Source organism: Hermetia illucens, chromosome 7, assembly GCF_905115235.1.
Source record: "Hermetia illucens chromosome 7, iHerIll2.2.curated.20191125, whole genome shotgun sequence".
NCBI classification, from domain to species: Eukaryota; Metazoa; Arthropoda; class Insecta; order Diptera; family Stratiomyidae; genus Hermetia; species Hermetia illucens.
This window is the reverse complement of record NC_051855.1, coordinates 1865353-1972789: the sequence shown is the minus strand read 5'-3', so window position 1 is coordinate 1972789 and position 107437 is coordinate 1865353. Positions and strand designations below refer to the sequence as shown.

Sequence of the window (107437 nt, the reverse complement as noted above, 5' to 3'; positions counted from 1 at the left end):
CTGCTCTACTATTTGCAGCAGAAATACGACACGACGGTTAAATCGGGTTATTTTGAAAAACATCTTTTCGCCTATAAGAAGTAAAGGTGATCTTAAAGACCATCCTGATCAGTTGCAACTCAAATACCGACTGTAACTATGATACTGGCGATAACGAAGCCGCCGTATCCAATTCGGTTAACACCGACATAGACGACACTCCTAACTTGGATCCTATAGTTACGGGAAGGATTTTTTAACTTACGCGCACGCTCCTCGAAGTAAACTTTTTACGTCACGTGCTGTGGTGGTTGCTGAACGTAGGGTGATCAGTCTTTGATAGAAGCAGAAGGACAAGGAAATGGACCAACAACACCAGTTATGTATATTTTTTTAAATTTGAATTTGTATATATTATTTTTATTTTTTCATTAATTTGAAACAAAAATGTCACGAAATCTAAATGTCCACGCAGTACATGTATTTTTGGAAGGAGATTATGTGACGATGAACTTATTATTTATAGAGAAGAAGTGGAGAATGTTAGTTGCCCGCAAGACAGGGTAATTATCCATATGGATAGCTTTTACTAGCTCTTGAGAAAAAGGAAATAACACTTGCAGTTGGTTTAGGGTATTCTTGAGGCAAGAATCGATGCTAATGGTTAGTTTGGTAAAAAACTTTGTAGTGACCACGGCTGCGCGACGGGAGCGGAATCTCATTCGGCTCTTTCTTAATTAATTTGCTGAAACAATGCATTTAATTGTGTGCAATTGCCTTAATGTTCGCCGCAGATTGCACATTATTGAATGCATTCGAGCGAATTGATCTTGACAAGAGGCGAATGATTTGCCGCATCCGCAGGCGCATGCGCATGTTGCCGCAACATTGCCTAGCGAGTGAGAAAGGCTATGTAGCGGGAATAGAAGCGGTGCACGAACAAAGAACGGGGAGATTGGTTTTTTTGGTTCTTGGGTGGAGGACAGGAGAAAAGAAGGAGCGGTTTTTTTGGGAATCGAGGAAGAGGAACAGAATTCAATTTTTAGAAAAGGAGAAATAAGGAAAGAGGAGAGAAAGTCTTGGAGAAGAGAAGAGGATCATTAATCCGGAGGTGTGAAGATTTTCGCGAGCAAAAGAAAAGAATTCAATCAAGAAAACTAAAACCATATCGTGCTAAACCCTAACGCAAGTGCATTTTAAACGAAGATTCCGTGGATAAGTTCAAATCGTTGATAAATCGTTCAATCGTTAACAAATGATAAATGCACAGTGATTTAAAGCAAAAAGTAGAAAAACAATTGAAAAGACAGATAATCGAAATATCAAATGAATGAAGTTGATACTTAGCGGCAGAAGTAAAGTGTCGGAATTCCCGCGCTGTGTATAAACCAAAATAAACACATAAAACGTGAAGTACGAAATTATAGATAGAAAGTGAATTAACGTTAGTTTTTTTCTAAGGACTATATATTTTTTTTATTATTAATATATTGAATTGTAAAAAGGAAATAAGTACCAGAAGCATCAATCCGAGCTCGGAGTGACATCTGGGTAAGTTGCTTGTTTATTTTCTTTTCTTTTTTCTTCTTTTTATGATTTTTATTTTATTTCCATTCTTTTTCTGTAAATTTTACATTTTCGTTATTTTTTTTTATTTTATTTTCATTTTTTTTCTTTAAATTTACATTTTGGTTATCTTTATTTTCATTTCTTTTTTTGTAATAATTTTTTTTGTAATATGTATTGAATGCTTGAACAAGTACAATGTTGACTGAATAATCTTAACGTAGTTTGAGGACTTCCTCCCCTTCGTTCCTCCTTACTCCCGCAGAATTCCTATTCAAGGGACATCCTCTAAATGAATAACTGGCCTGAGGATGTCGAGGAAGGGTGGGAACCTCAGAGGCCGCGCCTCATACAAGATCTGAGGGGGAAGAGACAGCAATTGAGACGGTGATCCGTCGTGGATCTTCCCCCCCTTGATCGCGGCACTCGGGTCCGGAGACTTACGGCTCCACGTGCGCGGTCGAGCCGGTTTTTTTTTTCTATTTTCCAACATTAGCTCGCGTTCTGTTTGTCCTTCGATAGGCCGTCGCGAAATTCGTTGTAATGGCGAATTTAAAATCCGGTGCGGACCCACGCATCGGAAAAGGCACGTTGTTTTGAGTAATGAAGCGTGAGGGATCAAAGCGCTCAAAGGACCCCCCCACATTCCCGAGCCTGGCTAGCACAGAGGCGTGCAAGAACGTGTCGACCGAGCACTTTGATAGAGCTTCAATCTTTGTGGGCGGACCTTCACGGTCAATTTAGCCAATTTGTTTAGATTTTTGGGATAGCTCTGCCCTCTAGGTCGTTATCGGCCACTCAGGATGATCGACCTAATCTCCTATCTCCACTCATATCATTACAGCTTTTCATTTAGAAAAACCTATGCAAAGCAATCAATACATCAATGTTAATATATACATACATTTGCTGACACCATTTCTTCACGAAAAACATATTAAATGCTCGGTAATGTTTCACTGATTTCAGAAAAAGTACAGAAAAATGTTTGCAGCACACGAAACATGTCGAAACTTTCACAGCAGAGAAAATCAAAATAATGGAAAAATCAGAATGCATTACCATCTATATGATCGAAAAAATGACCACAAACATCTATAAGCTCGAAATGTTGGAAGTACATATATTTGAAGTTTTGCAGTTAATTACTAAAATTTATAATAATATACTATTATTAACTTTATTTGAACAGAAATCGGTATGGTGAGTATTTCGGAGCCTAGGCATTATATTGTGCCAGTGTCCTGACAAAATAAATTAAATTAAAAAAAAATAAAAATATAAAAAAAATTAAAAAAAAATTAATGGCGTTGTTTCCAGATTTTTTGGTTGGGTAGGTTCTGAGAATGGGACCTAGAAGAAAATGATCACTTGCACCCCTGCACTGCCCACCTTGTTCGAAAAATGGCAAAACTAAGACCAGCTTCAGAAAGTACTAACCGAGACCTTCGATTTGATACCCCGCGCGACTATATTTGATAAAAAAAATTTAAACCCCCCTTTTATATGTATGAGGACCCTTAACTTCAACATAGAATGATATAAGTTACTGTATCCGTGAGCGTTCACAGTTCCCACCTTTCCGATAAATCGATAAATTTGGTGTCAGTAGGTTTTTCCGTTTCCGAGAAAAGTGCGTGTGACAGACAGTAAGCGCAGTATAATAAGGTTTTGTTTTACACAAAGTCTTAGAAAGGTGTTTGCTTCTGTTTTTGTTATTTTTTCATATTTTTCAACTATCTGAAGTACAATTTTTATTTAGGGATTGAGAAGTCCTAAGACCGCATTCACTTAATCTCGGACCGGAACAAATGGAGAGCAATTTACTTCCTCCCTTTATGGTCCACGGATTCCTCTTTTTGGGTTTAACACCCAAAGTTTACAAATCCATAGAAAGACCAAGACGGCTACGGTTTCGTGCCACGTCAAACGCAACTCATCAGACGCTGCCTCACCTCTGCCCTGGGAGCCATTATACGCTCCCTTTTATAATTCGCAAAACACGACAAGGATGTGCATTATATCCAACGTAGATTCGCCAAGTTTTGTTTCGCACAAAGCCTTAAAAAGGAAAGCATTTCTTATCACGGAACTCTCAATTTGTCCGTTTAACGTTTAACCATTGTGATCTCACGAAATCCACCAACCCAACATCCACTATTCACCAAATTATTCCTCAGTGGTTTGAATGTTTGATAATCTTCTTAGGATTAACTGGCAATTGGTAATTAAGCACCATCATCAACGACGCAACCACCAGTATCCGGTCTAGGCCTACCTTAATAAGGAACTCCAGACAACCTGGTTTTGCGCCGAGGTCCACCAATTCGATATACATAAAAGCTGTCTGGCGTCCTGACCTACGCCACCGTTCCATCTTAGGCAGGGTCTGCCTCGTCTTCTTTTTCTACCATAGATATTGCTCTTATAGACTTTCCGGGCTGGATCATCCTCATCCGTACGGATTACCGCACATGACCGTATGTTGAAAAAAGTGCTGCTCCCCCCTTTTCGCATATTTCACACAAAACTTTAAAAAGTTTAGAATGTATTTTAGAATTACGACTTTGAATAGAAATATACTAGAAAATAAGAGTATATTCTCTAAAGGAAAACTAACATTAAATTATGAGAGAAAAAGGCAAAGAAAAATGCGAACAATTATTAAATAGTAAACATTAGACACCCAAATAAATGTTGTTTCACTTCATATCACGTTTATTTATCGTGTTATCCCGCAAAAGTCAATTGATCATCATCAACGGTGCAACAACCGGTATTCGGTCTAGGCCTGCGTTAATAAGGAACTCCAGACATCCTGGGTTTGTGCCGAGGTTCACCAATTCGATATTCCTAAAAGCTGTCAGGCGTCCTGAGCTACGCCATCGCTCCATCTTAGGCAGGGTCTACCTCGTCTTCTTTTTCGACCATAGATATTGCCCCTATAGACTTTTCGGGCTAGATCATCCTCATCCATACGGATTAAGTAACCCACCCACCGTAACCTATTGAGTCGGATTTTATCCACAACCTGACGGTCATGGTATCGCTCATAGATTTCGTCGTTATGTAGGCTACGGAATCGTCCATCCTCATATAGGGAGCCAAAAATTCTTCGGAGGATTCTTCTCTCGAATGCGACCAAGAGTTCGCAATTCTTCTTGCTAAGAACCCGAGTCTCCGAGGAATACATGAGGACTGGCAAGATCATTGTCTTGTACAGTAAGAACTTTGTCCCTATGGTGAGACGTTTCGAGCGGAACAGTTTTTGTAAGCTGAAATAGTCTCTGTTGGCTGACAACAACCGTGCGCGGATTTCATCATCGTAGCTGTTATCGATTGTGATTTTCGACCCTAGATAGGGGAAATTATCAACGGTCCGAAAGTTGTATTATCCTATCTTTATTCTTCCCGTTTGACCAGTGCAGTTCGATGTTGTTCGTTGGTTGGTTTTTGGTGCTGACATTGCCACCATAGACTTTGTCTTGCCCTCATTGATGTGCAGCCCAAGATCTCGCTTCGCTTGCCGACTGCTCTATCTGGATGAAGGCAGTTTGCACGTCTCGGATCGTTCTTCCCATAATGCAGATATCGTCAGTATAGACCAGTAGTTGGGTGGACTTAAAGAGGATCGTACCTCTTGCATTTACCTCAGCCTCACGGATCACTTTCTCCAGGACCAGGTGAAAGAGGACTCATGATAAAGCATCCCCCTGTCGTAGACCGTTGTTGATGTCGAATGGTCTTGAGAGTGATCCTGCTGTTTTTATCTGGCCTCGCACATTGGTCAGAGTCGGCCAAGTCAGTCTTATCAATTTCGTCGGGATACCGAATTCTCTCATGACCGTGTACATCTCTACCCTGTTCTACCCTGGCTATGTTATCATATTCGGCTTTAAAGTCGATGAATAGATGGTGCAATTGGTATCCATATTCGAACAGTTTTTCCATCGCTTGCCGCAGAAAGAAAATCTGATCTGTTGTTGATTTGCTTGGAGTGAAGCTTCTTTGGTATGGGCCAATGTTGTTCCGGGCGTATGGGGCTATCCGGCCTAGCTAGATAGTTAAATCCTTGGGGTTTTAACGTAGGTACCTGTAGTGGAGACTTAATCCTACGGTCTTCTTAAGACAAGGATTGATTTTGGGACCACAATCAGAGCCCCGTTGTGACAAGCAACAACGGTACCAGTCTATACCAAATACATGGCTTAGCATTCATACTGGTGGATGCAAGACCTACCAAATCTCTACCTAACTAAGGAGTACGGCACCCGTGTTGAAACACAATACCACGCCGACGCCCGAAGGTCTCTTCTCGCTTGAGCATCACCAACAGCCCCATGAAGCTCCCACTAGGGGGCCAACCGCAAACAACCGAGCTTTACTCATATACGACAGGAATTCTCCCGAAGTATATGAGTCCGGGGGCTACTCCGGTTCCCATGGTACCTGTATACCCCTGTTAAGGTTTCGTGGCCGAAGCCACTTCAAATGAGCCCCGTGCAGACTCGGGTCTAATCGTCCTTATTAAGCCTTGGAGCATTCGCCTATTGCATCACGGCCGGCGATACAGTCTTTCCCGGTGGAACCACGTGGAGGTTCTCCTCGGCCACTTGGTTTTGGTTCAGCCGGCAGGAGTGCCGCCCCGCCACCTCAGAGCACCGGTCTAGCTAGATAGAGGAGAATATCTTATAGATGGTACTCAGCAACGTGATACCTCTATAATTGTGGCAGTGTGTGATATCTCCCCCTTTGCCTCTTTGCCAATCGTCAGGCACTGATTCGCTGTCCCATACCTTGAGCACAAGTTGATGAACCACTTGGTGTAACTGGTCGCCACCATATTTAACCAACTCGGCCGTAATTCCATTGGCTCCTAGCGATTTATGATTTTTTTGCCGATGAATTGCAGGGACTGTTTCTTCTACACTTGGTGGTGGCAGTATTTGTTCATCATTTTCAGTTGGCGAGACCTCCAACTCGCCGATATTCTTGTTGTTCAATAGATAGTTCATCAAAGTACTCAACCCAACGTTCCAATATGTCAATTCTGTCGGAAATCAGATTTCCCCCTTTGTCTCGACAGGATGAGCATCGAGGTGTACATCCTGCTGACTTGTTGGTAAAACTTCCGCCTTCTGTACCTGGTGCGGTTGCTCCTTGTACTTTTCGAGTTTACAGATTTGTTGGTTCTTCCAGGCTTCCTTTTTCCGTCTGTGAAGTAGCTTCTCCGCTCGACGGGCTTCGTGATAAGTCTCTGAGCGTGCCTGCGTTCTTTGAGAATGCAATATTACTCCATATGCGGCATTCTTCCGTTCCGTTGCCAGCTTACATTCATCGTCAAACCAGCCGTTCCGACTCCTTTTGCGGTTGGGGCCAAGTATGTTTGTGGTCGTATCAATGATAACGTTCTTCAGGTGGTTGTGAAAATCATTTGTTGGTGCTTCATCTCCAGGATCTCTATTCACTGCGGTTATTGCGGCATCCATTTCCCTCTTATAGGTGTTGCGAAGGGTTGTGTTGTAGATGACTTCAGTGTTTACTCGCACCTCATTATCAAAGCGGATTCTCGGTCGTGTTTTTATTCGAGCTCGGAACACCATGCCAACGAGACAGTGATCCGAGTCTATATTGGACCCCCTATATGGTCTGAAATTCATCAAGGCTGATCATCACGTGGTCAATTTGGTTGAAAGTGGTCCCGTCTGAAGAGGCGCACGTATGTTTGTGGACCGCTTTCCGCGCAAACCAGGTACTTCCAACAACCATTTCGTATGACACTGTCAATTGAATAATCCGCAGTCCATTATCATTTGCATTTTGGTGTAAGCTATGGGAGCAAACTTGCCTCGCAAGCGCAGAGTTGCATAGCCGTTCGCTTAGGTTTTCAAAGCCGATAACAGCAGGTTCCATTTTTTGGCTGATTAAGAAACCTACTCCGAGCACATGGTTTACTGGATGGCCACTATAATATAGCGCACGTTCCATGAGAAAATGCCCAAATTGTTCTTCCTTTGTCTTTGCCGGGTTCATCGTTGTGTAATCCGTTCAGTCCGAGGCTCCAGTTGTGGCTTCGTAACAAGCGGCTTTCCGTCTAGGGTCGTCAGCCCCACCCAACCCCCAGTCTGGAGGAGCAGTTGGTACAATTTGTCCCGTTTTTAGGCGCGGGAGACTCGCATTCATCCTTTTCCGTCTGCAGGTCTTCATTAAGAAAGAGCTCCCAGCGGTCACCACGCGGAAGTGGAGATAGGGATTGGTAGTAGAGCTGTTGGTGTTCGCGTTTCCCAGGTTCTATTCTCCATCGTGGGTACCAATTTACGTTTCGCCCTGGGACCTATACTAGTCTTTGACCACCAAGTTCAATTACTTAGTTTAAATACCCACTCATCGGCTATAAACCCAGAGATTTGACATTTAACAGTTGATTTGAGGTTTTTGATGACGTCATGCGCAGAACGATGATCGAATTTTGCGCAAAGTGTCGCAATCTGGTTTTCTTTGATTCCTGACCAGCACAAGCAATTGACCACTCTTATTGCCTTTGGTAGTGGGAGATAAATGCAACGCATGCACTGTATGCACTGTGTTGCAGATTATTAGAGCTGAAAGTTGTCGTCGGTCAAATCAAGACTCTTTTCGATCCACAGAAACACTATGGTCGTTTACAAAAAGTCTTATATACATATATATGGGACAGGGAAAAACTAAAAGTACAATGAAATATTTTTTTTTTGGATGGCCATAAATATATTGAAAATTTTCTTCAAAATATAAAATTTCTGTCCAGATTGCTTAGTTTATATGTAGAATGCTAGGTTGTCGCAGCGGAAGTTGGCAGTCCAATTTTCACTGGTGGCAGAGGCATTTATCAACTGTGAATGAGCACCCGTATTAAAACTTGGGCATATTTGTATTCATAAAAACGAATATAAATATATTCAAAAATTGAATTTCTATGAATCTTTCAATCGTTCACTTTTATGTGTGTTTCCATGGAAATCAAATGCTTGTTTCATCAATATCGATTTGCATAGGTTAATCTTCTGTATAGATAACAAACATTCGGAAGAATTAAAGGTGAATTAAAGAAAATGGTAAGTAGGATGCGATTTCACAGGCTTTTCACTGTTCTAAATGCTATTCTTTCAATTTCAGGGGATGAAAAAGAAGCTTTCGAAAAAGGAAAAGGCTCGTTTGGAAGCCGAACAAGCTGAATTACTTCGCATTGAAATGGAGAAGGAGAAGTTAGTTTAAAGCAAAACTTTAGGGATGGCCTTGGACATTCGTCATTCCTACTCACCAAACTGTTTACTAACCAAATCCTTTGTTATAGGCAAAAGAAACTGGAAGAAGATCGGAAGAAAAAGCAACATGAACGCGAAGAGGCTGAAAAACGGCATAAGCTTGAAATTATTGAAAATCGTGCGCGACGTGCTCAGTTGAAGGAAAGCGTATGGTACTTTGGCAATATCACCGAGCTAATTGAAAGATTCAAGGACGAATCGAGAAGACAAAATGAGGTAAAGTGCGCAGGGTAAAAATAAAGACATTAAATTGAAAGGTTGTCAGATAGATATAGCAGATTACAACTGCAGGAAAATTCTGATCTATCAGCTCCTCTGCTCAGTAGCATATTTCACTTCTGTTGGTAGCAGGTAACATCCTGCGAGGATCCGCTCATTACAGAAATTATGTAATCTTATGACCAGTAACATCTATTATATGACGAACTTTGAAAGCAATTAATTAGAAAACAAGTCGTGCTTCAGTTTTATATTTCCCTACGTGAGGAACGATGAGTGCACGACAGTTCCAATTCAGTTGTTGTCTATTTTTCAAAAGAAAGGTATTTACACATATAATTTTACCTTGAAAGCACTACAATGATAACAGTGAACATGATACTCTTCACACTAGGAGATCAATATTATTAGCAAATATCATCATCATCATCATCAACGGCGCAACAACCGGTATCCGATCTAGGTCTGCCTTAATAAGGAACTCCAGACATCCCGGTTTTGCGCCGAGGTCCACCAATTCGATAGAGGAGAAGGTCTAAATTTGGCCCCTGCTGGTATTTTGGCCCCCTACGATTCTACGCGAAACAAAACAGCCACAGATAAAAACGCCACTGTGCAACAACCACAATCTTAACAGCTGTTTTTTCATGTATCCATATGTCATTTAAATGACAAATGGTAGAGACAAATTCTAGTTTCTGTTCTTTGTGTTCTTCTAACTTTCTTCCAAGAAGATATTTGTTGTCGGTATTCCTGTAAATGTGGCATGTTTAAATAGTGTTTTCTGCTAAAAAGTTTTTACAGGTTCAGCAGTATTACATATTAAGGTAATGCTGAAGCACGGCTTACTTTTCGTTTTATTTTTTGCTTTTTTTTTCTGTGATTGCATAAGTATAATATGGCCCCCCGTTCGGTTTCGATTATGGCCTCCGGGGGCCATAATCGATGTTTGAAACACAAAAGTATTAAAGATTGCTGTATTGTTTCCTATAGATGCCCCAAAACAGCATTATGTTAACCGTAGCCAAAAAGAGGAAAACATGGGACCCGGAACAAATGAAAAAAGCTATAGATGCAGTCAGGAGTAAGACGATGGGTTACAAAAAAGCCGTATAAATGTTTGGCGTACCGAGGACTACATTAAGAAGGTTGGTGCACGATCTAGGAGAGTCTGAAAAAATTGTTGAAAAACCGCTAGGCAGGAAAACTGTACTTCCACCTAATATAGAAAAGAAACTCGTGGAGTATATTCTTCTAATGGAAGCGAAATACTATGGTCTAACACGAATAGATGTTCGGCGAATGGCCTATCAGTTAGCTTTGAAAAATAACATACCCAACAATTTTACAAAGGAAATAGCAGGGCGTTCGTGGTTAGACCTTTTTCTACGAAGACACAAACACGAACTTTCTTTAAGGAAACCATTAGGAACATCTTTTGCACGTGTTCAAGGCTTTAACCGTGAGGCAGTAAAGGCATTTTTTGAGATTTTGAAGGCGGAAATGGAAAAAATTCGATACCTTCCTGATCGCATTTTCAACGTTGACGAGACCGGGCTGACAATCGTTCAATCTAAAGTTCCTCAAATAATTGGGAAGAAAGGCAAAAAACAAATAGGTGCTTTAACTGCTGCGGAACGAGGATCATTGATGACCGTGGTTTGCTGTATGAATGTTTCCGGGTTTTTTATACCACCCATGATGATTTTCCCCAGAAAAAATTATTCCGATATACTTATGAAAGGAGCTCCGCATGGTGCTATCGGCAAAGTCCACCCATCCGGCTGGATTCAAACGAATTTATTCACCGATTGGTTTCGTCATTTTCTTTCTAAAACAAATCCAACTAAGGAGTCGCCTGTACTGTTAATACTCGACGGGCATTACAGCCACACTCGTAACATTGAACTTCTGGAGTTAGCTCATGAGAACTATGTAACAATAGTTACTCTTCCACCTCACACCACGCATAAATTGCAGCCCCTGGATAAAACCTTTATGGGGGCACTAAAAACCTATTATAGTGAAGAAATCCGAAATTTCTTGTTGCATTCCGATCGGTTGCTTAAACCCTACGATATCGCCGAATTGTTTGGTCGAGCCTATCTACGAAGCTCAACAGGAGAAATCGCTGCAAATGGATTTCGCGTCACCGGAATCTACCCCTTTAATCCGCAGATTTTTTCTGACGCAGAAGCTCAAGTTTATAACGATGAAAACACTTCCGAAAACCGCCCAGGGAGCAACACACAGGAAAATTTGACTGCATCGCAAAGAGATGAGTTGTTGCATCATCAGTTAAACATCATAGTTTCACCAGAAATTATTCAACCAAAACCTAAAAATAAAACTTCGAATCGAGGGCGAAAACGTACCACACCAAAAGTACTCACTTCTTCTGCATATAGAACACACCTGGCAGGTACATCAAGTGCTTCAGATGGAAATCAGAATCCTGACAATATCCAAAGTCGTAGCCGTGGAGGGAAAACCACTGTCTCAGATGAAAATCATTTAGACACACAATCCGACAGCTTCGACGAAGGACCTTCAAATGATAAAATACCAACGAGCTTAGATGCAGAATGCTTATTTTGTGATGCAAGGTATTCAAATGACCAACAAGGGGAGGAGTGGATTCAATGCCAGGGATGCAATTTATGGGCTCATTGCGTTTGTGCGGGAAACGAAGGAGATTATTATATTTGCGATTTTTGCCGATAACTTTATTTTATATGTATTTTATCTTGATTTCGTTTTTATTATGTTCATTTTTATTTTTTTATTAATGGATTTACTTAATTTTAAGAAAAGAAGGTAATTTATTGTTTATTTTTTACTTAATTGTTAAGTTTTGGAGAATATTTTTTGAAGAATTTTTCATACTTCCAATATGGCCCCCTGGGTGCCATATTACCCACACTTTACATCAAAACCAAAATTTTGGATACGTCGAAATATACGATTTTGTTAAAAATATATGGAATTTTATCATGTTTTTTCCTTACGAATCAATGACCAGGAGAATATTGAAATGCATAGCACATGAAACTTGACATGCCGATCTTCATTTTTCTTTTCATGCTCGAAAAACAAAAGGGGGGGCCACATTTAGACCTTCTCCTCTATCCCCAAAAGCTGTCTGGCGTGCTGAGCTACGCCATCGCTCCATCTTAGGCAGGATGTGCTCGTCTTCTTTTTCTACCATAGATATTGCCCTTATAGACTTTCCGGGTGGGATCATCCTCATCCATACGGATTAAGTGACCCGCACACCGCAACCTATTGAGCCGGATTTTATCCACAACCTGACGGTAATGGTATCGCTCATAGATTTCGTCATTGTGTAGGCTACGGAATCGTCCATCCTCATATAGGGGGCCGAAAATTCTTCGGAGGATTCTTCTCTCGAACGCGGCCAAGAATTCGCAATTTTTCTTGCTAAGAACCCAAGTTTCCGAGGAATACATGAGGACTGGCAAGATCATAGTCTTGTACAGTAAGAGCTTTGACCCTATGGTGAGACGTTTCGAGCGGAACAGTGTTTGTAAGCTGAAATAGGCTCTGTTGGCTGACAACAACCGTGCGCGGATTTCATTATCGTAGCTGTTATCGGTTGTGATTTTCGACCCTAGATAGGAGAAATTGTCAACGGTCTCAAAGTTCTAGTCGCCTATCTTTATTCTTCCCGTTTGACCACTGCGGTTTGGTGTTGTTGGTGGTTGGTTTTTGATGGTCACGGTCCAACTATATACTTTGTCTTGCTTTCATTGATGTGCAGCCCAAGATCTCGCTTCGCTTGCCGCCTGCTCAATCTGGATGAAGGCAGTTTGTACGTTTCGGTTGGTTCTTTCCATGATGTCGATATCGTCAGAATAGGCCAGTAGTTGGGTGGACTTGAAGAGGATCGTACCTCTTGCATTTACCTCAGCATCACGGATCACTTTCTCGAGGCACAGGTTAAAGAGGGCGCATGATAGGGCATTCCCTTGTCGTAGACCGTTGTTGATGTCGAATGGTCTTGAGAGTGATCCTGCTGCTTTTATCTGGCCTCGCACATTGGTCAGGGTCAGCCTAGTTAATTCTCTCATGGCCTTGTACAGTTTTACCCTGGCTATGCAATCATAGACGGCTTTAAAGTCGATGAACAGATGGTGCAACTGTTGTCCATATTCCAACAGTTTTTCCATCGCTTACCGCACAGAGAAAATCTGATCTGTTGCTGATTTACCGGGATTGAAGCCCCTTTGGTATGCGCCAATAATGTTCTGGGCGTATGGGGCTATCCGGCCTAGCAAGATAGCGGAGAGTATATAATTGCTGCACTGTGTGATATCTCCCTTTTTATGTATGAGACACATAATGTCGTTGCCAATCGTCAGGCATTGATTCGCTGTCCCATACCTTGAGCACAAGTTGATGAACCACTTGGTGTAACTGGTCGCCTCCATATTTAACCAATTCGGCTGTAATTCCATCGGTTCCTGGCGACTTATGATAAAACAGATCCAAACAAGTTGCAAACGGGGGGCTTGGCGCGTCAAGTATGAAAAGTTTTGTTGACCTTTCATGTAATAATATTCCGGTACACGATGGTTTCATTTATACATAGCTCTTAGTGTATATATGTTGAACGTACTCGATATTCAATTCGATGTGGTACTGGTATTGTATTTCTTAGAAGGTACCAATTTGACGGAAAAGAGGCAACTTTGACCTGCCGTAACTTTGCTATTTATAGTAGAATTTCCATCAAACTTTCCAGTAGACTGCTCCATATTAAAGCCTATAATAATGCAAGAATTTTACTGGTCTAGGGCGAAGTGCGCAGTAAATTTAAAAAGTATATTTATATACCGTTAATAATTTTATTTTAACAGATATCGGTTTGGTGGGTAATTGATTTTTTTAAATTTTTCTGGTGGATAGTTTCTGAGAATGAGCCCTTAATTTAAGTGACCCTTTTATGACCCTCTCACTTCCCCGTTTCACAATTAGTTTCAAAACTAACACTTAATTTGAAAGTACTAATCGAGACCTTTCATTAGCATAGTTACATCTAGTGAAAAAGACTTCTACCCCGCTCTCCCCTTTCGCATATAAAGGGACACCCACTAAATTCCTCGTAGAACAACGCAACCTACTACACGCGTACGAGCTCACAATTTCCCCCTTCCCCCTAAACTTGGTGTGGATCGGTACAGTAGTTTCTGAGAAAAGTGCGTGTGACAGACAGTAAACCGATTTTAATAAGGCGTTCTTTTCAACAAAACCCTACAACTGCTGGGAACAAGTAAATTCTTTATGAATGGAATGAAATTTCTCTCGAATGCCAATTATTTTCGTTAATTATGACGCATCTTATTTGTATAGCTTAGGATACAGTAAATTTGCCTGAAATTGATAAGTTTGAACTGCTCTAACTTTGACACCAGTAGCCGGATTTCCATGAAACATACGGCATACGTATGTGCGATACTGTCCTCTCTCCTAGTGCATATAGCATTTTTAAATAAATTTCTTAAAGTTGATAATATGCTATTAGTAAGTTTATGATGTAGGCCAAGATGTATAGGCAGACCACCCTGATTTTTTTCAGATTTTTGGGTTGGGAAATTTCGGAAAAGGAGTCCTGTCTGATTTTAAATCTGCACGCTTTGACTCCTTTCTCCCACATTTTACAATCCACGTCCAAATTAATACAAGTTTTGGAAATAATCGAGGTCTTTCAGTTGACTATTTTTGGTGAAAAAAATTACATCCCCCTTTGTATGCCTGGGAATCTTCCTTTTAAACTCCACGTAAATTTATTTCACTCTCTGTATCACTGGGACTTCATAGTTCCCATATGCCCACTAAATTTCGATCGGATCGGTGGAGCCAGTTTGGAGAAAAGTGCGTGTGAAAGATACACAGATAGAGAATCGATTTTAATAAAGTTTTTTTTTACACAAAACTTTAAAAATGGCTAGGGAGAAGTAGATTCTTCATTAATAGAATTTTAATATTTCATTCATATTGCCATTCATTCTTGTGAATAGTTTCGTCAGCATCTTATTTACATAGCTCAAGATGCAGCAAATTCTCGCGAAATTGACATGTTTCAACCGATATAACTTTGACATTAACAGCCGAATGTCCATGAAAATTGGGATGGGTATACGCGATACCATCTTCTGGTGGAACATTTAGTACTCCTAGGATAGACTTAAGGGGGTGATTTTGGTCAATTTCTGAAAGCTGGTAATATACTATTAGTAAGTTTATTTGAACAGATATTGGAATGAGCAGGCAGCATAGAAGAAACAGTCCTTGCAATCCACCGACTTAAAAACCACAAATCGCCCGGAGCCGATGAAATTACAGCCGAATTGGATAAATATGGAGGCAACCAACTACACCAAGTGGTTCATCAGCTAATACTCTAGGTGTGGGACAGCGAACCAAAGCCTGACGGCTGACAACGAGGTATTATCTGTCTCATACATAACGGCCTCTGAGAGCATATGCTCCAGGAGAATTCCTGGAGGATGTATTCTTGGCCCGGTTATTTGCGGTTGGGCCTCTAGTGGGAGTTTCATGGAGGTTGTGGTTATGCCTACATCGCGGGCAGAGCTCCTCAGAGCTCAAGCGTGGAGTTGCGCTGCACAACTCGGGCGCCGTACCCCTTAGTTACGGCAGAGGTGGTAGATAGGCCTCGCATCCACTGGTATGAATGCTGAGCCTGCACTCAGTATAAACCAGGACCGCTGTGATTGCATGGCGGGGCTCTGATTGTGGTCCCAACATCAATCCGTGACCGAAGCGGACCGTGGGATTATGCCTACATACATGGCAGGTACTCACGTTAAACCCCCAGGACTTTCATGTCTCATACATAAATTCTCTGAGAACATTCGAAGCGATCGGACGTGTTTACGCAAGCGGGGTCTGTACAGGGTGATTTGCGTACGAGATTCATCTTTTTACGTTGCGTAGTGTCAGTCAGTCTCAAGCGTCCGAGACGATCGGACGTGTGCTCACGAAAGTGCCGAGTGAAAAATTCAAAGTGCGGAGTGAAAAACAAAACACAATCGCGACCGTAGTGTTTTCGATCAAACATTCAGTGGCGAGGCGCTATGTCAAAGCGCCCGGTTGAGGACAGGTCACTGTCGCCCCAGGGGATGGATCCTGAGCCCAAGAGGATTCACCCCCTTGGGGACAGCGAAAGCGAGGCTCCATCAAGTCCCGAAGCCAGTCGGGAACCCGCCCGAGAAGATAGCGAGCCGGACATGGCTCGCGAAACGTCAGACGACGATCAAGACGATGTCGCCGCCCTGCGGAGACAGGTACAAGAACTGAGAACCTCCCTGAAGGAGATGACAAGCCGGTACGACCGGCTCTCTGCGTTGTTCAGCTCTTCATTAGTGGAATCTACCATCGCCCTCAACAAGTCATCTCAGCAACCCAATACAGCAACTACATCAATTCATGAGAACCAAGAAGAACGGTCGATGGCAGAAATGGAAATTCCCACACCGAAGCCACAACAAAAAATAGCCTCAGCAATAGCATCTACACCCTCACCCCATCTAACGACAACAACAACGAATGTCACCGAACATCCAGCCCGACAACTACAACAACCAACCACACACACCCCGATAACAACCACCACAACCACGCAGCAAGCCGCTCAACCAGCCAAATCCACCCCACCAAGGGTAAGTCAGGAAAAATTCCCGCCGCTAATTATCCGCGCTGACCCCACAACCACTAAAGATATCACTAACAAAATTCTGTCCACAATCCCCAACAATATATCCCTTAAAAAAACATCAATACGCTCAACCCACGTCCTCGCCACCTCCCAGGCAGATTACGATTCTGCAAAAAACCTACTTAAGGAAGGAAACCACCCCTTCTTCACGTATACTCCGTCACACCTCAAACCAATCAACCTAGTCCTCCGAGGACTAGATTATACATACTCTCCCGATGAAATCCTCAAGGAGCTACACCGCCTCGGCATCTCCGAAGCCATCAGCGTTCGTCAATACGAGACTAGCTCCTCCCGACGAAACGCGAAACCCCTCCACCTCTTCCTTGTAACGTTTTCCCCCAAATTCCAGCAGGCCACTCTCACGAAAGCCAGGGCGATGTTTCACTGCATCGTGAAGTTCGAAGCCGTCCAGCTACACGAAATCACCCAATGCCGGAACTGCCAGCGCATTGGGCATGCAGCGTCAAATTGCAATCTGGCTTACCGTTGCGTTAAATGCAACACCCCTCACGGGCCACGACAATGCCCAAAGAAGCAGGAAGAAAATCCATCCTGCATCAACTGCGGAGCCAACACTCATCCGGCTAGTTATCGCAACTGCCCGATGTTCGTGCAAGCTCGCACCCGCCAAACACAACAATCACCCCCCACAAAGCATAACCCTGCTCCACCAACCAAACCCGGTCCCCAACCAAAACCCGTTCAGGTCCCCGCCCCGTACAACCCTACGTCCCCACCACTCTCTTACGCTGCGATGGCCAGGAACGCCTCGCGCCCAGTCCCCACCTTTGACCTCGACTCCGAGATCCACTCCCTCTTCAACACCTCCACCACCCAACTAGCCTCCCAACTCACCTCATTCCTCCCCACATACAACTCCCTTTCCTCGCCGATGGAGAAGAGACTCGCTCTCCTCTCCTTCCTCTGCCAAGTGTCCCCCAGTAATGTCCACTAAAGTGGTATTACTGAACGTAAATTCGGTGGTCAGTCGACAAAAACGTCACGATCTAACTAATTTCTTGTCCGTCCACAAACCTAACCTACTCCTCCTCACAGAATCCAAACTGCACCCAAGGCATAAGCTGCACATCCCCAACTATACCACCTTCCGCTCCGACCGTGTTGACCGCCCAGGCGGAGGCACAGCCATACTAGTGGCAAATCCCCTAGACGCTCAACGGGTCTACATCCCAAACACTATTGCCCCATCCATGGAGCTAACCATTGTCTTCATTGCCACACCTTCCTCCATCACATTCCTAGGTAGCCTCTACTGCCCCGACCAAACCCTCAATCCCGCTGACATCTCCAACCTTACACAACACCTCAAAGCCCTCCCAGTCAGCCGAAACAAGCGTTTCTCCCTTGTACTAGGGGGCGACCTAAATGCCAAACATAACACCTGGTATAACAGCACTATAAATGCCAATGGCAATAGGTTAGCCAACTGGTACTCACAACACTCCCACCCTCTACAGCTCACCCTTCTCCCCACCAACCAACCCACCTACCACAGGCAAAATACCCACTCCTTCATCGACCTCTTCCTGGTAAGCAACCACCTTCTCGTACACCCCAGCACGCCTACCTCCCCCCAAGACCTCTCCACCATCCCCGGCTTGAGCGATCATGACGGAGTGGTTCTCCACTTCAATATCACCGACCGCCTCCCCAAATCCCAGCCTAAATTCCTTCCCAACTACGCTGCCACTAACTGGCAACGCCTCAACTACAACCTAGCCGACAAACTCTCGACCATCCGCCTCCCGTCCAATCCGTCTCCTACCGAAATCGATTCAGCCGTGGAAAAGCTCACGGAATCCACACAAAAGGCTTGCAACGAAACCATCCCTCTCAGACCACTAAACTACCAGGGCCTAATCACCCTGCCACCACACATCCTAGACCTCATCAAACAAAAATCAACCCTACGACGCCAACTCCACAGGCACAGGTACGCTCCTCAATTTAACTTCCTCAAATCACAAATCCACTCCCTCACACAACGCATCCAATCCCAGATCCAGACGCTATACGCTGATCACTACGCGGTAAAGCATGCGAACATCTCGCTTAATCAGCAAACATGCAATAAACTCCGGGGTACCTGCCCCCGACTAGCCAAACCCCGCTCAGCCAGCGTCCTCCCACACAACACCTCACCCAAAGCCCACGCCGACCTGATTGCTAACAGCTTTCTAGCCGCCCACCACACCACCCAACATTTGTCCGACCCACCCACAGAAACAGCGGTGCGCCAACACATACACAACATCACTACCACGCCAGCCATCCACACCGAATTCCCGATCCCACCATCCGAATCTACAACACCCTACTGCTTACCAATACAAGCCGTCACACCCCAAACAGTTGAATCCATTATCCTGTCCCGAAATAATAAAAAATCTACCGGACCCGACCACATCCCCATCATCATCCTCAAAAAATGCGCCAAAACCCTAAGCCCCTTTCTCGCCCAACTCTTCAATCAATGCCTCCTCTCTGCACACTTTCCCACCCCATGGAAACGAGCCCACATCGTCCCAATCCTAAAAAAGGACCAGCCTTCAGCTTCCCCGGGCAGCTACCGCCCCATCTCCCTCCTTAACGTGACATCGAAAATTTTTGAACACGTCATCCACGATATCATGCTCCAACACATCACCGACCACGCCATTATCCCCCCCTTCCAGTTTGCCAACAGGCGCGGCCACGGCACCTCACATGCCCTCCTAGTCCTCAAAACCGACATCCTATCCCAACTAAACAACAACATCCCCACCACAGCTTGCCTCCTCGATATCCAAAAAGCCTTCGACGCGGTCTGGCACGACGGCCTCACCTACAAACTCTCCCACACTTTCAAATTCCACCCACAATTATGCAAACTCATCCTTAACTACCTGTCTGATCGCCAATCCTTAGTCCGTATCCACGATACCCTGTCCGACCCTTACAGTCCTCCCGCAGGCATCCCCCAAGGCTCAGTTCTGTCAGCAACCCTCTTCTCCCTATACACCGCCGATATCCCACTCCAGCACCCTACCAACTCCCCCCAAGCAGTCAAAACCATCCAATACGCTGACGACTTGATCCTCTACACCTCTTCCCGGAGAATAAAATCCGCCCAAAACCGCATCAATACTTCAATCCAAACCCTCAACAAATTCCTCCAATCCTGGAAACTCCTACTCAACCCCTGCAAATGCGAAGCCATCGTCTTCCGCGGTAGAGCCACCTTTACCCGCAAGATGCTGGCCGACACCCGCAACCTCACTATCAAGATCGGACCTTCTACCATTCCCTCCGTCAAATCCACTAAATACCTGGGAATAACCCTCAATACCCGCCTATCACCCATACCCCAGGTAAATTCCATCATTTCAAAGACCCTAACAGGACTAAAAACCCTATGGCCCATCCTTAAGAAAGACTCCGCCATCCTCCCTAAAGTGAAACTCTACTGCTATAAGCAGCTAATCCGTCCCTTAATTACATATGGATTCGTCGCATGGTGTGACGTCTCCTCAGCTCAAATGGAGCGCCTTCGGGTACGCGAAAGGAGGTTCTTCCGCCTCTCCCTTTCCCAGTCCAATATCCACTCCAACCAAGCTGTCTACGACGAGGTAAAGTGCTCCCGCATAGACCAGATCCTCCTTACCTCACTAACCAAATTCCTCATCAAATGTCAAGCCCATGAAAACAACCTCATCCAGTTTTACTCCCACATACGAAACCATAACACTAACCCCACATACCGCCACCATCCCCTCCCTTCAGACCTCCTAACCCTTTCCTCCCAAAACAGCAGTTATCGCGGCGGGAAGATGATCATATTCAACCGCCCATACGATCGACATCGCCCTGGCCTCGTCTACTCCACCGCCCAATAACACCACCTTCCCCTATATGTATCCTTCCTCCATCCATTCATGCAACACAATTATCCAACGAACAAACAACAACATAAGAGGGGTTTTTCCTGACTTTCCCCTCTATAACATTAGCCATAGGATAAATTAATACCACCGTAAATTAAGTCTAGTATTAAGCAAAATGTTAATTTCTAGGTAAAGTTAAGCTGTTAGAGATAAGTCTAGTATTAATTTTAGTCATAAACTACCTGTAACAAAATCAAACAAAATAAATTGAATGTGTTTTAAAAAAAAAAAAAAAAAAAACGTTGCGTAGTGAAATCTGAACGTGGGCCGTGTTGAGGTGTCCTGGCAAGTGAATTCGAATTTTTGAGAATACGATTCGCTTTTGTTTTGGAACATACATAGTGAATTCGTTTACTCAGGCTGTGCGGGGGATTTGAAGCGCAAAGTGGATGGAAGTGACAAGTGTAGTGGGAATTATGTGGGTTTTAATAAAAAAGCGTTGTTGTGGAAAATTTCCAACTTTTGAAAAAAGCCGTTACGATCGGCTTTTGTTTTGGGAATTTTCCACTGGATGGGATCGAGGAAAACTGGACTTTTTGGACGTGAAGGACCATTTGTGGGCGGATTTGAAGTATTGGAGTGGGTACTCTGTGGACGGAGCTCGGACCTGCGACCCAGAGTAGGCAGGTAAGTGTTACCATTCTAAAAAGTGATTTTAGAGGGAAAGTGTCTGAGTGAAAGTTGTTTGTCTTTAGGAGTGGGGATCGAAGTTACCCAGAAACAGGGAAAAACTGTTACCGTTCTGGTGATATTGGGGTTGCCGTAACCAAAAATTTGCTTCAGAGCAAAGGTTACTACAACAAAGTTGTTCGTCTTGGTGGATAGGCTTAGAAGCCACCCAGATTTGGAAAAATGGGTTGCTATTCTCGGTGAATTAGGGTTGCCGTAACGGAAAAATTAATTTTTAGGGAAATTCACTAGGGAAAAGTTGTTTCGATCTAGAGGTTGACCTTCAAAGCGTAATTAAAATTTGTGAGTGATGCTTAGCCTGAGTGAAATTTCGCTTTTGGTTGAGTTTGCTGGTAAAAGTAGAAATTTTAAAAATTTTGGGGAAAAAGGGTAATAAAGTGGAGTCGAAACGAAAAGTGGGCCGTCATGGGCGACCTCCGGTAAACCAAAGGGGAAAAATCCCTTGTGCAGAAGCGACCGAAGGTGAAAGTGAAGTCGATTAAGGAAGCGATGCTAGAATCTATGGCGAACATAGCAGAGGAGAGCGTCCAGAGGGCGAAAAGTGTGAAGGGAGAGAGAAGCCCTGTAATGGAGATATCCAGTTTCTCCGAGGAGGATCTGGATAGGTTCGTGAGAGAGCGTGGGCTCAACAGCGGGGGTAGTGGTCCACTCACGAGGGCTGGATTTCAGGACGATATTCTGAATGAATCGAGTGATTGCGTTGAAGGGGGGATAGTAGAGAAAAGAAAGGGGGTGAGGGAAGGTGGGAGCAGGTAAAAAGGAGCAAGAAGCGTCGAGTAACCACGCCAGGGCAGCCCAGCATAGGACCGGCGGAAGAACGGCGGCCGAAGGAACATCCGAAGAGATGTTTAGAGTGGTGAAAGAAATCTGGGAAATTTGCCTGAGCAAATTTCAACGTCGATAAAGCGGCGACCGCTGCAATCTTGGAGCAAGTAAAAAACTTTCAGAAGATATGCGTAGCTCTGCTGAAGAAGAGCGGTGAGCTGAGGGGCAAAGAACTGCAGGGCAAGCAGCGAAAGTACTACGACCACCACTTGAAGTTAAACCAGCGGTAGTTATTCAGTGAGCTGTACCTACCGCTGAGAAACGGGTACCGACGACCTTTGCGGAGGTTGCTGCTATGAAAGCACTACCGAAAATAAAGGCAATTGAGGCCATAAGTAAAAAAAAGAAAGAAGTATTCTCAGTTCGGAGAACTGCAACCGATAGGGAAGTCGATGCGAAGAAGGCTCTCCAACAGACTATAAACCCTGCCCCACAAGGGATAAAAATTAAAAGCGTGAGGAGCACGCAAAATAATGGGGTCATTGTTGAAGGGGCAACGGAGGAAGATTTAAAGGTTCTTTTAGCGAGTACCAGTTTGGAGAAGGCCGGTCTATCGGCACGGAAAGAAACTGGTAATTTACCAAGGATCATCGTTCAGGGTATCCCAAGGGAGATGGACCCAAAGGAGATGGAGGAGGCGATGAACTCGCAAAATGCGGGAGGAAAGAGCGCAGACACCCGTGCACTGTTTAGGACGGGGAATAGAGATGCGCCGACAGTGCATTGGGACTTCGATGTGCACTCAAGTACCAGAAGGGACCTTCTTGAAAGGGGTAGGGTTTATGTTGGGTGGATGTCCCATAGAGTGGAGGACTACTTGGACACCTCCCGCTGCTACAAATGCCATCAGTATGGGCATGTAGTTCAGAATTGCACCGAGAAGGAAGTTTGCCCACATTGTGGACAAGAGGGCCATTCGTACAAAGACTGTACGAATAATCATAAAGCCGCTAACTGTGAAAATTGCACGAAGGCAAGAAGGCAGAACATGGTGCATGCTGCCAACAGCGCAAGCTGCCCGCATCGCAAGGCTTCGATGGAATGGAGGGTTAAGCAAACTAATTACGCATGTTAAGAATCCACCAGCTTAATATGCAGGGTTCAAGGACAGTGTCAAATGAGGTGGCAAACCTCATTAGGAAAAATAAAGTAGACATAGTGTTCGCATAGGAGCCATATGTCTACAGGGGAAAAGTTTGTTGCATTGGCAGCACAACAACGATCGTTGCAATGGAAAGTAGCGATACGAAATGCAAAGCAGCGGTCCTATATAGAAAGGACCGAATAACTGCGCTTAAATTGAGCCACTTAAGTAACTCACACTGCGTGGTAATGCAAGCCACAGGAGAGTTTGGGAGTACATACCTTACAAGTTTATATTTCCAGTATGCCTAGAAAATATAACTGGGGATACAAACTATGGAAAAGGCACTGGACATCATAAGTGATAAACCTATTATCATTGCCATAGATTCCAATTCGATCTCGCCCCTGTGGGACCTGGTATGTGCCAGGAGATATCAAAATGATAGAAGATTGGCAAGAGGGAGGAAATTAGAGGAAGCAATTGCAAGGAGAGGGCTTGCTATCCTCAACGAAACGAGCGAGCTTCCGACATATCGAGGGAATATTCCGGGTAGATAGTCTTATATTGATGTAACTCTGACTACGCCGGGCTTGGCTACCAGATTGGTAAAGTAATGGAGGATGGTACACTGCCTTAGATCCAGCGATCATAGGGTAATTGAAATTAGTCTGTGCAAGGATGAAATGTGCCCTGTGCGATCCAATAAAAGGCCTAGGTTTAACACCAGGAGTGCCAAGTGGGGAAAGTTCGAACGAGAGCTGAGGAGCACAGCGGAAAGCGTCCATAGAGCTACTATGGACTGCAGGATTAGAGCTGAAATGTTCGCCGAGGAAATGCAGAAATGCATAATTGAAGCCAGTGAGGTGGCAATTCCTCGGAAAAAATCCGGAGCGGAAATATACCAAGCTGGAGCGGGAAAGTTTCAAAGTTAAAAAGTGATTTCAACAAAAGCTCCAGAAGGTTAGCGGTACTGCTGACTGGGACGCTAAGCTGCATTCATTTAGGCTTTCTCGTAAAGCATATAAAGACGAGTTACGCAATTCCAAGCAAAAGAGTTGGACGAAGTTCGTCTCCGAAATTGGGAATGAAAATCCATGGGGAATTCCGTACAGGTCAGCCATGGGGAGGCTTCGTAGGGAAGAACCCCTTGGTGCAATTATCACCGTGGGAGGGAAAACGGGAAATTGGATAGACACTGCAAGAGCCATGCTGGATGATTTCCTCCCTGATGAAGAGCCAGAAATGGACACGGAAACTCAGCGTGCCCTCAGGCAATCCATCAGGAGATCTCTTAAGCACCGTAATGAAAATGAGGGAGGAAGTGTTGAAAGTGAACGGCCATTCGAAATGGCGAAGCTGCTAAACGCGGCTAACCGCTTCCGAAATTGGAAAGCACCAGGGGCAGATCAGATTGAGGTTAAAATCTTGAAGCGTTCAATTTTGGCAGTCCCTCACGAGATGCTGCACATGTATAATCAGTGCCTCGAAGAGGAAGTCTTCCCTGATATATGGAAAATTGGTTCGGTCAGAGCCATCTATAAGGAAGGGGGTAAAGACAGGGAAGAAATAAAGTCTTACAGGTCTATATGTCTACTACCTGTAGCGGGAAAATTACTGGAAAGACTTATTTTGAATCGGCGCGACCCACTACTGCCGAGCGGGACTCGTGTTGCCCAACGTCAGTTTGGATTCCGTAGGGGGAAAGGCACTGAGGATGCCATCTTCGAAGGGAACCGCATTATGCGGGACAGTGGCAAGCCGTATGTTTTGGCAATTGCCTTCGATATTGAAGGCGCCTTTGACTACCTATGGTGGCCAGCGGTACTGAAAGAGTTGGAGGTGAGGGGGTGTGCACCTGCACTGTATGGGGTCATCTATAGTTACCTCCAAAATCCTCCAATAGAAGAAAAGAAAATAGTCACCAAGGGTTGCCCACAGGGGTAGATACTTGGACCAAGTCTGTGGAACCTGGTGTTTGACGGACTAATAAATGTGCTATCCGACATTGCAGTAGAGATTACTCCAACTGCATATGCGGACGACATCCTTATCCTCATTCAGGGCAGAAGTCGATCGCACATCGAAAATCTTGCTCGGAGCACCACGGAATACGTTAGCACCTGGTGCAAGGAAATGAAGTTGAAACTCTCGGCGAATAAAACGGAGGCAATCCTGTTGAAGAGAAAGTTGGCCAGAAGGCCCACTTTAAAAATCCAGGGTAATACGATACGAGCCGTATCAGAGTTAAAATACCTGGGGTTATGGTTGAGTGCTAGCCCAAACCATCGCCGGCATATGATGGAGACAGCAGGCAAAGCCAAAAGGATATTCAGCAACCTTGTTGGACTTGCTAATGCTGATTGGGGTTTAAGTCATAGGGCCAAGACCATCATATATAGAGGATTGTCGCTTGCGGCAATTGAGAGCCTATATGCTTAGGAGGGGAGTTAGAAGAGTTGAAGAAGAGGTCTTCAACGAGAGGCTGTCTGAGGGAAGGAAAGAAAAAGGGAGGCTGAGAGATGCTATCTTAAGGAAATGGCAGAGCAAATGGGATATTAGCGAAAAGGGAAGAATTACAAAATGTTTCTTCCCAGATGTCGCAAAGAGAGTTAAGATGAAATGGCTCCATATCAACCATTATGTAAGTTAATTCCTTACGGGACACGGGGATTTTAAAAGCAAATTAGCTCAAATTGGACTCAGCTGAAGCAGTGACTGCGACTGCGGTGAGAAAGAGACTGCACTACAAGTGCTATTTGAATGTCCCGCGTACGAAGATGAACGTAATAGACTTATCTAGGATATTAAGTGAGGGAAATTCTATAAGTTAGAGTGGGATAGTTGAATGAATGGACTAATGGGGTCACAGGGAGTTTGAATGAGTGTTAAATGGATGAGTTAGGATGAGGATTAGAGAGCGGGTGTTAAAAGACTCGCGTAGCCCGCTGGCGAGGTCTGCGATGGGAAACGAGCATTGCCTGCAACTATTGTTGGTAGGTGTCGAGGTCGTTGTTGTTAACACCACAACCAGAAGTCGACAAGCTAGAGTGGCATCCCCCGGTGAGGGACTTGTAAGGATGCATACTTGCAAGAAATCTACCATCTGGCCCAGCCAGAAAAAAAGCCATCCCGAAAGGGAGGGGGGTACGGCCGCAAGGCAAAGGCACTCCTAAGGCACAATGCAGTAGATATAGACCCTATGTCTCATATATAAAAAGGGAGATATCACACAGTGCTGCAATTATAGAGGTATCACGTTTCTGGGTACCACTAGATGTTCTCCTCTTTCTTGCTGGGACGCATATTTGGCCCATCCCAAAGAGGCTTCATTCCAGGCAAATCAGCAACAGATCAGCTATTCTCTGTGTGGCAAGCGATGGGAAAACTGTTTGAATATGGACATCAGTTGCATCATCTTTTCATCGATTTTGAAGCCGCCTATGATAGCATAGCCAGGGTAAAACTGTACACGGCCATGAGAGAATTCAGTATCCCGACGAAATTAATAAGACTGGCTAGGTTGGCTCTGACCACTGTGCGAACCCAGATAAAAGCAGCAAGATCACTCTTGAGACCAGTCAACACCAACAACGATTTAAGACAAGGGGATGGCCTACTATGCATCCTCTTTAACCTGGCCCTGGAGAAAGTGATTCGCAATGCAGACGTAAATGCGGGAGCCACCATCCTCTTCAAGTCCATCCAACTACGAGCCTACGATGACGATATTGAAATTATGGGAAGAACAACCCCAGATGTACCGTCTACCTTCATCCAAATTGAGCAAGCGGCGCGAGATCTTCGGCTGCACATCAATCAAGGCAAGAGGAAGTACATGGTGGCAACCCCAGCGCCAAAACCAAAAGAACGAACAACAGGAAGAATAAGGATAGGAGAATACAACTTTGAGACCGTTGATTATTTCTCCTATCTAGGGTCGAAAATCACAACCGATAAAAACTACGATGATGAAATCCGCGCACCGTTGTTGTCAGCCAACAGAGCCTATTTCAGCTTACAAAGACTGTTCCGCTCGAAACGTCTCACCATAGGGTCAAAGCTCTTACTTTACAAGACAATGATCTTGCCAGTCCTCATGTATTCCTCGGAAACTTGGATTCTTAGCAAGAAAAATTGCCAACTCTTGGCCGCGTTCGAGAGAAGAATTCTCCGAAGAATTTTTGGCATCCTACATGAGGATGGACGATTCCGAAGCCTACATAACGACGAAATCTATGAGCGATACCACCACCGTCAGGTTTTGGATAAAATTCGGCTCAATTTGTTGCGGTGGGCGGGTCACTTAATCCTTATGAATGAGGGTGATCCAGGCCGGAAAGGCTATAAAAGCAATATCTATGGTAGAAAAAGAAGACGAGGCCCCCCCTGCCTAAGATGGAGCGAAGGCGTATGTCAGGACGTCAGACAGCAGGGATATTGAATCGCCACAAAACCGGGGTGTCAGGAGTTCCTTATGTTGCGCCGTTGATGATGATGATTGGAATGGGACATATTTTGATACCAGGTTTTCATATAAGCGCACAACCCTGATTTTTAAGATCTCGTGTGAAACAAAGCCTTACTAAAATCGGTTCGATCTCTGCCTGCCCAGCATTCTGTTTGCCCGTCTGTCACATGAGATTTACTCCGAAACGACTAGCTATCGTCACGAAATTTGGGGAAGATATCCGAAATTTGGACCGCTATACGTGGCATTTTTTGTTGGCTTCGGGGGATGCTTCCCATATATATGCGAAAGCGGAGAACAAATTTTTTGTTCACAGAATATAGTCGTGTGGGGTATCAAATAAAAGGGCTCAATTAATATTTTTCGAAAATGAGGAAATGTGAGGACCCAAAAGTGAGCTCCAAAAAGTGAAACAGGTCTCGTTCTCAGAACCTGTCCAACCGAAATATCCGAAAAGAATCTGAGTGATGCACTTGTGGCGCGGCAGGATTCGCAGCATTCGAAATTTATTTCGAATGTTGCGAATGCGAACAAATAGATGGCGCGGAACTATCCACTTTGTAGAGCTCGCCACGGGAGTGGAAGACTATCGAGAAAAGGGTGCCATGAGTTAGGGGCAGAAAAGAAACACATGATGCGAGATAATTCTCTTCTGCCTCTAACGAGAAAATAGTCACCTCACTCTTTCTTCATTCTTTAAATAAATTAATTAATAAAGTCTAATTGTTAAATCTATCGAGTATTGATTGTAAAAACCTAGTCTATGTTCCGGATGACTTTCGGATTGTGCAATGCGGCGCAAACCTTTCAAAGGTTCATTCACTCAGTCCTGTGAAACCTCGAATTCTGTTTCGTATATTTGGATGATGTTTTGGTCGCTTCTTCCACTGAGTCTGAGCACTTAGCCCATCTCAAGTGCATTTTTCAACGTCTCCTTGAGGCCGGTTTAGTCCTAAACGTTGAGAAATGCAAATTTCTCCAAAAACAGGTGAGATTCCTCGGCCATTTCATTTCCCCTGAAGGAATACAGCCCGACCCAGACAAGGTGCAAGCGATAACAAGCTTCCCGCGTCCGAAAACAGTGAGGGAGTTGAGGAGGTTCTTGGGCATGCTAAACTTCTACCGTCGTTTCCTGCCCAAGGCCGCCCATCACCAGTCCATTTTGAACGCATACTTGTCTGACCCCAAAACTAAGGACACACGAGAGATCGTGTGGTCCGAAGAGGCTATCTGCGCGTTTGACAAATCCCGTCAACAACTGGCCGACGCTACACTCTTGGCATTCCCTCTGCAAGATGCACCCCTAGCCGTTTTTGTTGATGCCTCTGACATCGCAGTAGGTGCTGCCCTTCACCAAAAGGTGGATCAAGTTTGGCAGCCATTGAGCTTCTTCTCGAAGCAGTTGAATTCCGCTCAACGGAACTACAGTACCTACGATCGCGAACTGCTCGCCGCGTACTTGAGCATCAAATACTTCCGTTTCTCCCTAGAAGGCAGGCCGTTCACAGTGTTCACGGACCATAAGCCTCTCACGTATGCTTTGAAACAGAAGCCCGACAAAGCGTCCCCTCGTCAGCTTCGACACCTGAGCTTCATAAGCCAGTTTAGGTCAGATATCCAGCACGTGTCCGGCAAGGACAACATAGTTGCTGACGCTTTGTCTCGTGTCTCCGAGGTTAACATCCCCGCCTCACTCGATTTCTCGGCTATTGCCAAGGCGCAGGAGGATGACCCAGCACTTCAGAGCCTCAAATCCAACCCCAAATACAAATTTCGGGAGTTGCCCATCTTCGGCTCAAACCTCTCTCTCTCTGCTGCGAAGACTCGGAAAAGGGACCTCGGCCATACATTCCGGCCACCTTTCGCAAGGAAGTGTTCCACGCAGTTCACGACTTAGCGCATCCAGGCATCAGGACAACAAATCGGCTAGTCATCGAGAAATATTTCTGGCCCTCTATGAATAAGGATGTCAATTCCTGGGCCAGAGAGTGCATCGCATGCCAAAAGTGTAAAGTCTCCAGGCATGTAAGGAAAGAAGTGGGCTCATTCCCCCGCACTACCAAGCGGTTCCACACAATACACCTCGACATAGTAAGGCCTTTGCGAGACTTGCACGGTTATAGGTATTGTCTCACAATCATCGATAGGTTTACGCGGTGACCTGAAGCAATACCTCTGAAAGACATTACGGCGCAATCATGTGCCGAAGCCTTCTGTCGAGAGTGGATACCTCGCTTTGGCGTCCCTGCAGTCGTGATCACTGACCAGGGAATGCAAGTTAGGCAAACTCCTTGGTTTTAAACGCCAGCGGACTACTGCATACCACCCGCAATCCAATGGGATGCTAGAACGTTGGCACCGGACGCTGAAAGCCGCCATTATGGCACGTGACGATCCGTCCTCGTCCCAATTCTTGCCTCTCGTCCTACTCGACCTACGTACAACCCGACGAGAGGAATTTGCTGTCAGCCCCGCAGAGCTGGTATACGGGGAGAACCCGAGACTGCCAAGCGATCCGGTCTTCGACAAGAGATCGGATCTCACAGAGTCGGGGTTGGTGCGTCTGCTGAGAGACAATCTCCGACGCATAAAAGCCACACCACCCACCCGACACTCGTCCACACCTGCCTATTCGCCCAAGGAACTGGACACGTGCACGCACGTTCTGGTCAGGATGGATGCCGTCCGGAATCCGCTGCAGCCTCCATATGAGGGCCCGTACCGCGTTTTCGAGCGGGGAGAACATTTCTTCCAGCTCGAGATCGGTGGACACAGGAAGGCGGTCTCTCTGTCCAGGCTGAAACCCGTGTCCGCCCCGAAGCAGCGTCGTGTCCGTTTTGTGGATTGACGGTGAACGAAGTTCCGGGATCAGTCGCCGAAACCCCTAGGTTTCATCTGGGGGCGGAGTGATGTGGCGCGGCAGGATTCGCAGCATTCGAAATTTATTTCGAATGTTGCGAATGCGAACAAATAGATGGCGCGGAACTATCCACTTTGTAGAGTTCCCCACGGGAGTGGAAGACTATCGAGAAAAGGGTGCCATGAGTTAGGGGCAGAAAAGAAACACATGAAGCGAGATAATTCTCTTCTGCCTCTAACGAGAAAATAATCACTTCACTCTTTCTTCATTCTTTAAATAAATTAATTAATAAAGTCTAATTGTTAAATCTATCGAGTATTGATTGTAAAAAGCTAGTCTATGTTCCGGTGTACCTAAAAATTGTGGTTTGCAAAGAATTGGACTATTAAAGTGAAACACTTGTACAAAATCTAGGTCTCAAAATACGTCCCATCCCGATATCTGGTAAAATAAAGTTAATAGTAGTATATTACTATATTTTAGATATATTTTAGGATGAATTGTTTACATTTATCTGAATCGCAGCTAGTTCACCAGTTGAATCACTTCTAGGGCCAATCAGAGTAGGTGCGATGTTGACCTCAGCTGTCACTCTTTTGTTCTTTAAGGGGGTCATCCCGTGTGTCGGATCCGCGGAATCGAATTTTTTTTTTTTAGATATAGTGTAGAATATATGGGCAAAGTAATTTTTTTGATATTCGGAGTAGTTCGGAAATTATAGTGTTAAACACGTGACAAGTCACATGTCGTGTTTATGTCGATCGCCGTAATAAAGTGCGTATTTATCGGTCCGAATGACTTTCGAATGACTTCGCTAAAAGGACAACAATTGAAGCCAAGGCCGTACATGTGGTTCTTCAAGAAACCTCAGGTTTATGGACTAGGTATAGCAGATTAATGGTCAGTTAAGGTTTTATGGCTAAAAATCGCATTCTACTCTTTAAATGCGTTTTTCTCGAAAATCGGCTGCCACCATAGCGCAAAATCTATTCAACGAAATTCTTTGAAATTTTCACAACTTATTCAGAACATATTTCTGCGGTCCGCAAACTAGGATAATTGCGATTGATTCAGTAGTTTTTTTTTATTCCTTGAAAAAGCCGTAAAAAAATTAAAAAAAAAAGTTTAACACGGCACCAAAAATTTAGTTTTTAATATTTTTTAATAATCCTAGTTCTCGGACTGTAGTTAAGTCTGCACGTTAAAATGCCGTTTACTGTTTAAGGTTTTGTGTAAAACAAAACCTTATTAAAATCGATTCAATGTCTGTCTGTCTGTCTGTCTGTCTGTCTGTCTGTCACACGCATTTTTCTCCAAAACGGCTGAACCAATCCGAACGAAATTTGGTGGACAGATGGGAACTATGAAATCCCATGCATACAGCGAGTGGCATAAATTTAGGTGGAGTTTAAAGGGGGGCTCCCCATACATGCAAAGAGGGGATTCAAAAATTTTTTTCACCGGATATAGGTGTGTAGGGTATCAAATGAAAGGTCTCGATTTGTACTTTCCGAAACTGACATTAGTTCTGGCATAAATTGCAAAGTGCGTGAGTAAGGAGTCAAAATGTACGCATTTGAAGTGAGACAGGACTCATTTTCGGAAACTACCCAACCCAAAAATCCGAAAAAAATCAGGGTGGTGCGCCTAGATGAAATCTAGGCCTCAAAATATGTCCCATTCCGATATCTGCTCAAATAAACTTACTAATAGTATATTACTACTTTTTAGAAATTTACTGAAAAACCCCCCTTAAATTCATCCTAGGACTTCCGGATTCTGTACCAGCATAGAGGACAATATTTCGTGTATATGCGCTAAATTTCATAGAAATCAGGCAATTAACGCCAAAGTTATAGCAGTTCAAACTTAGCAATTTCGTGCGAGTTTACTGCTTCCAAAGCCATGCAAATCGGATGCTGACGTCATAATTACCCGGAATAATTGACATTCGCGTGGAATATTAGTCACATTTATGAAGAATCTATTTAACCGCAGCTCTTTTTAAGGTTTTGTGTAAAACACTTATGTGAAATCTAATCTTCGAGAGATATCCCATTCCGGTATCTGCTCAAAAAATTTACTAATAGTATATAATCAACTTTTAGAAATAGACTAAAAAACTCCCCTTAAGTTCATCCTAAGTGCACCGACATAGAGGACAGCCACATGCATACACATGCCAAGTTTCATGAAAATCCAACTATTAATGGGAAAGTTATAGCAGTTCAAACTTATCAATTTCGTGCTAATTAACAGCATTCTAAGTCATACAAATAAGATGCTGACGTCATAATTAACGAGAATAATTGACATTCGAGTAAAATATTAAAATTCCTTTCAAGAAGAATCTAGTTCTCCCTAGCCCTTTTTTATATTTGATGTTGGTTAAATTGTTGGCATTTGCTAATAATATTAAACTCATAATAATAATAAACAGGGGCGTATGAGGTTGACCATTATCAACACAGGGCTTTCCATCAAATGATTTATTTAAATCACTTTCTAGAAAATAGAGGGCAATGGAATTTTTAGCTATATTACACGGAGCTGTCGTGCACTCGTCGCTCCTCGCATCTTTTTCTTTTTGTTCAGCCATCAGTTCACAAGCGGGGTCGGCCTGTGGTGATCGGTTTCGTCATTTTATTTTATCAAATGCCTGATCAGGATGTAATCTTGAGACCTTTAAATCCCCATCCAGCATATTAAACCACCATTGTTTTGGCCGGATTTTTGGTTGCTTACCACTGTTTTTGATGTTGTGACCAATACTGGTCGTTGAATTCTCGTTAGTGTGAATTACGTGACCACACCATCGAAAACGCCCCTCTTGCAGTTTTTCCACGATCGGTGCAAACCCGTTCGATCGCGGATATTCTCATTTCAGACCTAATCAAAACGTGTCACGCCACCAGTGCAATGCAACTTCTTCGTCCCCATTACCGCAAGACGCCATTCATTGACCTTTATAGTCGGCCAATACTCAGAACTATGGAGAGCGGCAGACGAACGACATTGCAGTAAATTTTAGATTTGGGACGTGCGCTGATACGTCGATCACAAAGAACACCAATTGGGGAATGCCACTTCATCCAGGTTGCGTTAATGTGTGAAATAATTTCATTACGCAGTTCTCCATTGGCAGATAGCATTGACTCGAGAGATTTAAATCGTTGAGTTCTGGCAATGGCAGTAACCTGCCCCTCGAGATATTTAAATCGCTGAGTTTTGGCAATGTCGGCAACCTGCCCTTCGAGATATTTAAATCGCTCAGTTCTGGCAATGGCAGTAACCTGCCCAGAACTGAACGATTTCAATATCTCGGGTCAATGCTATAAGCCAATGGAGATCTATGTTATGCTCCTCAAATAGGGAAACACAAAACCTTTTATACCTGAATATACTCTCTCACATGGAGTGTCAGTCGCGATTTACTGCAGAAGGTTGATTGTCGTTCCGGCGAGACCACCGAGGAGAACCCCTACGTTTGCTCCGTTTTCGAGGAAGCATCAACTTCTGCGGCAGCGATTTTCTACGCACGGATTTTTTTTTTTGCAGCAGCAGCAGCAGCGCAAGGCAATTTGAGCGCAGATTCTTATTAGATACAACCAGTGGTGCAGTGAAAACTGGTGCAAAAGGAGAGTAGAGGGAAGTGTGCAATATGCGACAAAGAATGACGTCGTGGCTACGTTACTGGCGACTCTGTCATCGACATCCTCGGCCCAACCAAACTTTCGTGCGTCGGGTTCTTCTAGGAGTTTCCTCCATTGGTTCATTGCGCCCTTCGTAAATGGGGACAGAACGCCGCTGTCGTGTGATCAAGGCTACAGAAAATGCGATTCATCAGCATCCTTCTTCAAAATATTTACTCCATATTTGTATGAAATACACATTTTTATATATAAATATTTCCAAACAAAAATAATCAATAAAAGTACACTCGCTGCAAGAGTCGGCATGAGGTTTTTGAAGGAGAAGGTTCCGCTCCAGTCTTCACCCGGGTCGTTTTCTGTGTCGTTGCGCTCGCTGGACATGACGGACGCCACACGCTCCAATCATGCACTCATCGGGCTTGAGTTTCTTCCAGTCGGTTAAGCACGATATACAGCACCACATCAATGCTAGCGACTACCCGATCTTCTCAAAGGAGCGACCCCTATAACCCCAGCAACTGTCGGCCATCTCCACTGTATATGGTCCCTAAGCCAAGCGTCGAATGGAGGCCTTATGGAAATTACAGGCATCTGAATGCTCGGACGATTCCCAACCGATACCCTATTCCACTCATCCATGACTTAATTGATGAACTGCCGTGTTTTCACGACCTTAGATGTGGCCAAGACGTATCATTAAATCCCTATAGCTCCCGCAGACATACCAAAAACGGCTATTTGCACACCTTTTGGACTTCTCGAGTTCACTAGAATGATATTTGGCTTGTGGAACGCGGCGCAGACATTCCAGGGGTTCATCCACTCTGCCCTACGAAACTTAAATTTCTGTTTCGTCTACATGGATGATGTTTTGATCGCCCCTTCTACCGATCCTGATCATTTGAACCATGTAGAGTGAAAACGTTGAAAAGTGCGAATTCCTACAAAAGCAGGTGAAATTTCTCGGCCACATGATCATGAAATTCAACCAGACTCAGACATGATTGAAGCGATCAAAAACTTTCCCCTGCCAAATACGGAGAAGAATCTGCGAAGGTTCTTGGGCATGTTAAGCAGCTGGTTGATGTTACACTTCTGGCATTTTCTCTACCAGATGCATCCCTACCCATGTTGGCCGATGTTTAAGACACAGCAGTCTTTGAGTTTCTTTTCTAAACAACTAAACCCAGCTCAACGCAGTTAAAACGCCTACGATCGTGAGCTACTCACCGCGTACCTCTCCATTAAATACTTCCGTTTCTCCTTTGGCAGCAGGCTGTTGACTGTGTTCACGGACCATAAGCCCCTTGCGTTCGGGCTTAAACAAAAGGCCGACAGAGCGTCGCCTCGCCAACTTCGGAATCTGAGCTTAGTCAGTCTCCTTCCGATATCCAACCTCGTTGCAGACGCTTTATCAAGAATCTCGAAGATTATAGTCCCCACCGTGGTCGATTATACGAGAATCGTCGAGGCACAAAAGGACCACGAAGAGCTTCAGAGGGCAAACTTCAAATTCAAATTCAAGAAATTTCTTATCTTCGGCTCAATCTCTCTATTCTCTATTCTGCGAGGCCTTGGACAAGGGCCCTCCTCCATTTATTCCGGCCGATTTTCGCATGGAAGGATTCCATACAGTACACCATCTTGCGCACTCAGGCATCAGGACGACGAACCAGTTAGTCACCGGAAAATCTGGCCGTGCATGAACCAGGACGTAAATCCTTGTCCCAGACAGTGCATCGCGTGCCAGAAATGTAGGATTAACCAGAAGGTAAAAAAAAGAAATAGGCGTATTCCATCGGTAAACCAAGCACTTTTACACCATCTCCCTCGACATCATTGGCCCTTTGCGGGACTCACACGGTTATAAATATTGCCTCTCAACCATCAACAGGTTTATGCGGTGGCCTGAAGTAATACCTCTGACTGACAACTCTGCACAATCATGTGCCGAGGCCGAATATTGCTGTGTCCTTTATTATTGCTTATGTAGTTTGTCCAATTCCCTCATAGAATTTTTTGAAGGTGTTTCGCTTTGCTTCCCGAATTGCGTTACTTTATGTTGTCAATGTGTTTTTGTATCTTGATCAATCCCCTGTTTGTTTCGCTTGAGGAGTTGCGGTCGTTATTTAATTTGCGCTGTTAGTTCTGTACTTTTTTTTCGATGCTGCTTGATTCGCTTGGATACCTGACTGTAGAATTTCTGTGCCTGCATCATTGCAACCAGATATCCGTAATTTTCCTCCCGTTGTCTTTTATCAGTTGAATGCTATATCTTCAGCGCACTGAGGGCACTGTACTTTGTAAGTTTTTTCAGTTGTCTCCCAGGGGCATCGCTGGTGTATGATTTGGTCTAGAAGTGCCTCCATCTCCATTATTTATTTATTTATTTATTTAATGAGGACAATACACAGAACGCAAATTTCTTACTACATATTGTCCTCAGAGGAAGGGGCAGGTGAATGGCTTACTTAACGCTTAAAGCTAGAGAGGGGCATAGAGTCAAAGGACCCAAGCTGCAGGGCATTGTAGCACCGGCAAAACCTCGGGATCGGAGAGTGAAAGTAAATCTCGAGCTCCGCGAAGGGTACATCAAAAATGTCCGCACTACTTGTGTTATGAGACGAGGCGATACGGGAAGTAATATCCGAGTTGGCGGAGCAGTCCATCAGGCAATTGCAGAGTTTGAAAAGAGTACACATATCAAGGAAGATAGGGCGTTGCTGTAGGGAGAGGAGATTGAGGGTGAAGAGTCATGACGGCTAATCCACCCGTGGAAGGTTCTTTTTGTACTAGAGGTTCCGGGTGAATTTGCGTTGTACAGCTTCAAGAGCGCGGCAGTCACGGATGTGGTAGGGGGACCAGACTACACAGCAATATTCAAGGATGTTTCTGACAAGGGAATTGAAGAGTGTTAAGGAGGGCTGGATTGAGGTAAAGTCGGAGGAGGAATGTAGGATAAAACCAGACATTTTGGAAGCTCTATTGATGATGATGAAGTGGGAATTGAAACGAACGTCGAATATTACACCCAGGTCTTTGAAAGAAGTCAGTAGTGAAAGGGGTTGTCCACTTAGAGAATAGGAAAAGGATGTTGGGGAGTGTTTAAGGAAATAGCGCATCCAGTGTCATTTGTTGACATTCAGTGTTAGCTTATTGGCGGAACACCAACGGGCTAAATTATCAAGGTTGGACTGTAGGAGAGCACTGTCCAACGGAGACGAAACAGAGGCAAACAATTTAAGGTCGTTTGCGTAAAGCAAATACGGGCAGGTGAGGATGGAGGCGAGGTCATTGGTAAAAAACAGGAAGAGTAGGGGGCCAAGTGTAGAGCCTTGGGGAACACCAGAGGAAGAGATAAGAGAGAAGGAACCGGATGAGTGACCATGATAAGAAACTTTGTAGGAACGGTATGAGAGAGAGGAGGAAAGCCAGGAGATGACTGAGGGAGGGAAGTCTAGTAATGACAGTTTAGAGAGGAGATATAGTATTTTAACATCTGTAAAGGTATTTCGCAGGACAATGGCCGCCTTCATTTATCTTAAGATCACTTTGAACTTACAGGGCAGCACCTTTTCCTCTGCCTTCGCTTTCCAAATGAGGTCCATCCTCTCCGGTGAGGTAAGAATATACACCGCTGGCTGATTAAGGACTTCATCACACAAAAGAATTCATGGTATGCAAAGAGAATTAAGAACAAACTCTCCGGTGCGCAAATTGGTAGGATTGGCACGACAGACGAACTGGAGTCAAAGGTCGGGGCTCTGGAGAAGGCTTTTGATACCGCCTTCAAAGTCTCGTGCCCTGCTAAGTACAGCAAAAAGACCCTGCCACCGTGGTGGAACGAAGATCTCTGTAGTCTCAGGAAGTTGACCAGAGAAATCTTCAACATCTGCTACAGGCAAAAATACTGGCAGCCATACAAGGACTGCCTAAAGAAGTACAAGTCGGCTATCAGGACCGCCAAGAGGCGGTCTTGGCTAGACTATTGTCAGAGCATTGAAAGCACTAGTGAATCCGCGAGGCTCAATAAGATTCTGTCCAAGGAACATAAGAGTCCATCCTTCCTTAAAAAGTCGGAAGGCTGCTGGACGGAATCTTCTAGTGAAACCTTGGAGCTGCTGGTGCAAAGGCACTTTCCCTCCAGCGAGGAGGACTGTGAGTCAGAACCTCGCTTGGAGGGTTTGCGGCAACCCCAGCTGTGCGAGACTATCAAATCGGTAATTACCGGGGATAGGATCGGCTGGGCTATAAACAGCTTCTCCGCATACAAATCTCCAGGCCCAGACGGCATAATGCCAGTCATGCTACAGAAGCAGCAGGAAAGGGTTGTGTCGTGGCTTGTTGAGATTTACCGGAGCTGCATCACTTTAGGATACGTACCGCAGTCCTGGAGGCGCGCACGGGTGGTTTTCATACCGAAAGCGGGCAGGCGCGGGACTTTCGGCCAATCAGCCTGACCTCTTTCGTGCTGAAGACCCTAGAGCGCGTCCTGGACATTCACTTAAGGACGATTATGAAGAGAACGCCTTTCTCTAAGTCCCAGCATGCCTACCTCAAAGGAAAATCCACAGAAACCGCCCTCCACGAGGTAATTGGCACGGTTGAGCGGTCGCTGCAGTACAAGCAGTATACCCTTGCTGCCTTCTTGGATATAGAAGGAGCCTTCAACAACGTCAGTACCAACGCCATCAAGGAAGCCTTGACCGGTATTGGATTGGAGGGGTATCTCACGCATTGGATTATATCCATGCTGAGTACCAGGATAATCCAATCCGATCTGGGAGGCAACCACTTGACCAGAGCTGTGAACAGAGGCACGCCCCAGGGTGGTGCTATCTCACCGGTGCTCTGGTTAATAGTAATGGACAAAATTTTACGTACATTAGACAGCAGCGGGGTGAAGGTGATGGCGTATGCCGACGACTTGGTGATACTAGTATCTGGGATGTTTCTGTCCATTATGAGCGACATCATGGAAGGAGCGTTGCGAAAGGTGTGCCTGTGGGCCGCAAGATGCGGACTCAGCATAAACCCAACCAAAACGCAACTGATGCTGTTCACCACCAAGACAAGGATCCCTGAATTCCATCTACCACGGCTGAATGAACAAAGACTGGTTCTTTCCTCTAATGTGAAGTATCTGGGTGTAATCCTGGATCCTAAGCTAAATTGGAGGTTGAACATAGAACTGAGGGTTAAGAAGGCCTGTATAGCCTTCTATGCCTGTAAGAGAACCTTTGCCAAGAAATGGGGTCTCCGGCCGAGGATGGTTCTCTGGATGTACACCGCTGTAGTGCGTCCGATCCTGACGTACGGATCTATTGTATGGTGGCAGGCTTTGAAGAAGAAATACAATAGGACGAAGCTTAATAGGATTCAAAGAACCGCGTGTGCAGGTGCTACGGGGGCTCTGCAGTCTTGCCCGGCAGATGCTCTCAATGTACTCCTGCATCTCCTCCCCCTTGACCTCCACATCAAATATGTTGCAACGTGCAGTGCCGCCAGACTACGTGAGTCGGGATGCTGGGCAGCGAAGTCCTACGGCCACAGCAACATTCTAGATGAAATACCTAGAGAAATCTGGGCATCCCCCACGGACTATGTCACACGCAAGCTGAACTTCACGAGAAACTTTGCTGTGGACCTTCCAACCAGGGCAAAGTGGAAGACCGGCGGCGTGTTGCAAGACTATGACACGGTATTCTTTACGGACGGATCAAAGATGGCCTATGGAGTCGGCGCGGGGGTTTTCTCGAATACACACGGTATATCCAAGTCGTATGGTCTCCCAGGTTTCACCAGTGTATTCCAGGCGGAAGTACTGGCGATATTGGAAGTCTGTCGATGGCTGGAGCGTGATTCGAGCCCCAAGCGTAACATAGCCATTCTGACCGACAGCCAAGCGGCCATCAAGGCCTTGTACTCAACGACGATATCTTCCCGGTTGGTGGGGCAGTGCAGAGACACACTCAACCATCTGGGCGGCACGCTCAAGATCACTCTCCTCTGGGTTCCCGGGCATAGGAACATAGAAGGGAATGAGCGGGCTGACGGATTGGCCAGGCAAGGCTCTGCTCTTGGCAGTCCCTCGGGGAACACCGTCGGTGTTCCGCTGGCGGCTGTCGGGGGCCGAGTCTACTCGCACTACCTAGCAGCCGCGGGCCTGAGATGGCGAAAGCTTACAAGCTGTGCCAAATCAAGGAGAATTTGGCCCGCTTATAACATAGCCCGATCACGAGAGCTCCTGTGCCAGACGCGCGCAAATGCATTCAAGATTACGGCGGTCTGCACGGGGCACTGGCCCATAGGGGACCATGCCGCTAGGCTCGGCTTACCCTACAACTCGCATTGCCGAAGCTGCGGAGAAGGAAGGGAAACCCTCATGCACTTTCTCTGCGATTGCCGGCTCTGGCTCGAGTCAGGCTGCGGACACTGGGTAAACCCTTCTTTGGGGACCGCAGTGAGATTTCTAGTTACAGGGTCAGAGAGCTGCTTTGCTTCGTGAATGCTACGGGCTGGCTCTGAAGATCCGAGCCAGCTGGACTCCGCTTCCCTGTCCCTATAACAACAGTCACGGTCTTAGGAGTTTGTGGCATCAAAACGGCGCACCAAAGCGCTAATTGGGCTCCTCGGAGCGGCCACTGATACCTACCTACCTACCTACCATGCAAAGAGATTTACGGTAGAACCCACGATTTCAAATATGCAGACCAGTGAGCACGGTATATTGCAACTTCATCTAAGTATCTCGGTTGTTGCCAGTTGTGCTGCTGTAGTTGTTTTCAGCCTTGTTGTTGCCAGCACAGCTTTATGAGGCCCAACTATAAACCGCTATCTCCATCCTTATTTATACCAGTAAAAAAATTCTTAAGAGGATTTATGCTTACATTGGGGCCTAGTCAGGAGTCTGTTCCAACTGAACTTTCGCTACCAATTCACCGATTTAAGGTATGTGACCATAATTGCAGTCTAGAAGAAATTATTTTTACGAGATATAACCGTAGCGCAGGCTCATATGTAACATACTTTACCAACTTTGTCGCCAAATATCTAAATTCACGGCAAGAAATGCATACCATTTACACTGACTTCGCTAAAGCCTTTGACACTGTAAATCACCAGATACTTCTATCCAAACTCTCGTCCCTAAATGTTCCCATACCACTTGTTTTATGGCTTGCCTCTTACCTTTTCAACCGATCCTGCCGCGTCTCTTTTGATGGCTGTACTGCCCGCTCCTTCTCCTCCCCCCTCCGGGCGACCAATAGGGATCTATTCCTTTGTTTTTTTTTATTAACGACCTTCCTCCTCTCCTTACTTGTCCCTGTTTGCTCTATGCAGACGACCTTAAGCTGTTTTCCGTTATATGGTCACCTATGGACTGTGTGTCCCTTCAATCTAACCTGGACACTCTGGTTCGTTGGTGCCGGACTAAAGCGCTAAACTGACGTTTAGCGCTAAAGTGTCACTTTATATGCTACTCCGTAAAATGCTCACCCACTTCTTTCTTCTAGTCTCTGAACGGACATTCCTTATCCTGCTTAAATTCCACTCAAGACCTCGGAGTCCCTTTCGGCAATAAGCTCCACTTTGACACCCATTGCATCGATGTCATCAATCGAACTACAAAATTGTCAGACTCCTCTGATTTTGACTCCATCCAACCCTCCTTAGCCCTCTTCAATTCCCTCGTGAGGAATACCCTCGAGTATTGCTCCGTGATGAGGTCACCCTCCCGTAACTGTGATTGTCTTGCCCTTGAAAATGTGTTCCCTCTTTTTTAAGAAAAGCTTCCCTCGTGTGGACTACCCCTCCCGCCTCCCCTTTCTAAGCCTTCCCTTCCTACAACAGCGTAGATCCTATCTGGATCTATGCACATTCTTTAAACTTTCCTCAGGTCTGATGGACTGCTCCGCCGCTGACGAGATCACCTGCCGTCCTGCGTCTTATAGCACACGTAGCGCAGACATTTTCAACGTCCCCTTCGCAGAGCTCGAGTCTACCTTCATTCCCCGATTCCTAGGCTTTGCCGAAATTATAATGCAGAACAGCTTGGTCCTTTTAACTTCTCTACTTTAAGTAGTTTTAAACGTAGGATAAGTTTTTTTTTGCTTTCTCCTCCTCCTGAGGACAATAATTAATTGGAATTTACTTCGTTTGTTGTCCGTTAAATTAAATAAAATAAATAAATTAAATTAAGATAAATAAATATTCCTAATTCTTTGTCAAATTCAAAGTTCACCTCTTTAATTTGTCTAAGCGAGTTGCGACCTTGGCAAGTTTTAAATTGTCTTTTGCTACATCGCTTTACAGCAAACCTATATTACTTTCAATTACTTTACAAGTTTAGTGTTCCTGCTCCGCATATCCTCTGATAATATTTAAGAAGATTCGTATCCAAATGCCATTTTCTTTCTCTAGTGGGAGCACTACATGCGCTGTAATGGATTACCAAATGCTAGTAATCCTGGTGACCTTCGTAAGTACATTTATATGCGGTGCAGCAGTGTCATAGAAAACAAAAATCGCGAAGGAAATTGGCTTTTAAAAACTAACGAACGGACGATCTTGACCCAAAATAAAAAAAACCCCGACCTAACTCGAGAGAACTTGCGCAAAGCTCAGTCAAATTTAGGAGAAATCTATTCACAAAGCATCCAGGAAGTATTAGGAGTACTGGAGGAGATTGATGGTGAATTGAACAATTCCAAAAAGCTTCATCAAACTACCTTTGAAGATTTAAAACGGCTCAAAAGGGAAATCCAATCATTACTAGCAGATTTCATTGATGATTTCACTTACAGGATATTATCACATGTGGAGCGAGATATGGAGTAAACAGGGTTAAACAGTTAGTGAGTTTAGAACAGGATAAATTAATTTTTATCTTATAGGTGTAACACACCAGGCATATCCGAGCACCTTTACGAATCAAGTGTATTCAAGGCACAGGTTTTGATGATACAGGCCAATGCATCGAAAACGTAAGTCTATGTCAACTCAGCGATCGTTGGGATATAAAAAGGAAAAGAAAACTTGCAAAATTTTCCAGAAATGTCAAGGATAAATTCAAAGAAAACAGCCCTCATTCAGAAATAAATTTTCCTCTGCTAAAAATGCAACTTGTATTTCCTGAAAACTTCCAACTGACCTACTCAGCGATTCGTGGCTTATGGCTGAACTATGACCATTTCAGCAACTATTGCCCCAGTTTTATGCCGCCTAACCAAACCTCTAAGCATTTAAGTTGGGTTCCATCCTTAAGAAAATTCAATTTTGATTGAATAATGATTAAACTTCCTGTAGATATCCTTCAACAAACTAGGAAAGAATGGAAAAAGCGAAAGGAGATTCTTCAAATGACTTTAGAACAGGCCACGAAAGGAAGCAGTAACGTTCAAGGCTTCGAACAAGAGGAAGTACAACAGCGAGCTATCGATATCGACAAAATTTACACAGAATATGAGGATGAGTTGAACAAGGCACGCCGAAAATCAATGAGCCCAGGTGCCTTAAATCTAACCGAGTTTGATGTCAATTTACGTAGTCATCGCATAGTGGGCGGAGTATTTTGTATCGACCACCTGGATCAACCACAGCAGGACAAACGCTTGAATAACTCGTCGTTTATTCGATCAGGTAAAGAAGCTTAGTTTTCGTGCCAATGCTATATCCCTATTACTCAATAATTCTTCTGTCAAACAGTAACGCTTCCAAATAAACTAACAAAGAAGGACTTTTACCAACCATACAGACCCCCGCCACCTCCGCAGCCTGGTGTACGTCGGCTACCTGAAGAAGTTGAAACTGAAATGAAAGCTATCGAACGAAACTTAGATAAACTAATCACAGTTTCATTACAGTAAAAGTTTAAATACTGCTTCTAAAGAGAGTACCTTAAGCACAAACCCTCCTTTCTAGATTGCCTGAAACAGTACTTTGGTTTGAACCACCTGTTGTTTGCCGATGGGAACTGCCCGAAGAAACGCGTCAATCCGAGAACAAGGAAGAAGGTGCAACGAAGACCACCACCAGCAATTTGAGGGGTAGTCTTGCAGTGTTTGAGAATTTACAAAATATCAAAGTTTCCGACCAAAACACTATGAAAATTGTTACGGACTTCAACCTTTATAAGATACCAAAAACTGCCGATCTGTTTGGGGTGATAAAACATTTCGTGATACCTCGCTTACCTGAAGGTTACTGTATACTAATTGAATACACTGAAACCGATACGGAAAAATCTGAGAAAGGTTGCTCTCTTTATTTGACAAAAGGTAACGAGAAATGATAGAACATTGTATGCTCCCGCAGCAACCTAAAATTTTTCTATCAAAATTGTAGAGTCGACTCGGAGTCAGTTTATCCCGCTTCAACCATCTGTCAAACGAATCATGAACAACCTGGTTGAGACAAACTCACCCCGTTCCCTTCACATGGAGTTTAACTTCGACAGAGTGCTTCAGATTATTCAGCCCATGGAAACTGAAACGAAAGATTCTTTGTTGGAAAAGGACGAATTCGATCCAAAATATATGTTCTCGGAGCTCATACAGGTAATTTTCAGATTGTGTTACTAACACAATCTGAATGGTTCCTTTTCCCTGCTTCACTTTTCGTTGCCTTTTCCTCCTTTATGTTGGCAAGCTTTAATAGCTATGCGTCGAAGATTTGAAGTGATACCACAAAAAAAGAGTAGCTTTTATGGAAGTGAATCTTACTGAAAATCTTTTTCTGGTCCCATGTTTTGCGTCTTATGGAAATTTTGTGCCAACTGTATGTTTCCTGCTCACTCCTTCATGAGCTATAAGGCAGCCAGACAATCTCTTTATTGTTATTGGTTTTCTCTCAATTTTCAATCAGACTCTGGTTCAGTTTCCTTATGATCACACTTAATCCTGTGCAACAGATAAGCTAACAGCACAAAACGAGCATTAATGATGAATGGAATTCGAACCCAGGACAACGAAATTGAATTATTATTATTTTGTTAAGGGAAAGTCGCACCGCGTCCTTGAAGAACTATTGTGCCCCTTTTACTGGTTATAGTGTACCTGTTGATCATAGTATCTCAAGCAGGCCAGTAACCGTTAGGAACTTTAGTATGTTCCCCACTTCCAGGAGTTTCAGCTTTGCATCTGGTATTAAGTGTTCTCCCAGATGTATCGACCTGCTTTGCACAAGTGCTGGACACTGTCCCAGGACGTGCATAGAGGTTTCGTCCTCCTCCTCACAGAACCTGCAGGCAGTGTCCGTAGATATCCCTAGCTTCCCTAGGTGGTAGTTCAGCCGACAATGACCAGTGAGAATTCCCACTATGATTCGGAGGTTCTTTTTGGTGAGGTTTAAGCAATCCTTTGTGCGCATGGGTTCGTATCCCCCAATAAGCACCCTGGACTGCTCCATCCCTGGTAGGCCCGCCCAATATAGTTCCCTCAACCGTTTTTCTTCGTTTCTTAGATTCATAGCCATGAAACCGTTTCCGATTCCACAGAAGGGTTCTGGCCCGTATAAAGGCATCCCTGCTCCCTTCTTGGCTAGTTCATCCGCTGCCTCATTGCCTTCCAGCCCAGCATGGCCTGGAACCCAAAGTATCCAGACCTTGTTGGACGAGCCGAGTGTATTCAGTCTCTCAAGGCATTCCCATACCAGTTTAGAGTTCACCTGGTTGGACCTAAGTGCCTTGATCGCTGCTTGGCTATCGGTGAGAATAGCTATGTTCTGCCCCCTGTAGTTCCTTTGCAGATTAAAGGAGGCACATTTGTCTATGGCGTAAATTTCCGCCTGGAATATGCTAGTGTACCTGCCCATTGGCTCAAAGTACATTTTCCTTGGACCAATGACACCGGCACCCGCTCCCTCTGCTGTGAGGGATCCGTCAGTGTATCAAGTAATCAGTTGCTGGTTTAAGCCGTATGTCACAGCCACGCTTTCCCAGTTTGTCTTGTTACTCCAACGTGTTTCAAACTTCTTATCGAAGTGAAACCTCGTTGTCATGTTGTCCCTCGGTATCAGTAATTCGGGATACCGCCTAGAAAGGATATCAATCTTCCTTCGATTTAGGCAGCTCCCCGCCTCACTCATGCTACCGGCCATCCTGAATATTGATCTCCTTGCCTGCATCTGTATGTGCAGATGGAGAGGGGTTAATCCCAGAAGGACCTCCAGGGATGCCGTTGGGCATGTCCTCATTGCCCCACTGATACACACGCAAGCCAGCCTTTGGAGCTTATGTAATTCCCTGGCTTGTGTGCTGAGTTGGGTTCTTTCTGCCCAGATTACCGCTCCATAGGTAATCATTGGTCTTACTATTGCAGTATATATCCAAAGTAGTATCTTCGGGCTACAACCCCATTTTTTTCCTGCTATGGATCTGCAAGTCATCAGAGCCCTCGTGGCTTTCCGACAAGTGTTTCCGACATGTGTCTTCCAGAGTAATTTTTGGTCTAGCGTGATTCCCAAGTATTTGACCTCTGTTTCTCGTTTCACCTCCATATCATGTAATGTTATGGCTTTCAGGTGATCCAGCTTACGCCTCCTAGTGAATGGTACTATGGTGGTTTTGGTTGGGTTGATCCGCAGTCCCACCTTCCTGCACCAGGCACTAGTAACCCTTAATCCAGTTTGGATTCTATCACATAGGGTATCTTCATATTTGCCCCTACAGATTAGAACAATGTCGTCCGCGTAGCCCTGGACTTGTATTCCAGTATTAGTTAACACGTCCAGGAGTTCATCCACTACCATACTCCACATCAGCGGCGATAGTACTCCGCCCTGTGGACAGCCTTGAGTGGTGTTCATGATAATAGAATTTGTACCTGTTTGTACCTCTATTTGTCTGCTTTCTAGCATTTTGCCCATCCAGAGTGCCAGGGTGTTTCCCACTCCTTTGCGGCTCAGGGCATCCTGTATCTCTGTGTGCGATGTGTTGTCGAATGCTCCTTCGATATCCAAAAACGCGCACAGTGCAATTTCTTTTGTTTCAATGGCGTCCCGTAGTACCTCTGTCAGCTGATACAGAGCAGTTTCAGTTGACCTTCCTGCCCGGTAAGCGTGTTGACAGTGATGTAAGGGATTACGCTTTAGAACGTTAGTTCTAATATAGTTGTCTATGACCTTCTCCACCGTTTTGAGTACGAACGATGTTAGGCAGATTGGTCTGAAAGATTTAGGGTGAAAAGGATCCTTTTTACCCGCCTTCGGAATAAAGACCACTTTTGCCCGTCTCCATGCCCTTGGTATGTAACCCAGTGCTATGCTCCCCCTTACCACCCTCAGAAGAGACTCTAGGATAATTCCTAGGCCCCTCTGGATAAGTGCAGGGAAAATGCCATCTGCTCCGGGAGATTTCATTGGTTGAAAGGTTCCCACTGCCCATCTTAGCCTAGCTTCCGAGCATACCTCTTTTGCTAGTTTCCAGCTCTCTTTCCTTCCCCTTTTATTCGTTGTTGGGGTGTCAGGCAGATTATTGTCGCCTGCCGCCGAGGGGTAGGACCCCGGGAAATGAGTTCTGAGAAGCAGGTGTACCCTGTCCTCCTCATTCTCGGTGAATGTCCCATCTTCCTTTTTCAAGCAGACAGAGGATATTCTCCCGTCTTTGGCTACAGCCTTGTACAGCCTAGTTGCTTCTGTGATCTGTTCAATCCCTTCACAGAATTCCCTAAAGCTGTTCCGTTTCGCTTCCCTGATAGCGTTGCTATACGCAGTCAGTGCATTTTTATACCTCCGCCAGTCCCCGGTTCGTTTTGCCCGGTTAAAGAGTTTTCGTACCTCCGTTCTCATTCTGGCTAAGTTTCTGTTCCACCATGGTACATCCCTTGATGACTTGACTGTCTTGGCCGGACAGCTGGCCTCATATGCGTCAATGACGATTGTGTTGAGGTCTTCCACCACCGTTTCTAATTCTAATTCGCTCCTGATGTCACCGCTCCCTTGAAGGTGGGCAATGTTGTTGCTCAGGTGCATTGTGTAGGATTCCCAATCCGTTCTCTTGGGATTCCTTATTATTCTTTTTATTTCGGAGTTACCCTCAATGTCGAATCTGATTATCCTGTGATCAGACATTGAGGGTTCATCCGACACCCTCCAATTCCTGACCATCCCGTTCATTAGGGTATTTCCTAGAGTTATATCTAGTACCTCTTGTCTGGTGCTGGTCACAAATGTTGGAGTGTTCCCTACGTTGTATATTTCTAACTTATTACTAAGAATAAATTCGAGAAGGTACTCACCTCTACGATTAGTGTCACTGCTTCCCCACACTACGTGGTGGGCGTTGGCATCGCAGCCGAGAAGAAGTGGTAACGCCCTCTCCTCGCAATACTCCGTCAGCTTTGCGACTTGTTCCGGTGGAGCCCGGCTCTCGTCTCCTGGGAAGTATCCCGATGCTACCACTACCTTTCGAGTGCTCCTCCCGGCTTCCAATGAGACTTGGATAGCCACAAGGTCCCCGGTTAAGAACTCTGAAAGACATATGTATTTTAGATTACGTTTGAGAATTATGCAAGCTCTTGGTTTTTCACAAGACGAGTCCCAAATTACCTGCATGTCTCCTCCTTGCAGACCGCGAATCTGCCCCCGGTACACCCAGGGCTCCTGAGCCAGCACTATTCCAATGTTCTCCTTGGAATTTGCCCTTGCAATCACTGCAGATGCAGCTCTCGCATGGTGGAGGTTTATCTGGGCTATCCTAGTGCTGGCCATTGGCTCCGTTATTGTTTGGAGCTCTTCTCCACTGTCGGAGTGTCACCCTCCTCCTCCGACATGGCGCTTTCCTGCGCGTCGCTGTCCACCCCGAGCCCTAGCAGTCCTAGGTCTAGGTCGTCCAGCTTCTGTTCTTCACTGGGCAGCAGGTCTATTTCCCTGGTTGATCCCGTTCTTTCCGCCTCTATGGCTTCCGCGACTTCTTCAGGGACCTCGGTAAGTTTTCCACCCGATGCCTCCTCCGAGGTTTCTTTCCTTGGCTTTTCCTTGTGCACATGCACGGGTATGTTGCCAAATCGGTAGTTGATATGACAACTCCGACGTTTAATTGCCTCTAGGGATCGGTCATCTACCCCGATCGTGAGGAGTTTACCCTTTCCCTCCACCTTGCTTCTGAAGACTCTCCATAGTCGAGTATGGAGATCTTCGTTCTGAGCAATTAGGAGTCTCATGAGGTCTTCTGTTACTATTGCCGCGGCCTTTGGGAGAAAAACTGTCACCATGTGGGCTCCTGGTATATCATCTCCAGCACATGTTGACAGTTCCACCCCTTCCCAGCCTGGCAATCTAGGAATTATGGTTCTGACCCATTCTGCGGTACCTTCCGTCGCGCAGTCCACCAGTATAAGGCCTGGTCGAAAGCGTATCCCGGTGAACACCAGTTTCGACGTCCATCCCTTGATCATCTGCTTGACGACCAGTTCTTCAATGGTTTCCTGTTCCTCCCGAGTGAGTATTTGCTCGGGAAACCTTTTTGGCAGTATGGCCAGCCGAATGCCCTTGACCGCACTAGCATAGCTAATGCCGGGCTTCCTGGGTCCTGCCTTCACTCCTGACCTGCCCGGGTTTTCTCCTCCCGTGGGTTCAGGTCTGGGTTTTTTGGGGGCATTCCCTTCATGCGGGCTGATCTCTGCTGCTCCCCGCTTTCTCGGCTCCGGTAGAGATGGCTTAGGTCTGTCCTGAGCCCTCTTAAGGGCCTCTTCTGGTTTCAGGCCTTCCTTCAGATAGCGCAGGTACCATTTAACCCCGGCGCCACTGAGACCTGTCTCCTTCCTGACGTCTGTTATGTTTATCTCAGACGTGCTTTTGCTGGTCCCTGCTCTTTGAGCAGTGGTGTTCGTTGGCTGTAGTCCATGCAGTATACCAATGGTCACCTTGGATCCACTGCTTGACGTCCCAACTTCTCCCTTCTTGGGTGTAGTCACCTGGCTTTCAGTAATTCGGAGACGTGCCTCCACCTGATTAACCAGTTTTGGTGCGGTACGGGGCCCCGCTTTTTTGGTTTTTGTTTTTTTTTCCAATTTAGTACTCATTTGATTCCCACGAGTATGGGGGTTAAGAGGTCCGCCGTGCCATAGCCCCCCGTAGCACGGTAAGATCTAACTTACTCACTGAGGCGACCAGGTATCAGTGAGGCTCCGTTCGAATACAGTCAGTTACCCCCGACTGCAAACTATCCAATGGGCACGGTTCGCATGACACCCTGGATTGGGGGAGGTGTTTTTCGACTCCCCAGTCTAGATCCGTAGCGTTTTGTTAATAGTAGGGTCACCTCGTACAGGGTGTGGCTATCACCACTCACTAACGGTCTTGGTAGACGAGAGGCTTGGCCCCTGAAAAGGCACACACCGTCCCAGAGGAGAGACAACTCATCCTTAGACAAAGATAGGTTGGCCTCAGGGAGCTATGTTCCGCATCAGTCTATCCTGCAGTACACTGCTTGACCCCAACGAAATTGAAAGGCTAATACTAAACCCCCCGCTCAGGCATAGCGCTGTCGGGCTGTGGTTAATACCCCAAATCGTGAGCGAAGGCCCTCCGTAATGTTGAGCCTTCTTTCAATCGTAAACTTATATCTTCTATTTGATATTTTAGGCTTTCTAGTGTGCAGTGAACTTAAGGGGGTCATCCCGTATGTTGGATCCGAGAAATTCGATTTTTTTGGAATCAATTGTATCTAGATATAGTGTAAAATATTTGGGCTAAGTGATTTTTCGATATTCGGGGTCGTTCAACAATTTTATAGTGGTAAACAGGTAAAGTGTCGTATGTCAGGTTTATGTCGATCACCATATTGGAGCCGCAATTTACCGGCCCAAGAAAGGAAGGCTTTACATCTACTTTTTTTAAGAAACCGAAGTTTTTGAACCAGGTATAGTAGATTAATGGTCAGTTGAGGTTATTATGATTAATAATGCATTTTTCTTGAAACTGCGTGTTGGGAATCGGATGCCACCATAGCTCAAAATCTATCCAAAAAAAATTCTTTGAAATTTTCACGACTTATTCAGAACACATTTCTATGGTTCACAAACTACGATAATTGCTTTTCTTTTTCTTTTATACATTAAAGAAGCCGTGAAAAAACGTCAAAATTTACAAAAAAAAGTTTAACAAGGCACCAACATTTTACCTTTCAATATTCGGTCAAAGGTCGAAGGGTAGTATAGGTCCCAGGGCGAAACGTGGATTGGTATCCACGATGGAGCGTTAAACTTGGGAAATGCCTGCTGAACCAACACCAACAGCTCTACTATCAAACCCTATCTCCACCTACACGTGGTGACCGCTGGGAGCTCTTTCTTAACGAAAAGCTGCAGATGGAGAAGGATGAAGGCGAGTCTCCCGCGCCTAAAAACGGGAGAAATAGTACCAACTGGTCCTCCAGGTTGGGAGTTGAGTAGGGCTGACAACCCTACACGGAACACAACTTGTTGCGAAGCCAAAACAGGAGCCTCGGACTGGACGGATTATACAACGACGAACCCGGCAACGACAACGGAATAACGATTTGCGCATTTTCTCATGGAACGTGGGCTCCGTGTACAGAGTTGAAGCTGATAAGCAGCTAGCCGATACCCTGTCCCAACATAGGGGGAGATGCGTTGGACAGGGACCGGTTTCCTATATTCCGCTACACCATATATTATAGTGGTCATCCAGTAAAAAATTAAACCTGTTGTTATCGCCTTTAAAAACATAAGCGAAAGGCTATGCACTCTGCGCTTGCGAGGCAAGTTTAGACATATAAGCTTCATTAACGTTCACGCCCCTACAGAGGAGACTGCAGAGTCGGAGAAGTATAACTTCTACGAGACAGTAGAACGAACCCTCGAAGCCTGTCCTAGATATGATGTCAAAATCATACTTGTGGATTTTAACAGCTAAGTAGAGAAGGAGCCCGTATTCAGGCGATACGTTGACTCCCACAGCTTTCACCAAAATACAAATGCTAACGGACTGCGTATTATTCAATTAGCAGGGTCACACGAAATGGTTTTTGGAAGTACCTGGTTTGCGCAGAAAGCAGTCCACAAACATACGTGGGCCTCTCCTGACAGGACCACTTTCAACCAAATTGACCACGTGTTGATCGAACGCCGCCACCTCTCAGCCTTGATGAATGTCAGAACATATAGGGGGAGCCAATATAGACTGCGATCACTATCTCGTTGGCATGGTTCTCCGAGCTCGAATAACAACACCACCCAGAATCCCCTCTGACAATCAGGTGAGAGTTAAAACTGAAGAACCAACAAATCTGTGAACTCGAAAAGTACAGGGAGCAACCGCACCAGTTACGGAAGTTCTACCAACAAGTCAGCAGGATGAACCCTTATACACCTCGGATGTTCATCCTGCCGAGACAAAGAGGGAAATCTGATTTCCGACAGAATGGGCATATTGGAGCGATGGGTTGAGTACTTTGATGAACTACTGAACAACCAGAACATCGGCGAGTTGGAGGTCCCGCCAACTGAAGACGACGGACAAATACTGCCACCACCAAGTTTAGGAGAAACAGGCCGTGCAATTCATCGGCTAAAAAATCATAAGTCGCCAGGAGCCGATAGAATTACCGCCGAATTGGTTGAATATGGAGGCGACCAGTTACATCAAGTGGTTCATCAACTTGTGCTCAAGGTATGAGACAGCGAATCAATGCCTGACGATTGGCAACGAGGCATTATCTGTCTCATACATAAAAAGGAAAATATCACACAGTGCAGCAATTAAAGAGGTATCACGTTGCTGAGTACCATCTATAAGATATTTTCCACTATCTTGCTAGGCCGGATAGCCCCATACGCCCAGAACATCATTGACCCATACCAAAGAGGCTTCACTTCAGGCAAATCAGCAACAGATCAGATTTTCCCTGTGCAGCAAGTGATGGAAAAACTGTTGGAATATGGACAACAGTTGTACCATCTGTTCATCGACTTTAAAGCCGTCTATGAGAGCGTAGCCAGGGTAAAACTGTACACGGTCATGAGAGAATTCGGTATCCCGACGAAACTGATAAGACCGACTAGGCTGACCCTGACGAATGTGCGAGGCCAGATAAAAGCAGCAGGATCACTCTGTAGATCATTCGACATCAACAACGGTCTACGACAAGGGGATGCTCTATCATGCGCTCTCTTTAACCTGGCCCTCGAGAAAGTGATCCGTGATGCTGAGGTAAATGCAAGAGGTACGATCCTCTTCAAGTCCACCCAACTACTGGTCTATGCTGACCATATGGACATCATGGGAAGAACCACCCGGGGCGCGAGATCTCGGGCTGCACATCAATGAAGGCAACACAAAATATATGGTGGCAACGTCAGCACCGAAGACAAACCAACCAACAACATCAAACCGCACTGGTCAAATAGGAAGAATAAGGATAGGAGAATACAACTTTGAGACCGTTGATAATTTCTTCTATCTAGGATCGAAAATCACAACCGATAACAGCTACGATGATGAAATCCGCGCACGGTTGTTGTCAGCCAACAAAGCCTATTTCAGCTTACAAAGACTGTTCCGCTCGAAACGTCTCACCATAGGGTCAAAGCTCTTACTGTACAACACTATGATCTTGCCAGTCCCCATGTATTCCTCGGAAACTTGGGTTCTTAGCAAGAAAAATTGCGAACTCTTGGCCGTGTTCGAGAGAAGAATTCTCCGAAGAATTTTCGGTCCCCTACATGAGGATGGACGATTCCGTAGCCTACAGAATGACGAAATCTATGAGCGATATCATGACCGTCCAGTTGCGGATAAAATCCGGTTCAATAGGTTACGTGGGCGGGTCACTTGATCCGTATGGATGAGGATGATCCCACCCGGAAAGTCTATAAGAGCAATATCTATGGTAGGAAAAGATGACGAGCCAGACCCTGCCTAAGATGGAACGATGGCGTAGCTCAAGACGCCAGACAGCTTTTACGGATATCAAATTGCGAGATTCGAATGGGTATGTAACCTACCTGAATGAAACTACGAATATGAAGTAAATACCGGAAATTATGCTCCAACAGAGAGTCTCTTCGGGACTATATCTGCAGTGTGCAAATCCTGACTATTTCATGTACCAAAAGAGTGACCATGTACTACACGGGGACTGCGGTTTATGTGACCTTCAGTTCTAACACTAATATTCCGCGACACTCATTTTTAAGTTTTTTTGTGAACCAAAATCTTACTAAAATCGGTTCAATGTGTGTCCGTCTTTCCATCTGTGCGTCTGTCCGTCTGTCTGTCTGATCGTCTGTCCATCTTTTCTTTTTTTTTTGAGGAGGTGGAGATCTTCAAAAGACACTGGCCTGGACACGCCAACGTCTGGGATTCTTACCCACTAAAACCATCCCCGACTCCTCCAAGCCCCATGGAACCACTGTACGTTATTACATCACGGGGCGGAGTCCGCTCATTTCAGCTTGGTCCTCTTTCGCTGCTACGCGGCGTACGCAACCACGCTTTTCTAGTCTCCTCTGCCTTTCGCAGTTTGCTCTGGATAGATACGACCATGGAGTTGATCGCATCCCAGTCTTCCTAACATGCTAACATTCTTCGCACCAGGTTCTCTGGTACGGGCACTTCTCCTAGAGTCTCCCCTAGGTCCTTCCTTTCCTCCACAAACCTTGGACAATGGAAGAATACATGCTCTGGGTCCTCTGGGACTCCATTGCAGTTTGGACAATCAGGTGAAGTATCTAGTTTAAACCTGAGCAGGTACTGGCGATATCCTCCATGCCTCGTGGGAAACTGAGTAAGATTATAATTAATCTCACCGCGCTGTCTCTCCAACCACTCCTTGATGGTATCCACCGACCCTTTCCCGAGCGTCCCCAATGCTCTTGCCATCTATTTAGGGATCTCCCCCTTTCGGCGTTCTTGGACTGCGATAAAGGAGAGATAGACTTCGCATTATATATATTCATCATCTCATCTGCGAAGATGTCAATGGGCATCATTCCATCATTGACGAATGCTGTATCATCTGAGACAGTCCTGAATGCCGAGCACACCCTTAGGGCTATTCTTCTGTAGACTGAACTCAGTTTGTTAGCGTTAAATGCAACGTGCAATGCCTTCCCCAAACTGCAGTTGCATAGAGCAGGATCGAACTCACTACCTTAGCTACAAGCAACCTGGAAGCATGCCGTGGCCCTCCCACGTTCGGCATCATCCTTGCCAGGGCCACACTTGCAGTGGATGCTTTGTCATAAACTTACTGCATGTGTTGTTTATAGCTAAGCTTCCCGTCTATCATCACTCCCAAGTATTTGATGACAGGCTTAGAAGTGATGATATGATTCCCAATTTGACTACGGGCAAAATTTCTTTTACGGCGCTTGGTGAGGTGGACCGCTTCTGTTTTTTTCTCTCGGCATTTGTCAGACCAGAACTACTTAGCCAACCCTTAACAGCACTGATCGTTTCGCATGATTATAACTCAGCTTCTTGGAGGTGCTTTGCGACAGCAACCAGCGCTATATCGTCGGGGTAGCCCACCCCCGTGGGTTCCTCCGGAAGGGGATAATTAAGTACATCGTTGTACATGATGTTCCACAGCAGTAAGGAGCCCTGTGGGACACCCGCAGTGCTAACATACTCCTGGGATCCGTCATCGGTGTCATACCAAAGCCTCTTGTCTTGTAAATAGCTGTTGACAATAGCTGCAAGATAAGCGGGAATAACAATGTTCGGCAGATATTTCCAACTGGCCGAATTGAATGCATTTCTCACATCCAGGGTCACTACTATGCAATATTTGCTAGTACTGCCCTTTCCGTGGATTGCATCTTCGGCCAAGCCAGTAACCATTTTGATGGCATCAATGGTCGATCTGGCTTTACGGAACCCATACTGCCGATCCGAGGGGCCCCCCTGGCTCTCAACAACCGGGAGTAATTTATTATAGATTGTTCGCTCTAGCATTTTGCCCACAGTATCCAGAAGACAAATAGGTCTGTAGGAGGTTAGCTCAACTGGAGGTTTGCCAGCCTTAGGCAGTAGCACCAACTTCTGTCGTCTCCATGATGCAGAAAATATCCCCTCGGATATGCACGCTTCGAACAACTCAGCGAACATGTCCGGTCTGGATTTCACGGCAAGTTTAAGGGCCCTAATCGGAACGCCATCCAGACCCGGAGCTTTGTTATCTCCTATCCTAACGCAGATCTCCAGCAACTCGTCACTGGTGACTGGTGGTATTGCCATCACATCCAGAGGTCGCTGGAAGCTGCCTACGCCCTCCTCTTGTTGGGGGAATAACCCCTGGATAATTTTTAACAAGAGTGAAGAACACGTGATCTGAGGAGATGATCGGCCTCTGAATTGCCCCATCACGTTCTATATGGTTCTATATGGCGAGCTTGAGGGTTTTGCGGGCCTCCTTATAGACACGCTCTTTTTGCCCTGTGGCTTTACACATGTCTCAAAGAAGATTGCCTGGTGGTCGCCGTGGGTGTAGCGTTCGCTGATGCACCAGGACAGACCACCACGAATACAGACACTGGCAAACTGGGTGGGGCGTAGCAGCTGTATATATATATATCCCTTATTTTCACCCACACAAAGCCACTGGTTACCTGACTTGCACTACATTGTCTGGCCTGTCGACCAAATGCCCATATCGCCGCTCCACCAGTCACATCTGTGACCCATATGCCACCGTGACAGTTTCTATATGGTTCACTTATGATTGCAATTTCCATCTCAGATTCGAACGTGGTCTGCTCAAGTAAATCCTGAGCGACCCTGCAATACCGGGCATTTACCACTTCCGGTAATATGCCAGTTATGCTGTCCCACTTTTACGTTTCCACAACAGGCGTTTGGAGTCCCTACTGCACTCCCTGGAAATATGGCCTTTCTGCATCGATCGGATCGACAATGCTGCTGGTACATACCTTCGCGAAGTGCCCAAACATGAGGCATTTAAAGCAGTGAAGTTTGTTCTCTTAAACTGCAGACCGCCAACAGCTTCTGCGCTACCTCCGCTGGTACTCGTATTGTGACCGTTTAAGTACCGCCATAGGATTTCCAACTTGAATTGCTCCTTCAAAACAGGACAAATTTCTCCTTTCGATATCATTTCATCGAGATCCTTACATTGTATATAGATCTCATGTTTTTGGGCACGCACTGCGGCGTTCTCCCCAAGTAAGTTTTTTACTTGAGTGCGAAAATCATCAGTTTTGTCTACACTGGCTCTTTTCAGCTCTAACATGAGATCCCCTTTCTGGGTTCTTCGGATTCTGTTCACATTTCCGCTCAGATCTTTTAGGTCGGGATCAACTTTGACCTTTTTGAGTATCTTGGTGTTGGACAGATTGTTCTTACTGGAAATAACAATCGCATCTAGACGAGTTCGCACTTTTGCTTTTCCTTTCGCTTTGTTGCTGGTAACTTTAGTCCATCCATCGTTTTCGTTCGCCTTGGACTTCGCAACTTTGCTCGACTTTTCTACATTCGCTATATGCTTTCCTCTTTCTGAGCTATTGGTGCTGGTTTCCAGAATGTCCTGTCCGCCTTTTTTTCTCTAAGGCGCCTACCGATTATTTAGAGGATCCCCTCCTTATGACGTACTCGTTTATTTTGCCGTGATTCGATGGTAGTATGGTTAGGCCTGTGACACTGTTTGCACAATACGGTTCGGCGTATCTTTTGTATTCTTTTCCTCCATCTGCGATCTATTACAAAGGACTCTAGTAGCCCTCACCATATTGTTTATAGCTTGGCGCACGTTGTGCTTGTCCTTGATAAACTCAGACAGCTCAACTATCAGCAAGTCGAACACGCTCCCTGATGGTGGCCGGGATTATGTCGCTGCGAATTATAAAGGGGTACTGGTCTGCGACTCGCTGCACAGTCAGGTGCGCGAATTGCGGGAAACGTTCGACGAATCTCTGGTGCAACAAGGGGCGGTAAAATGTTGTGCCCGCCTTCGCCGTTATTTCGTAGTAGGAGCGGATTATAAAGAAGTTCATTTCTGCAGTCCACTTCATCCACTGCCTACGCGAACCTGCTGAAGCGGTCGCCACAGATTGTGGCGAAACGGCTGCAGCACGCAGAGCAATGCTCCTACTCGTCGTGGCGCCTAGACGTCGAACCGCCCCACGACTAGCGATTTCGACGCCGTGCTATCCATTACGGGAGCCCGACCCAGTCACCAAGTCAAACGACTCTCGCCGGTTATCCGTACCGGACTTCAAATTTCTCCCTCTTCTCATTAGATGGATTTGCATTTTATACCTAACTGCCAGGTGTGGTGATAGTTTCCTCAGTGAGTAATCTGCAAAACTGCAAAGTTCCTGCACTTTCCTGCCCTATCCCCTGAGACACTGCGGTGGCGTACAGCCATTCAGTCTGAAGCTATACATCCCTCCTTATTATTATCACCAGCCTTACTTACTTACTGATGTACCGCCCGATGGACGTGTTCGCTACCGGTGGTTCTAAGCCTGACTTGCCCTGCGACACCTTTAGGATCTGGATAACGGGCTATGCTCGGATCAGCACCAAGCCCCTTCAGTCACTGGCCTCCCCGACTCCTTCCACGTGTAACGTTTTTAGAGATAACCCAAATAGTCATCCTCAAACTTGGGCCTGAACCTGGAACCATCTCTTGGTCACCAGCAGGCTCTCGCGTAGCCTTTTGCCCAACGGGGGCGCCAGAAGGCTCCTTGGGAGAGGAGGTCGGCGGGTGTTAATACCTGCACGTCACGGCTATTGTCGCCTAACGGATACTACAACGGTCGGCTGTTTAATATTGCCTCCCACGTGCAGATGGCAGTGTAAAATTTGTCATACGTGAAATTGGATATGGAAGGCACCCTTATGACATAATGTTTCTGGCTCCCAATTGCGGCCTCAAAGATACCCCCGAAATGGCTAACTCGTGGGGGGTTAGGATGCCACACAATCTGGAGTTAAGCCATACTTCCTTCACATTCGGATATCAGCCTACGCCAGGCCTACCGAAGTAATTTTGCAGTCCCTACCAAATTTATCCTATTATCGGACCAAACTGTTTTAGGCTGCCCCTTACGGCTAGTGAACCGTTGGTAGTGAGATCCATGCTGATTTCCAAATGTATCACTTTCATGGCCATACAAACGAACGGCCCGCATAAATCTATCCCGATGTTTTCAAAGGTGACGGGTGGATTGATTCGCTCAGAAGGGAGGTCCTCCATCTTCGGGATTGCGGCTTCCCCTCGCATTCTGACACAACAGACACACGCTATGCTCCACTTCTTTACACTCTGCTGTAAGGCGTCAATATAATACCTTTCCCGCACAATAGACATTGTAAGACCCGTTCCGCAATGCTGATTGGTTCGGTGGATTTGATTAATTATCAGGTCAACCAAAAGTGATTTCTCTAGAATTCTCGGGTGTTTCCGCTCAAAGGGTATAAGTGGATAATCCAGCCTTCCTGCCAACCTTCCGGCCTCGTCTATAAATGGGTTGAGCATTGACAGCCAATGATGTTTTCCTATTGCTGTACATTTCCGAATCCTTTCCATTTGTTTCCTGGAAAGTAGATGCTGCTGATTTCGAATCAGTGCACACTCCGCCCGCTACGACTCCTGAACTGGATAAAGTTCTGCATTCCCGTTCTTCCATCGGAGGCGTCTTGCAACGGTGTTCACTAGCGGAGGTAAAGTCGAGAAACAAAACACAAAATCCAAGGAAGACTCGGGCCTATACCGATTTTCGCACATGAATCAACGTCTCTGGTCCCTTATCACCAAATGCCGTAAAAAGGAGTTCCCCCTGCCTGAACGGCGGCCCGCTGAAAAATAGATCGTGAAAAATGAATTTTTACGGATACAACCCCCTAGAAGCACAGTCAGCCAGATTCGGTTTGGATTTAACATGAACAGCAATGGACCACCTCAGAGTCCATCTACGCTGTAAACCTCACGGGACCACCCTCTCCAAGCTTTGGGATCATACAGGCCCTACACCCTAGGTTTGCTTTTGCTTTAAGAGGATTGACACGTCCTCGGGCGACAATTAACCGCACGCTATAGCCTTTTCCAACTTCCCTTCTGCTATAAATAACCCCGTCGTAGCCATCACTCGATGCATCACTGAACCTCATGAGTTCCATTTCCTCTTCCGTGGACCGATCTCCAGTCCAATCATTTAACACCTCAGCGAAGATAAGACTTTTTCTTACTGTTCACTGGATGAATCTACTATAACATCGTCCCAGTCGTAACCTTCTTGGCAAAGTCGTTGAATTTCAATTCTCAGCTTCATTATAAATGCAAACAACCACCCAATTAGATCAAAAATTGAGGCCGCTGTACTTAGCATCCGTCGTTTCGTACATACAATGTTCAGACGTGGGTTAATACTGTATTCAAAACAGTTGTCTTTCGGAGAATAGTTTAAGCTTAGGCTCTTGAGGTCCTTTTCTGTCTTCTTCAGTTCGACATATGATTTAATTTGGTGACTTTTGCAAGACGTTCTTGCTGTTGGACGCCCATTTCGTTAACAGGAACTTGCCCTTAGCTAAGGTCTCTGAAATTTGGCGGACAATGGCCTGAGCTTCTTTTACACTGGATGCTCCGTGCAACAGGTCATCCAAATAGAAAGCATTCTTGATGATCCAGCACACCTCCTCGTCAAGGCCATGATTATCTGCCAATTAATGAAGGGTGCGAATCGCTTGCCAGGGGGCGCAATCTAGTTCATAAGTAACAGTTTTCAGGAAATATTCACCGATTGGATCCTCAGAGTTAGCTCTCCACAGAATCCTAAGTCTTATTTTTCTTAGTGATGTCATTAGAATAGCCATATTCAAGCCTACATATTCTTGTGAGAACGTTGAAGACTTCCCCCGCTTCGGCCCGCGGTAACTTATTTCGTTCAAGCTAACCCCACTCGATGTAGGACTGGAAGCATTATTTAATGCTGCATTTGCATTCCGTAGTTTCGTGGTGGAGGTCTCCTGCCGTATTACACTCAGATGCGGGATATAATAAACCTTCCCGGTAGTCCCTCCCTGGAGTTCGGTTGGAGCTTTGGACATGTGACCCAATATTAAATATTCATTCAGAAATTCATCCGATTTGAGTTTATGGTCCCCATTCGTCCGCCATCTCTTCTCTTGTCCTAGATAAAACTGCACGGCTTTACGGTAAGAGTTACCCAGATTGACCTTCTCTTGCCGCCACGGAATCGGTACCACATATCTTCCATCCTCTACTCTGGTGGTTGTTGGTTTTTCACATAGAGCTCCTCACAGTCTTACTCGTCAATAAGATTCAACTCGTCTCTGCTTAAGAGCATATCCCAGAAGGGCTCCAGTTTTTATTCCCACTCTTTCATTGAAACGACCGGGCCAGGCACTATCCATTCCAGCTTAGTATTTTGGAACAAAAAACTGTCGACAGTTTCTACCCCGATGAAGAAAAGTTGCCGTAGGATACTAGATCCTAGCAACACTGCAACATGCGATGCACATTCCATTACTGGATCAGCCAACTTTCTCTTTTGCAGCAACACCTTCAAACGGCGCGGGACGATGAGAGCCTTTAATCAATTTTACCACCAGTATCTTAGTACTGATCTCAGTTCCATCATTCAAGTGAAGAGTGAGGCAAACAATCGACCACACTTTTCCGGCAGACCCACCCCCACCCCAGAGACCTCAATATTGGTTCTAATTTCCTTCAACCTAAGTTTCTGGACCAAATCCTCGGTTACTTAGCTGCTCTGACTTGCTTGGTCAATGAGACAGCAAACCCAAAGGATCAGTCAATTCTTCTTTCCTACCTTAATTACCGCGGCGGGAAGGATTGTAGCTGAGTATGATAGCTATGTTCAGTTCTCTGCATGGTAAACTGCGCTATCAGAAGATTGTACCTCACCTTTCTTCTTACAAGGATGCATTGTAGTGAGGTGCTGCTCTTGGCAAATTTCACATCGGAGAGTCTTGCGCTTGTTGCAAGTTTCTCCTCTTTTATATTTGTGGGAAATGCAGTAAATACATAAATGATAGTGCCGTAGTAATTTCTCCTTGTTGTCACCGTCAGCAGCTGGGAACATTGAATTATGGTGTGCTTACCCATGCACAGGAAACACTTCCATTTTTCCATTCCATTTTTTCTTGCCTCCGTTTGAGCTGGAAAGAAGTGACATCTCCGTTTGGCTGTTTTTTTTTGCTGGGGGGTCGTTTGCTCTGAACATCCCACTGAGGCCACCCAGAAGATATAACCACGTACCTATTTTCCAAAAAGTGATCGACCTCATCGAGAGTGACTGGTAACTTAGAGTTCTGTAACGCCAAGTCGAAGTCTCTGTACGTCGCCATGTCCATTTTCCCTGTTATGATAAAGGGAATAAATGGAACACCTTTGTCCAACTTGAAACCTGCTTTTCTTAGATTTTGGACCACGGAATACACTGTATCCAGGACCTAGTCAAGCGTCCTAGAGTCTTGCTGGCTGTTTTGCGGAAGATCAATCAATGCTTGACTATTATCATCTCTGACCAATCCCCGACGGCGAGTTCCCATGTTGAACTCCACAGATAGAATTTGGGGTGCTTGTTCAGCCTCTCCTTCATCAATACTGGCAATAGGCTCACCTTCTATTAGGTTGCTGTACATGAAATGGGTACTAAAATTTGAAACGACTGTAAAGCTTACAAAACTTTATTTAATTAATCAAAATAGGTGCCAGTCGATTCAAAACACTTCTCCCAGCGAGATACAAGAGCATGTATGCCAGTTTTGTAGAAGTCCAATTTTCAGGAGTTGATAAAGTCGTCGAAGGCAATTTTGATGACCTCTTCATTCCTCAATTGTTATTCCGCCAAAAAATGATCCAAAGGCTTAAAGAAGTGGTAGTCGATGGGCGAAAGGTCCGGTGAATATGGTGGATGAGGCAGAGTCTCATGCTGCAATTCGTTCAATTTTTGAACCGTTGTTCTGGATTCATGAGGTTGTGCATTGTCGTGAAGGAGTATCACATCATCTCTGTTGACTAATCTCGGCCGTTGAATACTCAAGTTTTGGTGCGTTTCCTCGAGTTTGGCATAGTATTTCTGTGCATTTATCGTTTCTCCAGGAGCCAAGAAAAAATAGTGGATAATTCCAGCTGCAGACCACCAAACAGTCACCAATATCTTCTTCAGATGGAGGCTCGATTTCGCCATATGCTTCGGTGGCTCGTCAGCATCTAGCCATTGTGCTGATCGGCGAGGATTGTCGTATAATATCCACTTTTCATCACGTGTCACTATTCTGTGCAAAAAGGGATAGCTTCTGTTGCGGAAGAGTAAAGAACTGCAAATTTCCATTCGAAGCGCCATGTTTTGCTCCGTAAGGGCTTGCGGAACCCATTTGTCGAGCTTTTTCACCTTTCTAAGTTGATACAAGTGGCGGGAAACTGTCGAATAGTGTACCCCCAGTTTCTCTGCAATGTCTCTCAAAGACTGACGTGTGTCGGATTCGCCTAGCACACGCAGCTCGTCGTTATCAATTGATTGTCCTGGATGTCCATGTGGTTCACTATGAAGGTTTATGTCGTCTGACGGTAATTTTTCGAACCACCGCCGTGTGGTTCGTTCGCTTACCGTATAGCTCCGAATGCGCTGTTAATGTTCCTGGTCATACAGAAAAAGTATACGTTTTTGACTCTTTTCCATCCTTTTTTCCTTTTCATTCACTGTTATCAAAACGATAATCAAAACTGAAATGACTCCTTGATTAAATGTAGGATTATTTATACTTCATTATCCGACACCAACAGCGCCAACTGGTGGTGGTTTGATACAGCAAAATCGCAACTAACTTCACTTGATTACCAAATCGGCCATTTTATATGCAACACCCTAATATTAGAAAATAATAAATCGACACAGTATACGAGAAAGAATTTTCGAACATTAGAGAGTGATTTTGGGAACAGAATTCAACAGTTTAAAAAGATTGGTAGCAAAAGTATACTTTTTCCTGACCCGAAATTCTTCCAGGACCTTGAGCATCTTTGCGAACAGCATACTCTCCACCAGAATGCAAAAATTTCTGAAATAAATTCAAAACTCAGCTCGGCACGTTCGTCATTAAGCAAAGAGGAATTGCCAAATCGAAGATTTTCAAGTATAATTATTCGTCGAGAAGTTGATGTTCTAAAAGAGAAACACACGAATACTGTGAAAGCATTCAAATCTGGTGAGGATAGTGATTCTGAATCAAGCGAGGAGGAGATAGAAATGGTCGGACTTTCACATGTAAATCCTGAATTATTTGCTAGGTAAGCGATTTGTTTTGAATTTTTGAAAAGTTTGTCTTGTATAAGATCCTGTTTTGTGGGTATAGCGGATACAATTACTTTTAATGTTGATTTTTAATTCAGAAGGGAAGCTTCATCACCCAAAGAGCAGCCCTACTTCGGCAAATGGTGCACGCGAGATGTTCACGATACAAAATTTAACGAGGACAAACTATCTATTCAGTTTCGCACGGGTAGATTGGGTTAGTTATATTTCGTGTGGTTTTGATTTATATTAAGTATGTAATATTTTTAGGATACTTTGGTTTTGCCGCGAATCGTTACAGTAACATGCCCTACCAGACATGGGAATTGAAACCGGATTTAAAAAGGTAATATGAAATTGAAGTAGTAGCTCTAAAAATCTGGTTGTTTTACATAAACTAAGGTGCAGTTTTTAATCTAGATATGTATTTTTTTCTTTGTTTAAGAATCGAGGGATTCCTATGTCCGCCATTCACTTAATGGCGGACTGGACCAGTTGGAAAGCAACATGCTTTCCCGGTTGTGGTCTACGGAACCCTCACCCTTGGGCAAGCACCCAAGTTGCAAAATTTATGACTTGCGATTTCGTCCAGGGCAAAGGCAATTCATCAGACGCTGCCTCACCTCTGCCCTGGGAGCAGTGTGACCGAAATTATTGCAAGGTGGTATTTGCTTCCTTATATTAATTCAAAAACACGTCATGTGTATGAATTATAACTTTATTTAATAATTCACACACATGACGTGCATTTGAATTAATATAAGGGAGCAAATATCACCTTGTAACCACTTCGGTTACGCTGCTCCCAGGGCAGAGTTGAGGCAGCGTCTGATAAGTTGCCTCTGCCCTGGACGAAACCGCAAGTCATAAATACAGGATGCGGCAACATAACTTCCTTTCTTCAAAACTCAATAGAAACTATTGTATGCATCGGCAAATATTTATTTATTTTTTATAATGTAGGTACATGTCTAAAGTTTTTATTTACATTGTTTTGAAGATCAAATCTGTTAGGTGACGTCCCCCATTCTCCATACATTTAACGGTAAATATATAGAAACCGTCGCAACCCAAATCTAAGAAAACCCCAAGTGAGACCGTTATTGAACGGTGTTTAAGACCAGAGGCCGTTACTTTTATAAAGTTTTAAGGTTGGGTTATGATTTTGAAACAGGTGAATGTGAACGACACTTTTTATTTAGATATCTATTAAATATTTCTCAAATTTGAATTAACACGAAAAAAATGACTTGAGTGAGAGGACGTTACAACGAACGATGCTGTTCTTAGGTGGATATGTTTTAGTGATATGCTTCGGCGGGGAACAATCGCAGACCACCGTGGCTTTTCTGCCTCTCCGCTGTGAACTTCTTCGGGCACTACAGTGATTGCCGGCGAACTTGATGATGGACGACCCGTCTCATTGAAATCCGGAGGCGACGACGATGAGTTCACTGGTGATGTGTCGGGGTTGCACCGGTGCTTTAATGGGCTCTGGTACTCTCCGTTGGTTGATTGAATGTACTATCCGATGGGATTGCTTCTAAATATGCAGGTTTTAAATGCTCGCTTGAGATGTTCGTAACCTGAACATTGATGCCGATAGCATAGAGTTTGTTATTGATGTGTTTGGCTACCCTGTGAGGTCCCCAAAATGGCTGGACAGGCGGTTTCCGCACGGCATCTATGTGTAAGGCAATATCTATGGTAGAAAAAAGAGCCGAGGCAGACCCTGACCGAGATGGAGCGTTGGTGTAGGTCAGGACGCCAGACAGCTTTTAGGGATATCCAATAGGTGGACCTCGGCGCAAAACCGGGGGGTCTGGAGTTCCTTATTAAGGCAGGCCTAGACCAGATACCGGTTGTTGCGCCGTTGATGATGATGATCAATATGTAAGAAAACATGAGAGCATGTTCGCAGATCTTTGTTGACGAAAATGGTTCGCGAGATGTGGTGGTTAGTTGGTATTTACCGAATTTGTCCCATGGCTCTTCGGACGGTTCTGTGTAGTTTTGAATCGGAATAAGTCGCCTTCAGCCATCGATACCAACATTCAACCAGGCCGTTGGAGACCGGGTGGTAAGAGGGTGTTCGATTTCGGATGCAACCGACGACGTAAATGAGTGCTTAAATAGCTGGGATTTGAACTGAGTTCTCTGGTCAGTGGTAATGGTCCGTGATAACGCAAATCGTGCAACCGAATTGCTATAAAATGCCTTAGTTACGGAATGGGCTGATTGGTCCACAAATGAAATTGCTTCTGGCCATCTTGTAAACCGGTCTATCATCGTAAGGTAATATTTGTAACCTTCTGAAAGAACAAGGAGGCTAATGATGTCAAGATAATCATGTTCAAACCTTGCTAATACTGGCTGACCTTAGAATGTTGGCATGGAACACAAAAACGCCTCCAGTTGCCGATGTCTTTTCGCATCCCAGTCCGGACGGATTTTTGCAATATCGTCTTGGCTGTCATACCTCGAATAGGATGCGATCGGTCGTGAAAAGTGTAGAATACCTTTTTTTTCGGAGGTACACAGGAATGAAGGGGCGAATACAATCGTTGGCAACGTTGCAAAAGGGCTCAGTTACAACCTAGCGAAGTCGTGTGCTAGTAGACTTCGAAGTTCAGGATCATTAACTTGTTGACTTACGAGTTGATCTAGATCGATGAAAGTTGGCATCGATACGGTATCCAGGCGACAACGTGTCTGCAATACAATCGTTTTAGTTGTCCATGTGGGAGCTCCTGGTATGTGTCTTATGTCAGTTGAAAATTGTAAAAAGGGTTAGCGCGAAAAGCCTTTTGCTAAAAAGCATAAAGCAAAGGTTTTTGGTCCCTCTGGTTGCGATATGATTCATTATGCTGTTGGGCCGAATTCGGCTTAACGAGGGAGAGGTTCGTGAGTCCGGAAAACTCCTTCAGGATCCTCTGATAAGGGAAACTTTCTGTAATGGTATTTATCGCTGCTGTTCCCTGCGTAACATACACGATATGGTGGTACTTGTCTTAGGGTCCCTAAGCTTCTTGTTTTTAATATCAACGAGGAGGCCGCAGTGTGGCCAAAATCAGCGGCTAAAATGGGGCACTTCACGTTCGCAACATAGAACTTCCACCGCACAAAATTTCCGTGCCATACGTATTTATTGTGCTATCATTAGCGTATAATTTAAACAGTTAAAAAAGCCTATTTAGATTAGCTGAACCTTTGATCAATATCACAATCACGTCAGCACCTGCATCTACCAGAAAGTACAGCGCAGTATCGCGCTCGTATATATGAAAGCGTTTTGTATACGTGTCACTAGGGACTCCCGCAACAAGTGATGAAATTGCTTTCTCACTGGGCGTCGATAACTGTAGGACGAGCGGCGGCGTTTGGCCTTCACTCCAAACCTTTTTGTAATAGAAGCATAAAGATTTGTCGTCAGCGAGTTTGTCCAGTGTTGGAGCGGCCAATACCGCAAGGATGGCTTGAACGTTATTCGGTAAACGCAGGATTTGCGAAGGGCCGCAAAGCTCGAATCCATGAAATAGCCGGTAAGTTTTCTCATATTCCGGCTTCTCAATCGAAGATAGTAGACGAGTTTTAAGGACTCGTTAAGTTCTGTGGTTGGCTGGCGTACGTACGATGACGGGTACTTGTTTTAAAGCCGGAACATCTACCCTGGTAACAACTCTGTCAAAGTGCGAAGCGTCCGTATGAATGCGATTGTTGATATATAATATTTACCAAGCTTATGACCATGAAAAATGGTGGGTTCGACGAAAAGGAGCCGATCCCACTAGTGAACAAGAGTGTGGCGGAGCGAGCAACTTGCGTGTCGAACGCGCGCAAATGCGAATCGCAGTGGCCATAATATCGGAAAACAATTTTAGACAGCGAAAATTATTTTTCGGTGAGTGGAGTTTACAAAAATTTTTTGTTAAAATCGTGTTTAAGAAAAGGATAATTTTGTCTCTTGGTTTAATATATTATTCTTATTGTCTTTTTTGCAACATTTATAGTTTTAATTAACCTTTATGTATTAAGGTACCTTAGTCCTATCAAAAGTTTTATAATAGTTTAAAAAATAACTAATCCAACAAGTTGTCACCGCAACGAAGAATCCGCAACCGAGCGAAAGCGTGGAATTTTGGTGTGCGCATATTTTCATTTTTGAAGAGAAGTCGAAATAATCCTGCAAATCAACGATGACAGAAAGCCGATCGAAGGACGGAAGCTGATCAGGTAGCCGAATTGGTTTTCGAATCCCAGCCCAGCAGACAGAAGCCGAGTATGAGCGCTCTATCATTCCCGACCCTAAAGGACACAACAGAAACCCGATATAAGTCGCACAATCTCCAAAGAAAAGACGGTGACACAGCTTCCCATTAGAAACACAACGCTAGCAGATCGCACTAACCCCGACAACTCTGCCGACGACTGCCAAGGTGGAAGGATCAGGGGAACATTCTCAGAAAATATCGACATTGGGGATTAGTTTAAGCTTAGCAACATTTTTTCCTCTTTTCTGTTATTGTTGTCATTGAAGTAAAACATGCCAGGCCGCAAGAGTTGGCACTCCCTCCTTTTCTTATAAAAAAACAAATCTACATATGAAACAAGTCGAGAAACCGGAAGTTGGGCGCTTCAGGTATGAAAGATTTTGTTTGCTTCTCTTGTGAGTATATTTGAGTGTAAAACTATCCCATTTGTACGTAGCCCGTCATATATATGTATTTAGCATGTCAGATTTAGTACTTCTGGTTGTAAATTTACACGGTAAGGGCAACTTTGAGCTACTATAACTTTGTTACTAATAGTATGATTTTGATCATAATATGTTCCAGATTATAATTTATACTACTACCAACTTTTATAACTCTGAGATAAACTTAAGGGGGTTTTACTCAATTTTTCCAAAAAATAGTAATGTACTATTATTAACTTAATTTGAACAGATACCGATATGGAGAGTATTTTGAGGCCTAGGGATCATATAGAGGCATGAATTTTTTCAGATTTTTCGGTTGGGTAGTTTGGGTAGTAGAGGTCATCACTTTCCACCCCTCCCAGCCCCCGCCTTTTTAACAAATCTCAAAACAAAGACCGGCTCCGGAAAAGTACTTATCGAGACCTTTCATCTGATACCCCACATGACTATATTCGGTGAACAAAATTTTTACGCCGCCCTTTTACATGTATGGGGACCCCCTAAATCTCAACCTAAAAGGATATCACTCACTGCATGTCTGGGGTTCACAGTTCACACCTTCTCACCAAATTTCGTGTCAATCGGTATAACCGTTTCTGAGAAAAGTGCGTGTGACAGACAGACAGACAGACATTGAACCGATTTTAATATCTTAAAAAAAGAACGCCGCAATAGACAGAGCACTCGTCCCGCTTGCGTGCTTTTGATCTCTTGTGGGTTCTTCGCGTCCGCTCAATCACGTTCTGGCCGGGTTAGATGGGGAGACATTTGTACTTGTCTCCGACTTTCTCGAGGATTGCTCTTACAAAAGACTAAAAGAGCAGGTTATAAAGCGCCTGTCAATAAGTAAGACAGCTAAACATTAAATGACAGAGCTAACGCTAGGTGACCGTGCTCCAAGCCAACCTCTGTGTGAAATAAAGTAGTTGGATGGTGACAAAGTCTGCACCGAGCTGATACAATGTTTGTGACTGCAGAGGCTCCCGAAAAGCATACCGGCCACCCTGGCATGTGCAAATTCGGAGTCTCTGGACACGTTAGACATCACCATTCATGAGGACGGACCATGTACGACCCATGGTTTGCGAGATGTCTCGCGACACCTCAAGCTAGGTGGCTCCACTGCAGCAGATGGTGGCAGTAGTAACGGCTACCGTCTCTACCATCCGTGCATTACGTTCGGAAAAACTAGATCAAGGTCTAGATCCGCCTCCCGAAATGGGAGTTCAAATAGTATGACGTCGTGACCTTCCGCGTTTATATGCTTTCGTGCGTTTATATGCTTTCGTGCACAGAGTAAAGTCGAAAAGCGTGAAAATTTGTTAAAATATTGTTAAGCACAATATTCATGTCTTTAATATGTATGTACAAATGCATATTTTAATTCCGCCATGCTATTAACGTAGCACGCTGGTCCCAGGCCCAGGTAAAGGAGGAGCGTTTGAGGCAACGCACTTTACACTATCCTCAGTAAAGCAAAAATAAAATTCTGAGATCGGGGAAAGAGATAAATAAAGAATAGAGATTAGATTTTCGTCTGCCTAAAATTAATAGGCAAGGGGTAGCTTCCTCCAAACTACAATTTTTGATTTTAAACGTAAATACATATATATTTCCGGAGCGACTTACCCCACTTCATCAGTACAAACGTACTAAAAGCAATTGTGATTATCAGATTTGTTTATACTTATTCACTAATTGGTCAAATTACTTTTAAAAAAAATATTTAAACTATCAACCGAATTACCGCGGCGAATCTTATTAATTTCGTGGGGCATTTACCTAAATCTATGTTTAATGATTGCGTTGTGTCTTCCCTCAGAATTTCTACACTTTTCCAAGGGTCCAAGGTTGTCGTTCGGTTTGCATGACACAAGGGTTCAAAACTTTCCCGTTGAATGATATGACCTTCTTCGACTATGTGCGCTGCAATTGATGATCTTATGCACGACTATTGTTTCCGAACACTACTTACCGCTTCCTTGATGCATGCATTAAATTTAGCCGTTATCAGGAACGTTTAGCCTGCCCTATGTAGATCACGCTTTTTTCATCCGCTGCCAAAGGATCCCTGACGTTTCCCAGTAAATTCCGCAAGGTGGACGATCGACCCGAACCTACGACTTATAGTTGAAACTGTTTTACCCAATTCCTGATGTTGTTAAATAGGTAGCAATACGGCATACTTTTCGGCGTCGTGGTGGCCTCTTTATGCTGCGAGAATAGTGTTGTATAGGCATACCTATCGTGTTGCTTGATTTTCCTTACGATCAGCTTGTCAATAGTTTGAGGATTATACCCATTTTTAATAGCGGTGTCAACAATAAGCTCTCGTTCCTTATTGAAGCCGTATTCCGAAGGAGGGTATGTAATCTGCCGGTGACTCATGCAATTATAGGCAGCTATTTTTTGGGACAATGTATGGTGTGAAGTTGTTGCTATCGTTCTTTGCGTTGCTGTTGCACTTCTTCACCACATAAGCGCCACACACAGGTCGACCTTATAACGTATTGCGGTAATGGAGACGACGATGTTACGTTGGAATAGTGGCGTGGCATGTTTTGATCACATCCGAAATGAGGATATCCGCGATCGATATGGATTTGCACAGATCGTGGAAAAATTACGAGAGAGGCGTCTTCGATGGTCACATAATTTGCACTAACGAGAATTCACTCGTCAAAATTGGTCTGAACATCGAAGTCGATAATAAGCGACCAAAAGGCCGGCCGAAACTACGGTGGCTTGACACCCAGGATGGGGATTTGACAGCCTCGCGATTGCATCCAGATCAAGCTTTTGATTGAACCAAATTGCGAAACCGATCACGGGGAGCCGACCCCGCTTGTGAATGGGACAAAGACTGAAAAAACGAGGAAGAGCACATATGCATATTCTGTTTGGCAATATACAGGCTGCGGCAACATAACTTCCTTTTTTCAAAACTCAATAAAAACTATTGTATGCATCGGAAAATATTTATTTATTTTTTATAATGTAGGTACATGTCTAAAGTTTTTATTTACATTGTTTTGAAGATCAAATCTGTTAGGTGACGTCCCCCATTCTCCATACATTGCGTAAACCGATTTCTGGCATTTGTCATGACTTTTGTTAGCATAGCAGGTGTTATGTTGGCAATTTCTTCTTGGATGTTGGTCTTCAAATCTTGTAGGGTTCTTGGACGGTTCACATAAACACGGGATTTCTAAAAACCCCCTAGAAAAAAATCACAAGGGGACAGATCGGGAGAGCGTGCCAGCCATTCCAAATCGCCTCTAATTGAGATAAGGCGCTCTGAAAAGTGTTCCCTCAAAACAGCCATCGATGCTCTTGAAGTGCACACACGGTCTTGTTGGAACCAAGTGTCCCCCAAATCCAAATTTTCTAGCCGTGGGAAAAAAAATTCTGTAGCATGCTTACATATCGGTCCGAATTCACTGTCACTGTAACCTCATTTTCCTCAAAAAACCAGGGACCAATAATTCCAGCTGAGGAAATTGCACACCACACTGTGACTTCAGGTGAATGCAAAGGCTTTTGAGGCAATTCTCGAGGGTTGGTGTCAACCCAGTAGCCCATGTCTTGTTTGTTAACCGACCCACACAAATGAAAATGGGCTTCATCGCTAAAAAAAACAATAGCACCCTCGGGAATGACATCAAGAAGAAGCTCACACGCGTTCATCCGAGAATTGAAGTCACGTTCTGAAAGTTCCTGCACTATCGCCATCTTACAGGGATGAAAATGAAGATCATCACGAAGAATTCTTCTCACAGAACGATCGGATAGTCCAAGGGCAGATGCGTGTTTGCGCGCAGAACGCCGTGGCGATCGCAACATTGACGCTCTCACTGCTTCAACGTTCTCAGGTGATCTAACGGGCCGAGGGACTCCAGTTCTTTTTTCTGTCGCACTTGCAGTTTGTCTGAATGTAGTGACCCATGTAACAATTGATTTGCGGTCTGGGACGGGAGCCAACGGGGCTAAATTAAAGCGATTCCGAAATGCAAGCTGCACTAGCGCTCCGCTATGACATCAACTAACTGAGTGGCGCGCATTTTAGAAAAGGAAGTTATGCTGCCGCACCCTGTATGACGGAATATTTTGTATTCTTAGCTATGTTTGAATAGAACAACCGGTATAGACCTTTATACCTGAAGCGCCATGGCGACTTGTATTTTGAATCGGAAAAGAGAAATTTCTGAAAGAAGAAAAGTATTTGAATGGCGTCAATTTTATGTAGCTTCAAGAAAGTTATATTTGGAAGCAGGCGAAGCGATAGTTTCATTCATGAAATGCACGTACCACTAGAATTTCATTCCGAAAGGTGAAAATTTAAAGTGTATGTTTCATTATTTATCTGCTGCCACCATAGCCCAAAATCTATCCAACGAAATTCTTTGAAATTTTCACGACTTATTCAGAACATATTTCTATAGTCAGCAAACTAGGATAATTGCGACTCATTCAGCAGTTTTCTTTTATCCATTAAAGAAGCCTTGAAAAACATCAAAATTCACACACCAAAAATTTAGCTTTTAATATTTTTTAATAATCCTAGTCTGCGGACTGTTAAGCCGTTTACTTTTTTTTTCTTTAAGATGATCACAGCGCCCCCTAGAGTGGCAGCAGAAAAATACCTAACTAAGCTATCGAGCTGAAAAATTATTACGCACGATCCAGATATTAATAAACATTTGGTGAAAAATTCGTATTTGCATCTTTTTCCAGCTCTTCACAAAAAAATTCCTAAAAGAGGCGAAAAAATGGCCTTCACACGGGATGACCCCCTTAAAAATATAATAAATATAACGCTTTTGTTGTTTGGAAAAATATTGCGCGGCATGCTTTTGTCGTCCTCAGCGGGCAAATTGAAGAACAAAACCACAGTTCTCAAACATTGGTTTTCAACTTTCTGAAATTACGGGATTCATATGGGAAAGATGCTCGTTTTGGCTACAATAAACAGGTCGGACTACCGGAAGCTCACGTTCCCTTCAGGGCCGTGTCAGACGATGCTACGTTCGTCATCTCAGGATTGATGCCGATTGACATCCTGGCAATCGAAATGATGAGCATTTATAACACCAGGTCCATCTCTCCCTTATTGCAGGTGAAAAAAGCCGAAAGAGAGAGATCCATAAGCAGATGGCAACAGCGATGGGACCAGCAAGAAAAGGGTCGTTGGACTTACAGGTTGATCCCTTCCAGGGAGTGGCTGGAGAGAAAGCATGGGAAGATCAATTATAATCTCACCTAATTTCTCCCGGCCATGGAGGATACCGTCAATACCTGTACAGGTTTAAATTGGACACCTCACCTAATTGTCCAAACTGCGACGGGCTCCCAGAGGACCCAGCGCACGTATTCTTCCAATGTCTTAGGTTCGTGGAATAAAAAAGGACCCTAGAGGAAACTCTTGGTGAAGTGATATCACCAGAAAATGTCCGGAGAATAGTAGCTCGCCAAGAAAACTGGGATGCGATCAATTCCATGATCGCAGTAATACAAAATAAACTGCGACAAGCAGAAGAAGTGAGGAAGGCGCGGGAAGACGGAAGGAGACCTAGCTAAAGTAAGCTAACTCCTCCCAGTGATGGAATACCTAAAGGTGGTTCCACGGGATAGGGGGGAGAGTGGAGGGTGGTTTTAGTGGGTAAAAATCCCACACTTTGGCGTGCCCAGGCCGGCTTTAATTTTCATTTTTCAGCAAGACAAAGCAGCATTCGATAAGTAAAAGAAGAAAAAGAAGTCCTTTGAAGAAAAAAAATGTTTGAAAGGCCGGCTTGCAGCCCAGATCTATCTCACTTTAATTTCGTAGGATTTCTAATTATTAAACTATTTGAAATAACTGAGACTTGCCTTTTCTATTGGCTAATAATATTTATTAAGATTGCAAATATCGATATTTCGGGAAATACACAGTTCATCAGTTAACAAGTCTTACTTGCTTGCAAGCTTAATAAATATTACTAGCGAATATAAAAGGAAAGTATTTATTATTTCAAAAACACAGACATCATATTCACGTCCCTTAAAAACAAAATGGAATAGAATTAAAAAGCGCATAGACGTGGAATTTGATACCGCAAGAACAGTTGAGTTGTTCCAAACCGCTGCATACATAGTTATGTATGTGTATTTACCATAACAAGAGGCGATATCATGTTCCACTTGGCTTTAGTTTCCGAGTTTGCATGATGTTTTTGGCCTGCAGACATTGAAGACGGTGTCTACATAGTGATTACCGGTTTTTTCAGTTAATCTCCTTGTGTTCTTTTTTAGTCTTAGCCTTGTTGGTTTAGTTACTTTTTTACACTGTTATATAATTCTTCATACGACTAAAGTACCCTTAGTACATAATGGCTAACAGCAACAACGATTTTATCAAAAACTTTTCCTTAACTCTCTTTCTCTGTCCTGATTATATGGTTCATGATTATAATTGCCGACACATCGAAACGTGGAATCCATTCTCGAGAGAGGGCGTCAGTAATGTCTTTCAGAGGTATCGCCCCACGCCTTGGCATGAACCTATCGAAGATTGTGAGGCAATATTTGAAACCGTCCGAGTTTCGCAAAGGGCCAGTGATGTAGAGGTGGACTGTGTTGAAACGCTTGGTGGACCTCTTTCATCGCATGTTTTGTAGTCTTGCACCTCTGGTATGCGGTGCACTGCCTGGCCCGAGAATTAATGCCTTTATTCATGGACGGCCAGAAATACTCGTACTTCGCGGTGACTAACCGATTTGTTGCCCGAATGCGTGGGTGCGCCAAATCGTGAACGGCGTGGAATACTTCCTTTCGGAAATCGGCCGGAATAAATGGCCTCATTGCCTTGTCTGAAGTCCCGCAGTATATACTGAATGTTAAGGGGGTTATCCCGTGTGTCGGGTTGGAGAAATCGATTTTTTTTGCATGAATTGTATCTATATATAGTGGAGAATATGTGGGCAAAGGCATTTTCCGATATTCCGAGTCGTTCAGAAATTACAGTGTTAAACAAGTAAGGAGTTTGCAGCCGCGGCTAGAGTACTCGATCAGAAATAGCATCGAATCTTTTTTTACCTGTTGTTTTACCTGAGCCTTATAAATTCGAACACAAGTATAAATATTAAAAGATGGAAAACCAATCAACTGTCTAAACTTATTTGCTGTTTGGAATAAAAAGGATAATCCAGTCTAGAGTGAGCACTGAAAGGCTTTCAAGCTATACACAGTTATATTTTGTTGTAAGTATTGTGTTGTTTGTGTGTTCAGTGATTTTTTTAATTGGATCGTACGAAGGGAGATCGCTTTAACGTTCAACGTCATGCTCGCACTAAAAAACAAGTATTTCATGGAAATTGATACTTATCAGAGAAGAAAAAGGACTTCGCATCAACATCAGCAAAGAAACTTTTAGCAAGCATGAACATGGATGTTCCAATTGCGACAAGTTTTGTATATTGTATATTGGATTTTGCTGGAGTTTTCTCCGGTATTTCTGCAAATTTCTGCAAATAGTAAAATATACGTGGTAGTAAAAAAGGAATGCGTAGGACATGTCGAGAAAAGAATGGGAACACGGCTTCGAAATGCAAAGAAGAATCACAAAGGCATTGGTGAAAAAAGGGCTGGAAAACTTACTGATAAGGTTATTAACGACCTCACTACATTTTTGGGCTAGCTATTCGTGGGTACGCAAATTCGATAGAAGGAATGAAGCAAGAAATTTGGGCAACTTTCTTCCATAAATGTTCTACAGACGAAAATCCTCAGCATCAAAATTGTCCAGCAGGCGAGGACAGTTGGTGCAAATGGCGTAAAGCGGAAGCTAAAGGAGAACTGGATAGTTTCCACCACGAGAAGGCACCCTTTACAATCTACGAAGATTTCTCACGAGATGATCTCTTGAATAGATGTTTAGGAGCAGAGACCCAGAATAACAATGAGTCGTTAAATGCATTGATCTGAACTTTCGCTCCTAAATACCTTCATTCTGGGGCCAAGCTCGTAGAAATAGCCACTTTTCTGGCTGAATTTATTTTCAATGAAGGATTCAATGGCATTCTCAAAATCACATATTGGTCACATATGTCAGGTTCATGCCAACCGCCATAATGAAACGCGAATTTGGCGGTCCGAACGACGATCGACTGACCTCGCTAAAAGAGCCACAATTGAAACCAGAGAGCAACAATCGGCCTTACAAGACTCTTTTGAAGAAACGGAGGGTGCTCTCTATGGACCGGGTATAGCAGATTAATGGTGACTTAAAATTTTACTGTTGATAATCACATTTAAATTTTCAAATGCGTTTTTCTCGAAACTGCATCTTGAAAATCGGCTGCCACCATAGCTCAAAATCTATCCAAAAAATTCTTTGAAATTTTCACGACTTCTTTAATACATATTTCTACGGTCCGCAAACTAGGATAATTGCAATCGGACGGGTAGTTTTTTCTATTCATAAAAAAAGCCGTAAAAAAACTCGAAAATCCAAAAAATTAAGTTTAAATAATAATAATAATCGTTGGTGCAACAATCCATATTGGATCAGGGCCTTGAAGTGTGTTAGAGCACTTCATTTAAGACCGTTACGGTACACTACAGTATACTGTAGGAGGCAATGTGGTCAGCATTGCGCTCGTCCGAGATTATTACCCTGATTTGACTCAGGTACTCATTCACAGCTGAGTCGACTGGTATCCGACGTCAAATCACGATGCAAATTCCACTGCCACCAGCGAGATTTGAACCACGACCTTCCGTATGACAGCCTAGTGCTCTAACCACTGAGCCCACCAAAAATTTGCCTTTTAATATTTTCTAATTATTCTAGTTTGCGGACCGTAGAATATTGTCCACATTAAAGTGCCGTTTAGTTTTTTTTCCTCAGATGAGCACAGCGCCCTCCAGCATGGCAGCAGAAAAACACCTTTTTTTGAAGGTAGGGTGCATAAATTGATACTTATTCCGAAAACTAGCTACGATATCAAGTTGAAAAATTTATCACGTATACTAGAGATTAAACACATGGTGAAAAAATCACATTTCTATCTTTATCCAGTCTTCTAGAATAATTTTTCAAATAAAGGCAAAAAAAAAACGGCCTTCACACGGGATGACTCCCTGAAGCCGAAGATAGGAAACTTCCTAAATGTGTATTTGGAGTTAGTCTTCAAGCTCTGAAGAACTGCGTCGCTCTTCTGCACCTCGGCGGTTGCTGGAAAATCGAGAGTGGCGCGGACCTTGACTTGTTCTTTTCCAGACACGTGTTGAAAGTCGGAAGTAAACTGCTTGATAAAGCTCAAGTGCGAAGTTGGTGAGGTATCGCTGAGGCTTTGTCGGGCTTTTATTTCAAAGCAAAAGTGGACTAATGGTGCGTGAACAATGTGAACGGCATGTCTCCCAGGGAGTACTGGAAGTATTTCCGGTGGGCGGGATTCAGCTGTCCGGAGAAGAAGCTCAACGGTTGCCAGATTTGGTTTTCTTTTTGGTGAAGAGCAGCATCCATGGAAATGTCTGAGGCATTGACGAATATTGCTAGGGGTGCACTTGCAGAGGGAATGCAAGAAGTGTCGCATCCACCAGCTGTTGCTCGATGCTATCAAACGCCTGGACAGCTTCTGGGAACCAGTCAATTAGACGGGAGTCTTTGGTTTTTGGCCCAGACAGGTAGGCGTTAAACATCGAGTGATGTTGGGTGGCCTTGGGCATGAAACGACGATAGAAGATTAATATGCCCAAGAACCTTCTTAGATCCTTAACAGTTTTTGGAAGCGGGGTGTTCGAAATTGCTTGCACCTTGACTAGGTCCGGTGGGATGCCTCCAAGGGGAATCTCACTTACGATTGTAGGAACTTGCACTTTTTAAAGTTAAATACTAGACCGGTCTCAAAGAGGCGTTGAAAAAGGACCTCGAGGTGTTCTAAATGCTCGGGCTCAGAGGATGACGCGACCAGAAGGCCATCCAAATATTCGAAACAGAAGTGGAGTTTTCGCAGCACAGAGTGGATGAATCTCAGAAAGACCGTTACATAGTCCAAAAATCATCCTAGTGAACTCGAAGAGTCCGAAAGGTGTGCATATTGCTGTTTTCGGAAGCTGCAGGGATTTGATGGTATGATTTGACTAGGTTCAAGGTCGAAAAAGTACCGCAGTTTGCGATAGGGGGGCAACATTTTGGATGAGTGGAATGGGATATCGGTTTGCAATCGTCTGAGCATTTAGACGTTTGTAATTGCCACAATGTTTCCATTTGCTAATGGGCTTAGGGACCATGTGACAGAGCTTGAAATACCCTAGATTTTGCGATGGTAATGGACGCATCTTTGGAAAGATGGGGGAGTCAGTAGTGTTGATGTGGTGCTGAACATTATGCTCAACGAGCTTAGAGGGACGTGTGCACGGATACGTGTGTCCGAAATGTCTTCAAAAACGACGGAAAGAGTGTTGGGTGAGCAGGATAAGATTTTTCCTAAGGGAAGTAATGGGATCGATGAGGGAGCTGTTATGGAGATCCACTAGCAATCCATTGAGGCACAGGAAATCCGCGCCTAAGATGGGAATGCTGATGTCCGCATAATAAAGCGCCAAAAAAACGCTTGTCGAAGTCCTAAACTCAAGTCTACCTACCTGTATCCATACGTGCAGATCGACGGAGAATTTGTTGCCGTGAGTTTAAAAGAATGCGGTATTAAATTATGATATCCTCATTTCGGATATGATCGAACCGTGTCACGCCACTAGTCCAACGCAACATCTTCGTCTCCATTACCGCAAGACGCCGTTCATTCTCTTTTATAGTTGGCCAACACTCACTAGAGAACGACAGGACGGACGACATTCCGGTAGATTGTAGATTTGAGACGTTCGTTGATACGTCGATCACAAAGATGCTTACGGAAAAGGTCCCATTCCGATATCTGCTCAAATGAACTTACTAATAGTGTTGTGGCGCAACAGGATTGGCAACAATCGAAACAATCGAAATTTATTTAATTACTCGTACGTCGGCTACGAAGTTTGGAGTAGAAGAGACCGCTTGTTCTCCATGCGGTCCCTCTGCCTCCAACCAACGGCACCTTTTTACCGCTGGTTCTCCACTCCCGTGACGAGTTCTAAAAAGCGCGGAGAGCGCCGGCGGCGTCATCTATCCGCTCGCATTCGAAATAAATTTCGAATGTTGCCACTCCTGCTGCGCCACAATATATTACCCATCGTGAGAAATTGACTGAAAACCCCTTTTAACTTCAGCCTAGGAGCACCGATACAGAGGACGGTATCGTGTATATGCATACCAAGTTTCATGAAAATCCAACTATTATTGGCAGTTTAAAATGATCAATTTCGTGCGAATTTACCGCATCCTAAGTCATACAAATAAGATGCTGACGTCATAATTAACGAAAATAATTGACATTCGAGCCCTTTTTGGTACCTTCACATTTGCTAATAATATCAAACTCCGAGTGTGAAGCGTATGAATTTGACTATTATCAATACAGTGCTTTCCATAAAATGATTTATTTAAATCGCTTTCCAAAAAATAGAGGGCAATAGAATTTTTTATTATGTAACACGGTACTGTCATGCATTCATCGCTTCTCACATCTTTTTCTTTTTCCTTTTCTTCAGTCTTTGTCCCGTTCACAAACGGGGCCAACTCGTCGTGATCAGTTTCGCCATTTGGCTCTATCAAATGCCTGATCTGGATGTAATCGCGAGGCATTTAGATCCTCATCTAGCGTATCAAGCCACTGTTGTTTCGGCCAGCCTTTTGGTCATTTACCATCGACTTCGATGTTCAGACCAATCTTGGCAAGTGAATTCTCGTTAGCCCGAATTACGTGACCATTCCATCCAAGATGCCCCTCTCGCAGTTTTTCCACAATCGGTGCAAATCCATATCGATCACAGATATCCTCATTTCTGATGTGATCAAAAGGTGCCACGCCCCTAGTCCAACGCAACATCTTCGTGTCCATTATCGAAAGACGCCGTTCATTGTCTTTTCTAGTCGGCTAACACTCAGAGCCGTAAAGGGCGACAGGATATTTGAGATGTTCGCTGATAAGTCGCCACTTCATCCAGGTTGCGTTAATGCATGAAGCAATTTCATTACGCAGTTCTCCATTAGCTGATAGCATTGACCCGAGATGGTCAAGTCATTGCCTCTAACGGAACTGAGCGATTTAAATATCTCGAGTCAATGCTATCAGCCAACTCTCTATATGGTGTCCAGGCCTCAAAATGCTCTTCATATCGATATTTGCTCAAATTAAGTTAATAATAGTATACTACCATATTTTTGGAGAAATTCAATTAAAACCTCCTTAAGTTTATCCCAGAGTTATAAAAGTCGGTTGTAGTATAAAATATAATATGAGGCATATTATCCCCAAGTTTGATCGAAATCATGCTATTACTCACAAAGTTACAGTATATAACTTGTTAGCACTGATGGAGGGAACAAGTGGTTCCCGAAATATCGGTGTTTGCAAGAATAAATATCCACACCAACGAAAAAGAAACAGCAAGTTTTTTATTATTTCAAATAATTAATCGTTTGAAACACCGCATAATTACCCTCAAAGTTACAGTAGCTCAAAGTTGACTTTACCGGATAAATTTACTGCAATATCACACTAAAGTGAGTAGTCTGATATGTTGAATGCATATACATAACGGGCTACGTACAAATGTAGGTTAACTTCGTCACATTTGTAAATAATATAGAACTCCTAGTGTGAAGCATACAAGGTTGATTATTATCAATATAGTGCTTTCCAGATCAATTTTTTTGTGTCAATCGATCTTTAAAAGATAACGTACGTACGTTGAAAATTTAACTACGTACACGCGGAACTGTCATGCACTCATCGTTCCTCACATAGGGAAACACAAAACCTTTTATATCTGAAGCGTCTAGTTTCCGGCTTCCTGACTTATTTGTATCTGTTGTGGGTTGTCTTCTTCACATTTGTTAATAATACTGAGTTTCTTGTGTGAAATGTATGAGGTTGACTGCTCGCAATACAGTGCTTTGCAGATAAAATTGTTTGTGTAAATAGTTTTTCAAACAGTAGGACGCAATTGAATTGAAATTTTACTATGGGCACAGGAAACTGTCATGTACTCATTTCTTGCATTGGGAAAAATAAACTTTTTATACCTGAAGCGTCTAGTTTCCCGTTTCCCGACTTGTTTAATAATGTGTGCCATATATTGACATGTAATTCGAACAAATATTACAGATTACCAACCACGTTAAGATTTACCGATTGCGGAGACATATAGAGTCAGCTTTAGACATTATACAATAATCATTCTCGTACCAAACAAAAAGTGTACTGAGAGTGGTTGTTCTATTAGAAAACAAAGGCTTGTTGTGTACCTAAGGGTTAACTTAATAATAAATTATAGCACAGCACATTAAAGTATGCTTGCTTCCTGTGTATACTAAAAGTGAACCTGTCCGCCCGTGTATGTCACAACATCTTCCAATGTCGTGCCACTCTTGAACATATTTTATGTCAATTGCGAATGACGTCGCGCTGTTTTCAAATCGGCGGCTTCCGCAGTGAGTCACCCGACTTTATGTCCAATTTAATGTGTTATTTTATACATTTTTTGATATGGTTTTAGTTTTAGTACGACTTTATTCAAACATACATATTTTACAGAGCGAGTATGTTGAAAGTTTAGTAATACTTTTTAAAATAAACGTAGAAAACCCAGCTTAAATAATTTTATTTATATAAAGTAATAACTGGCGAGACTCTCTCAGTCGAATAATTTCACAACTTCAATAATTAGTTTAGCTTGTTTGAAAATTACATGTCAACTCTCTTTTTTCTTAACTTCAATTATTATTTTTTTACATTTGATTCCAAAGCCTACTCCGCCACGGAGAACACCGGTGGTGGAATCTGTCAGTCGAATTAACAACATTCGAAATAAATTTCGAATGTTGTTAACCCTGCTGCGCCACACGACTCCTCCCCCAGATGAAACCTAGGGGTTTCAGCGATTGAACCCGGAACAGCGTTTTCCATCATTCGGCGAAGGATACGGAGATAGCCTTGTTGTGACGCCCGATCGCGAGCTGGAAAAAATGCTCTCCCCGCTCGAGAACGCGTTGCGGGCCTTCGTATGGAGGCTGCAGCGACTTTTGGGTAGCATCCGTGCTGACCAGGACATGCATGCACGTCTCCAGCTTCTTGGGCGCGCAGGCAGGTACGGATGTGTGTCGGGTGGGAGGTGTAGTTTTAAGGCGGTGGAGATTGTCTTTCAGCAGGCGCAGCAATCCCGAATCTGTGAGACGATCTCTTGTCGAAGACCGGATCACTTGAGAGCGTTGGGTTCTCACCGTATACCAGCTCCGCGGGGCTGGCAGCAAATTCCTCTCGGCGGGTTGTTCGGAGGCCAAGTAGGATGAGAGACAAGACCTGAATCCAGGACGGATCGTCGCGGGCCATAATGTCCGATGCCAACGCTCTAGCATCTCATTGGATTGCGGGTGGTATGCCGTAGTCCGCTGGCGTTTGAATCCCCGGGAGTTTGCCAAACTCTGAGAAAAGGGTGGACTCAAATTTCATTCCCTGGTCAATGGTGATCACTGCAAGGACACCAAAACGAGGGATGCACTCTCGACAGAGGACCTCGGCACAATATTACGCCGTAATGCCTTTCAGAGGTGTTGCTTCAGGCCACCGCGTAATCTCGTCGATGATTGTGAGGCAATACTTGAAACCGTCCGAGTCTCGCAAAGAGCCTACGATGTCGAGGTGTAAGGTGTGGAACCGTTTGGTAGTGCGGGGAAAAGAGCCCACTTCTTTTCTTACATGCCTGGTGACCTTACACTTCTGGCATGCGATGCACTCTCTGGCCCAGGAGTTGATGTCCTTCTTCATGGAGGGCCAAAAGTATTTCTCGGTGACTAACCGATTTGTCGGCGTGATGCCTGGATACGCAACGTCATGAACTGCGTGGAACACTTTCTTGCGAAAGGTGGCCAGAATGTATGGCCGGGGTCCCTTTTCCGAGTATTCATAGCAAAGAGAAAGATTCGAGCTGAAGATAGGCAACTCCCGAAATTTGTATTTGGGGTTGGATTTGAGGCTCTGAAATCTGCGTCATCCTCCTGCGCCTTGGTGATAGCCGAGAAGTAGAGTAAGACGCGGATGTTAACCTCGGAGACACGTGACAAAGCGTCAGCAACTATGTTGTCCTTGCCGGTAGTGGCATCTGTCAGTCGAATTAACAACATTCGAAATAAATTTCAAATGCTGTTAACCCTGCTGCGCCACATGGTCACTTGCATTCACAACACACTAAACCGCTACTTAATTTTGGTGATGTTGGTTCAGCCACCTTCTTCCGCAGTGCCTTCCTCTGCCGTCAGCTGAGAGCTTTTCCAGGGTATACAGTGCCCGGACAAGATGGTTCTATTTTCACATACCGCCTTCTTCCGCACTTGCTAGTAAGGGAAAAGGAGAGGGTTGTACAGGCAGAAGTCAGCCTATAGTTTGCCCTCTTTAGTGGCTGAAATTTCATCCTGCCGAGCTTTTCTCTTCCGTTTACGGGTCGATTTAGGCAGTATTATCGCGGACACGCCGGCCGTAGTCGGTGAGAGTGGTCGTACTTTCTTTGCTGGCTAGCTGTGCTGCAGCCACTAAACCCAAGCTTTTCATTGAGTTAGGAAGCATGCCTTCCACAAACTTCTCCATAGCGGACATGCATCTGGTGAAGCCTTCAAAATCCGCACCCTCAGCCGAGACTTGCTTGCTCATAATCACGGGTGGATTAGAAGTCTGTGTTTTTTTACCATTTGGAGAGTTTAAATACAAAGCTTTCATATTGATGATGTGGACACCTTTAGTACAGTAGTAGAATACAGGCTCTTTTCCTTGCTTTTCCAGTTCGTTACGGAAGCTATCCGCTGACCACTGAATCTATATAATTCCAGCATTAGATTCCCTTCCTATCGATTCAAGATCCACTTTCAGATGGGTAACGCTATTCTCGGTGGAGACATCATCATCAACGGCGCAACAACCGGTATCCGGTCTAGGCCTGCCTTAATAAGGAACTCCAGACATCCCGGTTTTGCGCCGAGGTCCACCAATTCGATATCCCTAAAAGCTGTCTGGCGTCCTGGCCCACGCCATCGCTCCATCTTAGGCAGGGTCTGCCTCGTCTTCTTTTCCTACCATAGATATTGTCCTTATAGACTTTCCGGGTGGGATCATCTTCATCCATACGGATTAAGTGACCCGCCCACCGTAACCTATTGAGCCGGATTTTATCCACAACCGGACGGTCATGGTATCGCTCATAGATTTCGTCATTGTGTAGGCTACGGAATCGTCCATCCTCATGTAGGGGGCCAAAAATTCTTCGGAGGATTCTTCTCTCGAACGCGGCCAAGAGTTCGCAATTTTTCTTGCTAAGAACCCAAGTTTCCGAGGAATACATGAGGACTGGCAAGATCATAGTTTTGTACAGTAAGAGCTTTGACCCTATGGTGAGACGTTTCGAGCGGAACAGTCTTTGTAAGCTGAAGTAGGCTCTGTTGGCTGACACCAACCGTGCGCGGATTTCATCATCATAGTTGTTATCGGTTGTGATTTTCGACCCTAGATAGGAGAAATTGTCAACGGTCTCAAAGTTGTATTCCCCTATCCTTATTCTTGTTCGTGTTTGTGTTTGACCAGTGCGGTTTGATGTTGTTGGTTGATTCGTCTTCGGTGCTGACGTTGCCACCATGTATTTTGTCTTGCCTTCATTGATGTGCAGCCCAAGATCTCGCGCCGCCTGCTCGATCTGGATGAAGGCAGTTTGAACGTCTCGGGTGGTTCTTCCCATGATGTCGATATCGTCAGCATAGGCCAGTAGTTGGGCGGACTTGAAGAGGATCGTACCTCTTGCATTCACCTCAGCATCACGGATCACCTTCTCGAGGGCCAGGTTAAAGAGGACGCATGATAGCGCATCCCCTTGTCGTAGACCGTTGTTGATGTCGAATGGTCTTGAGAGTGATCCTGCTGCTTTTATCTGGCCTCGCACATTGGTCAGGGTCAGCCTAGTCAGTCTTATTAATTTCGTCGGGATACCGAATTCCCTCATGGCCGTGTACAGTTTTACCCTGGCTATGCTATCATAGGCGGCTTTAAAGTCGATGAACAGATGGTGCAACTGTTGTCCATATTCCAACAGTTTTTCCATCGCCTGCCGCAGAGAGAAAATCTGATCTGTTGCTGATTTGCCTGGAGTGAAGCCTCTTTGGTATGGGCCAATGATGTTCTGGGCGTATGGGGCTATCCGGCCTAGCAAGATAGTGGAGAATATCTTATAAATGGTACTCAGCAACGTGATACCTCTATAATTGCTACACTGTGTGATATCTCCCTTTTTATGTATGAGACAGATTATGCCTCGCTGCCAATCGTCAGGCATTGATTCGCTGTCCCATACCTTGAGCACAAGTTGATGAACCACTTGGTGTAACTGGTCGCCTCCATATTTAACCAATTCGGCTGTAATTCCATCGGCTCCTGGCGACTTATGATTTTTTAGCCGATGAATTGCACGGACTGTTTCTCCTAAACTTGGTGGTGGCAGTATTTGTCCGTCGTCTTCAGTTGGCGGGACCTCCAACTCGCCGATGTTCTGGTTGTTCAGTAGCCCATCAAAGTACTCAACCCATCGGTCTAATATGCCCATTCTGTCGGAAATCAGATTTCCCTCTTTGTCTCGGCAGGATGAGCATCGAGGTGTATAAGGCTTCATCCTGCTGACTTGTTGGTAAAACTTCCGCGCCTGGTGCGGTTGCTCCCTGTACTTTTCTAGTTCACAGACTTGTTGGTTCTCCCAGGCTTCCTTTTTCCGTCTGTGAAGTCGCTTCTCCGCTCGACGGAGTTCGTGATAAGTCTCTGCGCGTGCCCGCGTTCTTTGAGAATGCAACATTACTCGGTATGCGGCATTCTTCCGTTCCGTTGCTAGCTTACATTCATCGTCAAACCAGCCGTTGCGGCTCCTTTTGCGGCTGGGGCCAAGTATATTTGTGGCCGTGTCCATGATAACGTTCTTCAGGTGGTTGTGAAGATCATTAGTTGATGCTTCATCTCCAGGTCCTCTATTGACTGCGGTTATTGCGGCATCCATTTCCCTCTTATAGGTGTCGCGGAGGGTTGTGTTGTGGAGACAAGCCCTTTTAATATGTGATTTCAATATTTATTAGTAAAAAAATGTTACCTCAACACTCAACTGCTTATCATTGCAAAAAAATAAAATCTGCTGAACTAATCATCAATTCGTTTCTATATTTTCATTACAGCCCCATAATATTCACCCTAACTGCAGCCATCATTAGTCTCGAAATTCAAATAACAAATCAAGGATACCGCTTGAATGCATTTCAGGGCGGAACAAATGAATCTTTGACAGAAATGATCGGCCAACTTTATTCACTGGATCGTTTGAAAGAGATGCTAACAAACGCCGCCGTTGATATATTTCCTGATGAGGATGCTTTCTGTTATACGGAAGGATCCTGCGAGAAGAACTACGTTATGGAAATGCATTTATATGCTTGTATGGCTGCACTAGGTCTAACACATAATTTCTCATGGTCACGTTGGAACTTGCTTTCAGGAAGCAGAGCGGCAGTTCTATTGATGCGTGAGCTGCAAGAAGGGAAAAAGGCTGTAAGTCGAATGAGTTTCGCGGTCCAAATTAAAGCAATTGATTTTGTTCTCAAATAGCCTAATCACTCCACGCTGTTTATAACCCCACTAAAGGCGTCTGTGGTGAATTGTACGGAAGTTTCAACAAGCTTCAGCACCGCTGGGATAGCAGGAATGAAATTTTATGCGGATTTATATCATCTAGCAAATGATCATTCACTTCTATCCAGCAAAGAGAAACAAGCTACCATGGATCCTGTATTGCGTGATAATATTTTCCAGTTGCTTCAAAGAGTTAGGCCACTAAGTTTCTGTTAAGGGCTATTTCCACATTCATGTCGCAATTAGTAGAGTGTTTTTAAAATTGTGATTTGGAAAGAAATAACATATTAATTTCCGGTTCTCTTAATTTCGGTTAAAAATGTTTTGTTTTAATCTTCTGTAAAAAAATACCTGTGCAACTCCGCCTTTCATATGAATTCACTTTAAATTTACGTGAAATACGTTGCATTTTCTTCATACCTTCCAAAATGTTGTATCATACTACTACTTATAATGGTACTTCTGCAATGAACTTAAGGGGTCTTGCCGGGAAAATCTCAAAAATATGATTATACCCTATTATTAACTTTATTGAAGCAGGTTTCGGAATGGGGTGTACTTTGAAGCCTAGATTTTGTATAGGTTTTGAATTTTTTCAGACTTTTCGGTTGAATAGGTTTTGAGAACATTTTGAGCCCCCACTCCACCATGTTTCTGCCAATGTCAGAAATAATATCAGCTTCAAAAGGTACTACGCTTTCATTTGACACTCCCCTGTCGCATGTATGGAGAGCTCCCCTTAAACTCAGCAGAAATTGCGTCCACTTGCTATATGCAGAAGGATTCGCAGACCACATGCTCTCCCCAAACTTTGTGACAACAGCTTCAGTCATTTCTGAATAAGTTGGATGTGACAGATAGGCAGACCGACGGGTATTAAATTGATTCTATTAAGGTTTTGTTTCACACAAAAGATGTATCTGTTTGAGTTTAAAGGGGGGCCCCCATACATGCAAAAGAGAGATGTAAATTTTTTTCAGCGAATGAAGCCATGTGAGGTATCAAATGAAAGGAACTAATTGACTTGTCGAAGCAGTTTTAGTTTTGAAATTCATTGCAAAGGCGAGGAGGGCGGGAATCAGAAAAAGATCAGTTAATTCAAGGACCCGTTCTCAAAAACATACCCGACCAAAAAATCTGAAAAAAAATTATGCTGGTCCATGCGCATATTATCTAAGCCTCCAAATACTTCGATATCGGCTCAAATAAAGTAAACAATATCTAGCAACATGAGAGTGATCAGTAAAATAATATTAATACGTATCGCCAGTGGAACTAAAGCGACTTGACAGCGACCAACGAAATGATATTGATATGGATCGGATTTTAGTATTAGAGTTTGACAGTTACATCACACTCTCTTCCATCGTGCGCAGCGAAGTGTTCTGTTCCGTGTTCTATTAATAAACCGATAATTATTTAAAACAGACTATTATTAATTGAAACTCCTACAAATAGTATATTATCATATTTCAAAAATTTACTGTGAACCTCATCCTAGATCCGTAAAATTTCCCAGTAAGATTGGCTTTAATAGGAAGCATAATACCAAAAAGTTTGGTGGAAATCCCCTACTATTACAAAATTATCATTAAAATAACTTCATACTGGAAAGTTTGGTGGAAATCCTACTACTACAAAATTATAGTAGATCTAAATTGCACTTTTCGCATCAAATTACTACTATACAGGAGATAAAGTGTCAGTACCACGTCAAACTGAATACCTTATATTGTCAACTGTCGTGTAGCCAAATATTCTTACATAAATAATCAACATAGCCTTTCATATCTGAAACGTTCAGCTTCCAGTTTCCTCACTTGTTTGAGACTTGATCCAACTTCTGCTTCTTGTATAGAATACATGCAGTTCTGGCCCGAACTAGAACTAACGGGATTGGTTTAATTTTTCCTAGAAAAACATCAATCATATGAGCTTATTTCGCTGTTCGCTAATTGTCATATTGGAATGGTGAAATGACTGGGATCGGCAACAGCTTCCCAATCTCGTGCCAATGGTTGCTTTAGGTCCTGGGTGTTTATGTTAACATTATCTCATTAGGTTCAAATCTCACTGGTGGCAGCAGGAATTGTATCGTGATTTGGCCACGGATGCCAGCTCACTCACCTGTGAATGAGTACCTGAGCTAGCGCAATGCTGGCCAGATTGCCCCCTATAAGTTACTGTAATCTTGTAGTGTACCGTTACGGTCTTGAATGAAGTTGCGCATATATATTGAGGAAGCCTGATTTTCACTTCCATATGATACTGACATTTAATAGTATCCATATTATCTCTTAGGAGGCAGTAATTACACGCCAAAAAAGTAATTTTAACCCATTATAACTTTTTCTGTAATGGTAGGATTTCTACCAAAGTGGTAGTTATTTAAATTTACAAAATATGATATAATCATCATCATCAACGGCGCAACAACCGGTTTCCGGTTGTCGCCTGCCTTAATAAGGAACTCCAGACATCCCGGTTTTGCGCCGAGGTTCACCAATTCGATATCCCTAAAAGCTGTGTAGCGTCCTGACCTACGCCATCACTCCATCTTAGGCAGGGTCTGCCTCGTTTTCTCTTTCTACCATAGATATTGCCCTTATAGACATTCCGGGTAGGATCATCCTCATCCATTCGGATTAAGTGACCCGCCCACCGTAACCTATTGAGCCGGTTTTTGTCCACAACCGGACTCTCACGGTATCGCTCATCGATTTCGTCGTTATATAGGCTACGGAGTAGTCCATCCTCATGTAGGGAGCCAAAAATTCTTCGGAGGATTCTTCTCTCGAACGCGGCCAAGAGTTTCTTGCTAAGAACCCAGATCTCCGAGTAATACATAAGGGTTGGCAAGATTATAGTCTTGTACAGTAAGAGCTTTGATCCTATGGTGAGACGTTTCGAGCGCAACAGTCCTTGTAAACTGAAATAGGCTCTGTTGGCTGACAACTACCGTGCGCGGATTTCATCATCGTAGCTGTTATCAGTTGTGATTTTCGACCCTAGATAGGAGAAATTATCAACGGTCTCAAAGTTGTATTCTTCTATCTTTATTCTTCCTGTTTGTCCAGTGCGGTTTGATGTTGTTGATTGATTCGTCTACGGTGCTGACGTTGCCATCATATATTTTGTTTTGCCTTCATTGATGTGCAGCCCAAGATCTAGCTTCGCTTGCTGCCGGCTCAATCTGGATGAAGGCAGTTTGTACGTCTCGAGTGGTTCTTCCCATGATGTCGATATCGTCAAAATAGGCCAGTAGTTGGGTAGACTTAAAGAGGATCGTACCTCTTGCATTTACATCAGCATCACGGATCGCTTTCTCGAGGGCCAGGTTAAAGAGGACGCATGATAGAGCATCCCCTTGTCGTATACCGTTGTTGATGTCGAATGGTCTTGAGAGTGATCATGCTGCTTTTATCTGGCCTCGCACATTCGTCGGGGTCAGCCTAGTCAGTCTTATCAGTTTCGTCGGGATACCGAATTCTCTCATGACCGTTTACAGTTTTACCCTGGCTACGCTATTATAGGCGGCTTTAAATTCGATGAATAGATGGTGCAACTGTTGTCCATATTCCAACAGTTTTTCCATCGCTTGCCGCACAGAGAAAATCTGATCTGTTGCTGATTTGCCTGGAGTGAAGCCTCTTTGGTATGGGCCAATGATGTTGCGTGTATTTACTTCCGTCTGATGTTTACATGCCAGCAGAAATTATAAGAGTTCATACTGCTTAATGAACTGCGGTCGTCGCAGCTAAAACGTGGAACGAGACGAACGAGCGAGTTCCAAAGAACGAGTCAGACGGGCGAGTACCAACGAACGAGTTAATTAAATAGCATTTTTGTAAAATAAAGTAGTGAAGTGTTAAATTTATCGTTGTTGTTGTTTTGGAAAGTGCAGCAGAGGAGTTGGCGTAATATCGGTAAGGAACTTATTCTAGCATATTCCCTTTCAGCAGCGGCGTCCAGGGAGATTCAAGAGCTTTGTAAGAGAAGCTCAGGAAAACAACGCGGATCCACAATTTCAGGGCGTGAAGCTAGGCGTACAAAGTTACTGATGAAGGGAGTAAGTTGCTCCCGAAATATATGTATACAAAATAAATAAAATTGTAATTTGCAGTAAGCTACTGGTCTATCATCATCATGTCCAAAAGACAAATAGGTCTGTAGAAGGTTGGCTCACCTGGAGGTTTGCCAGCCTTAGGCAGTAGCACCAACTTCTGTTGTTTCCATGATGCAGGAAATATCCCCTCAGACATGCACGCTTCAAAGAACTCAGCGAACATGTCCAGTCTGGATTTCACGGCAAGCTTAAGGGCCCTATTCGGCACGCCGTCCAGACCCGGAGCTTTGTTATCCCATATCCTAGCGCAGATCTCCGGCAACTCGTCACTGGTGACTGGCGGTATTGCCGTGTCGTTCAGAGGTCGCTAGAAGCTGTCTATGCCCTCTTCTTGCTGTGAGAATAACCGCTGAATAATTTTTAACAAAAGTGAAAGGCATGTGATCTGCGGAGTTGGACGGCCTCTGAATCGCCCCTTCACGATTCTATAGGCGCTCCCCCACGGGCTTACGTCCACTTCTCAATAGAGCTCCTTAAAACATTCCCTCTTGCTCCGTTGGATGGCGAGCTTGAGGGTTTTGCGGGCTTCCTTATAGGCGCGCTCTTTTTGCCCTTGGTCGATTCTACCTACCGCTCTCTGAGCCACTCTTCTGGCTCGGCGGCCGGCTGATCGAAGGCTGGTCAGTTCAGCATTCCGCCAGTAGTTTGGTCTTCTACTGGGGAATGAGCACCTCCTAGGCATGGACGCGTCACATGCTTTGGCGATGCATTGGGCCATATGGACAGCTCGTTCCGTAGCGGCGCCTGCTTTATTAGGTTCGTCTAACTATACCTCCATGGAGGTCTGCTCATCCAGATCTTCAGCGGACCAGCCTGACATCTTTCTCGGTTTCCCGCATGATGGTCTTATGCCCGATGTCTCCACCCATAGCACAAAGAAGATTGCCTGGTGATCGCTGTGGGTGTAGTGCTTGCTGACGCACCAAGACATAACACGTACCAGTGCAGGGCTGACAAAAGTTAGGTCTACGATTGAGGTAGACCCCCCTTTCTGAAAGGTGTTGCAGTGTGCAGTCTCAGGCTTGGTGGGGCATAACAGCTGTACACATACACCCCGTTTATTTTGGCCCGCACAAAGTCACTGTATGTCTGATTACCAGTACATTCTATGGCTTTTCGACCGCATGCCCATATCGCTGCTCCACCAGTCGAATCTGTAACCCATACGCCACGGTTGCATGCCTTCGCGAAATGGGCAAACGCAAGGCACTTGAAGCACCTCTTTAGAGAAATCTGTTCTCTCAGACGGCAAACAACCCATCCGATTCGAACCTTCCCGGCGGCCAATATCTTTTGCGCTGCGTCCACTGGCAATCGCAATGTGGCCGTTTGAGTATTGCCATAGGCTTTCCGCAAACCCACAATTGACTCTTCGGCAAATTCCTCGAACTTGAACTGTTCCATCAAGGCAGTGCAAATTTCTCCTTTGGATGTCACTTCATCGAGATCCTCGCACTGTATATAGACCTCATGTTTTTGGGTCCGTACTGTGACATTCCCCCCAAGTGAGTTCTTAACCTGAGTTCGGAAGCCATCAGTTTTCCCCAAGCTGGTTTTTTTCAGCTCAAACATGAGGTCAAACATGAGGTCCTTCGAATCTTCCTGACATTTCTGCCTAGTTCTTTTAGGACATGATCAGCTTTGACCTTTTTCAGTATCTCTGCGTAAGACAAACTTCCATTGCTGGAGATTACAATCGCTTCTGGGCGACTTCTTACTTTTGCCTTTTTCTTCCTCTTTTTCTTAACTACCTTGGTCCATTCCACCGTTTTCATTCCCCTTGGATTTTGTCGAGTCGATTGCACTTGGGGGACCTGCTTTCTCTCTTCAGTGCTTTTAGTTCTTTTAGTTTTAGCGGAACTATTTGTATGGCTTTTTTCCTCTGAGGCGCCTGCTGGCTTCCAACAGGATCCATATCTCCTTCCCGCAGTCTCTTGTTTGGTGGCAGGTTGATTGCAATACGATTAGATGTCACTTGGGTCGCCTGTGACACCATTGGGGCAACAGTTTTCGACTTGCCCTTGGAATTTCACTCCTCCTGTTGCGATTTGTCGTAGAACACTCTAATTGCTCTCGCCATATTTTTTATGGCTTGGTAGACTTTGTGCTTGTCCTTGGTGAACTCAGACAGTCCCACTATTTTTGCACCAAGCTGTGTAAAGGGTAATTCCTCTGCTTCAGGGCTCTGCTCTCCATGATTCCTAACCAGATTAGTACTTTTAAATAATCCTTCCCATTTGGCATTCATTGACCTTCTCTACGTTTTATCTTTTTTGATGTTTGGCATTGGCGGAGATCTCAAAGTTGACGAACTTTTTCTGAGTGGGTCCTTTTCCTGGACCTCCTGTTGCTGCTCCTCTTGAATATGTGCGGTCGATGTTGTTGCTGTTTTTGTTGTCCAGCGATCTGCTTTTAATTCATCCTTCTTCGGTTTTGTTAGTGATGTCCTTGGTAGAGTGGTACTTCGCTTGAACACTTCCTTTTCCAAATCTAAAACACCTGTAGCATTAAATGCCACGGTAGCCAAATTGTCCACCACCGAGGCACTGCGGTCGAGGGATATCGACAACCGGGAGCCCGCTTGCTCACTCCCAAAAGCCGCCGGTACTGGAGTTCCGAGCCCCTGCACCGTAAGTTTTCACCTTCTCACGTCTTCCATAGTGGTTTTATGTTCTGGGTTTCCTTCCCATAGCCATTTTGGTCCGCGCACCAGAGGTGAGCAAACACTAGCCCATGCACAGTCAGAAAAGGAAAGTGCATGAACACGTATTTACACATCAATAGGTATGCCCCAATCCGTCAGCTGGGGCCGCCCCTGATAGGAGATCTGGCCACTCCTCACAGGTCTATCTGTCTGGCTGTCTGTCTGTCTTTTTTTTTCTTCGTTGGAAGGTGGAAACGTTCAAAACCTACTGCTGGTTCCTGCCATGCATTTATGTGAGACTCCTACTCCCTTAAACCACCTCCTTCTTCTTCCACTCTCCCCACAGGACTACTATAAGCATTGCATCGCGGGGCTGGATCAGTTCTTAACTGCGGCGCATTATTGTTCGTTCCCTTTCTTGCTTTCTTCGCAGTTCTTCATGCTTTAGTTGTTGATGAATCATTTTCAGCTCAACCACCACTTGATTACGACATAAACTGCACTATATTTCCAGGGTGTTAAGCGCCTGTCTGCGATCGCTTCCAGCCTAGTTTGGTGTGCTGTAAACCTTGGGCACTCAAATACAATATGTTCCGCGTTCTTAGCCACGTTACCACATCTTGGGCAGCATGGTGACTCGTCGTTTCCAAAGATAAGCCCGATAATCTCCATGTCCACTTAAAAACTGTGTTAGCTCGTAGCTTACTTCCCCGTGGCTTCTTTGAATCCATCTTCGAACGTGTGGAATGATACGGTAGGTCCAACGGTCAGTTTGTGCCTCGTTTGATCTCATTTGCCATTTTGCGATGGATTCCCACCGTGCTAATTGCCGTCGAAGTACAATAGACTCCCCGATTGCATACATTTTCTCGTAGAGACGCCGACCTTCATCCGCCAAGATGTCTATGAGGATTGTCCCTGCCAGTACATATGCAGCTTCTCCTGATGTCGTTCGATAAGCACTGCATACCCGGAGTGCACTTAGTCGATACGCCATTCCTAGTTTTCCGCAGTTTGATTTGTTTTCCAGAACGGTTGCCCAAACAGGAGCGGCGTAGAGTAGCACGGAACTAACTACCCTTGAAATAAGACGAAGTCGACTTTGTCTTGGTCCACCAATGTTCGGTAGTATCCTCGAGATCGTTACATCGATGGAAGATGCTTTAGTTGCAGCGCACTTAATGTGTTTTTTAAAGTTTAGTCTTTTGTCAATCATTACTCCCAAATATTTACGCGACTCTTTGGAGTAAATTGTTTTTTCACCAACTGTAATTTTCACAGTCGTGTCTTTCCTTCTTTTGCTGATTAGCACTAGTTCCGTTTTATGTTCAGCAAATGATAGACCGGACTTTTTCAACCGGGAATTAATCTCCCATATCGCTTCATTTGCATAGATTTCGATCTCGTCTAAGCGTTTTGCCACTATTGTTACCCCGATATCGTCCGCAAAGCCAATAGTTGTCACGCCGTTAGGAAGGCGTAGCGTCAGCACTCCATTGTACATAATTAACCACAGTAAGGGACCTAAGGGGTACGCCGCACGTCATTGGGAATAATTTCTGTCCATCGTCCGACTCGCAATATAATATTCTTCCAAGAAAAAATGCAACAACGATGCGTACAATGTACTTCGGAGCTTGTAGTTTGGTTAGAGCCTCTACGATTTTCGTCCACTTTGCAGGGGCTGTTCGTCTGTCCGTCTGTCTGTCTGTCTGTGTAACTATCGGTCACAAGCACTTTTCTCAGAAACGGCTATACCGATTGACACGAAATTTTCTGAGGAATTGGGAACTGTGGATGCCCAGACATGCAGTGAGTGATATCCTTCTACGTTGAGATTTAAGGGGGGTCCCCATACATGTAAAAAGAAGGTGTAAAATATTTTTTCACCGAATATAGTCATGTGGGGTATCAAACGAAATGTCTCGATTAGTACTTTTCGAAGCGGGTATTAGTTTTCAGATTTGTTAGAAAGGCGGGGAGTGGGACGGGTGGAAAGTGATGATTTCTTTAACGGACTCATTCTCAGAAACTACCCAACCGAAAAATCTGAAAAAAATATCATGAATTTATGTATCTACAAATATTTAATCTAACAGAATTTGAGTATATAAAACTCAATTTAAATAAAATGACGAAAAGTTGAGTTTGAATTACTTGTAATAGCCATGAATGAGCCGAAAAGAAGGAAAAGTAGATAAAAGTGGCCGCCCCGCTAAACGAAGCAAAATTAGCGCTGAGGCGCGACCTTCTCAACGATACAATATACTCGATATGGACATTGAGTGTAGGGAGGCACAGGATTACGATGAATAAGCCTTTCTTTGAATACTACAGTTAAGTTAATTTCACCTCCTTTCATTCACACAACCCACAGTAGGCTTCTGTTGCACGTTCCGGGAATATGAGCCTTTTCCCCACACGTTCTGCAGACGAGAGATCCCATTTACGTATCTCCGGGTTTCGCTGACATTTCTGCATTCAGATGAAGGCCAGCTTTCGTTTTCTTCAGTAGGTCTGCGGAAAACAATTCCCTCGGGGTGCATCCCTGATTGGTGACCTATGTGCCCAGGAAATTAAGTAAGGTTCCTACGAACAAGCGCGCACAAACCTCACGCTAGTTATACAATACCAATTCGTGGGGAACTGCCTACAGAGATGTAATGACGAAATTCACAAGGCAAAGGATTGGAAGGAGTGCGACAGAAATGACGAATATTAAGATAATTGTTAAGTATAGACCAGATATATTTGTCTACTTGTTTGAAGCATGTTAAGTAGATGGAATATTCTCAATGTCATGAAAACGTCAGAATTTAGTTTTGTTGCCTAAAATTAGTAACCGACAAACCATTATTCTACCGACTATGCGCTTTAGATGCTATTGAAAATGCTAGAGCGACTAATTTAAGGCATACCATTACACGCCTTTGTTCTTTCAGGCTTATTAGAGTGACAGTTTTACTTCTGGTCGACCATGCGTTACATGCAAAGGAAAGTACCAAAAAGTATAGCAACGACTATCGCGCAAGGCATTGATGACAAACCCAAGAAGTACATTGTATCTGTTGGTGCCTACTATAATGGTGCCCATAAAATGTAAAATCATGAGGAATGTAATGTCAACGATTACCATAATGCTGCATTGTAATTTTCGTTTTTGATATACTGTCAAAAATGTTGCCGACAAAGTCACCCAGTCATCCACGAAAATGGTGATGACGTCAGACACATCTTAGGATGCAATAAGTTCCCATGAAATAGAAAACTTTGACAACAAAACTTTGTCAACAAAAGATGGATTGCCTTCAAACTTTTCAAAATTATGCCTTATATTATCAATTATTCTGACGTCAAATTGATCTGATATATAAATACCCGAAAAAGGCCCGAGAAAGGAAAACTGAAATGTTCCCATGTGGCGACATTCACCCTATATGATGATGATGTCATCAATGGGCAATAAGTTCACGCGAAATACAAAACTTTGAGTTTCTGTCATCACCAACAACCGGTATCTGGCCTGGAGGTCCACCAATTCGACATCCCTAAAAGCTGTCTGGCGCCCCGACCTACGCCATCGCTCCGTCTCAGGCATGATTTGCCTCGTCTTTTTTTTTCTACCATAGATATTGTCCTTATAGACTTTCCGAGCTAGATCATCCTCATCCATACGGATTAAGTGACCCGCCCACCGTAACCTATTGAGCCGCATTTTATCCCCAAACAGACGGCCATAGTATCGCTCATAAATTCATCGTTTTATAGGGTATCGTTTATCCTCATGTAGGGGGCCGAAAATTCTTCGGAGGATTCTTCTCTCAAACGCGGCCAAGAGTTTTCAATTTTTCTTGCTAAGAACCAAAGTTTCTAAAGAATACATGAGGACTGGCAAAATCATTGTCTTGTACAATAAGAGCTTTGACCCTATGGCGAGACGTTTGCAGCGAGACAGATTTTGTGACCTGAAATAGGTTCTGTTGGCTGTCAACCGTGCATGGATTTCATCATCGTAGCGGTTATCGGTTGTGATTTTCCACCCTAGATAGACGGAATTATCTCCTATCCTTATTCTTTCTATTTGATCAATGCGATTTGATGTTATTGGTTGCTTGGTTTTCGGTGCTGACGTTGCCACCAGATAATGCCTCGTTGCTAATCGTCAGGCATTGATTCGCTGTTCCACCCCTTGAGTATAAGTTGATGAACTGCTTTTTGTAGTTGGTTGCCTCCATATTTAATCAGTTCGGCGGTAATTTCATCGGCTTCTGGCAACTTATGATTTTTAAAGCGATGATTCTTCGGAGGATTCTTCTCTCGAACGCGTCCAAGAGTTCGCAATTCTTCTTCCTAAGAACCCAAGTTTCCGAGGAATACATGAGGACTGGCAAGATCATTGTCTTGTACAGTAAGAGCTTTGACCCTATTGTGAGATGTTTCAAGCGGAACAGTTTTTGTAAGCTGAAATAGGCTCTGTTGGCTGACAACAACCATGTGCGGATTTTATTATCGTAGCTGTTATCGGTTGTAATTTTCGACCCTAGATAGGAGAAATTATCGATTAATAATAATACTTATTATCCCCGACTTAAAGAACTCGTTCGAAACTACATTAATTCTTGCGAGATCTGTCAGCAATCTAAATACGATAGAAACCCATCAAAAAAACCATTCAAACACACAGTTCGACACAAAAGGCAGCAAAGGGGGCTCGGCGGCAACGGCTAGGCCGTCATTTGCAGCCAAGGCTATTGAAACCGATGGATGGGTCCTGTATGACGACTCTATTCCATCTGATTACGATACTGAGCGGTGCGACCAGCTTAGGAGGAAACTCCTCCCAGCTGTAAGGACTGCATCTTCGCAAGGCATTAAGCTTTGAGTGTATACAGGTGTATACAGTAAAATGTTACGGCTAAATTTTGCCGCCGAACACACGAACGAGTGGCTCAGGCAGTACTGCTCCTCTCTCAACGATGTGTGGGAGGGTGCGCGACTAATCTTGAAACGGGCCTCTGTACTGCCATCGTTCAAAAAGTGCTTCCTCTGGCTTCCAGAAGAAGAGTGGAATGGTGCTGGGGTTCTGGAACAACTTGGTGTGCAGAACAAAATCAACACTTCCACCTGGTTGCTGCTAGGCAGCAAAACAAGAGAGAGAGCCGATAGGCCGGGAATTTTTCTCACTATCGGCGTTCCCGAACCCGATGTTAAGAAGGTTCGAGAAAAATCGGGCTGACGGCTCTACTATGGGCTAGGGACCGTCACGTTACAAGTGTCGGCTCCTAAAACCATGGAAGGGGACGTGCAGTCCTCGGCATCTTCATCTAAAATGTAGATGAAGTGCCACATTTTCCAAATAAATTTGCAGCATTGTAAAGCGGCGACTGTGCAGTCAGTTGCTTATCAGTTGTATGTTGTATGCCAATGGAAGCGATCAACCCCGCTCCTGCATGGTAATCTCAAAACACTTCCAGGCTAATTTGGTTACCGCCCTATGTGATGGCGACACCACATCGACTAAGCTAACCATAAAAAGTCAACAGGAAGATAAAGAGATATGGTGCTCTCCATATTTTCCCTATGACGCTTAAGACGTTCCCTGTGGAACATCTATCAGAGCTATCCAATATGGCAAAAGTAGAGGCTCACCACATATGCTGGGGAAGTTCCAATATCAATGCAAGAGGATCGAAACTACTGGAGTATCTAGAAGGAACCGATTTGCAGATCCTTAATTTGGCTAATGAACCCACTTTCTTCAACGTGGTCAAGCGAGAGGTCATCAGCATCACGATGGCATCCCCTGACATCGCGGCTCTGATCAGAGAGTGGAGAGTATCAAACGATATCATACTCTCGGATCGCAGACGTATAGATTTCATAATTGCTTGAAGTGCACTTCACAGGCAGCATCCAACATTTAATCTCGGGACCAACAGAGGCATACAGCCCTCAACCGAAAGACTGGAATCTGGAATGCAAAGCAGTATCACTGAAGCGAGTAAAATGGGCATTTAACTCGTTCCATAGGTACAAGTCTGCAGGTCCGGATGGCATCATCCCATCGCTAGTAATAGAGAGGATGGATGCATTCGAACATTCGGAATATATATCCCGCATGCCCAGCACACGCTTATATTCCAATTAAATGGCGTGATGTGAAGGTGTTATTCATTCCCAAACCAGGAAAACCCACCTACACAGACGCAAAAAGCTTTCGACGGATCAGTCTAACGTCCTTTCTGCGAAAAGGACTAGAAAGACTAGTAGATCGGTTCATTACGGATACACACATTCCTAAGTGACCACTTCACCATAGGCAACACGCCTACCAGAAAGGCAAATCCACGGAGACAGGACTCCATGAACTTACGGCAAAAACTGAAAAGGCGATGTTCGAAAAAGAATACGCCTTAGGCGCATTCATGGACATCGAATGTGCCTTCAATTATGTCTTATTCGCGGCAATTTGTGATGCGGCACGACAGCATGGAATCGAACCGCTGCTAATCAGCTAGATCCTTCACATGCCAGAGTGGAGCAAAATCCACATATCGGTCGGCCAGAAGCCTATTGAAGCAGGATGTCTCAGGGGCTGCCACTGTTGTGGTTCTTGGTAATGAATACCCTGCTGTGGCTCCTGGAGGAGAAAAAAGTTTTCGCGCAAGCATTTGCGGACGACCTAACCGTAATAATTACCGACAAGTTTGCGGACACAGTGTGTGACCGCTTGAATGCAACTCTGCATGAAATCCAGAGCTGGTGCCTCCGCAATGGACTCACGGCGAACGCTAGGAAGACTGGACTAGTTATGTTCACTAGGAACGTCAGGTGGGGCAGCTATACGCTACCCACTTTAGCAGGGGTGGAAATCCAGCTGGCACAACAGTCATCATATCCAGGAACAGAAATCCTGCAGATTGCTCTGGTGCTATAGGAATGCGATAGGTAAGACCTAGGGACTTTCACCAAAACGGATATTATGGATGTATACATCTATAATAAAACCCATTTTGATGAATGCACGCATTTTCTGGTGACGCTGATTCAGAGACTTGGTTACCTAAGTACTACTGGAGCAATGAGTACTACGCCAACTGCAGCACTTGAAGCTATTCTAAATTTACCCCCCATTCACTTGGAGGTGAAACAATAAGCAGCCAATGACGCATATAAGCTCGATACCACTCATGCGTCTATGTGGAAATTCATTGACAAACATCCGGTAGCACTGATGCACTGATGCACCGAGGGGTCAGTCATGGAGGATGGATCGGGCGCAGGGGTCTTCTCGGAGAATCCGATTATAGAATTGGCCCGACCACTCGGAAAAATGAAGACCATATTCCATTGAGGACCATATTCCCGCTGTCACCAGCGAGATTTGAATCGCGGCCTTCCGTATGACAACCCAGTGCTCTAACCACTGAGCTATTCAGATACAGGGGGTGAATGGTATATGATAAACTGCTAACAAACTACTAACAAATAAACATAAAAGTTGACTGACGGTTTCGTCCAGAGCAGAGGCGACTCATCAGACGCTGCCTCATCTCTGCTCTGGGAGTAACGAGGGGCCCTAGAGGTAATGGTCAGTCAACTTTTTTGGAAAACTTGGGTGTTTAACCCAAAAAAGAGAACTCCGTGGACCACAAATGCAATCAATTCATCGATTAAATGTAATCAATTGTGGCTTCAACATCTTTTGCATTTACCGAGCTGTACCCTCAGGGGTCGTTAGGGACTTTTAACGGCTAGCTTACTACACGGGGTGTGACGTCCCCGAGGTGCCCGAGTAAGTAGTTCTGACCCACTAGCTGGCAGTATACCTGCGTCCTAGGTAGTAGCCTCGAGAAAGTTTCTCGGTGAAGAGCGAACCGCGAATGACACTAGGAGTCTCCGGAGCCGTCGACGACTCTCTGTCGGCGTCGAAGGGGTGATGTGAGCGTAGCTCTGCCAAGGTGGTAATTGTGACGTGTATCAAGAGCCAGCCCCTTCGGGCCCCGGTCGGGTAGTGTGCATTGAACCGGTGTTAGTAGAACGCGTAGCCCCGAGCGAGCGCTGATCCGCCCGTGAATTCCGGGATCAGTTAAGCGTAGGTCAGGCCTCAGGGAACTGGAGTAGGGGCTGTGTCCCCGAGGGTACACCGGTTCCTGACTATTGCGGCCCGCTCCCTTACACACGATGCGCTGGTTACTTTTTTTTACAAAAAACGGACGAAACAACAGCAAAGGAGGAAGAGCTGAGTGCGTTTGGGCAGAGCACAAAAATGCGTCGTTCACCGCAACGATCAGCGCAAAAGGCAGCGAGGGCTGACATACCCGATGTGACATCGGGGCGCGCAAATAACTCCCAATACCTTGTAGTGCCTCTGTTTCGGAAGTAAGCTCAATCAGAATCGCTAATCCTGAGCAGATGGATTCGGACACAAAACGAGTGGAAGACAGTCGACCGTCCTCGCTAGAGCCGAAGAAGAAAGGCTCATCAGGATATGCGCGGCAGTGGTGAAGCGTATGCGGTCGGCAACGTTCCTCCAGAAGAACGTCAGCAAAGTCGTCAAAAACGGACTGATGGAACTGGAGGAACTATTTGACCGCATCTCCTTCTATAGGCGAACGTTGAAAGTAGCGGAAGACGATTGGAGAGTAGAAACAGCCGTGCTCCCCGCTGAGAACGCTGCTTGCGTCAAATGGATGATAGATAGCTCACTGCAACGCGAACTGGGGAAAAAACGGGAGGAAGACGATGTGCCCGAAGAAGACTTTATGGAAGTAGTTTCCAGGGCCAAAAAAAGAAGACAAATAAGGAAAAAAAGAAACAACTGGTTCCTCCGCCAGAGACACCTCTGTCCAAAGACAAGGAGGCTGCCAACCAAAAGCCAGGAGTAGAAAAGACGAGGAAGCGAAGAAGGACTAGACCGTCGACTCTGCTCATTAAGCCAACGGAAGGCAAGACATTCGCGGAAGTCCTTAGTGATATGATGAAATGAAAGACAACGGAGCAGAGGTGTCTTCCATACGGAAAACGAGGAGTGGCGGAGTTCTCGTCGAACTGGGCCCAAAGACGATAAAGAGTACGTTCTGCAAAGCGGTCAAGGGGCTACTGACGGAGAGGGCTCTTGTTTCCAGCCTAGAGCCCATGTGCTCTCTAGAAATCCGGCATCTTGACTGCCTCACAGAAAAGGTCGAAGTATGTTAGAGGAGGCGATAAAGCGTAAATGTCCACAGGTAACCAATGCCCGGGTAGATTTCCCTTCTGTAAATGCAGGAGGCCAACCGCTCGCCGTTGTGGAAGTCCCCGAGCAATGGCGAGGAAACTCCTTACCAGCGGGAGAATCCAAATCGGATGGGTAGTATGCTGGGTGCGAATGGGGATAGTCCCCACCAACTGCTACAGGTGTCTGCACTATGGACACACGTCAGCAGCTTCCAAGGGTCCGGACAGAAAGACAGCATGCCGGAAATGCGGCCAAGTGGGTAATCAAGCGGAGACCTGCAATGAAAGCGAGAGTTGCGTTCACTGCTGGGATCGGGGCGCGTCTGGTCAGAGCGTCGCACATACTGCGGGCTCGGGACGGTGTCCGATCTTCAAGGCGGAATTGAGTAGGGCTAAGGTGCGAGCCGCAGGATCCGCATTTTGCAAATTAACATGCGCCGGAGTGCAACCAGTTGCTAGCACAGTTCGCTGCGGAAGTATATGCTGATCTAGTGCTGATTAGCGAGCGATAGCGAAACAAGGACCCATCCTCATGACATCTCGACTTATCGGGCACCGCTGCCGTCTGGGTTCAGGACTAGGTTTGACTTCGTGTTCTTGCCGAAGGCCGGGGGAACGGGTTTGTCTCGATCCAGTGTTTAAGGATAACGTTTTTTAGCGTTTACCTGACACCGAACGAGACGATGCCGGACTTTCGGCGCCGGCTTGATGTCCTGGAGGACGCCGTTTCGAACACGGAAGGACGATGCATGCCTCATTCGCACTCCAGAGCGAAACGGATTCTGGAAATGCCGGCGAAAGCCGGGCTCGTAGTTTTAAACATCGGATCCACGCCAGCGTTTCGGCGCCTAGGCTGTGAAGGAAGCATTCTTGACATCACCGTGTGAGATAGTGTCGCAGCTGACACCGTCGTAAATTCAGTGATGATAACGAGGGCGTGTGAGGCTTCCATGCCCCGGAGGGACCCCAGTCGCGACAAACCTTCTATGCACTGGTGGACAGCGGAAATTGCCGACCTATGGAGGGAGTGTCATAAGCTTCGCCATTCGACACAATGTTTGCACGCCAACAAGGAGGCAAGTGTCATAAAAGCACAGTATAGATCAACAAATCGGAGCTCCGAGCAAGCCCTGCGTACTAAGTACCGACCGGATGGACCGCATTGTGCGGGTTGATGTAAATAGCGCGGAAAGCATTGAGGATTGCCCCCCTTTCACAATGAGAGAGCTCGAAGAAGTGGTTCTCTCTATGAAAAACAGGAAGGCGCCAGATCCTGATGACATCCCCGCGGAAGTTTACAAACTAGTGTTCCGCCAACGGCCAGAATTGCTTCTTGAAATGTTCAACGCCTGCTTGAAGGAGGGCATTTTCGCCTTGTCACTGGAAAGTGGCCAGACTCGCGTTGATCAGTAAGGGTAAAGGAGACCCGGAGCTCCCGTCTGCATACCGACCGCTGTGTATGCTTGACACGGCCGGAAAAGTGCTCGAGAAGCTCATCAGGGGTTGACTCGCTGAAGCGATCCGCGCTGCCGGGGACTTATCCTCAAGGCAGTTCGGGTTCAGAACAGGGAGATCTACAGTGGATGCTGTTATGGAGGTCGTAGATGCGGGTAATCGAGCCGAGGCACACAACCGCCGATCTCAACGGATAGTGCTCCTCATAACGCTTGATGTCAGAAATGCCCTCAATTCCGTCAGATGGACAGAAAACTCATTTCACGTGCCAAGCCATCTCTTGCGGATATTGAGGGATTATTTGAAAGACCGCTCCCTGCTCTATGAAACGTTAGAGGGCCAAAGGAGGATGGAAATCACGTCGGAAGTAGCACAGGGATCCATTCTAGGGCCGGACCTCTGGAACGCTTCTTATGATAGTCTGCTGAGACTCTATATGCCCGGTGAGTCGCGCCTGGTCGGTTATGCAGACGACGTTGCGACACTTGACGCCGGGCGCACTGTTGAACAAGCGGAAAGCAGACTTGGCATATTGATGCGACGGGTAAGCGGATGGATGATTGCCCATGGTTTAAGCCTTGCGCTGGGAAAAACGGAAGTAGTCATCTTGACCAGAACGAGAATCCCGACCGTGCGTCCCATATCGATCGACGAGTTGACTATAAAGCCAAAACCAGCGGTTAAATACCTTGCTTTAATGCTCAACTCGAAGATAAGATTCTTCGAGGAAATCAAAGCAGCAGCGGACAGGGCTGCAGCTGAAGTCGCGGCTTTGAGTGGGCTAATGGCGAATGTCGAGGGCCCTATATCAACTAGGAGATGTCTCCTTATGGGAGCAATGCAGTCGGTTCTGCTCTATGGTGCGGAGGTATGGGCTGATGCATCGTAAATCGCTTTCTCAAGTGCAGAGGCGTGGAGCTTTGCGAGTGGCGTCTGCTTATCGCACCGTCTCCGAACCGGCTGTGATGGTGATGGCGAGAGTGATCCCCGTTGCCCTCCATGCCAAGGAGCGGAAAATTATCTACCGCCGTAAGAGCGAGAACTTAAGAGAGGTTGTTGCCCGCGAAGAACGTCAACGCACCCTTACCGAATTGCAACTTTCTTGGCAGAAAGGGCCAAGGGACAGATGGACTGCGCGGCTCATTGACAAATTAGACCCGTGGTTGAACCCAATTGCACGGTGGCATTGATTACTTCCTTACCCAGGTGCTCAGAGGTGGCGGGGAGGAAGACGGGACGGCAACGCTGTTGCCTGAACCAAAACCAAGTGGCAGAGGAGAACCTCCACGTGGTGGCACCGGCAAACGCTGTATCGCATTGGCTTGCCGGTCGTGATGCAGTAAGCGAATGCTCCAAGGCTTAATTAGGCCGATGAGACCTGAGTCTGCACGGGGACTCATCTGAAGTGGCTTCGGCCACGAAACCTTACCAGAGATATACTGGTACCATGGGAACCCCTGGATTCATATACTTCAGGAGAATTCCTGTTGTATATGAGTACAGCTCCGTTGTTTGCGGTTGGCCCCCTAGTGGGAGTTTCATGGGGATTGTTGGTGACGCTCAAGCGAGAAGAGACCTTCGGGCGTCGACGTGGTGTTGCGTTTCAACACGGGTGCCGTACTCCTTAGTTCGGTAGAGATTTGGTAGGTCTTGCATCCACCAGATTTTTAAAAAATCGCTTAAGAATTAATGAAATCATTTTATTAAATAAGGGAAACTAACTTTAAAATTCAGTTTTTATTTGAAAAGAACTTTGTAATTTATTCGTAACGAATCAAAGTAATAAGCGACGATTTAATTTACGTTTATTAGGTTTCGGTCAATTTCTAAAATATGGTAATATACCGAATACCGATAATATATCGAAAGCGGTCATATAAATGCACTATTGTGAT

The 107437-nt window shown here is 44.8% G+C and overlaps 1 protein-coding gene across 1 annotated transcript; it reads left to right on the top strand.

The window, feature by feature from the left end:
* Window positions 1-8577: 8577 nt before the first annotated feature.
* On the top strand, window positions 8578-88631 carry LOC119660850 (dynein intermediate chain CFAP94, axonemal). The gene is given in 15 exon segments (XM_038069747.1): window positions 8578-8639; window positions 8701-8789; window positions 8879-9065; window positions 42782-43203; window positions 43255-43344; window positions 43413-43606; window positions 43667-43999; window positions 44066-44222; window positions 44282-44637; window positions 44705-44916; window positions 64339-64619; window positions 64722-64840; window positions 64894-64969; window positions 87651-88020; window positions 88078-88631. Coding segments are annotated over 15 exon segments (3129 nt in total). The 5' UTR covers window positions 8578-8636; the 3' UTR covers window positions 88318-88631.
* Window positions 88632-107437: the final 18806 nt, after the last annotated feature.